At 43.1% G+C, this 144,179-nt stretch overlaps 1 protein-coding gene across 2 annotated transcripts; it reads right to left on the reverse strand.

Moving 5' to 3' along the window:
• Positions 1-11,659: 11,659 nt before the first annotated feature.
• JAG2 (jagged canonical Notch ligand 2) lies at positions 11,660-82,808 on the reverse strand. 2 transcript variants are annotated; one of them, XM_066608169.1, is made up of 26 exons: positions 82,569-82,808; positions 81,331-81,657; positions 55,510-55,564; positions 46,713-46,967; positions 45,774-45,834; positions 37,311-37,441; positions 36,116-36,235; positions 35,248-35,361; positions 34,679-34,792; positions 33,413-33,526; positions 32,854-32,900; positions 30,907-31,080; positions 26,164-26,314; positions 25,732-25,896; positions 25,491-25,604; positions 25,286-25,399; positions 25,086-25,199; positions 23,602-23,718; positions 22,089-22,116; positions 21,260-21,345; positions 20,612-20,725; positions 20,382-20,497; positions 19,275-19,517; positions 17,498-17,629; positions 16,047-16,203; positions 11,660-15,018 (listed from the first exon to the last, which is right to left on the reverse strand). In XM_066608169.1, exons 1-26 carry the CDS (start codon positions 82,719-82,721, stop codon positions 14,582-14,584), a joined length of 3,753 nt encoding a protein of 1,250 aa, XP_066464266.1. In that variant the 5' UTR covers positions 82,722-82,808; the 3' UTR covers positions 11,660-14,581. The 2 variants fall into 2 exon arrangements, with proteins under 2 accessions (XP_066464266.1, XP_066464268.1); XM_066608171.1 differs by lacking the exon at positions 33,413-33,526.
• Between the last annotated feature and the right edge of the window lie 61,371 nt (positions 82,809-144,179).

The raw sequence follows: 144,179 nt of genomic DNA on the forward strand, positions 1-144,179 counted from the left end.
TACCAAGTCTATTACAATTAATTATTCATGACTCATTACTTCACATAAAAACTTATGTCTTCTATGACTTTTACTAGTGTAGATGCCGTATAGCTAGGTGATATGTTATCACAATTGTTAGGCTTACATAGAGAATAGAGATGAGTGAGCACTAGAGATGAGCGAGCATACTCGCTAAGGACAATTACTCGATCGAGCATTGTCCTTAGCGAGTACCTGCCCGCTCGGAAGAAAAGGTTCGGCTGCCGGCGCGGGTGAGAGGTGAGTTGCGGCAGTGAGCAAGGGGGAGCAGGGGGGGGGGGGGAGAGGGAGAGAGAGATCTCCCCTCTGTTCCGCCGCCGGCAGCCGAATCTTTTCTTCCGAGCGGGCAGGTACTCGCTAAGGGCAATGCTCGATTGAGTAATTGGCCTTAGAGAGTATGCTTTCTCATCTCTAGTGAGCACCAAAATGCTTGGGTCCTGGTTATTCGAGTCGAGCTTTTCGTAAAATTCGAGAGCTCTATTCGAGTAACGAACCCCATTGACTTCAATGGGAGACTCGAGCATTATCGTATGGTCTCTCTCTCTCTCTCTCTCTCTCTCGTAGACAGTCAATCAGGGTACATAATTTAAGCCTTTTTGAGTTAAGGCTAGAACACCTTTAGGAGGCAATTTTTTTTTCACTTAAAGGGGTTGTCCCGCGGCAGCAAGTGGGTCTATACACTTCTGTATGGCCATATTAATGCACTTTGTAATGTACATTGTGCATTAATTATGAGCCATACAGAAGTTATAAAAAGTTTTATACTTACCTGCTCCGTTGCTGGTGTCCTCGTTCCCATGGAGCCGACTAATTTTCGCCCTCCGATGGCCAAATTAGCCGCGCTTGCGCAGTCCGGGTCTTCTGCAGTCTTCTATGGGGCCGCTCGTGTAGAATGCCGGCTCCGTGTAGCTCCGCCCCGTCACGTGCCGATTCCAGCCAATCAGGAGGCTGGAATCGGCAATGGACCGCACAGAAGCCCTGCGGTCCACGGAGACAGAGGATCCCGGCGGCCATCTTCAGCAGGTAAGTATGAAGATGCCGGGCCGCCGGGATTCAGGTAAGCGCTGTGTGGGTTGTTTTTTTAACCCCTGCATCGGGGTTGTCTCGCGCCGAACTGGGGGGGGGGGTTAAAAAAAAAAAAAAAAAACCCGTTTCGGTGCGGGACAACCCCTTTAAGTAATTTAGACAGAAATTTGGGCAATGGGCTTTTTTTTTAAATTACACCATTTGAGCAGTGGAAAGGCACCAGGAGAGCTCCCACCTGCTTGTTAGCTTGTTTTTCTACCTTAGGTGGTGTTTTTAACTCTGTGCAGGCTGCCTTACTGGTCCCCGGGGCCTTTGGTTGTGATGCACCATGGTTCCTGTTGCGGGGGCGCAGAAGAGCAGAGAACCAGAGGGGCAGTGATAGCGGAGGCTGGTTTCTTGTGAAGTGTCTGTCATTAGACAAGTTGTGATCACGAGGAGGAAAGAAACAGGTGGTGCACGCATGCTTCATTATAGCACTCAGGCGCAGGTAGATATCTGCAAACACTATTGCAAATACTTTGCAGCATGAGGCTGTTTGTACAACATTGGAGGCAATGGAGAATATTGAGCGGGGTGATCATGCGGAATGCGCGGAACACTTTGACCATTCTGATTGCTTTACTGAGAAATGCCACAAAGTGGCAAACAAGTTGGCGGAATTTGCTTGTTCAACATCTCCTGCAATCCCAGTAAGAAATTCTCATGAAACATCTGCAGTTGTATCTGCCTCCTCTGATGGGACTTTTAAAGCATTATGTCACTTTTTAATTGATGAGAGTAAGCATGGCCCTCTTTTATATACTTCATCTGCCTCTGTGAATGCTCTTATGCAGGCTATTTTAGCACAAACTAGTGGTGTGAATATGCAAAATGGCGATTTTTATAATAAATCTGTCCAAACTGGCAACTTTGCACGCTAATTAATGGAATTGGGTTTACGTGATTTGTGGAGGTTGATAAATCCAGAATTTCAGTAATCTTGTTATTCCAGTTCACATAATACACTTTCTAGAATAGATCCCCCAATGGGTGCTCCATCTATGCTTCCTTCTGCTTGCAAAGTGGAATATCTACCACGAACTGTATCTGATCACTCTCCACTTTATTTGACATTGATTTTGAGTGGTGGAGGATTTGGTTGGGATAGAGTTTGGAGATTAAATCCCTTTTGGTTGAAGCTGCTTGATGGTAATGCAAGAACGGAGTAGGATTTATTAGAATGCTTTCAGATTACTATTGTCGATTCCTCAGTTCTGTGGAAGTTATCCCTCACTCTTCCATAGTGTTGGATGTTATGAAGGCATTTATACAGGATCATTATATACAGAAGATTAGCTTACATGAGTCTAAATCTCGGGATGTCATTAGGTCCCTTCAGTGAAAAGCTTTGGATGCAGAGCAAAAGTATATATATTTTCTCTTACTATCAGGGGGAAATCAATTGAAAAAAAGGCACAGTCTCAACTTGCAAATCATCTGAAAGGTGTTGCAAAAAATAATCGTCTTTTTATGAAGAAGACCTTTAAGGAGGCAGAAGCAGGGGTCATTTTTTTGGCTTCTATAATTAAGGCACAGGAATCATCTTCTTATGTTGCAGCATTGAGAAGACCTGATAATTCTTTGGTTATAAAGGAGGGTGAAAGTTTGTAGACGTTTTTTCTCTATTTTAAAAACTTGCATGCTTCTAAGTTAAGTGTGGATTGTGGAGATCTTTATGAATATTTGGCTCGGGTGCAATTGCCAATTTTGTCTGATGATCAGAGAGGGATGTTAGAGGCTCTTTTGATGCTGAATGAGTCAAGTGATACAGTAGCCACACTTTCTAATGAGAAGTCGTCTGGGTTGGATGGTCTTACAAATGAATTTTGTAAGCGCTACCAGTATATGCTTCTGTCACATTTGTTGAAGGTGTTTAATGATTTCATCAAGGCATACTTCCACCTTCTATGACAGATCCTAAAGCGGGAAAGGATTTCTGATTGCTACCATCCAATATCTCTATTCACAAGTACCTTCACTAAGATTTTAACATCAATGGTCAACAGAGTACTTTTAGTATTGACTTATTTAATACATGAGGATTAGTCTGGCTTTATGCAAAATACATTAACTGCTATCAATTTAAGGAGGTTATATCTGAATCTTCAGACGGATCATCGAGTTTGCGAGAGCAGGGCTGTTTTTTCACTTGGCACTGTCCAAAGCTTTTGACAGTGTCGAGTGAAACTATTTGTATCTTCATAGGATGGGTTTCAGAGAGAAATTTGTAGCATGAGTTAAACTTCTCAATTCAGTGCCAGGGGGCAAGAGTGAGGGTAAATGGTCATATTTTGAGATGGATGGTGTTAAAGAGGGGAATAAGGCAGGGGTGCCTCCTATCCCCTCTTTTCTGTGCCTTATCAAACCATTCAGGGGCTCCATTGCCAAAGCAATTGCCTGATATACTTGGATTGCAGTATGGAAAAATTGAGGAACTTATCTCACTATATGCAGATGGTCTTTTGTTGTATATGTGGGATGTAAGTACATCAATTAGTCTTATGTCCATGTTTGATTATATTTGGTACAGTGTCAGGAAATCTGTCATTCTTCCTTTAGATCCCTTACTGGTGGACTATTCATTGAAGTATACACAATTTTAAATAGTATATTTCTGCCAATCTGCTTTCATTGGTATGAAAGTTTGAGGATAAGGTCAAGGTCTGGAATCGTTTCCCATTGTTGATAATTGGCAGGAGAAATCTTATTAAAATGGTTCTGATGCCACAACTCCTTTATATACTTTAAAAAAAATGTGATGGAATCCAAACCGGAGAGTTTTGGACTTCAAATGATATTTAAGAGTTTATCCCCTTTGAAGGGTCTCCAATTTAATTCTAGCAGATTTCTAATACCATAATAAACGCAAGTGAGATGCCAAAACCTATATCCAAACATTTGGAATTGCTAAACCTTTAGATCAACAGTTGAAGGGATGGGGAGAAAGAAACAGTGTGGGGTTGAATGGTAGATTAGTTTCCAAAAAGACAGGTTATAGCCCCCTATAGTAGCATGTGAGATAGGGATGCAAAGAGGAAAAAGGGGACTATATCACACAATGATGTTACTAATTACATTTATGGAATAAATTTAAGCATATATTGCCATTAGATGGATTTACTATGCACCCCTCCCCTCTTCCTTCTGGAGCATCCCTAAGTTGCCAGAGGTTTTTTTTCTCAGTTTGGAGAGATTTTGGCTATGGGAGATAAGAGGTGTAATCTTTTTGGAACAGGTACATTCTGGGGGTCTTTTCATATAGTTTGGACCAGCTTAGATGGCTTTATGATGTTCCCCATAGTTATTTGGAGATGAGGGAGATTATGCTTTGTTTAAATATAGTTATGATTAATTGTATTTGTTTCAGTGGGGTAAATGAAATGTTGAATGTATATTATGCTTATGCCCATGGTTTCCAATAGGTTTTTTCACATGAGAGATGTTTTGTAGCCTGAAAGAACCCATTGGAAACCATGAGCTTCACATACTTGCGTTTTGTAGCGATGTTGCATCGCTACAAAATCTCGCGATTTTGTAGCCTGTATGAAAGAGGCCTAAATCTGAATGGTGGTGGGTGGCTGAAAGAGGTCTCCGGCACACTTCACCTCAATTCACTTAATGACTATCAGGTGTTTAAGCACTCAACAGTCGTCCTGTGCAAAAGTACCCTTAGGCTTCATTTCCACGAGCGTATATCACGGCTGGACGATACACGCTACCATCTGGGGTGTAAAAGCTTGTGAACGGGCACACAAATCTAATGTTTGTACGCCCGGGCATATATACGCCGAGGCTGCAATGCCGTTGAGCCATCCCCTTCCCTCCCTGGCTCACCTCTTCTCTCCCCTCCATCAGCTGATTACAATGGGAGGGGGCGGAGCTAAGTGCTGCCCCTTCCTGCTTCCTCCCATTGCTGGCTGTGGACAAGGGGAGGGAGCTTAGCTCCGCCCCTTGTCCACAGCCAGCAATAGGAGGAGGCAGAACGGGGTGGTGCCTAGCTCTGCCCCCTCCAGTTGAAATCAGCCGAAGGGGAGAAGAGAAGAGGGAGGGAGTTTAGCAGTCACGCTGCTAAACTCCCTCCCACCTCCCTTCTCCAACTGCTGTCATTGGCTCCCGTGGGAGCCCATGCAGTGGCCGAAGTATTTCAGCCCAAAAGATAGCTTCAGGACTATCTTTTGGGCTCGACTTAAAAACACCCGGCGTTATATTGGCCGGCCGGGCACTTTTATGTTACAGGAATACAATGCATCAGATCACAGCGTATATAAGCCGGCCATTAAAATGGCGGTCCGATATACGCTCGTGGGAAAGAGGCCTTACACTGCAATGTTCATATATAGTGATACGTAGAAGCTGCAGAAAACCAATGCAACATTTTTAACTCACCCCATCACAAAAATGATTGTCACCCCAAACTACATGTGTTTAAATAACTTTTGTGGATATAATCATTTTTATTTATAGCCAATAAGCAAAATCGAAAGAGTGAGACATTAGTCCTAGGGCTTTCCTACTGGCCATCTCTGATTTATGTGGCAACAGTAGGGATCATGGGATTTTATTCAAATGTAATTTCATAGTATACTTTTATTCAAGAACTTCCTTTTACAGCATATTTTAGAGGAGGTGAAGGGAAGGCCGATACGTCAAATGTAACCCATTGGGCCCGAAGAACTTGGCATATGCCAAAAATGTCCATGCTGCCCCAGAGTGAATCAGCATAATCTTTTCTTTACTGTATAGAAGAGATACTTTCTTTTTCTGTGTTTTTTACTTTTAACAATGGATTTCAATGAGCAACATATGCTTATATCCCTATCCGGAATACTATGATAGAAGGGAAAATAAGATGTAAACAGAACCTAAGACCACGTTGTATTATGCCATATATTGGCCCAAAACGCTATAAGAAACCGTTGAGTCCTTCTGAGCTTTGAAAACTTCCTTGTATATTACTGAGGATTTTTAAAGGTGTCGTAAAATCTTGTTACCTGCATGCAATTGGCCAGAGCGCAGCAAAGGTTTCAAGAACAGGAGAAACTCTGGTGATGGTGAGACCTTACACTGTAAATTACATATATACAGTGAATTAAGGCTTTAAATCCAAAGATACTCACAGCACAATAGGTCCTGCTTGACTACATGTGTGCACTGATACTTTACAAAGTAAGGTTATTATAAGTTCATATTCCTTCATTTATACTTCAGTGTATCAAAACGGAGTCAGACGCCGCTATCACACATAACGAATATATCTTAAGTAGAATCATAGTTATACGGGGCTCTCCAAGGTCATCAAGTCCAACCCCCTTCTGAATGCAGGATTCATTAAAGCATCCCAGACAGATGTCTGTCCAGACTTTGTTTGAAGACTTGCATTGTATAACTCACCAACTCCTGTGGTAACCTGTTCCACACATTGATCACCCTCACTGTCAAAGGTTTTTTTTTTTCTAACCTCTAATCTGTGTCTCCTTTGGTTCTGTTTCATTGTTTAGATCTTTTTGAATACTCTATTCTCTAGTGTTAGCTATCCCTCCTAGCTTTGTGTCCTTGGCAAATTTGATCAGTTTCCCATCAATTTCCTCATCTAAATGATTTAGAAAAATGTTGAATAATGCTAGGCCTAGGACAGAGCCTTGTGGTACTCCACTTGATACATTCTTCCACTTGGATGTGCAGCCATTTATGACCACTCTTTGAGTATGATCACTCAACTGGTTGTGAATCCACCTAACAGTTGCTTTGTCAATCCCATATTTAGTGTTTTTTCAAGAAGCATGGTATGAGATACTTTGTCAAATGCTTTACTTAAGTCAAGATATATTATATCTGCCACATTTCCCTGATCAATCCAGTCGGTGATTCTGTCATAGAAGGAAATTAGATTCATCAGGCATCTCCTCTCTTTAGAAATAGAGCTTCATCACTCCAAACGAATGTATGTGAATCCCATGGTTTCTTTCAGGCTACAAAACATCTCATGTGAAAGAACCCATTGGAAACCATGGGCTTGAGGCTGCATTTGCAAGTGCTACACAATCTCGCTACAACGTGAAGCCCATGGTTTCCAATGGGTTCTTTCACATGATGTTTTGTAGCCTGTGCGGATGCCGCTTCGTATACATGCATTTTGTAGTGATGTTGCATTGCTACAAAATCTTGCGATTTTGTGGCCTGTGTGAAAGAGGGCTAACTGCTGAGCAGGTATGGAGTTTCAGTGCTGGGGCCAGATAATGCATACAGATCATCCGTCACTGGATGGAGCTGGAAGCCCACAGCTCTGTATACATTGCAGGGGCCTGGCCGAGGAGGCTCAGACCCCCCTCTAATCAGCTATTGAGGAGCTTTTCCAAGGATAGGTGATAAATTTTCAGAACTGGACAATCCTTTGGAGGAGATGGCCTTAGCCATTACCCTAAATCTAAGGTCCATATATTATAGTCTACTATTATTATATATTTAATAAATCCACTTTGAAGACACCGCTGGGACTGTAGCCCTGTTCTTCCCCCATCTACCTACTTTTCTCTTTCACAGCTGACTTGGCTTAGGGATGCACTCAGAGGCACCCCTGTCAAGCAAGCTTTTAAGTAATTACATTGGGAAACCTGTGGTCACTGGGGCTTTTTTTTTTTTAGCTTAGGCTTACATCCATATACCTTTTGTTTCCGGTATATATACATATAGTCAGAGTCCCCCATGAAGCTCTCTGTATATAGATGTCTTACGGACCAGTGATGCCTGGATTGTCCTCCCTGTCAGATTTCCCCATTGATGCATCTGAACCCACCGCTTTCAAGGAACACCTCCATATCTTGGAGACTGGATCCATCTACTGCCCACCCGGATTTTTGATGCATCGGTATTCCTTAGGGTAATCCGGTGTGTCAGGGTGAGTTAATTGTTTTCCACCTATTGCCATTACAACCCTGAATGATCCTCCATACCCTGGAGGACTGCCTCTGTTTATTTCTTATCTCATATTTGGAGAGATAGAGGGCGGGGCCAGAGATCTTCTCCGAGAGCAGGGGCGAGGCTAGAAGGGGGTTCTCATACTGATTCTGCTCTAGCCAAGAGGGGGTGGGGCTAGATGGATCCACCCTCTAGCTCCCCCCACTCCCAGCTAGAGAGTAATCACTATGAGAACCCCCTCTAGCCTTGCCCCCCCCTCTCTCCAAATATGGGAAGATCTCTAGGGGATCCCCTGTAGCTCAGCCTTCCTCCTTTCCTCTCTTTGCTATGGGGAATTCATTCAGCCTCACAGTGATGCAATGTGAAAACACCTCGCATCCAGGGGTTTTCAGAAGAACTGCGAGGGCGATATCAGGCCGTCAATCACGGCCCGATATCACCCTCACCAGTGTGCAGAAGCCCTTAGGGCCCCTGTCTATGGGCGATCTTCCATTGCGTTACTCATGGCGATGATCCGGCCACGAGTAATGTAATGCACGCATTCCATAGCGTTTCTATGGGGAGCGCAGCCCCCTGTCCATGAGCGGAGAATCATAGTGATTCTCCGCTCAAGTGACTCAATCGCAGCATGCTGCGATTTGCCGCGATTCTCCGCAGTGAGGCAATCTGTCAGATAGGCTCACCGCAGAGAACTAGCGATATTCCGCCTCGCCCGTGGACAGGAGCTTTTACACTTCTAGGCTACCCCAGCAATCACAGCCTGCTGCAGCCAATGACGAAGCTCAGCATTCAATTGCTGGACTCAGTCATTGACAATGGGAATAGAAACCGTCCATTAATTCTCAGGGTGGACAGAGGAACAGCACAACACCATTCAAAAAAAAAAAAAGGCTTGATAAAAATTGTTATTTCATGGGAAATACAAGCATTTGCTAAAACAAAATGCCACACCCAATTTAATGCTATTTGTCATTACGAATGAAAATGTGGTAACCCTGGTATATTTTGTATGCATTGGTAGATCTCAAACATCAGTTGAACATATAAAATGCTGCATGGGTAAACTAAACAGTGATGCTCCTCTTGCTTAAATAACTTTAGCTAAACAATACTTCTGCAAAATATTACAGTTCTAGGGACATGAAAAATAGCTTCACATACATGATTGAATATACAGAGCTGAAAAACTCCTGGCAATGGAAAATTCCCCTGATGGTTGTAGTGATAGAAGATCAACATGAATGTGGAAAATCCAAATCCATGTGATTATCCGGCTGGATTTGGAAAACGTAAATCCTTCTGACCTCTATACTCTGGAGAGAGGTTGACCTTGTTAGTTTCAATCAAATGAGTGACAATGTAGTTGGAATGTATCTGAATAAATATTTCCCGTCAATATGGTCCTTTTGAAACTATGCATTAAGTAATCGGCTAGTGTGCAAACGTGTATTTTATCCATACAGGAGAATTGTATAAGAGACCACAAGGCTTCATACACACAATTGTATTATAGATCTGTAATATGGCACCAATATTGTGCGCAAATTTTGGTCATGTTCTAACAGATGCCACGGGTATTCCCACAAATGCTTCTAGGCGAGTATATGGTGGCAAATACCATTCCAAGTACTAACTTATCAATTCAGGGAAAAAAAAGTGATGCAAAACCCATACAATTGTGATAGTTAAAAAGGAAAATGCAAGAACCGTGAGGGTTCTGATGGCTCCAAAAAGTAGAGGCACCACCACATGAGTGGGCATGAGTGAACGGGAGGATAAGACTAAAAACTGGTGGTAATGGTGCAACACTAAATGTGAAAGAAATATTAAAGGTGTAGTGCAAAACTCCTCATTTCTTAAATATGCGTAGCCAGCATTGGAAAACACGTTTCAGGGCAAAACCCCTTCATCAGTTCAGCTGGTTGAAATACACCGACAATTGGAGACTTAGGGTTCCCCTCAACTTTTGGGACTCCCAATATCCCTAACAACCTGTGTGAAGTGGAACAACCAGGACCAGTCCAAATTGTCTGTATATCTTAACCAGCTGAACTGATGAAGGGGTTGTGCCCCCAAACTTGTTTTGCCATACTTGCTATGCACGTTATTTAATAAGACGTTTGGTACTAAATCTTTAAAAGAACTAGTAGGAATGGCGTAACACTCCAATATTTCTTTCACATTTTAGTGTTCTCCTCCCAAGTACTAACTTACAGCACTGGGTACTTTAGACCTAGACCATGTGATTAGAGCAAGTCATCAATTCATAAATGTGCTGCATTAAAAAGGAGTATTTTGGGCCTTTTTTGACGTATCCGTAGGATAGGTCATCATAAGTTGATTGGCAAGGATACATAACTCTGGCTCCCCGCCAATCATCCAGCCCGCCATCAGTGCAGTGTGCCAGTCATCAGTAAATCGGGCTAGAAGTATAACAGAACGCTTTGCTCACTGAAATCAATGCCTTCCTTTATACTTTTGGCTCTGACCACAATGCGGAGCTAGCAATGTAATAGGAGGCATTATTCCAATTGATTTCACTGACCACTGGTGACTAAAGTTTAGCCGTACTGTGCTGAAAAATCAGCTGATCAGTGGAGATCCTGAGCAGTTGATCCTGGAATACCGCTATATTTAATGTATTGCATTACAGTATAAGCGTGACTATACACTAGGTGCCGTTTTCTGTCCACTATCCTAAAATTATATATTTTATGAGAATGGACATGCTAATAAAGAAAAATCCTAAGATTTGCTCGTATACAGGTAACCTAGGTACATAGGCATATGGTCATTTAGTTTTGACAGTTTTTAGCAAATATTTATTCCCCATGAAATTAGCATTTTTCTCCCCATAACTCTGCATTGTTCAAATCCTATTATTAATTTAGAAATAAATTGACTACTAGATGTTGCCATTTGGCTTGTCAAAATCATGTATTCATACATTGATACTGTCCAATGAGTGCTGAGAAACAGACTGTGCAGGGACACCCCCCAACCGCCCCCCCTTCCCCAACTGGTAACACCCAATTGTCATATTCATAAATCTCATATGAGTAGCACAAGCATTATGGGAAAAGATAGTAGAAACAATCTGGGCACTCAAACACATTAATAAAATTCTTATTGCTTCATTATTTTATTAAAACAGCTTTACAGGTTTAAAAGCTTCAGCTTGCCTACTAGTTTCGAACAAGAACAACTACCTTGTTCAAAACTAGTAGGCAAGCTGAAGCTTTTAAGCCTGTAAAGCCCCTTTTAATGTGAGGTAATAAATGGGGATGAATGAAATCTTTTAAGTGCCTGGATTGTTGTTGCCATTTTTCAAATGCTAATGATCTACATTTCCTCATGGAACACCAGTGATTGGATTATTTGGTTTTACACGCCTTGTCATGTAGAGGAGCACCATTTGAATCAGTTTTGCACATTGATATGGGAAGAGGTTCCAAAATGGTTATTCATGGGGAAATACAAGTATTTACTACAACAGCCATGTCCGGAGAGCCAACACATACTTTTCAATCTTGACCTAGAACTGACCACCTAATAAGAGTGTAGATATTTTAATTGAAACAAAAAAAAAAACCTAAAAACTATATTGTGTATGGTTTTTACCTCTCCATAAAAAAATAAGCCACAAGTAAGAGACAGATTAACATTGTTATAAAATGCTTTAATAAATAGTTTTTCTGAAACATTTTAAGAACATGTCAACCAAAATGCACTAAACAGAACAAGATCCTGCTAAGCAATTCTTGCATTCTTGTATAAAATAATTTTCAAGCATTGACGGTCATTGGCCAGAGTTTACACTTTCAGATAACCCATCTCCCCTCCCCCAACCCACCTCTCGCTGGTAATCTGTCAGTAAGGATGTTGCTTTTATACTGATACTACCATTAGAGGAGAGAAATTAAGCAGCTTGACATACTATGTAATAAAGCCTTTAAAAAAAATAAATAAAAAAATAACTGCTGAAGCCTTATTTATGAACAGCCATGTTTTTGTGAGGTAATTCCACCCATTGTGTTTGCTGCCTTTGCCTATTTTTGAGAAAACAAAACCGAACAGAAGAAAAAAAAAAATTTGTTCCCTTCATTAGGCTTGTCACTTAAACGAAAGAACATAACGTATCACCACAACTAACGAACTGGTTCACAAAAAAGGAAATGCTTGCTCAGAACATGTATGATAACGTCAGAGAGAGATCAAGTCCACCCATGTCCTTTAAGAACCAGATTCCTCGGGCTCACAAAATGTTTCTATGTTATACACCAATCTAACTGTGTCACAGCATAGGCACAACAGACCCAACTTCGACTAAAGCTTTAAGAGTACCCGTACTTTTGCTTTGGAGTGTGCCTGCTCCGTTGGCTGAAGATGGCCCCATATAGTGATTACATAGTAATATATGGGGCTGCCTTCACCTGCCTGAAGAAGGCAAAAACGGCTGACTGCTCAGGAGCTCTGCAAAGTGAAAGTGCAGGTATTCTAAATTCACATACACCTAAAAATTCTGGAGCAACTCCAATGGACCCCAGGAATCCCCTCCCATGCCACACTAGCAGGGATGGAAGCCAATATATGGTTTGTTGTAGGAGACAAGGAAAAAAGAAGGATTTGACTTTTTCCATCTCCAGAAACAGCACCACTAATGTACATAGGACACTTCTAGTATTGCAGCTTTTGCATCATCCAAGTAACTAGAGCAGGGCTGAGCTGCAATCCCAGACATGTTCCAAAGACAAGAGTGGCATAGGTTCTGAAACAAAAACAACCCTGAGCCCTTTCTCATACAACCCATTTATATAGGTCATACACCCAAGAAATATGACCATGCATACTTTATTAGGTGAGAAGAAAAAAAAAATAAAATCAAAAAAGGTGACCATTTTGACAGTGTGGGGACCCTAACAAAACATATCCCAGACCTCATTTAAAGCTGCAGGTTTGGCTAAGGGAGTGGGATTCTGGGGTTCAAGGGTTTGTCCCCACTTCTAGCCATTTTGCAGCAGGAAGCAGAAAGTGCCGTACATTGTACAGTGGTCCAGGGTGATACTGCAAGATGAATCTTATTGAAGTAAATGGGACTCAGCCTGCAATACCAACACAGGCCACTGTGTAATGTACAGAGCTGTCTGCTTCCTGCAGCAAAACAGCTAGAAGTTGGGCAACCCCTCTAAAAGGATATTGTACAGGTTTAGAAAACATGGCTACTTTCTTACAGTGTCACACATGCCCACAGGTTGCGTATTGTAGTGGCAGCTCAGCCCCATTCACTTCAATAGAGCTGAACTGCAATAAGCATACAACCCATGGTCAGATTGCTGCATTCTTCCAGAATCAGCAGCACGTGTTTATTCTAATCCTGAACAACCCCTTTAAAAATGCAGTAAAAACTTGAATTTTTAGGCTTGAAGTCAAGTTAGGTTTTAATCCTCCTTACTGAATCTGGACATTTAAAAATAAAAAAAAATAAAAAAATAATCCTCATAAAACCTCCCTTCCGAAACATAAATTAAAAAGGAATGGCATGACAAGAACAGAAGAAATTCTGAAATATTGTTAATAAATCAAATATACAGAGCGATTCCTTCAATATATACATATTTACAAAACATGTTTACAATGAGAAAATAAATGTCTCTATAAAGGAGGACCCTAGCACTCTGCCCGTAATATACGATATATATACATTAAAGCAGAAGGTAGTCTTTGACAGTTGCTAAAGAAAAAGTTTAATCTCAAGGCACTTGTCACATACATCAATACTGCAATCCAAAAATAAAAATACAAAATAAAATTAACCAGAATTTAAAAAAAAAAACAAAAAGAACAAAAAAACAAGACACTTAAGTCATAGATCGCTGTGTCGCATTAATGCTGTGCCTGTTAAGAGAGTCGTAAGGCAAAAAGTTTGTCGGGATCAGTGCTGGAAGCAAAGATAATGAACACCTATGCAAGAACTGGGCACGGAATTTTGTGTCTAAGAGACATTGCAAAAACTCTGGACAAAGACAGGAAAGAGTTGGAAGGAGGGGGCTTGGGTTAAGAAAAAAAAGTTTAAGTCACTTGTTTTCCTCAACCTGGAGGGCTGGACATTGTCATTAAATTATAAACATTAATAAAACAAAAATACATCTTGTAAACAACTGTACAGTCTTTGCATAAGAAACTTTACATGACAATGAAAATACAGAGAACCTTTTGTCTCCTCCTGACTTAAGAGGATTTAAAGCAAACTTTATAAAAATAGCAACTATCAAAGAACTGTTTTTTTTTGCCTTTTTTATATAGTCAAATAATTTATAGAAATACTACAGCAACAAATAGAAAAAAAACCTTGTAACATTTTTACATTACATAAAGAAATTGGGAGTCCAGACTTTAGTTCTGAACCACTCGTCCAGAGAGGAAAAAACAAAACAAAAAAGACCTGGCAATTATTGCCAAGAAAGATGCCCAAGTGGTAAAAGGGCCATTCTACTGGAGATGAATTCTGTGTGTCTCCTCGTCCCATTCTCAGCATAGGTACACAGTCCTTTCCACGTATATAGATACGTCTTTGCTTCCTTCAGTGGGGTGCGTTCACATTTTTAACACATCTGTTATCCACTTTGTCAAGACTTGTCCGATGTGGTTTACTCTTTGAGCAGTCACTATCCCCTATGCTTGTGTAAGCCTTTGTATAGGACTGGGGGAGGCAATCGTCCTCCTCCAAGTCCTCCTCCTTGTCCACCATGTCCTCTTTCACTCCCTCTTCTGCAGCAGAAGTTCTTTTTTGAGTATGAAGGAGATTTTTGCATTCATACTGAATGTCTCTATAAGGCACCCTTATTGGGTTCCATATTGGATTTAAAGGTTGGCGCTGGTTATTTGCTTCTTCTTCTTGGCGAGCCTCTCGCCTTCTCTCTCGCTCTTTTCTTCGCTTTCGCATCCACCAGACACATATGATTATACATGTAATCCAGACAATGCCAAAAACAACACAGAGCACCGGGACGAGGTAATCTAAAAAGAAAGTATTTAAAACTATGTTAAAACTGTTGTAATCAATAGGAGTCAAACGGGTGAGGTCATGAGGGAGTGTAATCTTATTAGATGGGAATGACAGATGCACTTGTGATATCAGTAAAGAAGAATGCAATATTAAGGGTATGTTTACATGGGGTGAAAATTCTGTGGAATGTCTGGCGGGTATTCCGCAGCATTTCTGCATCCAAAAACGCTATCAAAATCTGCCCCATTGGCGCAGCTATTAACTCGAAATAAGCTGTGTGCCGACAGCAAATTTCAGAAGATCCAGCGCACACCTCCGTAGGCTTCGGCTGTCAGCACTTTTTTCATCCAATGCTCAGTGGCCTCTAGTGAGCGCAGTGCCGCTGGCAGGTGAAGTGGAAGTGACCAGCAGCGCTGTGTTCCTTATAGCCCATTGGGTATTGAGTGAAGGAGTACGCCGACAGCCGAAGACTTCGGAGGTGAGCTCTGTATCAAACACAAAACAGATTGAAAAGCACGTTACACTGCAAATCATGTCCTGGCGAATAACGTAAAACACCAGTGTGAAAAACGCCACAAGACCCATGACTCAGATTCTGCAAAAAGCATGCCATTGACCCAAAAAGCTACGATTAAGGACAATACGTCTGAAACGCGCCAGGGTTATTTTGCAGGTTTGCTGAAGCTGTTATTTTAATAGGATGGAAAAAATTCCAAAACTTTATTCAATCACTTGCACACTGGACTGGAACACTGGTTGGCTAAGTTTACCATTGTTGGAGTGGTGTCCCTGTGGGCTTGTCTACTGGATGTTTCCTATGCAGCATTGAAGCTGGCTTTCTCCCCTTTACACTGACCAAAAATGCCATAATATAAAATACATTGTGCTTCGCTATAAAAACTTTAGGATAACATGCCACTTTTTTTGTGGTCAGATATTTGTTTTAATGCCATAATTAGTTGTATGTGAAACAAGCCTAGAGGACAAGTTCTTGGTGGCCATTATAGAAAGTACTATACAAAGAAGGGAGATTACATACCTGAACTGGAGCCATCTACCACTACTGTTTCAACTTTGACTCCCGTGACTGCCAACATGATCGTACTGTTTTGTCGCTTGGTGATGGCATTGACAATTATATTGGCGCCGTTCTGAATGAGGCTGGCATCTTGATTATCCACTTGTGAGATGAGTGCCTGAAAGACAAAAAAGACCACAATTGTCAGACAGCAAGCGCAGGTCGGCTTAACCACTGCTGTGACTGCCATAGACTTGAATGGAGAAGTGGTGGCCACTTGCAGTCACTTTTCTTCATCTCCATCTATATGTCGTTGCCTCCTCAACAGGCATGACTCCTATTCTCCCAACACATAGGGATCTGGGATCTCCAGCTATATATGGAATGTAGTCTTTGGCAAGAAATTTTTTGGCAAGCTGCAGTTTTTTTGTTTCAGCCACAGAAAGAAGTGGATAAGGCCAAGAGAAGTCCTTACTTTAGATTTCCCATCCATTCCTTTCAACTCTACTACTTGCTTTGCCCCCCCAAAAAAATTATATAGAACCATCCTAAAGACAAGTCATGAACCTCTCCTCATTTTAGCTTAGCTTGTGTCAGTAATGGGTTATTACTGCTAAGCTGGTAAAGTGAACGAGGCAAAAAACCCACAAAGACCAGAGCTAAATTTTTAGAGTTATGCCATTAGTCTGCCAAGGAACCATGTTAATGGCCCAGTGATTAGCTTTGCAGGTTACTGTTCAGTTGGAAAGTGTAATTTTTGCTTTTGGACAGCATAATCTAATGACCAACGTAATGACTGTGATGCACTAACAATGGGGCTGCAATATTTCTCACTTAAGAGGGGTTAATCATCATTGCACAACAGTACACAATGACTATGTACAACTTAGTAATTCATCTTTATTCCAACTTGTTCACCATTCTCTTTACTACTGAAGCCACCCATACACCCCATCAGCTGGCCAGTGTCCCGTCCACACAGAGCTCACAGGCGCAGTTTCCAATCCAGAGGATTTGGTGCCCACTTTCAGTGCCACAACACATGGGTATGATAGGTTGGGGTTCTGAGTGGCAGATCCCAGCTGATCAACTATTGATATCCAGAGCATAGTCATTAAAGAGTTTTTCCAAGAAAGTTTTGAGTGGAAAACCAGCAAGAGATTGGAGCATCTGCCTAATCCCGTCCATCAAGATTTGTGGTGCCAGAAGCATCAGAATCCTGTTTATCTCAAGAGATTCCCCAAGATCAGCTAATCGCTTGAGTTCCAGCTTCTCTAGACCCCCACAAATCAGTCATCCAAGTGAATGAGCTAAAGCAGAGGTCTCAATGGGTATCTTGCATTAGTTAGAGTGGTGACAACCCCGATGTTATTAATATGTTCTAATAGAGCGTATGCACGCACAGGGGCTGTCACCATGAGACAACACTTTTAAAATACAAAGTTACTCTGTATCCTACAAGCTCTACTTACCACTGTAACCTCCACTGCTTTTTCGGCAGAGTACATTTCGTCACATAAGATAATGAGTGGTTGGTCTTTAGAGACAGTCCTGATGGAAGGTAAATATCGAATTTCTGAGCAGATATTTTCAACTGTAGTTCCCTTAGACAAGCACAAAACATCAGTTAGTATAAAAAGTGGACATCTTAAGTGATCGTCAAATGTTTCATCTCTACTAAGAACTGGATTCAAGTTATATAAAACATAAGCCTAAAGAAAAGTGAACGTCCAGGGTGTGAGGGGGTGGAGCATGACATTCTCTCTGGTGTTCCTGCTCCACCCATTCTAGCTCTACACAAGGCATAACAGTATCAGAATTACCCAGAGTGTTCCTTTAAGGAATGACTTACAGCAATCATATACGAGGGGCGTTCATTTAAGATTTCCGCTGATCACCTTCTATCTATCGCAGGATGCTGAACCTGCACATGTGTAATGATATAAGTCTCTATAGGTTATGTGCTAATTTACAACACTAAACTGATAACTGTCTTTATATTACAGATGCTGAAGTGGTGCGAGGTCTGATAATGGATCAAGTGGAAGACAGAGCAGTCATCAAGTTCCAATACTTGAAGGGCCGCACACCAAGGGAGACGTTAGATGAGATGAAAGAGGTTTATGGGGAGGATTCCCCATTATATGATGTAGTCAAGAACTGGCATAATCAATTCAAATATGGTCGGACTTCGGTGGAAATTACTCCAATTCGAGGGAGACCCCACCTCTGCATTCAACATCCAGGAAGTAGAGGCTGCCATTTTAGAACATCACCGTATAACCATTCACAACCTAGCCCAAAATGTGAAGATTAATGTGGGGTCCTAGAAAAAAAAAAATTACCCAAGACCATCTTCATATGCATAAGGTATCCGCTCGCTGGGTTCCCTGGTTGCTCACACCTTTCCAGAAGCAGGAACAAATCAAATGCTCTTTGGCTCTTTTGATGATGTGCCATGGAACCCGGGAGGACTTTTTCAACAGGCTGATCGCATAGGATGAAAGCTGGGACCATTACTATGATCCGGAGACTAAAGTTCAGTCAATGTAATGGAAGTTTCCAGACTCGCTGCCTCCAAAGGCGGCACGTGCCCAACCCCTGGCAGGGAAGGTCATGCTCACAGTCTTTTGTGATCAGCATGGAGTAGATTTTAGTAGACCATAATTACTAAGGCATACCATGCTTCACTGCTGCGGAAATTGTGAGAGGCCATCAAAACCAAGAGACGTGGCATGCTCACCAAAGGTATCCGCCTTCTGCAAGATATGTTGCCCAGATGGAAGTACACTGCTGTGGGTATGAAATTCTACTGCATCCCCCCTTATTCATCTGACCTCACACCATCGGACTTCCACCTCTTTCCAATAATGAAGTCATTTTTGAAGGGCAAGCATTTTCCAGATGAGACTGATCCAAAAGCCATGAAGTGACTTCGGAAATCAATCTGTTGACTTCTACAAGCGAGGTGTTTACAGTTGCATATAAGAGATAGGAGAAGTGTATCCCCCTAGGTGGCACCTATGTAGAGAAGGACTAATAACTGTGCCAAGTTTCGTTGCTCTCAGTCCACAGGAAGTGGATCCGGGGAAACCTTTAATGAACGCCCCTTGTAGAACCAAGCTCCTAAAAATTAGGCTGCAGTATCATGTAGATCTGAATTTTGAACACCTAGTAATAGCGCATCTAGACTTCTACTAAAACAAAAATTACATTTCTAAGAAGCCAGTCCAAAATGAGAATTAATACCTTTGGAATTTTTTCTGGATTGAATGTCAGTGTAATCCGGGCACAGTTATTATCGAGGTATCCCGAATTGGGTAGACATTTGATCATATGAGATCTCTCAGGCGCACTGCACTCTCCCCATTCACGGCATGGTGGTTGGAAGCACTTTACAGAAGAGAGTGTTGGCTCACATTCCTGATCCTGGGGACACTGGCTCTTATCTTGGTGTCTTTCCACTAGACATGGCTTTTTGCCACACCAGACCTGAAGAGACAACAGGGGTTAAACTACATGAAATTAAACTTACAATTGCATTACAGTAGTGAGACTGTTCTAAATAATTTGTTCAAATATGAAAGCATCTTTACTCTGCTCCCCAACTCCCCTTCTTTGGGTACAATGTTATTTATTCAAAGTGCACCACGTAACGTGATGCCATATTACAGGAACCTTACAAGACTGGAAGCAGAAGAGTGAGAAGCTTATCTAATTGGATAGGTTACTATACCTATTAGATAACCATCACCAACTGCTTTTATTTGAGACTGTGCATCATTTTTGCAGGACCTTCACTCTTTGAAAAAAAATGTCCTTACTTTTCCACGTCCCTCCAATTATGTGACATTTCTAAGGTTTAGGTTATTTCCTGTTGCTTATATAGCACCAACATAATCCACAGATCTGTACAGAGACTCACTAACTCAGATCTCTAGCCAATGAAATTCACAAGTTAAAATTCTCTCATCAACTTTTCCACAAGTGCTCTGAAAACTAATAGGTCCTAGTGGGAGAGTCCCACAAACATACTTCATGCAGATAAATGCCCAGCGGTTAGCAGGACCGGGGTCCTGACTTTGAATGAAACCAAGGGAAAATTAGTCCCTTGGCTATAGCGCTCCAGATAACAGCAAATTAGGTTTATCGACATGGGGAAAAGAAGCAAACGCAAAATGCCCAAGAGCAAAGCAAGAATTTTAGCAGCACCATTTTGCAGCGAATGCAAAAATTCAACAAACCGTTTGATGAAAATATCAGGAAAAACAAGAGTCTCCATTTGTTTCCACAAGCGCTACAAAACCTTAACCCTAATGCAATGGATTACAAAAGGATGAGCATTATAATCCATACTTTGGTACAGTCGACCACTCCATCCAGACAGTGACAGCTATTGCATTCTTCATCCCATTTGCTTCCATGAGGGTACTGCATTCCTTTCAGCCAGCAAGATCTCCCCGAGCCAATCACTAGTAGAAGGCAAAAAAGAAAAAAAACAAAACACTTAATTCATTTGCCAAACAGTCCATAAAAATTGCTTACAAGTGTCTTGAGCCATTATGTGAATACAACACACTAATTACCTTCCTGGCAACGTGGACCGGCTCGTCCTGAAGGGCAGATGCACCTGTAGCCATTTATTTCATCTATACAAGTGGCACCATATGCACACGGGGAAGACTGGCACTCATCAATGTCTACAAAAAAACAAAACAAAGCTGATGCTTGGTGGGACTTTCAGGTCTACATAATAAAACCGTAATCAACGATGGCAGAGGCAGCTTAGTTAACAACAAAGTGCACAATGCACAAAGTTTTTTTTTTATTTTAAAGTGCTAAAAAACTGCTTGCCGTTGTCATTTAATCCATTCTCTACTATTAATTCATGAATTGTATAGAATTCAAATAATGGCAAGTGACCATTCTTCTGATCTGGACGTAGAAGGAAAAAAAAAAAAAAAAAAAAAAACACACTAGAAGGGGGTTATCCCACTTCTTGCCGTTTTGCTGCAAGCCGAGTCGCATTCACTTCAATAGACTCATCCTGCAGTACCAACCCGGGCCACCGCACAATGTACAGGGCTGTGCTTCTATTTTCTAAATGTTTTGCTGCAGGGACAACTCGTTTAATGTTCCGTATGTAGCCAATGGATAAAATAACTTTCCAGTAGAATAGTAATAATGCATCACTTTAAAATAAATGTTATTTTATTAATAAGTTAACATCTTACTGATTCTGCAGTCCGGTCCAGCAAATCCAGGCGCACATTCACAACGAAACCAGTTGACCCCATCAACACAAATTCCTCCATTGTAGCTGTATAGGAAAGACAGATGAAGCAATTACATAAGGATCTTTACAATACACCAATATGGCTAGCTACACCCCCACTCCAGCCATTGATTGCCCGTCTATTACTATGTATATAGTCGCCAGACAGCAATCATTGGCTGGAGGGTGGAGTGGGTGTGGCTATCCTGCAGCTCATGAATATGCAGGACTAGTACCACATCTGGCTGCTACTCATAAAATGTATGGATCTGTACAGTAGTTTAGGAGAAACATCTATATGTGAGGGCTGCAAAGAGATGGCGAGATAGATTCCCTTTGAGTGCGAAACTGTCGCATGGAACATGTGATCTGACCTGTATGCAGTATGTTATAAGGCAAAAGAAGCCGAGCAGCTAGAGAAAACTATATAACCAGGCTGAGAAAACGATATAATCATCCTGTTCTACAACATACTGCTTGCATACACCTTTATAATATTATTAAGTGTATCCAAGAAACAAACTATGGATTGTATTAGAAGGCTGAACATATGGATTTTGCATAATCTGTCTAAAATCTCGATCTATATTTTATTGTTACTAAACTGGATTATTGAAGATCTATTTCTGCTTAAAAACTGATCCTAGTGCCAGCTTCCACGTTCCCCTAAAAGCCTGTTAAGGAAAACCAACCATATGCAGGACCACCAAGTTACTAATGGTCTTCTAATGAAAAATGTATGCTTAAAATAAAAAATAAAAAAAATAAAAAAGCACATGAACACTTACCAAGGATATGGATTGCAGTCATTTGTATCTATAAAAAAAAAAAACAACAAACAAAAAATTTAATTGTACACCTAGTTTTAATTAAATGGATTGCTTAATTAAGCATAAGTGTTACAGAAGGCCAGACTGCTCCATGGCTGGTGACCTAATCCCTCAATCCACCGGCAGCTCTGCAGGAGAGCACTACTTAAGACGATAATGGGTATATGTATTCAAGATAGAATTGTCATCTACACAGTAGATACTGCTGTCGTATTTCCTAGCATATTCATTACCTCCCTCCACTGCAACACGCTGCCCAGACACATAAGCCCTAGCAGGTTTCTTAAAACAGGGGTTTCTCATGACAAACATTTAGAGGAGTTGTAGTGTTATTGGACAATATTACTCCCATAGTGCCAAACATTTTAACAAAGATCTGTACTTACTCTGCTGCGGGGATCCTACAATCTTGCCCCACCTTCCTCCTGGTGACCGCTGAGGAAGAGGACACCAGCAGAAATCAACGGACTACTGCAGAGTCTCTGTTCTGAACTCCTGGCATCATGGCACCCAGGATGTGAGCACAGGTGCCAGAATGAGCAGTGACCCTACCGTGGTCAGGTGACTTCTGAAGACATCTTCTGCAGCAATCACCAGGAGGACAGTGGGGCAACAGCACTGGATCCCCACGGGTAAGGACAGATAGGCGCCATACCCCCTGAGATTTTATGACCTGTAAGGATGCTGAGATTGTTGGCTATAACCATCAGTAATTTTGAATGTTGGGGACTGGACAAACCAATTTTCTGGACTTTAACCTCACAGACAAAAATAATGGCGCATCTCAAGTTATGCCATAGAAACCCATAGGAAGAACTGGACAGTATTTAGTATCGTTATATGTGTTAAGAAAGGAAGCTGAAGTAGTACAGTGAAGGGGGAGGGGGGGGGGGCATACAGCACACATTGGTGGAATATCCCAATATCCCTTTAGATTTGGTGGTTGGAAACACCCTTCACACATTGTTAGCCCCAACGCATAGTTATGGATGAAGCCAACCTAGGCATGGTGAAATTGCATGGGTACCGCAAAACTATTACAGTTGTGACTAGAAAAGAAAAAGTTGAAAAGAAAGAAGCCGTGTGTATTTAGCTGATCTATACATTGGGACTGCAGGGGTAAGTAAGCTTTTGCCAATAACATTAGAAGTTACTTATGAATGCACCACATAATGCATTTTAGACATAAATTGGAAAACAAGTCAAGTTTATTGGAGCTGTTGCAAAACTTTAGACCAGAGGCAATCGTTTGCATACACTTAAAAGTTTTCTATAAATACAGTTCATCTACATCTCTAGTCTTCGTGTATTCTTAAGACACACACAAGCTTCTTTTTTTTCATGGCCTCCGGTTATTTCCCATCCCAAATGAGTCAAGTATGTTGGCAAATAAATGAAAGGATAAAACATGTTACGAGGCACACCCTATATCCTAAAGGAACGAAAAAAAAAAAAATTTGCAAAGGCTTACTCTGTGTGCAGGTACGTCCCTCCCATCCTTCTTTACACATGCACGAGAAGGAATCTCCATTGCCCACGCACGTCCCGCCATTAGCACAGGGGTTGGGGAGACAGCTGCTGTTCTTAGCTGTAGACAAAAAGAAGAAAACAAGACATTTTATGTATCCACTGTTTCAGAAAGTTAAAATTATGAACGGATCGAAATATGATAGGAGCTTCTGATTATGTGATGTTGTGAACTATTCTATAAGTTTCAGCAGAACCACCCCCAGAAACAGCACCACCCTTGTGTATGAGCTACGTTTCGTACTGCAGTATTCACTTGACTGGTTGAGTTGGAATGCAAGAAATAGCCCATGGACATGAGTGGTGCCAGTTTTTAGTGGAGGTGGGGATGTCACACCATTACAGATTCCAATCCAGGACAACCTTTTTAAAAACTATCAACATGGAACTGATTTGGAACTGGTTCACCCTCTATTATCCTAGGGTTATAGAGGCACTTTTGGACAAAGGACAGACAGGGCGATATGTGGGCAACGTCAACCGTAGTTCACTTCCAGAGTTAAGGTGCACATGGAAATCGCTATAGGACATCCATATCACAAAGCATAGGTTGGAGCGTTCTGAGCTAGGTCTATGAACCATGGTGGCTGGCTCTACGGTATGCACCCTTGGGCATGTGGGATATTTAGAATCCCAACCAAAAATTCAATTTTCTGGATTGACAAGTCATTCTTAACATTACTAGTTCATTATCATTTATTTATTCAGAAACATGGCTATTGCCGTTTTTACAGCAGTGACTCCCCAGTTATGGTGAAAAACTCCCAGCATGCCCTGACAACCAAAATATATACAAAATATTCATGAAATGATGAAAAAAAAAATATTACAGTGAAATACGCAACAACAGCAAGACATCACATCAGTAACTGCACGTCACAAGTCATACCAACTTCAAAAGAACTACTATACAGAGGGCTGCACGGTACATACATCAATTAAAGAAATATTAAATACCAGCAATTGCCAAGCGGTTCTTCCTGTGCACTTTGGCCATTGATGGAATTAGGCAAGAATTAGGAAAAATAAGTATATATATTTAATAATGTATACAATGTAGAGAAAATACCAAGATCCTAGCCTAGTCTATTCTAGGCCATAGACATAGATTACTGCACAAGTGAGAAAATACTTGACTGACTTGAGTGCAAATTTCAGAAACCTGATAAAATCTTATGGTTCAAAGCCCATTTACTAGACAAGTCGACCAGTGTTCCTCCAACATGTAGGCTCTGAAGCTGCTGCATAGCTACATTTTCCAGAATGCATGGAGCTGTAGTTTTGCAGTAGTTGGATAGCCATAGGCTGGAGACCACTGATGAAGACTATACTGCATGAAAGCAATACTGACTGAGAACACTGTAGTTTCATAGTCAAACTGGGCTGCACCAAAACGTAGAGTTCTAGGATATATTTGATTATACTCACCAATGTTACAAGTGGCTCCTTCCCATCCAGATAAGCAGAGGCAGCGGAAAGTGTCACCTGTATCGTAGCACGTCCCCCCATTACTGCAAGTGTTGGCGTCGCACTGATATTCACCTGTTGAGAGTGATCATATACAGCTATAATTCCTGACTATAGGATAGGCTTACGCTGTACACACGGAAGGACAGCTTACTACTTACGCGAGTGACAGGTTTTGCCTTTCCATCCGTTTTCACACTGGCAAACAAAATCATTCACCAGATCTATGCAACGGCCCCCATTCTGGCAAGGATTTGGATTACAATCGTTGTAGTCTGCGGAAAGTAGAGTTGGAAAATGGCCTTTAATACATTACACATAACAGGCCAACAGTTAGGATATGGTCAAAGAAAGGGGTCAACTTACTGATGTCACATAATTCTCCTCCCCAGCCACTTGGGCAAAAGCATTTAAAAGAGTCGATCTCATCGGTGCATGTGCCGCCATTTCTACACGGATTACCAAGGCAGTCGTTAATATCTAGAATACAGAATTAAAAATCTTTAGAAAGAACTAAGATACATTATATCCTAATAAGAATCTAGAAATCACACTAGAAGAAATAAGGTATTCTTGCACAATACGCAATTTCGTTAAACCGGCTTACTTTCATGGCAATAGGCACCAGTGAAGCCTCGACTGCAGGAACAGGTGAAATTCCCACCAGGCAGACTAATGCAACGTCCGTGAGGCCCGCAGACATTAGAGGAGATGTAACGGATATCTTCCTGGGTGGCATTAGTAGAAATCGCTATTGTACAGCTGTCTATGACTAAAAATAAAGAGGGACACATTAGTGACACTGAGACGCTATCAGCTGCATAAAGAGAGTGTGCTGACAAAAAAAAAACCCTCAGGAAAGGGGCTCAACTTTACACATGAAGTAGCAGCCAACGACAAACATTTATACAATGCATTGTGCACAGTGGTTTATGGCCGTTTTCTCTCCATGCACCTACAAATATAGACATGAGCAGTATGCAGGAACACACGACAGATCATTCCTGACCAGTTAAACAGTATGGCAGACTCGGCTTACCTTTACATAAGCCATTTTTGCAGTGGTCTTTAAGATGAGAACAGTTCTTGCCGTCATAATCGTCCGAGCATGCACAGTAATAATCGCCTCCTACATTGTAGCAGGGAGCTTTATTCTGACACGGATTGGGATCACAGAAATCAATGTCTACCTAAAAAAGGATAAAAAATAAATAGGACTTTCATATAGTCTTCATCATTGCCATATCAGCAGTAAAAACGATAATACATATTCTGCTATGCAGTTGCACGGAAATATCTGGCTTCTTGAGAGAATTGCACAGGTAAGAGTTTGAGTGACCGTCATTTAAAAGGGGTATGTTAGGCATAGAGTGTCTTTTAGTACTGATGACCTAGCCGACTCCAATGTGAAGGTTTGTCACTCACTGCAATGGGCCGGATGTTGACGGCTCAGTCCAGATTGGAGTTGGCTCAGACCCCAATGTGAATGCCCAGCCCTGTTGCAGCAAGTACAGGGGCTGAGATCATGTGATCGCAGGGGTCCCAAGCTTCAAACCCCTGATCAATTATTGATTACCTATACTGCGCATAGGTCATTCATACTGCAAGGGTTGAATGCAGTGAATACCCCTTTAATGGCAGGCATTATTGTGCATTTAGTGGCCAACACCCAATTTTCCAAAATTTAAAAGGATGTGCTCCAGGTATTTGAGTAAGGGAGATCAAAATGCACAAAGACGCACATACAGGCTAACTAAAAAGCATTGTGCAACATCAGATGTGTGTTGGGTATATTGCTCTGTATTCGTGTAATTGCTTGCTAAAGCCTGCTCCGCCCTCGCATACACAGGCCAATACAAGTACCGATATATCATGATAAGCAGGGTTTCTAAACTGGATCTATAGCGCAACAAACAAGCTGAAAGTCCCTACAAGTCAATCAGCGCACTCCCACACTTAGAGGGGCATTTCCAAGAGCAATATATTATGTAGATACTAATTATGTAATCCCCCAGAAAATCTATGATTCATAGGAGGTGGAACTTATTAAAAAGGCTAGCAAAAAAGACAACTAAAAGGGTAGAGCTGGATCCCGATAAGGATCTAGTAGCGGACATGGGAAACTGGATTACCCTAAAAGCCAGACCTAAAACAAGTCAGAACTATGCATTCCCTTAACCCTGTACGTTCCACGCTGGATCACATTTCATTATATGCCAATGTGCAAAGCGACGCAGACAATAAAACAGTTGCTGACGCATCATCAGGTGACTTGCTGCAATTCATACACAACATATTGTACACACAGTCACTTTCGTGCATCTTACAAATTTTTCGAAGAGAGAAGAGACAACTGCAGAGAAGCAGAAACACTCACTAGACTGTACTTTCTACAGGTTGAAAGCTTCTCGGCAGTCACTACTAGAAAAAAAGCCCAATTTAAACAAATGTTAAAGCCATGTAAACCTTTAGGCAGTTATGGCCTTTTAAGGTACTCCGTCCCACTATAACGGCTTTGACTTGTCTTGACTGTCGTTATTAAAACCAGACAAATTTTTATCGTAAACCTAAAATACAACACTTTCCAGTCTGAAACAAATTGTACCTAGAATCTGTTCGTTTCAATGGACTTTTAGTGTTTTACATTTAATAGCTCAAGTTAAATGTACCTGAGGAGAACTAAACATTTGTATGCATTAAAAACGTGCAAACCCACAAAAACCTGGCAACGCTGTAGGCTTCAGCTTACAAAATGAGATTCAAGACTTTGCAGGCAACTGGGACATCTAGAAGGATAAATGCATACAATTCCAGCGCTTCCTTAAAAAACGTAACCTGTTTGCATTTTTAAGGAAATGCTGGAATATTATGCATTTATTCTGGAGTAACACAATTACCAGCAGTCCACTTGGGTTTTCCTGGCACTCCTGTGAATTGAACCGGCTGAATTAAGAATGTGCGAGCTCATTTCTATATGTGAAAGTCAATAGATCAAGTAGGAGGATACATTTTTACATTGCAGAAGCTTCCAACTGTACAAATGACAGACATCTCCGTCACAGACAAACCTAAACTGCTCGCCTGGCCAAGAGACTTTAAAAGAGGAGGCAATGTTGGCCAAATCCCTGGAAGTTCAAAGAATCTTAAACTAGGCGAGGGAAGCCTGTCTGCCACCTCCCTGATATAAAGCAGGCCACTAAATCCACTGGGAATAATAATACACCCAAGGTTTGTGACGAGATTTGGCCGAGGACTGGCAGACAGTTGCCTCTCGCAAACAACTCTGCTAGGTTACAATACAGGGAGATCTAAAGAGAAGAGATATAAAAGTTGTTTGACTGCATTATTGGACAGTGTTCATTCCCATACAAGAGGGGTTGGTTCTATTGGGATACATACATTATCTTACACCATTCCCATAACTAATAAATGAGTGAAAGAACATTTAAGTAGGATGGAAAACACGGACCACCAGGATCGTTACAGCTATTGCTTTAAAGGGATTTCCCAGGAAAATACTATCGATGACCTATCCTGAGTTTAGGTCATCAGTAAGTTGATCCGATGGGTTTTGCACTTGGGACCACTGTGTACTGGACAGCACTGGTAACTGCAGGCACAGCTGTCAGATTTTTAATAAGTTACACCTGCAATTACCAGTGCCAGCCACTACACAGGGGTCGGAGCCGTATGCTTCCACTCCGTACCATGTAAGTTGTGGTGCTGACAGTGGGTTGCCAAACTATTGAGGACTTATCCTGGGGATACTGTAGGTATTTACCCCTTTAAAATTAAATCCACCTAGAGAAGAGTAAGTAAACTCTTAAATGTAGAGGACTTCTCGATAATTAGCTATAGGCTTTAAATATCTGACTGCAGATGCAGATTCTCCGCCGTGAAAAATCCTCACCAAAAAGACATCAGAAATACATGGATTAGTGCAGATTTTGACAGTTTGTGATGCGGATCCGTAGCAGATTTCACCCTCTTTAAATTGAAAGGGTGAATTCTGCTGTGAACTTGTGTCAAAATCCAAAACATCTGCCCATTTCTGCTATATGTGAACATATCCTTAAGAGCATCAGAGAAAATATTGTGCAAAACACTGAATCCAGCCCTAAAAAAGGGTCTGCCCTTGGGACACCTATAAAAATAAGCTCGTGTCCACAGCCTTGAAATACAAAACACACATGGCAACAAGAATCAGAAAACAACGAATAGAAAAAAATAAATATTTTAAGTTGGGAGTGGTGAAAAAATTATACAAATCAAAATTTGCAAAGACACGATTACTGATCCAAGAGACATCATGCCAAGAGAGGAATGTTATATGTGTATGAGCACGTCCGATGGAGGTTAGGAGCGGAGAGGAAGAAGAAACACGCCACAGCACACTTGTGCAGAGCTCAAGGACAAGGATACATGTCTGACTACAAGAAGAACCTTCAAAATCTCAGCCCTAACAGAGCCTGGGAGACTATAGCCTTCTTTAGATGTCCCCTATCAGTGGCATACACATGTTTCCTCCTGCTAGTATAAATTTCCCTTTCCAGTTCAAGTTTAATAGTATGTAGTGAGGATATAGTTAAGTGGGGACAACACTTCCTGCAATTCATATAGTTTCTATCCTGGCTCCTTGATCTTCTACTTCTACAACTTTTTTAATACAAAAATGCAATAAACTCTGGGCAAAAAATTTTGACAGTCCCCCTACAGAATTCCAGGCGGGTAGCGCAAATGTCATTCGCTATATAGATTGTTAATCTTATAAACACTTTGCTTCATCTTGTAAAAAGTTGTTCTCAACAGCAGAAGACCAGCAATGTTCTGAATTGAGCTTTGGTGGTGAACAGAGGTCACATGACTTAGCAATGCTGACGAATTACAGTCTTTTCAAGGAGCATTTCCCTTTTCCGTTGGATGCAAATGCAGAAAGAAAACGCAATACAGAGCAAAAGTAGTGTAAAAAAACACAAGGAGTGTTTGCAAATGTAGTCAACTACTGGGAAATGCTATATTAAATTACAGCGTCACAAGAGACGCCTCAAGAATGATTGCACACAGTGGTCCTATATGGCCAAAGCATGTGCACCAGGGTGGCAGCCCATATAGCTGCAGAAGGAGCCCAGGTCAGGTTAGCCTCAGATGCTATGGCACATAGATCTTTCAGCCCTAGGTGGTTAGACGTGTGGTGGTATTAACTTGACCTAAACAGGGACCTTCCGACCTTCACTAAAAAGGGGCTCTAGGCACACCCCTGCATATAGCTTTGCCATACAAGACACTGCTGATGCTAAATCATTAACCAATTACTTACCCCTTAAAACCGCCAAAACAAAAAACGATTGCTGCCTGACATTAGACAGGATGTCTGTAAAACATACAACCCAACCCTAATATGCTATAAAACTCTAGGAGTGCAGGAACATAATTAAACTATGAGCTGCTAACTTGTTTGAGACATTTCTCCAGGGTATGAAGAAGCTACACATCTCTCTGGAATTTTAATGATCCAGAAATTCAATTTGCTAATAAAACAGACGTAGAAACCAGAGTTTAAAAAAAAAAAAAAGTACCAAAAACAACTTCAACTGAGAACACCATGCCTTTGTATGTCCTTCACGTTTAAAACACCGTACAAGTCTTCTTATGCATGTGAAGTATCGTGTAGGTCTACATCAGTACGTAATGTTCTAGTCCCCGGAGATCTAATGCTTAATACAGAGATGGATTTCCCAGCCCTGTCCCATAAAGGATGGCACAACCACTCGGAAACACTTACCTCGCATGTGGTGCCAGCAAAGCCAGGGAGACATCGGCAGTGGAAACCATTGACCAGGTCGTCACACACCCCTCCATTCTGGCATGGATTGCTTGCACACTCGTTCACTTCTATCTCACAGTTCTTGCCAATAAATCCACGAGGACACAAGCAGCGATATCCGTTTACTTTACCCTGGAGCAATAATTAAAACAAGAGCAAGGTTTAGACTTCTATTCTGTAATTACTTGGTTGCCTGTTCTTTGGAAAGCTGGCCGAGACACTACATGGCTGATGTGCAGATCCCCAAGGGATTGCCACACAGATACCTGCACTTTTCGCAAAATACACTATCCTACCAAAAGGACTTGGACACCCTTATCAGTAGAATGGGGGTCTTATTAGCAGGTCATGTGTCCTAAACCATGCGTCATAAGATGCAGGCCCTTGGAGGTGTCAGCCGTAGTTTGTGGTGGGAAGCACACACTATTGGATATACGTGTTATGTCACTGAACAGGAGCCAACTATTACAAAGTGCAATGCATTGGTCAGTCTACAATGGTGTGTCACTGGACAGTTGAGCCATGGAAGAATCATACTATGCCATCTTCAAATCAGATGGAGATACCTGGGTATGGAGGATTGCCCAGAGAACGCCCTTTAGCCAAGTGGGTTGTACCAACAGTTAAAGGGGCACTGTTACCAAGGAATAGCACCATAAACTAAGTTATGATGCAGTTTTGGGTGGTGACTGGGACCTGGGGGTGCGAGTTTTTGTTTTTTATATACCCACCCACTGCTGAGTTCCAGTGGTGTTCCTCTGAAGTCCACACGCGACCTGAAGATTTGACTCAAACACAGCTGTGTGCATACAATCCTATCAAAGTTTATGGGGGTAAACTTGCAGTGGTCTGAGAAGAGTGAAATCTTCAGGTCAGACCTGGTCTTCACGGATGGACACAGCAGTAGAGTATATAAAAGAAAAGCGCACACACAATTCTTCCTCAGCCCTACAACAGCACCATAACTTTGTTTATAGTGCTATTCTGTGGCTTAAATACAGCAGAGGTTCTGCTAGAGTCTGGGGAGGTTTTACATGGCATGGACTAGATCCATTGGTTGTAGTGGCAAGAACTATAAACACAGAAGTGTACCACCTTGACATTCTAGACAATAATGTGCTGCTAACAATGTGACAATACTCTGGTAATAGTCAGCAATACTTCCAGCAAGACAATGTGCCTTGTCACAAATCCAATGCAGTTTTCAGTTTTGAGGCTATGGATGTTCCATGATTGGACCGGATGCACAGAGACCCGACCTGAACCTACTGGACATCTCTGGGACAAACTGGAATGTCCGGTCAGGAAATACGAACAGCGTCCATTTTCTCGGAGAGAATTTGCCATAAATCCTACTTTTATTCTTGCGCAGGTGTCCAAATGACTTCATCTCACTACAAGACTACCCCATGTAAAAAGTAGCAAAGAAATATGGTAACCACCACCACCACCATACAACTCTTCAGCCATTTAATTGGTATGGTGGAGTTTAAAGAGACAGCAAGGCAATTTTATGCCTGCTTTAGCTCTACTTGCTGTGCAGCTGAATGCAATCTAGTCATTTTAGGCTAGGCTGATGTAGTCTGCTCCAGTTACTGAAAGAAATACATAGCTGAGAATATTGACAAGTCATGACTGATACAAGGTTCCAATTAACGAGTAGGGTCCGCAGGCTGACAGTTTTTGATGGCAAGAAAAATACAGCAGACTGCTCCATTACTGGCATCAAAAATACCAGAGCAGCTGACAAAGAAAAAAAAAAATCCCAAAATATGGTAAATCTGACAAGTCTTACTAAAGGATCAGAGACTGAATACTTTAGTATGTCTATGTGCATAACCAATTGAGTTGTAAGCAATCACGGAGAGCGGCATCATTAATATATAGTGTAGAAACACAACTCGCCTTGCAAATGCCTCCATTCTGACACTGACCACGACAGTCATTGATATCTAGAAGGGAAAAAAAATACATAAAAAAAGTAAATAAAAAGTTTGTCTTAACTTTTGTGCAATGTATTTTGTACAGAATTTAAGCATGAGGATGACTCAATGTTTAAAGAGCTTACTCATTACATTAGAGAGGTTTTTACAACAATAGTAACTCAACGTGTGAATTGGACCTTTATTGAAACTAACATTTTCATTTTTCAGCAAGAGTTAAAATGTACATGTTCTTTAGAAAGCTAGAAATCTATTGGTTTATTGCGTGTTTTGTGGTGTTTGAAGGCACCTTTGCAAGAGTTACTGCAGAAAGTTCAGTGACTGAAATTCCATCCTATATATACACATTGGAACACGGCTGTTTCTCTGTTCATGGATGAATGGGGCAGTCGCCAAACTTCCTGCAACAAGTCTGCCAGGCATGAATATATGTACCCTTGAAAAACCAAGTTGGCGGTGAGATAATGCTGTTTAAGAGTGGATAGGAAGAGTCAGCTTAGAATTAACCATTCAATACTAACTGATGTGACAGTTTTTTCCTGTCCATCCTGGTTTGCAGTCACAGTAATATCCACCAATGAGATCTCTGCAAGAATAAGCATTAACACAGGGCTTTCCCTCACACTCATTAGCATCTGCGAAACAAGACAAAAGAAAAAAAAAAAAAGTACACACCATTACACAGATTCCCAGGCACCAAGCAGAATACACCAACATATTAATAGACTAGTAGCAAATATATGTCATGCAGATCATACAAATAGAACATGCCTATCTACTGGATTAGTCATATGCAATAACTAGTAACTTCATGCAATGTTAATATCCAACCCAAAAAGTAAGAGGTTATCAATTACTACTTTGCACTCAAACGTAGGAAAGTTATGAGCGGGAGCAGCCATTGTGGGCAAAAATAAAGTTGGCATTTAAAAAAACTAAATGCAAATAGATCTATACACGATTAAGGTTTGCAAATGGGCAATGTTCCTAAAAGGGCATTCTAGAACCAAAAGAATAAAAAAGTAGCCAATGACTTAGGGCACGCGGACCGTCGGTTTGTCAATATCTGGAGAACTGGAGGAGGGAGAACACTGTACTCCATGATCAAAGCCATCATATGGTTCTGAGTGCTACAATTCCCTCTCAAATTTTGAAGTAAGGGGGTGCTGAAAATTGGTGCTCCGAGCACAAAGCTTCACTTCTCTCTATACCAGTGGCCCAGGAGACCATCCAGTCAAAGTTTTGACCAAAACAAGTATTTAAAAAAAATAAATTTTAATATAATCTCTTATCAGTAATTTTAGAAAATTACTAATAAATTAACAAAACTAGTAAAATTACAGGATCTAGTTATCCCTGTGGTATACTAAAAATACGTCTTCCCTACACAGTAGTTACAGCTGTTTTAATTTGGTATGTGTAGGGAATAGATTAAATTCAAAAATTTTCCACATAAACAAAAATAAAAAACTCCATTTTATTACCAGCCACACGGAAAGCTCCATCACCAGTTAAAGTTTGATAAAAACCCATCACCATTAATAAAAAACACTTCCGTTAGATAAACATAAATACATGATTAATTAAGAAAAAAAATCTCAAACTGCATTACGGATTGGACTTTGGAAAAAAAATGTAAACCTTAGCAAAAAGTTCAGTAAAGTAAAATAACCTTACAAAATGTCAATGATTAAAGGCTACCCCTAAGTGTGTTGTCAGATGTATTGTTTCAAGTACATACTTGTCCTTCTAGAGAAATATTACCGCCAAGTTTGCAAGTGACTTACCCAGCTGACAGGTGGTCCCAACCCACTGCGGAGGACAAATGCACTCAAAGCCATTTATAAGGTTTTTACAAATTCCTCCACTAGCACAGGGGTTAGAGGCACATTCATCAATGTCTGTAAAAGGATAGGAGGAAGGAAGGGAGGAATTAAAAAAAATAGAACTTAGTAAATTCATGCAAACAATATAAAGGTCGATATATTTCGTAAATATTGGCTACAACCTTGTAGCTATATAATTCTATACAAACAAGAAACTCTAAAGTGTGGTTTAAAAAGAATACACTGCAGAAAAGTGCACGCTTGACAGTAGATCAACTGGAAACCAGTTAGTCACCATGGGCAACAATATCTGGTATTGTAGTAGGCCACTGGATCTCAATAGTACAGGACTAGCCTCCTAAACCACCTTACACTCCTGCCAACATTCAAGAAGCCGATTGGTTAAACCTGAAGATTTCTCCACCCTTCTCAAGAAAAAAAAAAAAAAACACAAACTAGAAGACTGACTAATAACAGTTCTGACCTTAAACAATGTGACATGTCCTCTAAAGTTCCTTTGACTAACTTACCGACTGCGCAGGTTGGACCTGTCCATCCTGGTGGACAATGGCATTCGAACCCAGAGGAGACTTCATGACAGACCCCATCATTTGCACATGGGTTGGAAGCACAGGCATGTTCAGCTAGGAAACATACATTAAATTAGAAGGTTTGGCGGACAGCAAACCAAGAGATTATTTTTCTTAGGCTGGGTTCACAGGTGGTATAACAATGCAGCACAAAATCTACAAATCCTACAGCAAAAAAAAAAAAAAAAATGCGAACAGAGTTTGCTATCAATTTTGTGGTGTATTCGTTGCAGAGGTCTGGCAGATTATAGCAAATAGCTAGAAGTGGGACAACTCATTTTAAGTACTGTTTTTAGACTGCTACATACATTGTGCAGTGGCTCAGGTTGGTACTGCAGGCCAAGTCCCATTCACTTCAATGGGATTCAACCTGCAGTACCAGCCTGAGCCACTGCGCACTATCTAGAGCGGTTTGAAAACAGCTAGAAATGGGACAACCCCTTTAAGTCTAATGAAATTTTGCCACATGGTATCTAGCGAAAACATGTGTGTAATAATTTACACCAAGTACATGTGGTGAATTTTTCGACCCATTAGAAATTCATGGTACAAGTTTCTGAAAACATGCCACATGCGATTTCAGCCTTAGGGTCACAGGATATTTTCTTGATGAACAGAATATTTCTGGTCAACGTAGTAGATATCAGAGGTCTTTCAAGCTTGAGTCCCAAACTAAAAACTATAGTAACTTTTAGAAACACTACATGAACCCATTGGGTGAAATGAATATATAGATCATTCCCACTAAACAAAAGGGTGTATTCGCTTTTAAGTGGAACAGAATGGTGAAGATCCAAATTTAGGCTACCTATTTCACAGTTCTTTCCAGAGTAGCCATCAGCACAGGCACAGTGATACTTGTCAGGTTCGGTGTTCATGCAGGTTCCACCGTTTAGACATGGATGATGGGTTCCACAATAGTTCAGATCTTTAAAAAGAGACAAAAGGAATACAGACAATATGAATAACTACAGACTGCTGAGAGGAAGTTTTATCAGTAGCATTTACTTCTTGCAGGCTCCAGCCACACCATCACCATCAGCTCATTGACACGAGTTGCCATCTCCCTCTATACTATATGTGCACACAAAAAGAAGCTGCAAAAAGAGAATGGCGAAGGAGGAAAGGTTGACAAATGCTTAGCATTATAGTCTGAAGGATTCTAGAGTTAGAAGATAACTTGGCAATGTTCTTCAAGCTACTTCCCTAGGAATCAAGGCAACACTGTGGAAAAAAAAATCAGCAAATCCCACTGAAGAAAATCTGTCAAATTCTGCACCACTTTAGTGGATTTTGTTGTGGATTCACAGCAGATTTTACCCCTTCATTTAAAAGGGCGAGATCTGCTACAGATCCAAGTCAAAGTCTGCACCAAATGGTCCAGATTTTGATGTGGATCAGATTTAATTGATGTTCAACTTAAATAAAAAGTTAGACTGGTTATATAAAACTTCACAAAAGATTCTACACATCTGAGGGATATTTGATACCTGGGACCCATTTGGAGTGGGCAAAACACACACAAGGACTGATTAAAAAGTACCTTCGCGCGGAGTAACTAATATTTATAGTCTCTCAAAAAAAGTTTACTTGTACGAATGATAGTCGTTAGTTTGCTTTCACGCAGAGCAATTATTGTTCATTAGTTCTTTGCCAAGATATTGTCCATAGAGGAGAGGGGGGGGGGGGCGGGATCTCCATGCAAATCTGATCACAAGTCGTCATCCAAACACAAACGACTGACACTAGAGCAAACTACTAGCTACTTCTCACTGGTCACCTTGCCCAAATATTTAGACCATGGGTAGGAATCTAAGGATTCTGAGATCAAACTTCACAACCACAGGGAAAACCTGCCTGAAAACATGTCGACTAGAAAGGAATAAAAGCTGAGGTCTAAAAACCCAAAGTTATAGGAGTCGTGGGTCAGGATAGCAATAATGTTGTATTCAGGGACACCAGAGTACAAGACAGCCAGCAAAGATGATCCCCTTCAAATTTACCTTTATCACAGAGAAGTCCACCCCAGTTGGTCTCGCATTTACACTCCCACGGCAAGCGACAACTGCCATGGAGGCAGCCAGGATATGACAGACACTTGTTGCAATATTCACCCTGCCATCCATAGTGGCACCTAGGAAGAAAAGGCAGTTTAGAAAACAAAACAAAACCAAAAAAGAAAGAAAACCACGATGACTGTGTTTAGATGCAACGATTATCGCACACTTCCGTTGAAAAGAATTTTGAGCACTCGTTACATATAAAAATCGGCCATACGGATGCAGGCAAGTTCCCTTTAGAATAAGGGATCAACTATTTCACGAAATTTGTGGAGACTAATAGAATTTGCCTGAACACAAAAAGCATTCCCTACCCCAAAGGGCGGCTGTTGCGCACCGGCGCAGAATACAGGGAGAGCTCAGTGTTCAAAAAACAGAATTTAAAGACGTAATAGCATGCTAGAATATACATTTCTGCGGATGCTTTTGGGCAGGATTGGCAAGAGGTTAGCCAATTTGTTTTTCTAAAGAGTGGAAGTGTTATTTCAAGGCCTGGGGGTGGGTGAAGGCACAGCTGTCTTGTCAGTTTTAACTGCAGTTATTTTAGGAACCCTTTCCATACAATGAGTGTTATGTATTCACGCAGCACTTGTATACTGTACATTCTCAGCACTAAAACCCCGTTATTGCTTCAGCGCTAGACTTTCTTTTAAACAGAACACATCAAAATGATTAAAAGAGAGCATTCCCTACTCACAAGATGTACCACAGATGTAGCAGAGCTGAATTGGTTCCAGCATAGTTTTCTTCTGTTCATCCTGAGCTACAATGAGAGTGTGTTCACATGTGGCGGTTTTTGGTGCGTATCTGCACTCATTTAAGGCAGATCCATAGGAAAATAAGGTTACCATTTTACTTGGAGGTGTCAGAAATGCAATCATTTTCTTCTTAGGGAGAGCACCTAAACAGTGAGTGAGGAGACTTAAGGCCATTTACACTCCTCTGGGTAATATGCAAATGAGGGAGATGGAACAATGGAAAAAAAAAAAAAGGTATTCTTTATTCGGACACACTGTCCTAAGTGCAACGCGTTTCGTCTTATACAGACTTTATCAAGCACAAAAATGACATAAGAAATGCAAAGCTACATCACCTCTCATATCTATCTATCTATCTATCTATCTATCTATCTATCTACACACATACATACATACACACGTTTATAAAGTACATGTACAAATGCCTGCCCATTAAGTTGTATGGCCGCCGCCAAGATTGAAAGGTCACATGGGGTCCGCGTGATGGCAACGTAGTGATGAGTGTGTGAAAGTGTGAAATATGCATCAAAATCCAGACCTTTTGGTGTGGATTATCCAATGTAGAAAACCTGCAACAAGTCCAGTATGTCTGAAAGTACCCTAAAGAAATCTTTGGGACTCTCCTTAAATGCATTTACAGATGTTGCAGAGCTCCATATCTGATATCACCATGTACTGTGCCAAAGGGCAAACGTAAGCTTGCTGTATTTTCAGACCGATTGAGTGTTGCCATATTTCTGAAGCCTAATCCCCTTTACTTCTATAGCGCATGCATATTATGCAGCACTTTACATCACTAGTTATTTATTTTGGCCCCATTGGAGCCCACAATCTATATTCACCTCTGTAGATTTTTGGAGTGCGGAAAGAGACTGGAAGGCCCGGAGAAACCCAAACACAAGGAGAACATACAAACTCCATGTGGATGTTGTCCTTGATGTAATTTGAGCCTAGGACCCCAGTGCTATCCACTTAGACCGTGTGTTACAACTCTAAGAGCAGCAATTCTGGGGGGGACTACCTCTCCTCTGTACATACGTTTCACATTTGTATGGAATTTGAAAGAAGAAATCCAAAGTATGCAAGTATCCACATAGGAGTGGTGGCTCCATGCATTTGAATGGGAGGGTATAATCACACCTAGATTAGTTGCAGAAATCTCAGCAGACGCTAAGTGCATGAATGGGACAGTTGCAGCAGTTACATGACAAAATCTGCCACATGTGAATATACATTCTTGGCTCCACACAAGTCTGAGCACTAATCAGGTGACAATATACTAGATTTCCTGATCCAAATTTTGTTTTTGGACTCCAAACAAACACATAATATATGATCACTTCTCAAAACCTTTTCAACTTCTGCACTGCAAAACAAGTCTAAAAATACCAAAAAGAATATACCATATATGCTCGGGTATAAGCCTAGTTTTTCAGCACATTTTTTTATGCTGAAAAAGTTCCCCATCCCCCTCAGCTTATACTCGAGTGAGGTTAAAAAAAAATGTAAAAAAAAAACAAAAAAAAACCTGCAATACTCACCTCCCAGCCTGCGTCTGTCCCCGGCGCAATGGTCTCCCCGGCGGTGCAGCAAGCTACTTGAGAATTCTCCCCGCCGTCATCTCCATGCTCAGCTTTGAATTCCCCCACAGTCAGCGCTGTGTAGGTAAGTGCTGTGATTGGATCCAGCGCCAGCCAATCACTGCTGGCGCTCGATCATTCACAGCCATTCAGTGGAGGACATCAATAAATGGCTGTGATTGGCTGGCGCTCAATCCAATCACAGCACTTACGCAGCACTGATGGCGGGGGAAGTTAAAGCCGATCGGGGAGATGAGAGCGGTGAGTATTCTAAAGCAGCTTGCCACACCGCCGGGGAGACCATCGCGCTGGGGACACAGACGCCGGCTGGGAGGTGAGTATTGCATTTTTCTTTACCTAGTATATACTAGAGAGTATGGTTTGGCTTATATTGGAGTCAATAAGTTTTACCAGTTTTTTGTGGTAAAACTTATTGACTCGGCTTGGCTAATACTCGAGTATATACGGTAACTAAATAAAAATATAGGCATGAAAACACAAACAGTTATCTGAAGTGCAAACACAAAGTCTCTGGTTTGGGTAGCGCACTCGCAGCGGTGCAGATTCCAGCATTCCTCAGTGTCACAACATTTTTTATTTTTAGAGGAACCCGATGTTTATGAATCAAAAGGGTCACTACGTGTTAAGTCCGGTTGTTTTACCATTATCTAGGAAGAGTAAATGTGGATTTCCTTTTGCACAGGAAGTCTGCTGTGTCCTAATTTTACAGGTGATGGGCCAGCTTTAATTTGACTTCCTTATCGGAAACCAAGTGATTTACAGAAATCCTATGTCACAGTATAGAGACCATCAGTAGGAGATAGAACCGGGTTTTTCTTTTTCACTGTCCTCCAACATCCTATTGTTGTGGTGACGTCTTGAAACATACTGTCTCTAAAGACACAGGCACAAAATTAAACAGAAGACGCCATCACTTTTTAACGTGACCTCAACTCACACTTCCACACCGGATCCGTCACAAAAAAAAAAAAAAAGCAGTCAGTGACATGCCAGGAGCTTAGCCATCTTCCAAGTTAAAGGAACAAGCTGATGAAAACACATTTTTCCCCATCCTTGCCCCCCCCTCTCCCCGACTCACCCAATTGTCACTCTTGACGTCTATGTATCCTATCAGGCACTATGTTGATATTGGTCTCTGCTTTCCCTTTCACTATTCTGTGCTGTGCCATTAATGCCATGATGCAACAGCACAACATCACGTGAGGAGCTAGAACCTGTACCATCTCAGTCTGCAGGGAGGACAAGGTCATGAACACTGCTGTGCATACTTATAGCCAGAAGCTGGTCCCCTCCTGACTCTGTACTTCTGCACTTTTCTTCTAGCTTCCAAGTCACATTACCACCACTCTGACATAAAAGCTGATCCATTAACTGCAAAACACCGTGTGGGCAATGAAAAACGCCCATAGTAACCACTCTCGTCTTGAAGAGCAAAAAACAAAAAGTGAAAGCCTCACTGTAATTGGCTACCATGGACACCCCCCCCCCCCCCCCCAAAAAAAAAAAAAATTCTTTATGACTGTTATAAATCTGCCCTATTAACTGCAGGGCTTGAAGCACTGTCAGAGTAGCAGTCATGTGACCTGGAGGCAGAAGAAAAAAGGTCTAGGCTACACAGCCCATTTTGCTTTTATAAGTTCTGATTTTCAGGTGGTCTTGCATTTTTCTGTGGCCCTGCTGTTTGCAATTCACTTTAATGGAATAAGTCTAACATTCTGCCAGTAGTTTACTGTCCTGACTTCATTGACTTAACATCCCCTGTTGCATTTCATAGTCTGTGGTTTAATAAACAGCGGCAATATCAATGCCCACCCCTCTGCTGTCCCAGGACGATTCAAGTATTCTAGCTAAAACTGAGTAGACCCACTATAATAGCCAAAGATTGTGGAGATCCTCAGTGTCTGCAGATCTTTCAGCCTGAAGTACACAGGAGCACCCCTATGAAATAGTTACAAGGAAATGGGGAGGTCCTTGGCAATGGTTGGAGGAGTTAAGAAACTCTGTACCCAAGGAGCTGTACGGGAGACAGCTTGTGGCAGCCACCTCAAACATGATTTACATTGTTAAAACATTTTTAATTTAGGTAAAATTACAGAAATAAGACTTAACACAGGCTAGTAGGGGAACATAAGCTGTCTGAAAAGTTAGTATCCCTTTTATACAACCCATGAATTAGCCATAGTGCTTTTTGGGGGAAGAAAGCAGACCAGTCTTTTTAATCCTGAACAACCCCTTTAGGCAGACCTTTGCCAAAAATGAACTGAAGGTTTCCCTATGGGGACAAAAAGGCTGCAACTGCCACTACCAACATTATACTTTTCTGACATAAGGATAAGGGAGATGCAATCACTAGAGATTTTAGGTCTACGCTACATCTCAACTTCATTCATATACCTGCAGAATTGGCGCTGAGTCCGCTGGATGGGTTTTGTCCTATTGCCAATGTATATTATAGCTCCCTGAGCTGCATACATTGCCAAATACTGGTTCCTAAAGTCTACATGCTAATGCATTGAGAACCCCTGTAGACAAGCAAGGACACTTTTTGGAGGCACTGGCTATTTGAGACTGGAAATTTCTCTGGCCCTGTAGTAACAATGATCAGCAGAAACCAAAGTGAGCACAGTTAAAATAGACTATCAAAAACATGGAAGGACATGAAAAACTATTCAACCTGGGACTCAGATGATACAAGTAGTGCACTGGAGTGGGAGCATGGCGGTGGGTGGAGTGCAACTCTATGCATGATAACGTAGAGTTATAGGCCACTACAAGCGTGGGTGACAACCGTATAAGAAGTGCAATGGCTGCCATTGCATCGAGACAAACCAGCACTGAACAAAAAGTTACTTTTGCCAAAGTACATTAATTAAAAGAGTACATAGTGGTATGGGAACAAACAGAAGTTTGGAGCCCGACAAGGTCACACAGACTACACAAATGCCATGTCTGCACCAAAAGCAATTGTTAGATGTAGGATATGGAGACCTTGTAGCAGAGAGGAAGAGGCTTTGAGACGGAATTTCATGGGGGTACAAAGTCATTCTTTACATTGCATCCTTAGAACCAGCTGGCACCTTGAATACAAGGAAGGTACTGAAACAAGGGAAGGAAATGGAGCAGAATAGGGTTCTGAGGATTAAACACAATGTGTACTTTATTTTCCTTTCTTATATTCTAGATAAGCAAAATCCAGAGTGGACATATTATGGATAGCCTTTTCAAAGTCTAGTCAGCCATTTTTCCCCATAGGGGGACATCACACAGCTTTCTGTGATTTCTTAATTACATGACTGCATAGAGTTCATATCAAACAAATTTATTGCAGTTTTCCAAAGCACTGAGGTACAATCTGTATGAGAACTATAAAATATGCAAAGCTTCAAGACATTAACTTCACAAATGTTCCCCCCCTCCCTTTCCCTTCCTCAAATTGTAGGGAACAAGAATGCACAATACTACATACTATAAAGTATGCCGATTGTCTAAGGCGCAATAAACGCTAACTGTAAGTTGCAACCAAGAGACTGGCACCACTTGCATCGGGCAGTATACAGACAGACAACCACTCATGTGCCACCCAAGGATATAATGGGCGGTGCACTCAGTGGTATTAGACAGCACAAGGTCCCAAAATACAATGTGTATTAAAGGGGTTGTCTTGCGAAAGCAAGTGGGGGTATACACTTCTGTATGGCCATATTAATGCACTTTGTAATATACATCGTGCATTAAATATGAGCCATACAGAAGTTATTCACTTACCTTCCCTGCGCTGGCATCCCCGTCTCCATGGCTCCGTCTAACTTCAGCGTCTAATCGCCCGATTAGACGCGCTTGCCCAAAAGGGTCTTCTGCCTTCGGCTCGGTCTGGCACGAGCGGTGTTCTGGCTCCGCCCCTTCTACGCGTCATCGTGTAGCGCCGCCCCGTCACGTGTGCCGATTCCAGCCAATCAGGAGGCTGGAATCGGCACACGTGACAGGGCGTAGCTACGCGATGATGCATAGAAGGGGGCGGAGCCAGAACGCCACTGCTGCCGGACAGACCCGCAGGCAGAAGACCCTTCTGCGCAAGCGCGTCTAATCGGGCGATTAGACGCTGAAGTTAGATGGAGCCATGGAGACGGGGGACACCAGCGCAGGGAAGGTAAGTGAATAACTTCTGTATGGCTCATATTTAATGCACGATGTACATTACAAAGTGCATTAATATGGCCATACAGAAGTGTATAACCCCACTTGCTTTCGCGAGACAACCCCTTTAAGCTAGGTACAAACCAGTGTAAGGGATGTACAAGATCTGAAGGACACAAATAGGAAATGCTCCTACCGTGTTTCCCCGAAAATAAGACAGTGTCTTATATTAATTTTTGTTCAAAAAGGTTTAACTTTTTTACATGTATAGCTGCCTGGACACTATTTAAATTGACTTTTTAAATTAACTGTTAGCAGGGCTTAATTTTGGAGTAGGGCTTATATTTCAAGCATCCTCAAAAAGCTGGAAAAATCATTTTGCATCCTCAAAAATTCAGGAAAATCATGCTATGTCTTATTTTCAGGGGATGTCTTATTTTCAGGGAAACAGGGTACATACAATTCTTACATCAGCAACACAAAGTAAACAGCAACAAACCGTGGCCAGACAGTGGATAGTAATGAGTAGACATTCACCGCCAGCATGCCAGTCATAAGTAGTTCACACACTAGTCAACCATATTTGGAGCAATTAAAATCTGTAATAGAATAACTTTCTGCATACATTTTTCTCTAGCTCCCCCTCTGGATACACATATGTGTGAAATTATATATATATTATACACCCCCCACCGTGAGGGACTACACAAACCTAGCAGTCTTGGAGCAGAAGATTAATGAGATACAGCATTCACCTCCCTTCTAGTTAATTAACAGGCTCCGGCTATGAAGTGGCAAGATAAGCCTGGCCAATACTACACTTGTGGCTGCAATGAGCCAGATGTTAATCTACTGGGGGAAGAGTCAATAGCCAGATCAAAGCAATGCTGACTAATATGGTCTTGAGTAGTTGGATTCAGGATCCTCTCGATAAGCAGTCTTTAAAGACAATGTTGGCCAACCCTAGGCTCATAGGTGTAACAGATCTGAAGGGTGATCACTGAGTGAAATATTGATTCATTTTCCTTACTTTCAACGATTCGAGTTAAAATGACTACATTTATTTACATTCCACTGTAACGTGCGCCCTCACATGAGGTGTTAAAATGGTAAACCACAAACAATGGCTAGTAATGGTTGCAAAAGTGTGCATTTAGAGTAGCCAACATCTGTAAGTCACCACTTCTAGTTATGTACAAAGGAACAGATGTGTAGGCATTTCATACTGTATATCACAAATATGACAGTCCGTCTAATTGTAACACTATATAGATGTTTATTTTAATTAAAATATGTTAAAGTCCCTTTATGAACACTCCATCAAAAAATATACAGAATGGCACTCTTTGGGGCAACACCACCGAATCCTCTTCAGAACAGGGTTGAATAGCAATATTTATTGGACCTTACATGATCAAAAAAGAAAAACCCCCAAAAACTGTTCTTTTGAACAATATATAAAAAAAAAAAAAAAAAAAAAAAAAAAAAAAAATCGGGTTAATGGAAACAGACGAATACATAAGAGCAACTCACAAGCCCAATCAAAATGGTGAATGGCCAATATACAACTAGAGCATAAAAGGACTACAAATCTTAAAAGAAAGCTAGCACAAGAAGGTCAATATGAACTATGGTCGTCCTTCACAACCTCATTAGACAATTTTGAGGTTTCATCTGATAAACAAGAAGTGGCAATGATCCAGGAATCCATATCAGGGGAATAGGATGCAATTATGGGACTGCGGCAAAACAAAGCATGAATCACAGTCTAGCACATCCCAGACCATAAAACAACATTGTCCAATTCTAACCAAGAAAGTCAGATCACAGGCACAAAAATATAGATGCTGCAACGTACAGATATTTCATTATGCTTAAAAGATGCAATGTGAACCACCAAAACAAAAACTTACTTGCATTCTCCAGGAACAGAGCATCCACCATGGAGTAAGTCGCATCCTTGCTTGCATATTGCTGGAAAAAAAATTAAAATAAAAATTAGTTAAATCGTATTTTAGGCTGAAAAAACACAAACACCCCAATGAGGCAAAAGCCAAATTTTCCTTATTTTAAGGAAAGATTTCTTACTGACTCAGATTTGACCATCAGAATGATTCCCAAATCACCAAGCCTTCTGAAGTAATCAGTGACTATAACCTGTTAATAGTATTGCACTCAAGAAAGGAGTCCAGGACCCTTGAACTCTTTTTAGAGAGGGCCTTTTTTTTAACCCTTCTGTACGCACCCGGACTTCTCAACGTTGTTATGCACCTGGGTACCCATACGTGTTACAGCTGCTCTGGAAAGTGTAAACAGATTGCATGCATGACCCCCGAATTCTCTCTCGCTCAGAGAGGTCTGTGAGTAACGGACATTCATTGTATTTCACATTTTCACAAGTTAATCAGAAATTATGAAGCCAAATTGGCAGTTGAGAGCGGTCTTGGGTGATTGATTTCCACAGTTTCACTACCTTCGACATCTTAGTCACAGTTAGAGCGAACTGGTCGAAAAGTTTGGTTGGTTCTTGCCATGTTTGCAGAAACTCAGCTCCCGCCCCCTCTGCACTATTTGCAATGAGAGGAGGTGAAACGGGGGCGGGGCTAAGTTTCAGTAATTAGCCCCACCCCTGTTCCGCCTCTCCCCATTGCAAATAGTGCAGAGGGGTGGAGAGAAGGCAGAGAGGGGGCGGGAGCTGAGTTTCTGCTCCTGGGCTCTTCCAGCCTCCCCCCCCCCCCCCTGCACATGAGGACAACGTATATCGGCTCGGCGTGAAAACCGAGCCGATATACGTTCGTGTGAACGCACCCTAAAAATGTACATGGCCACTAAATCAGACTAAATGAACTAACCTTGCTTACACTCTTCCCCCATCCAGCCATCCATACAGGCTTTGTTTCCATTGTGGTCACAGGTATAATGACCGACAAAGTCATCCCTGGGGCGGCACAGCTTGTTACACATAACTCCATAGTAATTTTCGTCACATTTCACTCTAATTTTAACATCAAAGTGGGCAACATGGCCATTTAAAACCAATGGTGTCCACTGGTCGTCCGGGTTGATGACTCCAGCGTAGGGAACACGATCAATCAGAAGAGATTCGTCTGAAAATAAATAAATAAAAAATTATCTAAGAGTTCTACAGGAAATTCTTCTATGCTTGTAAACAGGATTAGATCCTTGAGCAAATTGGATAAACTCAACTGAACTGCAAGAAATGCCATGTGATGAGATGAGATTACAGCTGTGATCTGGCACACCTCTATCGTCTTACCCCTCAACCACTGCATTTGATAGTTATCAGTATCACAATTATCGGTCATGTTGACTAGGAGTGTATTAATGCACCTTAGCACAGTCAAGTGAATAGAGCTGACCTTAGGGCTTACTATAGAGGCAGCCCGTGTGGCAAGCTACAGGGCCCCTGATGGAACTTGCACAGGGTAGATTTACTAATAGACAAAAAAGTTTAGAAAAAAAAAAAAAGTGTCTAAAAACACATCATAAATGTAGCGTAAAGCATGCAAGACAGATTTGGTGCAGTCCATGTCAGAAAACCAAGACATGTTAAAATCTTAAATCTTCCCCAGTATGTTGTCTATTCAGATGCTGCAAATGTTAGAGAACAAAACCAAATGTACTCTAGTCACAAAAACGGCATGGGGTCACCAGGACCTCTTGTTACAGGTGGTTGGGAGTGGGCTGGTGTGTTGCTATGGGTTGCCATCCTCCATGTACCCCACTGAACCAAGAAGCCACACCAGATACAGCCAATGGTCAAGAGCTGCACTATTTTTGGGGGTGGGGGGGGGGGGAATAAGAAAACCCCTTTACGGTACATTGTTATGGTTGTTCTAAAGGTCTAGTCCACAAATTTTCTTTCACTTGTTGATAAGGTTAACATGTACTTAAAAAAATGTAGAATTCCTTTTTTTGGCCTTTTAAAAGGCATTTCCTAGTCAACATGAACAGGATACAGACTGTATACCTCATCCCTGCATTCTCAGACTGTTCCGTTTCCCATCTCAACATCCCCTTGTACAGATGAAACCTCCACGATGAAGACCAATTGGGGGGGGGGGGGGGGGGGGGGGATCTAACTCAATTGGCTTTATTTAGATCTTTTTTTTTTTTGGCCAAGCAAGTAAAGACGCATTAAGATAAAAAAAAAATGGGGATAAGGAATAAAAAGAGAAGTGCAGTCAATTCACATCAGCAACTGTGGCCAAACAGGTGTTGGAGCTGCCAAAAAGACAACCAACCAGGATGTGAGCCTAAGAGATGCTTGTAAGTAAACTTGTAGGAAATAAAAGAAATAAATGTTTACTGCCCGCTATCTCATAATTCATGCAATCATTGCCCCCATGCAGGAACAGCAGGTCCGTCTCATTTATGAAGTAGATACGAACGAGCTCCAAGTTCCATTAGGAGCCTTAGATTCTTAACCCCCCCCCCCCCCCATATGAGGTCTGTTAAGCAGCCTTTGTGTTACATATATGGCACTTCCAAAAACCTCAGTTTCTTTCTGCTTTATTAGAAGGTCAGACTAAGGAAATTAATGTTGGAATAGCGTCAAAAATCACCGATGAAAACGTAGCCTTACAGAGCAGACCTAAAAGGGGTGCAGTGCATAAGGCAAGACCTACGAGCTTCCAATAACTCCTACACAAAACGGATGAGGCAACCCAAACTAGAGGCATGAGTTTCATGTAGGCCCTTCAAAGTGACAACTATAACCTACTCGGCTGCGGTGTTCACTGCCTCATCAAGTTTCCTGCAAAATCCAGCCCAGCACAGCTGACACAATGAGGATCTCAGAAGAGACGTCCCCAAATGAGAGGGTTGAGAGGAACATGGAGGAAATGGTCATATCCTGTGTTGTGTCAGACCTCTACGTCCTACCCCTCTGACGACAGCAATAGGCGATCACTTTTAGCTGGAAAACCTTAAAAAAAAAACCTTTTAGCTGGAAACTATCTGAAGACTGCATATATAGCGAGTAGCTAGGGTTACTCACATACAAGGAGATCAACTGGAATCAAAACAGACCCGGCTATTATGGTAACAAAATCTGAAGGGAATTTACAGGCGCGACAAATTGCAGTTTGCAGCATTACCACAATCACTGATTTTTAGCTCCTTGATTATATCCGTAAATAAAACACATCCCATACGTGGTGTGAACAGAATAGGAACAGGTTAGGATTGGCTGGTTGACGTCTTACCAAGACACCAGGGCTCCAGTCACGTAGGGAGCAGACAGACAATCTAATTGAGAAAATAACATTCTGAGCAGACTGGTAATTAACTTAGTGTAAAATGTGACACTCAGAAGAGGCTAAATCCGTACTGCTGCTGGATATATCCAGACCAACGTTTGAGGAAACCTTTACGGGAGCCAGGGAAGATATGAGAAGTTGGTGGTGGGTACCCTACCTCCCTCTTCTGTAGGACAAGACATGATATAAAAACTTGGGGTCTCCTTCATTAGTGCATTTCAGTCATTAAAGTTGGAAGTGTCACTGACTTTGCATGGGGGGGGGGGGGGGGATGTATTAAAAATGAAGGTGTCTTGGAACCTACAACTACAAATATGGAAATACTCACAAGTTACAAGACAGCCATGAGTGAGAAGTCTTACGGCCCTTTTAACCAGGACAATTTGCCCCCCTGTCGTTTAATTTGGCTAATCGGTGGCTTTGTCACGCAGAACCCACAGCAATAAGGAACAAGCTGTAGATTTTAAAATCTGCATAAAACATTATTCCACACAGTTTTCTTTTCCACTGAATGTGAATAGGGTATAATATCTTATAATAGTGGATAGCAATATCCTCTACTAGTGTACAACCAACCCATGGAATTAGCCATTTATGTATCCGTAGTGGATAGCATTGGTTGTTCTCTACAGCATGACACTATAACAAATAGGTATTCCAATTAAGACCTTTACTAATGGATCAGACATATCACACGGTATTGTAGCTCTGCAATACAAAGTACAGCATCATGTAGTATGGGGCAATGTAACTAATGAAGTCGCATTATTCTTGATCAGTGATGTGGCCCCTTTAATACAACGTATTGCCACAATTTTAAAACCTAAAATAGCCTCTTTAAGCAGTCATTTCAAAATTTATTTGATACCAATTGCTCCCATATGGTGGTCTTGTCATCCAAATTCCCAACGTAACCAGTAGGACATGTCCAATTGTTCCATTAAAAGTCATATTAGGAATACCTCTGTGGTGTCATCATACTATAGATAATCTGTATTGGATAGCTTTGGTTGTTAAGAGGTCAGTTTCACGGGTTGGTCATATACTAGTATGTTAAACTATATAGTAAACAGAGCATTTACCAAATTTGAGAATGGCAACTTTGCAAAGGTGTTAACCATTTCATAATGTACAAACACACCAACACATTACAACATGTCGATTTGTACTTGTATATTGGATAGTTACAGCAATAACCCCATTCCTGTTTATGCCCTTTCAAGAAGCTAAAGAAATATGTATTGTCACATTGGGAAGGGGGGGGGGGTAAAGTATCCTGACACAGCGCATCCTTTAGGAGCTCTAGTGCCAAGAATATACCACTTTGCTCTGTCAAAAATAAAAAAGTTATATACAAGTTTAATAACAAGTGTGATAACAATCAAAAATGCAAAAATCACTTAAAATTTTCCTAAAATGCTGAATTTAGTGCTGAATTTAAAAGTGCTGCCCACCGAGCAGGGAGTTGGGTCCTTTACTCTTAAACTGGTGTCCACTGTCTACTTCCTGTTCTCAGTCTGCTACTAGAGTGAGCATGTTACAAATGACAAAAGGAGGGTGATGCCTCATGCTGCTCATAGAAGTGTACAGAAAGAAGAGCAAAAGGAGAGGATGAAGAGTGAGGGCACTAACAGATGTGCAGTTAGAACTAATGGCCAGCTTTTTATTCACATCTACACTGTTCTGTACGTTTATAGGTGTACTCCATGATGTGCCTGTACCTTACAGACACTTGGGGCTTATGCAAATTTCAGCCCATAAAAGAAAAAAACCACGCAACATGGATGCTAATGCATATTTCACTTTTTTTTTCTTTTTTTTTTTAATATATAAAACATAGCCATAGATTTTAATGAGAGAGTCTGGTCCATGAATTTGGAGCAAAACAGGACATTCTGCCTTTTTTTTTCCTTTATTTTTCTTATCACATATGCACCATCGATCTGTGTAAAAAACGCACATCACAATATACCAAATTTAGGTCTCTGTCTACAGTCAGTAAAAAAAATAGACTGAATATTGATTGAAAATACACCAGTGTGAATGGGAACTAAGAGCAGAATCTGCAATTTTCTTTCTGCATGTTGTGTAGAAGACATCACATCCCAGCAGTCTCCTCCCACCAGCCCAGAGAGAACCGAGTATAAGATATACAGCATACAAAGGAGAAAACTGGTGATAAGTGCAGGATACAAGTCATATACTGGCCAGATATAGGTTATTCTTCACACACTCATGGCAGCTTATTCTGAAATCTCAGCTAGGTTTTAAAATGGACACAAGTCTAAAGCAATTGTTCTCAGATGCCCCAATATACAGTAGATCTGAAAACAGACAGAACAGCAATAAAGCACCCTGTAGCTCTTATTCTAAAGAAATACATTGTTAACTTGGCAGAGGCGCATCATGTTGGATCTACAGAGGCTTTGGGAAATTTAAAAAGTTTTGAAAAAGAAAGTCCAAGTCCGTAAAATGGCTACTATTTTCCCACCACACAGATTACACTCTAGGTGACTAGTTAGCGCCTCAAATACGGAGCGACAAGAAAAGAAAAATATTTCATGAAGATCGTTCACAGCAAACACTGGCAGCTGCAATATTCCCATGGAAAGAAACAAGCTGACCCGATTACAAATAGCAGTTAGGAAGAGAAAGAAGTTACATTACAGCAGGTGATCAGCAGTAGGTCGGACACAGTCAATTCACCCAAACACATACTTCTACTGGGATCCAATCCCATTTTTTGGGAAGGTAAAGTCTCATTTCCACCATGTAAATAAGCAGCTACACTATATATATATATATATATATATATATATATATATATATATATATATATATATATATATATATATATATATATATATATATATATATTAGTATTCCTCATACTGTATATGAAGTATGTAGAGCAAGAATGGACATTTAAAGAGACAGTCCATGATTAGAAGTAAAGGGCTGCTTTTATTCCCCAGGAAGGCCTCATGTCCACGGGGAAAATCAGGCCCGCTACGGATTCTCCATGGAGAATCCGTAGCGGGTCCCTCCTGCCCCACGGATATGAGCGCTTAAAATAATAAACTTACCGTTCGCACGCTCCGGATCTTCCCATCGCCGCGGCTTCATCTTCTCTCCGTCGCGGCCGGATCTTCTTTTTTCGGCTCGGCGGATGCACAGGGCACATCAGTTGCGTGCCCCGCGCATGCGCCGGCCCGAAGAAAAAAGATCCGGCCGCGACGGAGAGAAGATGAAGCCGCGGCGAAGGGAAGATCCGGAGCAGGTGAGTAAATTCCGATTTTGGTCTCCCGCGGATCCGGACGGCTTCCATAGGCTTCAATAGAAGCCCGCGGGAGCCGTCCCCGCGGGAGACCCGCACGAAAATGGAGCATGGTCCAGATTTTTTCATGCTCCATTTTTTTTTAAATCACTTTTATTGACCATCCGCGGGTATTTATCTACCCGCGGGTGGTCAATGCATCCCTATGGGATGCAGCTCCGTGGGCAGGAGAAGAGTTAAAATCCGCTGCGGATTTTAATTCTTCTTTTGCCCGTGGACATGAGGCCGAAGTGTTACCGTTGTCCAAGGGCTGTATGGGGAATTGCTGCTCAGCCCTATTAAGAGAATGAGGATACACTGCAATACCCAACACCATGCCAATGGAGCCCTCTAAGCTGGAGCAAAGTGAGAAGGGCAACAACATAGGAGTGGGCTTCCTAAACATAGTGGCAATGGTGTCAGGAAGTACCAATTTCTTCTCCCCAAATCCTATTTTGACATTAAGCATTTGGATAATTTATCATGGAGATCCAAGCAACACGTTGCGAGTCTTTGAATCCTAAAAGGAGGAAGGAGCCCTTTTCATTGTTTGGATTGTAATGATTGCACAAGTATCAAGAAGGAGTTGAGTGCTGGGGTGGGGCAAACTTAACCAAGAATTGACCTGAAAATCAGAGGTCAACATATTGCTACTAGTACAGTAGCATCCTACGGTCTGCCTACCAGAAGTCCGGTCCAAATAAAGCTAGTTTAGCAAAAAGTCACTGCAGTTTTGGATACCAGAGCCAGAAGTGGATCCAGCAGAAGTCTTTCCTTTATATTTCCCAATTCATTTCTGGCCGTGGAGGAAAGTAAAAAAAAAAAAAAAAAGCTTTTTTGCAAAAAAACAACTTACGAAATTGCCGTAAGGCCACATACACACACACAGCAGAATTTTGGTCAATAGTTTGCTTCAGTATTTGCAAGCCTAAACCAGAACCCAAGTCCAAAATACGGAGGTACAAATGTTTCCATTACAATTTGTGGAGGTTCCACTCCTGGGTTTTAGTTTACAACTACTATTGCAAGATACAAACCAACACACTGGTGTTTGAAAGTGGCCTACACAGATATCACCTGTCAATGACAAGTATTGTAGAAGAGTCCATGAAGCAGATCATATTGCACTCCATTGATGCTTAGAAAATGGGCAAACAACCACACATTCATCTTTAGGATAGGGAGCGTGGTAGAATTCGTGAAAGCCTAATGAAAAATGTAGATTAAACTACATAGTCTCCTTAGATACGTCCAGTTGTGCTAGCAGTGGGGATTCATTTGGGGGTTCATTTGCACTTTGCTATATTCCATAGGCAGGTTCCAACAAAATGAAAAAAAATAAAAAAATAAAACCGGGCTAGTGCTCAAAATTAATTAACACACACGAAATGATACAATCAGATCTTGATAAATGGAAAACTCAAGCTGAATATCTGATATAAAATAGTGTTCTGCATTGAGAACAAAATTACATCAACAGTGAATGGAAACTAAAAATCAGTTAATTGAGGGCTGGATTTCAAGTCACAAAAAAAATAAAAATAAGATCAATTTGCGCAAATTTTACCACAGCAACTTATGTGATTCCCAAGTATGCATGGCCTCCACATGCCATTATGTATTCCAGACAAGATCTGTGCAAGTTCCTGATGAAACATAGTGTCCTAGATTAAGGCATCAGCGAGCTACAGGTCAGTTCGTGGCGCTACCTGGTCACATAGGATGTGCTGATACAGAATGTCCCAGGGGCTCTCAGTTAGACTCAAGCCTGGGGAATGTAAGGGCTTTTGACATCCAAGAACTATACACACTGGCCACTGCCTTACAATGGGACAAACCAGGGCCCACCACGCCAACTCAAGGTCTGGCAAGGACTAAGGATTTCATCTCAGTTCCTAACAGCAGTCAGGGTACCATTGGCTATCAAGTGGATTTTTTTTGCGGCTCTCCAAGGATGTGCCTTCCTAGACTATCACTAACCAGCCACCAAAATGGTCATGGTAGATGTTGCTGCAGTGGGCATAAAATTCACCATGTGTCTCCAGACTTTCACATGTGCCTAGTGTGAACCTGATCTCATCTGAGGAGAACACCATACCCATGGCAGACCTGCCAACTCTGGTGTTCGAATGCCAACTGAGCTGCACAGTGCTTGGTTGTGAACACAAGTCCCACAAAAGGACGTCTGGCCTTAACAGAGCATGTTCCTGACAGCTTGGGAGGAAACATGAAAACCAGTAAGCTGCTGGAGGTTATTTTGTAGGGGTCTGCCAGTGCTACTCCTGTTCTTCCTTGCACAATGGAGTAGATACTAGTCCAGAACCTGGGTTGATGCCCTTCTGTGGCCACATGCAACAAGCCTGAGTCCTGCCATCTGCTTCATGCTCTTGAGACTGTGCTGGGAGACACAGTAAACCACCTTGCAATGGCATGTATGAATCCTCGAGGAGCACAATTATCTATGCAATCTGACTGGTACAACTTTATGCTGCCAATAGGGACAAAGACACCAGCAAAAACAGGAGAGGAATCATTAAGGAAAGTAGAAATTTACCTACTCCTGAAAAATATTGCCCACATTGACCAATAGTTTCTGCACTTTTTACTGATCTTAGCAAAAAGGAAACATCAGTAAGGCATTTTATCTTTGTCAGCCCCATTTAGGGGATGGTTACTACACACAGACAAGAAAAAAAAAGTTCTAAAAATGTAGTTGGTTTTTCAAACAAAAAAAAAAAAAAAACAAAAAAAAAAAAACACTTCCCAGTTGGACTGAAAATACCTGCATTTAAAGGCTAGCAAGCCAGCTTTATACACAGTTACATGTAAATCATTAGTACCATCCCCGGAGATCTTATTAGTTGTGCATGTGCTATAAGCTTGGGAGAAGTGCTTTGGCATCAGATACAGTCATTATGGCAAAGATTTTAAAAAGTTACTTTTTAATGATTTGGAGGGGGAGGCGGAGGGGGCGGGGGAGATGATTGAGAGACTAATTTCTACTTTTCTACCCTCTGCATAAGTACACATCATAATGCAAGTACTACTTACCAACTTTGGTGTCATTATCCCAGTCCCAAGCCTCCAAAATTAAAGTGAAAGATCTCTGAAAAGAAAGAATAGAAATGGAATAAGTCACCCGTATTAAAAATGTATATATTCCATAAAGTTACATGCTACAAGCAAGTCTGCTTCACCTGCAGAAAACAGAAGTATGCAGCTGCAAGAAAAAGAAATGGCACAAAGTAAACAAATGTACAACGGAGTATTTAGTAGACTAATGTATATTTTATTTCCTACAGCACTTATGCTCATTGTTCAGTGGGTGCACATGGGTGACCGTGTTGCAGCAATGTTGCTCTCCAGTGAGGGAAGACTCAAACTATAAAGGGTCTTCCTACGAAACAGGAAAGTTTGGATGCAGCCAGGTTCTAGGACAATGCACCATGTTAGAAGGGTTATTATGCCCAAGGAAGTCTCTATGTTGCAGCAAAATGGCTCATGAGGTTCTAATCACAAAAGTAATAATTGCCGACCTGGTTTCCTGGACAGACACAAACCTTGCAATAAGAACCTAGCAAGAAGAGCAGCCTTGGGGCCCATTCATTCTACCATTTTAGGTTTGTCTAGCCAAACAAAAGGGTACAAAAAGGAAAAGCAGTCCACACTTCCGCTCTGTTGTAGAAATAGAAATTTGACAGTAAGATTGAAACTGAAAGACTTCATTTTCAAACATGTTTAGAAGCAGAAAAACGGAGCATTCTTTTTTATTTAGGTGCTCCAGTGAAAAAAAAACAAAAACAAAAAAAAAAACGGCTAGATGGTAACAAATAAAGCTGTAAATTGAGCCTTAGCGTTATCGAACAAGACACAGACACAAGGTCCGTTTAGACGAGCAGATTTCTCGCTTGAATGAGCAACTGATGCCAGAGACCACTTGGGCAGCCCGTTTACAAAGAAATCATTCAGCCGCTCATATTTCGCTGTCTAAGGTCCAATGCCCATGGGCAAATTTGACTTGCGGAATCTGCACAGGGCACCTGTGTGGTGAGATTGGTCCATCTGATTGGATGTGCCGCCAAATCAGATGGAAGCCATCTGATTGGCGGCACATCCACAGTTGACACTGTCTATGCCGCGAGAAAGCAGGAGATTTAAAAGAAACAAAAACTGTGCTGCGTATGTCCAACGGCAAACCGTGAGGAGCATGCGCAATACAGTGAACTCAGAAGTGGAGGGATCCGTGTAGACGCCGCTGCCGGGGAAATGCAAGTAAGCAGGGATACCTGGCTGCAGCAGTGCCGATTTCCCAGTACGGAATCTGCACGTGCCGTGGACATGAGGCCCAAGTGAATGAGAACGACTGAACGATTGGTATTTAATCCGAACAATTAGTGAACGAGCCATAGATTTTAATGCCTGCATAAAATAAACGATGAATGAAAAGCGAATGATTTATCGTTCAATGAGAAGCTGCGTTTACACTGAATCATCATCATTTATTTTCACTTGTTTGAACGATATCGTTCCGTGTAAAAGGGCATTAGGTGGGCAAGTGGAAACATCCCTGCTCTAGCCTACGAGACCGCAACATTACAAATGGGAAACCATGCCAGGTTTAGAATCAATCGCTGCAAAAGGCATCAAAAATTACATTCTAGCATTGTATCACTAATGAAACCAAGTTGTGGTACGAGAACTGATAGTTCTGCACTTAAAAAAACAAAAAAACATCACACATACATGTACGTAGGAGGTAGTAAGTGAATCCCAGGACTACCCCGATGAGCAGTACTAGGCTGCGCTCGGGGATCCGTTTTCTTGCTGTTATGGGAGCAGGAAAGGGGAATCCCCTGGCTGAACGGATCTGTCTTATAATGGACCTGAACAGCACTGAATAGACCCAGTTTACTATAATGGGGCCCATTTGCTTTCTGCACAGTTGTCCAGCACTTAAACAAAAAAAGCGCTGTATGCAGTGCTTTTTTTCTTCTGGTATTTTATGCCAAATGGCGGTTCCAGCACAGATGTGAAGATTCCAGCCAGCAAACCCATCTGAAAAGATTTATATAGGATGCCTGTATGAATTACAAAAGGAGCCAGTTTGGCCATCTACCCAGTTGCCCTGAAGAAAAAAAGGGGAAGAAAAAAAAAAGCGCCAGGGTACTTTTCAGCCCTGCAATACAAGAACAGACAAGCTTTGCCAGGATGTTCTACATAGAGCAGTGGTCTGCAACCAGTCATAGAACTGAGACAGACATCAGGCAATGCTAAGGGTAGTTTTAGACAAAACGATTATTGTAAAAAAAAAAAAAAAAAAAAAAAAAAAAAGTTATAAGGGGCGAAAAAGTGAATGCTAACTGTTTGGTCTAAACGAGAGCCAACAACTACACAACTAATGAGAATAGTTTGCTTTTTGTTCAGTCCTTCAGTTTATCCAGGCATTGGAAAAAAAACAAAAACCAAAAAGAAACACCACTCGTCGGCTCGTTCACTTCTCGTTCGGTCTAACCAGCGCTCGTTCAATCCGAGCCAACGATGTATCTGCTGTATGAGCAGGCTGCCGAGAGCCGACGAGTTTGTGATGACGTTCAAACAAGAATTGGCTCATCTAAAAAAGGACCCTTCGTAGAAGCTGGAAGGTCATGATTTAGACAGGCCAGAACGCACGTTTCTTGGTAGCTGTCATGTTTCTTTTTGAATGACAAATGAGAGCCATTAAGCAGAACTAAAAAGCTAATTCTTAACATTAAGAAACTCCTTGGTGGCCATCATTATACGATTATGGAGCCCATCTGAGCAGATATCCCGTATTATTGGTTTATTGATGCAAAAAAAAACACTACCGGCTACAACTATGAAGGCTTAACCGCTACCTGGGACCATGAAGACAAACAAAGTAGTAATATACCATAATAAACTAGATCAATTGCTGCACGTCTGTTCAATTGCTGCACGTCTGTTCTATAGCATACTACATAGGACAGAAGATAGTCGCATACAGATTCTGAACCATGTTGTAAATGGTCACAGAAGAGGATTGGGCTATAAATTTATACACAAAACTACAGCAAAAGTTTTCTTGCAAAGTAAAGAGAAATGTTCCAAGAATGGTCAGATTTTGCACACTGCAAGACACTATATAGAATCTACTATACACAATAGTTCACTGTGCCTTCTAGTTAAACATGTGCCCTGATATCTGTCTACATCCCAATAACTCAGATATTCATCAGCACAACTGGATAATTCTCGAGTCAGAGGAAGACGAGACAGCAGAACGCGACAACTGTGCCTGCGGCAGCTGCGCTTCCACCCCGACACCATATCCCAACTTCCCTCTCGCTGTAGGCCAGTCAGCCTTTCAAATCCTATACTCAAAATGCAAGCAATTGCATCTCTACTTACAGGTAACTTAAGTGTTGACACAATGAAACGGTTTCTTAATTTATTAATTTTTTTTTTTACTTTGTACAATAGGGACTAAATAGTTGGCAAGAAGAAGAGTGTGGGCAAACCTGACAGTAATCCCTTCAAGTAGAAACTTGACTGAAAAGTTTCTGTTGAGTAAATGAAGTGTGACCAGGTCTAACTCTGAATACTTGTGGTTTCCTCAATGTGTGTCTTGTACCTTTACTTGTGGCTTATTCTTAAGAAGAAAAATTGAATGATACTACTTGGGCAACCAAGGGTAAATAGCTCTGGTCTAAACACAGACACGTTGGCTGGAAGTAGACACCAAGGTGGTAGTTTGGCTCACATTTAATATGCATGCGCCACATTTCACACTTCCCTTGAGAAGGCAGGAACCTTAAATCAGATCATAATGGTAAAGCTGTAATCAAAAGAAATTATGGCATATACCGCAGAGACAGGAAATCTGTGGTCTCTAGCTACAACATCCAGCACGCCATTCAAAAAGGTGTAGAGACCTTTTGCACTTCTAAGTTACAGGCTGACCCAATAGGCTACACCCTCAAGGGTCATAAAGGTTTTAGAAGAGAGATGTATTAAACCTGTAGTTTAGGTCCATATTTCACCCATTATTCAAATGACAGATCTTAGCATAACGTTGCAACTACAGACTAGCTAGAAGAATATGCGTGTAAAGGTCGGAAGACGTCTACTTAGTGTGATCTTCGTGAAGGCCAATACACAGACATTGGTCATAGAACCACCATCTTTTGGGGTCTGGTTCTTTAGAAGTCAGATGAACCACATGAGCTGTCCTGACTTTAGAAGTCTACAGTGTTTGCCCATATCCGAAGTAAAGCCAGATTTAGGCTATTGAGGTTCCATGGGAGCCGTAGCCTTTAAACTCAATATATAGAAGCATATGTTTGGCCTCAGAGGAAAGTAAAGACGTTGCCTAAATCACTGTCACAGCAGTTTATTCAGGCTAAGTTTACACTACAATTTTTCATTTCCATTGTCCCACTCAGTTCTCTGAGCCGAGCAACAAAGAGAGGAGACCAATTGGCTGGACCTGGACGTTTAGGAACATTTGATCAATTCAGCTTGTCCGGTACTTCATGCTGGATCTAAGCTTGAGGCTCCAACGTAAACGTTAACTTAGCCTTATGTGTCCCAAGTTAAGAGCAACCATCAAAAATATTTGATAGAGATAAGCAAATCGTTGAGTCCAGTCTTCTCAATCTCCAATGCACGACAATTTGCCTATTATGCCCTTTCTCAAACCTGACAAATTAAAATCAACCAATGCCCCTAATGGCTTACAAGTCGGAAACGTTTCAACCAAGTGAGACCAAAACCCCCAAGTCACCAAACCTAATGTCAATATATGAACCAAATCTAACAGATACCATGGATATAGGTATGCCAAACTGCACCATATTACAGACTACACAGTTATATAAAGCTGAAGTCAAATAGTATGATGGATAATTCACCATTTATATAAAACTGAAAGTGGACTCCAATGGAAAAGTGCACCTACTCTAACTCATTTGGAGCCCACATGTAGGGCACCATAGGCTAACAAAGTCCGGGGTATTCATGGGTCTGTCAGTGGAACACTCCTTCACGATTGGTCAGACTGAGATCCTAAAATGACTATGAGAGTTGAACCACAATTCTGTTTGGCCCAGTGACATTAGGTAGATTAGTTTTATATTTCACCACTCCAAAATAACTAAAGTGCAAAATAGATTCCACAGCAAAAAAGGCATTTTCTTAGGGCCAATTCACATAACCAAGATTTTGGCACATATTGCAGCTGCGGTGACACATGGTGAATGGGGTCAATGAAAGCAAATGGACCTTCATTGATCCACTTACATTAGTGTGTGGGCAAAAAAAAAAAATTGCAGCATGCTCCATTTCTCCATGTACCATGCAGTGTGATCCCTATTTTGTATGGGCAGTATACGCAACACTGTCCATACGCAATACATTGTATGGGCAACAATACATAAGCAACCCCGCTATGAGACAGCAGGGGATTTAAAAGAGTCACACTGTGCGTGAGATACGTGGTCATGCGCAGTGCACTCACTGCCATACGCCGTCTCCACCGGCATCACACAGTGAGGTAAACCGCTGCAGGCAATGTTTTATGGGTACGGTCATGTTAATAAGTCCTTAAACTGGCCACATTCTGATTTAATTTTTTAATGAACCTTTCAAGACCCCAAAATAAAGGAAGGGAAACAAAAACCTACACAATTGACAGAATCTCTCCATAGAATCCAATTTTCTAGGTGGCATCTAGAATTAGTCAAAGTTTGACTAAATCCCCAAACACTTTGATGTAGACGGAGAAACCTACTATAGGTCAAGGGTACATAACCTGCAGCCTGGAACCCACATGTGCCTGCGATGCCGTTGTGTGGCCCCTGACCATCTAGCCACAGAAATAGAAACTACATGAGAGCAGAGGAACAGCACATAGCTCGGGAGCAGGGACAGGAAAATACTAACGGTGGACTGCATCTAGCCATATTCGGGTCCCCCAGATATCAGGAGAATGGGGTCACTTGATCTATGTGGCACGCCAGAAAGTGTATAATTTAGACCTGTTGATTTAAGCATGCAACTTTCTATAGTTTAATGTCATCGCAAAATGCTAGACTGTTACCACAACATCCATAATCTACAGTGGAGAAATTCTGTAATTGGTGGTCTCCTTTCTGGAGTGTTGAGACAGAAGGCCTCCTCCCCAATCTCCTGATAGATGGCAGACCCGGAAGTGGAACCTGCACCTACCACATATTTAGGACATAGTTTTGATACGCCATAAAGGTCTCAAGACTGTAAATAACCCCCTTTTTTTTATTATGGCCCTTGGAAGCAGGTCAACAATGACAATGTGGCCCTTGGATGAGAAACGTTTGTGCAGCCATGCTCTAGACCATTCCATGAAGCAGTCCGAATAAGACCATAGGCATCGACAGAAACCAAGCAGCAAGAAGTTTTTGAGTCCATAGCTCACTAGCTCGAGCCAAAAAAAAATAAACTGAGTAGAGGAAAACCAGTATAGTCACTTTTTTTCTTTGACTAGGTCTCAAACTGAGGTATGGACAACTATTTAGGCTAGGGTCACACCTGCATTTCCATCTTTTTCTATCATTTTCAGATCAGTCACATGCGGACAATAGCGCATGACCAGACCCCACTGATTACGGTAGGGTTGGTTGTGCTTCCCGCTAAAGACAGCGCAGCAAGCAAAGTTGCTTTATTCAACAGAACACGGATGCAGGCATCACTTTTGTAATTCATTCATATTCCTTCCACGTGTTCAATCTTTCCGACCATCCAAAGGATCAGTGAATCATCTTTTTATGGCCAGTCAAGTTGCAGTGCCAAGTACGTAGTGCAATGATGCAACATAACTATCCCTGGATAGAACCACCAGGTCCCATTATCTTGCGCCTCCTTTGTATTAAGTTCATGGAGCAGACTCTGAAAACACACATCTCCCTTTGCTGATGCGGATATTTCACCATATCATATATTTTCCACCTGCAAAAGCAGCGGCATGACAGAGCTGAGAACAACAGGCACGGCAGAACAGCGCTTAGTCTCAAGGTTAAATTGTCATTCCTACTGGTATGCGTTTCCTCGCTCTAGTTTCTAACAGCTTGCAGTCTCCAGTGTAGTTGGATCCCACCAGTATCAAATAACATTGCTTATTCCTGGCAACCTTTAGAAGAAAATGACGCTTTCATGTCATACATTCACAGAGTCCCTTTGATTGCTTCACTTCAAATCTTTCAGCTCATTTACACATCCCAAAATTAAAAGGGGTGGGGGTTAGAAATCGGGTCAATGAGTTAACTAACCCTATTAGGAACAAGTTAATGTATAATGAGCTATTAATTATATTGTCACACAGGTTTGTAAACAGTCGCTGGGGAGTAGATACAAGTGGGGGCTGCAACTTGCCAATGTGTTCTATTCAGTGGTCCGCCAATCCTCGCTGTTTTAAGAAGGGGGAGATAGAGGCAAATACAGTTCAACAGCAAAAGCTTCCGGGTCTCACAGCAAAATCTTGGCCCCCCACCTGCCATGTCCTGAGGTCCGTTTCAGGCATCAGGGCCTGAAATGCGTTGCTTTTTTTTTTTTTGCACACCCCCAGACAAACATTGGCATTTTCACCTTTAATGATCTTATACTGCATGTTCTTAATTATCTAAAATCTGTAGCAAAGCATGATGGGAGTCTAGAATAGTAACAGACATCTATAATAATTGCACCGCAGGACAGAAAAAGTGCATATCGCCTACACAACGGTAGCTACGATTTTGTAGGTTGAATCAATATTTATGAGAACACGGAGTATCAATTTAAAGGCGGTATTATCTGGAGAAGTGTTTTATTGTCACCGCTTGCTAGGCATGCATAAATATTTCACACGTCTCCTTGGGTTGATTAAGGTTACATCTTACAGTTTATTTCCAACATGTTACAATAGCTTCAAGACAACTATGTCAAGTACATTAGCTTGTTTACTGATACATTAAACGAACATTACTACCTAAAAATTGCAAAAAAATATAAACGTCAACAGCAACTATAGGTCCGAGTTGTCATCTTCTGTAAACCCCTTACAAAAAAATGGTGCAGCGTGTGCTTACATTTGAATATACATGCTCCTAAGACCTTCCAGCTTTGACCCAATCGGGAGCTGGGGGTGTAAGGGGGCGTTCCTCCTGTCAAACCCCTAGCTTCCGGTGGCGTCAAGATACACTAATACCTATAAAAATATTCTATTTTATAAGTTGCTCAAAAAAAATAAATACGGATGGATATTAATATAGTTACAAGTAAAGTTTTTACAGGGGCTGTAAATTACAGCTATGGATGACTAGGGATGCATAAATATAAAAGAGTAGGTGAACGTACCATAACATGATAACTAGGCAGATTTGCATTTTAGGAGACATCCACCTATTGTCCAGGTCAGTGGTAATCAACACAGCATATTGAGAATGCAAAATACATACACTTTGATGGGCATAGGCATTAAATCGCTTATGCTAAAATACATACAAGTTTTGGGAGTTTGGAAAAGATACCACAGCGGCCCCATAAGAAGAGCTTTTTTGCTGTACAGAAGTGCTCATGTCCGATCATGAGGGGGCGGGGGGAGAACAATATCCCCATATAAATTGGCCTTTGCACAGATTTAACCATCATTGATTTAGTAGTAAGGTATTCAAGAGATTAGAAAACTTGGTTGTCACCCAGTTTTTTTTTTCTGCAAGTCTATATCATGGCTACAGCAGCCAAGACATCTCCCACAAGAAACATCCCATTCCTCCAAGATACAAGTTTGCCAATGCCCATCCACATTAGATACTTCATCTCAGAGAGAAAGCAAAAAGAGGAAGAAAAATGCCCCAGGAGGCACCTTGCAACCCCACATCTGCACACCAGTACATATGATTACTGACTAGAGATGAGCGAGTATACTCGCTAAGGGCAATTGCTCGAGCGAGCATTGCCCTTAGCGAGTACCTGCCCGCTCAGGAGCAAAGACCCCCCCCCCCCCCCCGCTGACTGCCACAACTCACCTGTCACCCGCGCCGGCAGCCGAACCTTCTCTGCCAAGCAGGGAGATACTCGCTAAGGACAATGCTTAATCGAGCAATTGTCCTTAGCGAGTATACTCGCTCATCTCTATTACTGACCATCCATAACCTCTAGCTTTGTTTTCAATTCCCAGTCATCGTTATAAGGCTTGTATAAAGAGTCTAACATCAGCTTGCAGAAATGCTGCCTTTCAATAGGTGGCAGAGGTATTTTTCCATCTTCCTTATTTGCATATTTCCCAGTGGAGCACAGCTGGCCTTATAAGTCTTCTCACTGACCTAGGTGCTCTCATTAAGGATCCTTCCCAATCCACAAAAAACAAAATATACAAAAGAGACCGAGCTCTACCAAGCAGCACATATTTTCTTATGACATTTCCAGTCAGTTTGTAGTAAAAAAAAAAAAAAAAAAAAGTATATATATATATATATATATATATATATATATATATATATATATATATATATATATATATATATATATCTCCCAACGAAAATCCCTACGTGAACCCTGAATACAGTGGTGAACTTATTAGGACTAGCTCACCTACCTGACCTCATTAACTTGCCTGTACAAAGCAAGGACAGATCCTCAACATGCTACAACTTCTTTGAAGACCTTTTTTTACAGTTTGAGCAAGAAACAACCAATTACAATATTCCCTTATGTTCTTTTGTGAAGACATTTGGGAAGGGGGGGGGGGGGGTTTATGGGATTAGAACAGACAGATTAGCTGTAACAAAAATCTACATATCCCATCATAAAATTGATCATAGGAAAATAAAAAATTAATAAATAAAAAGAACTACACATGTGTTCTATGACATTGAGATAAAGAATACACAGAGTACAAGTGAAAGGGTCTTGAATCTGGTTCTCACTGCAATGTCCTATAAATAACTGCGTCTTACAGTATGCAAGCCAGAGCGGCACCAATCCAGAAGCCAGGCCTATAAACACTATCAAGCGGCAAAACACTTCTGTGCACTTCGTTCTATGTATTACATTCCTACGTCATGCCGTGTCAGGAAAGTTGTAATGAGAGAACACTGAAGTCGGCACACACACAAAAACAGCAAAATTAACATTCAAGGCTACAAAAACAGCCGTTTCAGAGACATCAATAAGTCAAGGAGTCACTTAACTTATTGCATCTTAGGGGCATTACAGTTCCATCAGTCTAGAAGCTAAATGGACAACAAACCACCCAACGAGTTAGTGGGACAAGCAGAAGGGCATCAGATGGAATGTGATCCTCAAAAACTGAAGAAAGGCTCCCAAGGACTGCAGCAACTGTAGGAAGCAGCCAAGATGTCTAGGTGACCTGGACTGGGAAGATCATGTCATCGTTGGAGGAAGACTGCTAGGAAAACCCTTATTCCAAGACGTATTTGGAGTAGGGGCTTCCTTACCAGACCCCAAGGCTTGGTCAGTTTTCCATTGGACCGGAAGGAGGAAGACAATATCTTTTATTTCCCAGTTTCTTGGATCAAACCCAGTTCTTTTAAACAATGATGCATATGTTGGGCTCCTAAAAAAGGCAGAAATTCTACATGACTGCAGAGCTTCCCAGAACATCCATCATTTGCATCATGGTTAATAACCTACATGAAAAAGGTCTATAACACCAGTCTGCCATTATGCATATGGCCAATGGAGAAAAGCTCAGTCTGTGCTCAATACCAGAGAAGAGTCACACAGTACAATACCAGCAGCATGGACCAAAGAACTGCAGGGGTAATGTGGGCAAGATCAGCTGCTGCAGCGGTCAGAGGGACTGGGGAGGCGCAAGCGAACAACCGCCTAATTTATAGCAGACACTGAAGTTGTTGAAATCGAACCTCTCAGTGTGATTGTAACATTAATACAAGTAAGTGATTACAATATCAGAGCAAAAGGAGAATTTATTACAGAAAACTGAACACTTGAAGGGAGACTATAGTACCCTGTTGTACCGCCTGTAGCTTGGATGCAAGATGTGATACGGATGGTCATGGAGGCTCTAGTACCCTGTTGTACCGCCTCTAGCTTGCGTACAAGATGTGATACAGGTGGACATGGAGGCTCTAGTACCCTGTTGTACCACCTCTAGCTTGTGTACAAGATGTGATACAGGCAGGCATGGAGGCTCTAGTACCCTGTTGTACAGCCTCTAGCTTTGATAAAAGATGTGATATGGACAGGCATGGAGGCATACAGGTTCCATACCGTATCCTGTGGTGTAGTACTCACATTTGCGGTAACTGAGCCTTGAAATCATGCACGCTCATAAGCTGTTGGGAGTTGGTGTTCTAAATGGTCCCATACATGTTCTATTGGCAATAAATCTGGTGACCGGGCAGCCATGAAATGTGACAATGTTGCGGGGACATTCCTGTGACCCCCTTGCTGTGTGCGGCTGAGCATTATCCTGCTGGAAAATACCTCCTGGAAGTCGCCATGAGAGGAACACATGTGGCTGCAGGATGTCCTGAACATATCACTAAGCTGTCATTGTCCCTCATACCAGCCCATCACACCAGCAGTGGGGACAGTGTAGGATATTGAGGCGCTCACCCCTAGGTCTTCAGACACAAAACACACTTGCCGTTAGAACTCAAAGTAAACCTGGTTAAGGATGGTCCCACCCGTCTCTGGATAGCGGACAACATAACAGTTGAAGCTGCTCGTGCTTGTTGGACGATCAGATGATTCTCTCTACTAGTGGTCTAGTCACCTTGTGTGTGTCCTGACCAAACTGGTAGGAGGTATTGGGACCAGTGGATGTGTGAGAACGGCCCAAGTGGCAACAATTCATCGATATGACCATCCAGCGTCTCACATCCCAATAATGCACCTCTCTCAGACTCTGGTAACGGGGTGAAATTTCTTCTCTACGTCAGAGGAGTCTAGTGGTCAACCAGCTCTACACAAGGAGCCTTCGACAGCCTTTTTATAGGTCAAGGGTAGAACCACTTAGGGCCTCAGATGGCAAAACAATTAATCTAATCATGCGACAACTCTAATCATTTGCATATCTGCCCGAGATGTAACTGCATGCAGAGTTTTGTAGCAAAACGACAAATTCTTTTAGGGGCTTGATTTTTTCTTACAAAGAGTACATTAAGAGAATCAAGGCTTTACTTGCAGCTGATCTGCTTTTCATCAATGTGTTTCATTTGTGATATCACAGCTCATCCTACATACCACAGCGCACTCTCAACATGACTTGCAAAAGAAGAACGAAATCCATAGAGAATATTGAACATTTTCAAAAAGGGTCTGATGTTCAGTTTATGGTTACAGGTAGACAGAGGTTCGGATGGGCAACCAATCAGAAGACTGCTAATATATTTTCATGAGGTGGACAACACACTACAGGCCTTAGGAGGCAACTTGAAGAAGAGGTCAACAATAAGACACTTGAGACTTAAAGGAGTTGACCTGTTCAGAAAATCTATTAACTCAAAGTCCTAAAAAGGTATATGTAAATGGAAGTGGGTCTTCTCTCTCAGGACCCTCATTACTTGGCTTGAGTGGAGAGAGCTTACAATGAATCTCTTTAGTTCTAGAGCAGCGGTTCTGTATTAAACATGCAGACAACCCATTGATTTGAATGAATAATGCAATGCTCCGTTTTCCCTGTGGAGGCACTGCAGGGAGATCAAACCCTTACTGCCAGGTTCCTCCCAGATTACAGCGGACCAGTAGAGTACCAACAGGAGGAGGTTTTGCAATAGGGCTCTTAATAATAAGCATTTATAAGAAGTAGGAAAAGGCCAAACTGGTATGAAGCCCTTTAAGGGTGTGCTCACTGCTGAGACCCCTACCATCTTGGGAATGGTATCCCATTTCCCTGTTACTGTGAAAGTCGCTTCTTCCCCCGCAGTGACGTTGCTTTGAATGGACTGCTCGCTGGGCATGAGTGGTCCGCGCTCCATTCACTTTCAATGGGACTGCCAAGATACCTGACTGACGACCGCTCAGGTATTTTTGTCACTCGCACTGAAAACTTAATTTTTAGGCACGTTGGTTACCTGGCTCAAGAAATTTGTGCAACTCAGATCAAATGAATACTGCCAAGATCAGAGCTTGATTGTACAACGGACCAATGTTCCTGTAGAGCTTCTCGATCATAGTAAAAATATTAGTAATTTCAGGCTTACAAAACGAAAAGGTTTGGTTGATGACGGATTCTTCAGATACATCCACTAAACTTTGAGATGAAGTATTCTCTATTGATCTCCCTATTCTATCCAATCTCTACTGCAGAATATAACCAGTCTCAACCAATAGCTTTGGAGTCACGTATGGCTCTGAGATTCTGCAATTGGCTCTCCAGATGTCGGCAGCTCTAGAACCTACTGTGCGGTAGTTGCATGAGTAGAACATACTAGAGTCAAACCCACATCAGTGTCAGCTGCTACTAGATTATATTTTGGCTGTCGTTTTGGATCCACAATACAGAAGTGCATCCTGGCCTGATTGCGAGTCTCCTGACCTGAACTCTGAGCAATGCAAGATAACTGGTCTCCTACCCGAATTAGAGTATCAGGCGGGATCACACTTCCATATTACGGATGCAAAACAGCAGCAGAAATACAAAGAGTGCTCTCGGACTAGAGTCTGACCACCCTGTGAGGTACAGTACATATAATATCGCAGGAATTCTATTAGTTGAAGTAGTGACTTCATGATAGAATAATAAATATAATCTGGTGGTCACATGACCCACCTTCAAAAAAGGAAACAAAAGAATTTAGACAAAAAAAAAAAAGCGCTACAACAAGGTTACACTAGCAAACATATACAGAAACAAAAAGGGACTAGTTATATAGTGAAAGGATATAGATAAAAATTAAATAAAAATTTTTTTTTTTAAGTAGCCCTTTAAGAGAACAGTTTTCCCAGGACACTCCAATGTTTATAGACCCACTTTGAAAGGATGACACTATACATGCGTGTTTAAATATATGTTCTAGTCTACTGGTGAAACACATTTAGCAAATATTATAGAGAAGACAACATCTATGTAACCACCAAATTCAAGGAGGCTGCCTACTTTGGACAATCACTGATAACAGCCCATTCTACTGGTAGCCCCAGTGATCAGTGTGGGTAAACCATAAGCATATGTCCAATTCCCCCACAGCGCCACCACAGGGGAAATTAAGCATTACACAATACGGACATATCAGGTCCTCCACAGTGAGACATGCTATATGTTGCAGTTCCCCTAGTAGTGTGGGGGGGGGGGGGCTCTTGTTCTAGAACAGGCCATCGCCTTAGAATCAAGCCCCCCCTTCAGGGGAAGGTCAAGGCATAAAGCGGCCACTAAGAGTGTCTTTGGGTGGGTTTCTATCTGGCCCGAAAACATTAACCCATAGTCACATGGCGCCAATATTAACTCATTTCTGTATCCAAAATAAAGTCTATATGAGGCCAATACAACCATAGTACATTGGCAGAATATGACTGACTAGAAAGTCTACACAAGATTCGTCTATATGGCCCATTTGTAGTAATTAGGCCATTAAACAGTATAATTGTGTTCTACTATACAGGGGAACGCAGTTAGCAGTGTCTAAAATGGGACAAGTAGTGTCCTTGAGAGCATGAGAAATGCCAATACTCGGGGGTATATGGAGATGAGCGGTGAACAGCACATACAGCACTACACACATACAAGCCTCCATTCTGTCCATTGTGATTGCCCTTTGTATAGATGCTGATGATATTTCACACCCTTAGAAGTCCTTCTGTTAAGTTGTCTAAAATCCTACTCCAGCTCTCCCCGGAATAGACAAGGGTGTCGTTCTAGCCGACACGGACGTTACTGTAGCAGGTCAGCCTGCCATGTGCCAAAGCACAGACAGAGGATACATCACGGCATAATTATATGTACATACCCGGCAATAGCCTGCAAGCAGGAAAGAGTAAGATTCTATATAACATAGATTAGAGGTAGAGAACCCTTTAAAAGTCAGTTTAGGGGAACCACTGTTTAGATTGCAGGTGTCACTATTTTCATCCCGTGAATGGACACTAGTGGAGGTACAGAGGTCAGTCATGATCATATAAAAGGGTGGGGTGGGGAGATTTTACAACAGTAGTACAGTGTAGATCTTTGTAGGGGTTGGCTAGTTGGAAACTATGGATAATCTATCATCACAAGTCATCAATAGTAGATTGGCAGTTGCCCTGGGCAACAAACACCTGCTAATCAGTTGTTCTCCAGGCTGATGCACTTATGTACTGAACTTTTAAGGAATTGGACAGCTCCGTTCTTACTGTAGTGGCCAGGCTTGGTATTGCAGACCGAGTTCCATTGAAATGAATGGGAACTTTGTTTGCAATTCCAAGCTTGGCCATTGCAGTGGGAATGGAGCTGTCTGCTTTCTGCAGAATTCAGTTTAGTGTACAAGCATACCACCCTGGCAGGCAGCTAATTGGTGGGGGTCCCAGTCAAGAGACCCCTGTCAATCAACTATTGAGGACTTTTCCTGAGAACAGGCCATCCATAGTTTGCAGCTGGACAACTCCTTCGAGTAGGAAAGCCTTGGGAAGGGACCCACAACTTTCAGAACCTTTACAGCCAATTACATAAATAGCCTCTCATGCAAACACAGAGCAAAATACAGAGAACCTGAGAGGAACAGGTTTACATAAGCATGCAAGGTCTATTGAATTTTAATGAACCTCTTAACACATAATGTGGTCGGAGACACTTGACCAATGCTGTAAGAAAACATTACCACTGGAGCCAGGCAGCCACTGCATCTAAAAAGGAGTTACAGGTGTCTACCTTTTTAGGTAGTATGAAAAGGGGAGACCGTCAGCTTGACTAGTGGGTCCAGACGGCAGGCAGCATGATATATAGTTTTATGGGGATGTATTATTTTCCATTTATATCTCTGCACATTCTGAGCTGAACAGTCCAATGGGCGGTCCTGAGTATGACAGTACATACAGGAGTAGCTGTCAATCACTAATAGGACCGCCCATTGGACTGTTCAGCTCAGAATGAGCAGGGATGTAAATGAATAAAGCACAAGTTCTACTAAATCTTTCTCCATAAAACTATATATCATCCTGCTCTATAACATGTTGCCTGCAATTCGGACAGACTGCCTTTAAAAGGGTTCATATACAGTCAGTAAAAAATACGCCTGTGAAAGGACCCTTATTCGTAGGCCACTGAAGGGTCACTGCTATAGAGGCAACATATAAGCCACTAGAGGTGGGGCAGGTGACTACGGTACTACATTAGTGTGTCCTACCGCTGCTGAGCGATGCGCACACATGAATGGATCCCGACACTTAGGACTGACTGTCTTGTTCGTTCATATTGCACTGCTATACGTGCTTTAAAAGCTCCTGTAGTCTCAGCATAGCAGTGCTGTCAAAACGTCCATGGGGGACAAGTTTCATCCTAGCACAAAATACGGCATGTACTCATGGAGAAGAGTACTAACAAGAGTCAAGAACACAACCTGCTAGTCAGCTGTACACTTCTACAGGTCACAATCAGCCATTCACTGCCAACGAAAGACATGCAGTGAAATCAGACAGTAATGCCCCGGCTGTGTGAACGAGCCCTTAGGAGCCGAGTGCACCATCACTGGAGGCGTATTCGCTGCCGCCATTACAGTTGCATGTAGAGGTGCCATTTGTACTCAACAGCCCAATCTCATCTATACACCCTATTGCCAGTCTTATCTAGAGATTAGAAATTAAAAAAAATATAAGTCTTTATGTAATGGATGTCGTCTGCAGCATAGGCCAGATAGACTAAACCTGGGAAGTAGTCATTTTGTATCCTCAACAGTATAGGGAAGATCTCCTCACCTACTGCATTCAAGTTCTAGAATACTTTGCCGGCTTTTGTATCTTTAACCAACCAAGATGGCTGCCCCCATTGTCCAACCCCAAGTAACCTGGAGGGGGAAGGGAGGTATACATGCCAAATAGAAAATGTAACGTGCAAGTGTAAAACATAATGCATACACCGTCTATATCATAAGCTGGACCTCGCTTCAATCTTTTCAGCATTTGGCTTTAAATACCAGCACCTACTCCGTTGCCTAGCAACCTTTCAACCTAATCATTGACGAAGTAATGAAGGATTTGGCGCACCCTTCTCTTCAATGTCAACATGTGACAAGCCTGCAAGCATGAACGCCTACGGTAGTAATAGAGGACCAAAAATAAATATAAAATATTATATAAATATTTATATTCTAGCTAGGTTTATAGTCTTTTATACATATTAAAGGCCTGGCTCTTGCGGCCATAATTTGTTGCATGTGATGCGTGAGAGACGTGCAGAAGTACACAATGATATGAGTATTTAGTGCAGGAGATTGAAGACACGCAAATATGTATGTGTAATATGTTCCAAGACAGAACCTGCTGCGATTATTTTTTTTGCATTTCACGTAATTTCTGTGAGCGACATGGGAGCGTATGGAAAAATTGGTATACCGCATTACATGCGCAAAACCTGCAAGTAGGGTGGGACGGCTGCTGTGACTGAAATTAAAGAAAAAAAAAAAAGTTGATAAATCACAGGAGGAGAAAAAAATATATATATATATATTATATAAATAAAAACCCACTTAATCACATACTATAAATCTATACGCATCTATATGCAAATCTATATGCAAATAACGATCAGTAATATAAAGAGCCACTAAAACTCCATGCTATGTGTGCTGCACATATACAAATAATGAATGAATAATTATAGATGACTTGGAATTCTCAATGGTTCACAGATGGTGACATAGTTGGGGGAAAAAAAAAAAAAAAAAAAAAACAGATCCGCTTTCCCAGAAGGAAAGAAAAAAAAACAAAAATAAAATAAAATTCTGAAACCGAAAAGTGCAAAAGCAAAATATTGATTTAGTATTTATCATTAAAAAGCGGGGGAGGGACGGCGATCAGGGAGCGGTATGTTTTATAAAACTCTTTACAAGTCTTATCCCAGGTGAAACTTGAACAGGTGTTTAGTTTCTGAAGCGTCTGTCCGCAGGGCATAAAAATTGGTGACTTCTAGCCTGTTGCTAAGGAACAGCGCGCTCGTCGTGTAAGCTGCGAGGATGACGGAGAGGGACACTTAGCCTGGAAATCCTGTTCCTCCGCTGCAGAAGGGAAGAGGTTTTCTTTTTTTTTTTTTTTTTGAAAGTCATTAAGGAAAAGCCAGAATGACAACAGAAGATGCAAGAACCTGATCTGTGTAGAGGTTCCCACAGTGGTAGATCACATAGTAGACAGAGGTATAGCTATGGGGGGCACACAGGCAACCGGCGGCACCGCTACAGGGGGCGCACACAGGCAACTAAGGCCACAGCTACAGGGGGGCGCACACAGGCAACCGGCGGCACCGCATATCTGAGGGAATCATAAAGGTCTTTGTGCAGCAAGATGGGATATAGGTTTGCCATAAGGCATACTACCGCAACATTGTGAACCCATCCCGACAGCTGGTAAGGGCATGAGCCACAAGATGTGGCGGCAGATGTAGTACTCCTGTCTAGGGCCAATTCTATCATGCAAGTTTTGCGCATCTTGCATGGAAACAGAAGCCATTATTTGCAATAGGTCTACTAAAAGGTGACTTTACACGGGACAACCTGTCGGATGCAGCGAACACTTCTCGTTCAGTCGGAGCATACATATTACTGAACAGTAATCGTTCACATTCTTGCTGGGAATCCAAGTTAGCCTGTGTAAAAGCACCTATACAGTGCTGCGAGATAGGACATGCTTAACATTTCTATTTTTCAGCAATTCTGCAGAAAACTCACCTATTATTTCTTATGGACGAGTTAAAAAAAAAAAAAAAATTATTCTATTCCCGTGCTATTTTCATGCTAATGATGATTTTTAATATATTAAATGAAGCGTGTGATTTCACGCACATGAGCAATATGTATTCTGAGGTTATTCTCACAAAAGCACATTGCACAAGAAGAAAAAATAAAAAAGTATCACAGGTTTACAAGTGCCATATTGCACTCGTGTCAATGCACCCTTTTATTTAGAAGGGTCAACCTAGATTAGACCATCTGAAAATGACCAAGTTTATCAGTGACTTGTACAGTATGTAAAATTTGGTGAATCATTGGACAGTTTTGTTTACACCACCCATTGGTTGACGACAAAGTTTTGGCACATGTACTTTAAGACATGGCCTTCCCCACAATGCCCAGCCCCATTATTGGAGGAAGCACTGAAAGGGTCCAAAAATCAAATAAGTATGGAATATTGCTTTTTTTTGTGCCGTCAGATCAACAAAATACTGGCACCAAAGAGACCCCATTATAGTCAATGAGGTCCATGCAGCACCCTTCAGTCCTGTGCACACCAAGGTTAAAAAAAAAAAAAAAAAAAAATGGAAACCTTAGTTTCTGTTTGTCATCCATTTATGAGTTTGTAGACGGAAGCATTAAAAACAAAAACCCAATCACAGATGTGTGCAGAGCCTTACAGAGTGGAGATAAGCTGCCGCCTATTTCCACAGGCAGAATTTTGAAAGTGCCGCAAATGGAAAAGACAACTCAATGACCGTAAAGCAATTTCCAAAGTTTTCAATTAAGACTACGACCACTTAGCGACCAAAGATCAAGTACTGCTGTGAAAGATCACAACTTAATGGGGTTTTCTGAGAATATACCGTTGATGTCCTCCACATAGGTAATCGACAGTTAATTAGTGGGGATCCTGAGCGGCAGGCCCCCACCAATCAGCTGATCTTCAAGCAACAGCAGCTGATTAGCAGGAATCCCGAGCGTCAGAACCTGGCCAATCAGCTTTTGATGGCCTATCCCAGGAATAGGTCATCAATAGTTAAATTCCCAGCAAACCCCTTTAAGGCACCGCATAAAGCATTCAGTTACAACGGGTTGTGATTTTGTGCTAATCCTCCAATCATTGGCCATGTGAAGTGTTATACCCAAAGTCACATTGAAATAGTCACAAGTTGCCCTATAAAGGGATTGTTTGGTTACCCACATTTTCACCTAAGCGCTATTGCTCAATCGGCAGTTTTTGGCTCCCTCTGGCAGTAGAAGATGGCCCCATATAGTGCTATACGGGACCATCTTCAGCTACCGGAAGGAGCAGAAGTGCTCCGAAGGTGAAAGTGCGGTTTTACCCAAAGATTACAACTCAGCAAGGAAGACAATAGCAATCCTGCCATTCCCTGCAAGAACTACCTTCCAGGCTATATACATAATTATATGTTGAACTGTATATAATCCCAGTATATAATTATGGGTGCTATGCTACAACATAACAAGCCAATACAATTTTAAACACATTAAGCTGACAAGTTCATAAACGAGGCATCTACCGAGCCGCCGTCTGACCATTACTAAACCCATAATCACATCACCAATTGTTTTCTTTAGCTCAAGTAGATGTTCATCATGATATGAGGAAGGCAAGCACAAAGAAAGAACTCCTGTGGATACCGTCAAGTCAGCGGTGATGTAAAATACAAGAGATCTCAAAGGAGGCAGCCCAGGAAAACGTCAACCATGACTCCAAAGAAATACCACTAAAAGGGTCTGTGCGCACATGGCAGATTAGGCAGGATGGTAAAGATGGAGCCGCTCTGGGTAATCATTCCTTTATATCAGAGCCCCACTGCAGGCGACTGAGACCCCCCCCCCCCCCCCAATCCCCAGGGAACAAGCCGAAGCTTTAGAGCCCAACCGGAGGACACACGGACAACTATATGCCCCAATAGGTAGAAGTGTTTGAGAGGAGCTAACCCCTCTCCTTCCCAGTAAGAGGACCTGTCACATTCCTGCCTTAGTAAATACCTACCCATGAAATAAGATAGTATGAAACTGTAGGATGCCATCTTACTGGACAAGTACAGATAGTGTAGGGATGGCTTTTTTGGGACTAAACTACCCATCCTCCACTTGGGATTCACCATCGATCAGCTGTTTGAAGAGGTCCTTCGAGTATTGCTGCTTCTTCCCAGGCATGAGAGAGCAAATCGGTTCCATTCACTTGAATGGGACCGAGCTGCAATACAAGGCACAGCCACTATACAATAAACGGCGCTATGCCTGCTATGGACTGAAGTGGCCACAGCACTTACCTGAGCACCACTGTCACTTGATGGGTAGGGATCCTGACCAGCAGGAGTCTGCCTGAACCAGTAATGATCTATTCTGGGATTAGTCCTTGAAAACTCCCTTTAAACAGGAAAGTATTTAATCCTGCTGTAAATGTATATTTGGGAGGTATACAGAGTGAGCTCAGGAGCCAAGCCAGCTCTATACCCAAAGTGTGCCAGCTGCTTCAGACAGCCAACACATGCCTGCAACAACCGATTGGCTGCAGTTGGAGCTATTGCCATTTAACTCCTTGGATGTGGTGGTCAACACTGACTGCTGCAACCAAGCAGCTAGCTGGAGGACCCCTACTCTACTCCTATTGTCTCTCAGTGACAATTGTAGGGTGCCGATCAGGTCACATGACAGCTTGGAGCCTGGTGAAGGCTCTCAGGGCAGCCATATATTGCAGTTTATTAAGTCCTGCCTATGGCAGAGCTTAATAGACTAACATTAAAATGCAGTACATAGCACAAGCGATCAAGTCATCACAAAATCAAGTCCTTCTATGGGGGACTTGGAGGGAAAGACTAATATTTCTATATTTGAAAAAAATGCATTTTTTTTTTATTACCAAGCACAACCTTATCCTAGTTTTCACATTACTGCCATCATGTCCATCAAGGTTCAAACTATTAGAATTTGGCAGTAAGAAAAAAAAAAAAGCAATAACTTGTCTTTCAAAGACCACACAACAAGCCCTCATGCAGCCATGTTGACAGAAAATTGGAACTTCTAGAACTTGAATAAAGTCCATTCAGTGTGGCTTCCAGCAGCATCATGGCTGCTATGAGGACAGTCAGTGTGCCCTTACTGTAATGCACTTGGAACATTTCAGCTGATCTTGGAAAGCAGCTAAGCGGGCCAATAGCTTACAAGGTGATGCTTTCTAGCACCCCCTGCTTGCTCAGTGTCTGCAGAGAGATGGCTCCAGGAGATGCTGTCCTAACAGCAGACACCGTGCAGTAGGGAAGATTAAAAAGCACCATATTATAGAAGCTTTGATATTAGCTTTGTCACCATATCAGTGGCAACCTATCAAATTGTGACTCCAGTACTGGACTATAATACACAATGTGATAAATAATGCAGGCTGTTTAAAAATTTACTCAGATACTTATGACAGACATTACAGTAAAACAACGCAGCGTCAGATCCAGTGTATGATATACCACCGATACCCGACGTCTGTCACGGCGTGCGCCGTCTTTGCTGGGAAGACTAGAACTGCACGCATCATACCTGACAGAACAGCCCCTCCAATGCAGATGTGAACAGCGCCTGAGAGAGTCAATAATCCGATTATGATACCTTGTACCCGCCAACTGACATCATATCCAGTATCCCCCACACACCCATTGTTGGCCAGTCTTCACACGTTTACCATGAAGTCATAATAAGGAAATAAATGAATCATCCTTCCTGGAATCCTGAACATTTCCTAAAATATATATAATTCCTTAGCTCATAAATTGAGAACATGCTGGAACTTGTGGTTCCGCAACAGCTTCAGGGCCCTAAGGGAGTCTAACGTGGCAAGTCTCCAGGTGGTAATATCATACAATGCCAACAATCACAAGGCTTTGAAGAAAGCTGGGAGAGCCAAGTGACAACCAATATGGATACTTATACAGGTTGGGTCATGAAAAAAAGTACCCACATAGCAATGCTTATGAAAAGTAATAGCAACCAATCACAGAGCAGCTTTCATTTCACCCTAGTGGTATAAGGATTGAAAGCTGAGCTGTGATTGGTTGCTATGGGCAACACAGACTGATTTTCTTTTTAGGCCACTTTCATCAGAGTGTGGCGCCGGGATACTTTTCCGTGCCCACCCCTTCCCCCCTGTACGTTCCATGAGGACTGTCACTACTCTTTCCTTGTCATACAGTGACCTACAACACATAGGTAGTGAAGTTTTCCATTTAGGGCTCTGAAAAAGTGGAGCGCCTGTTTCACATTGAGACGACTGTAAATGTGCATCCAGTTCTTAAATTCCTAAAAACGTATGTTCCTGCAAACCTGCTTCAACAAGAAGCTCTTAATATAGTTAATTGTCTCATTTTATGCATATATTAAAAAAGAAATCTAAAAGCAAAGCGCCTGACAGCCAAGATGCTAAACCAATACACAACGCATGGGATTAGAAAAAAAACACGTCCGAATTTCCCACAGAATCAGCACCACTCTTCTGCACAGGCAATGTCTGGTATTGCAGCATTCAAGCAAATGGTTGTGGGCTACAATACTGGAGACATTGGCTTTGAACAAGACCATCACCGTTTCTGGGAGAAAGCAGACCCAATTTTTAAGAGGGTTTTCCAGTTATAAACCATTGATAGTCTAACCCTAGTAAATCGGCGGAGGTCTGTGACTTGGGCCCCACACTGATCAGCTGTTCATTACACATTAAGCGGAGTTTTGCAGGAAGCAGACAGCACTGTACTCACTGCAGTGGCCAGATTTGGTATTACAAGCAAAGGTTCCCATTGAAGTGAATGAGAGAGGTCTGCAATAACAAGCATGGCCACTGCAGTGAGAACAGAGCTGTCTACTTTCTGCAGAAACACAGCTTTGCTGGTAAACTAACTGGTGCACCGAAGAGCTGATCAGTGGGGGTCCCATGTGGCAGACCTCCACCGATCTACTATTGATGGTCTAGCCTTAATATAGGACAGCAATAGTTTAAAACTGGACACCACCATTTATCCCCTCCGAACTAGCAAAGGACACAGACAGAACTCCACATCTATTCTTTAAACTGGCTCCACAGCAGTCATTGCGGCAAATGCAGACGTTTTAGCAACACTTAAGGGATAAATTTAGAGCAGCGGATTTTTGTAAAGGGGTCCAAAGGCTGCATGTGATTGGCAGCAGAGTACACCTGTCTCCGTCAAAGAAGAAGGGGTGTGCGAGAAGGGGGGAGCACGAGAGACTGGGAAAGGGTGGGGGTCAGTTATATGAGCCACTGGTGAAACCCGTGTGTTTAATGCACTTTAATCTCACACAGAGCCAGCACTACTGATATGCCTCAGACTCACACTTGGATTGGGTTTCTAACAGCTAGATGGGAACAGGAGACTGGTCATCTCCATGTGCAATAATGGACCGATGACCGCGTGCAATGGCATTCCGCAGCCCTACGTACAGGTCTGACCTCCCCCAATTAATAACGTCAAATATAAAAATCATATCCATCATACACGTAAAATAGAAGAAAAAAAAAACATAAACCAACCAAGCAAATCTCTATATCCACCATTAGAATACAGAAATAATATCAATCACATCCACAAAATTCTCCGTTTCGCAGGACTGGAATGTGAACTAGTCGCAGGCCTGTTTAACATGAAGCTACAGCTTGTGTCTAACCGTGTCATGTGCCCGTGTCCCAATCCTCCCCTCTTTTGCAGAGCCTCACGCTGGCTCAGTGCCAACTGCGCAACACACCCCCAAGGTGACAATGCATTCCCCGGAGGAGTCTCCAGCCCCGAGCCAGCCTCTCTCCAGGCAGCGTGCGCCCCGTCTGTCTGTAATATCAGCTTAACATTTGCCAGGTAAACACATTTGTCCCATTGTACAGTCACTTGGCCTCACCCCATTACACTCCCTGTGTACCAGCAACAACATAAAAGCACCCAGCCGGCTGCCTCATAAAAAGCAGCATACACAGTATCAAACTAAAAAGGTCCAATGCATGCACAAAAACACTAAGCAAGCAATGCAAAGAAAGTGTCCCTGTATAGAAATATACAGGAGGTATTCAGATATAGCAGAGCTGAGTGTGCCATTTGGAAGCAACTCAGATTACCTTTTTGCATCAAGCCTATATAATAACTTTGCTTTGTTCCAAACTGTGCAACATAAAACACATATCAGCTCTATTTGTAAACAAACAGATTACATAAACAGAAGCGGTGGTCACTAGCAGCCGTCCTATACATCAGGTACAGTTAATAGACAACCTCCAGTTTGCAAGACTCCAGCGTCCTATAGTAGTAAGCTTGGCCAACAATGTACGCTCAACTGCTGCACCCTGTGCAAATCCATATAATCTGCAAACCAGTGTTACAAGACACCCAGGTGGCTCTGGTAGCCATGCAAACGCAGGTGAAATGATTGCTACAATTTCCTTCCAAGTGCAGATCAACCAGGGTCTGTCTACCTGCAAGCAAACAAAGGGAGGGGAAAGATATAGATTTTTTCTTGGCCAGGAAGGAGAAAAATATGACAAAAGGCACATCAGTATAAACTGTATAGCGAGGGGCTGCTGGAGCCTCTAGTGCTATACAGAAGAGGGGCGAGAAACTGGAGCTGAACTAGAAGGGACGCCCAACCACCGTCCCATCCACTATGCTCTTTATTAGCAGTCAGATATGAACGAACTAGAGGGAGGAGCAGCATCACTGAATATGCAGGCAATACCTGGCGTGGTCTATTGGAAAATAGCAGCGCCAATCCTATGGTCATTCCCCAAAATATTGCATCTATGAAGAGCGAACATCACGATAGACCTGACAAATGGCGCCACCATCACCCTTCAATATTTAGCCAGCAATCAAAGAGATAAAAAGGAACAGCGACACCACTAGAGCAATGATTATACTGCCCTCTATGGAAGCGATCACAGCATGGCACCCAGGCATACAGTACCAACACAAGCCGTTAAAAGAAAAAGCAAAAATAATAGTAAGTTACGTACCGGCCATGCAAACTGAAAAGGGATAACAATCCTGCCGTTCTCGCCGGCGGCGTTTTTACCCTGTAGACTCAATTTGTTGCCCATATATATAGTATTTCCACCAAGCACCGAAGTATGTCCGGAGCCATAGTTACAGGGTCCAGTCATGGTGATCTTGGCCTGAAACTCCTTGAGGCACACTCTGAGATAGGTGTCACACTCATCCTTGCTGCAGTCCTGGTTCTGGGAGCTCTTCATATCATCGCAGCATTCCCCGTTCAACAATTCTCCGTTGACATTCTTCAGCGAGTTCAGCTGCAGCTCGAAATAACCCGTGGACTGGGAAGCCTAAATATAACACATCAAACGGAGGGAGACATCATTATGGTGCCCTGGTTGGAGCTGCCCGGGGGGTAAGGGAGGGGAAGGAGAAGAAGGGGGGACCAGATTACATGTTGCCCCCATAAGAGCAGAACAAATGCAGATTAATTGCTGCTGGTCATAAAATGTATTGATTGCATGGGGGAAATGCAAGCAGGGATGATCGGAGCGCACCCACATCGATCTGCAGGAGGGATCACTTACAGCAGGAGAGGGTGCATTATGGGGATATGGTGTAGCAGCATATATACAATAATAGGCATCCTGTAGTATACAGCTATATACTAATAGTCCCAGCTGACACACTTGCAAAAAAAGACCCCTGAAAAAAAAACTTTATGCAATGTTCCAGAACAGATTATACTGCGAGGATTTAATCCTAATCTTTTATTATAGTGCAGATATAGGTTTACGACATGCAATTAAATCCCCGTCCTCATGGATGCATCGTGTAATAATCCACTTCGGTGAATTATATTGTCATTATTAGGCACAGCAGGGCTCTCCGGCCATTCTAATTAATTATAATCCAATGCTCGCTTATATTATACCCATAAGAAATAAATTAAAAAAAATATAAAAAAATTACTATAAAGAAAAAAAAAAAAAAACATTGGGAGAGGTGACTGCCCTGCACTGTACTCCGATCACACCCAGAGCTGCAAATAGATCATCAAATTATGCAAAAATAGTAAATGCATAAATTCTTCTAAAAGCAAATAAAGAATCTAAAAGTTATTGGGGTGTCAATAGTGGATTGTAGGGGTCCCTGGAGGGGTGCAGGGGGCACAGAAGTGGCATGCAGGATTAGGGGTGTTGCAGCAGAGGTTGGGCATGTGGCAGCATTTGGGGGGCATTGCTAGAGGTGACCACCTTACCTGAACCCATAAAGTTAGCAGGATGAATCCCACCGCTGTCAGGTGGCGGCTCCCCGCTCTCTCCCGCATGGCCAGCGAGCTCAGAGCTGCCGCAAGGGATGACAGGAGGGCACAGGAGGCAGCGGCAGGCGGGCAGCCATGGAGTGAAGGCATCAGGCGGCTAGCAGCGCAGATACATGGGTTGGATGTCAGGGCAGCAGCTCCCGGCCAACTCCTCACATCACCCTGCTGCTCTCCCAGCCCCGGCTAACCACAATGCGCGGCTGACTGACAGCCCGGCCAACCACTAGCGAACGCGCTGCGTCATTCATATTCATGAGGAGGCGGAGCGCGGGGCGGGGCCGGGCTGCAGGTGGTGTCAGCGCCGCTCCACGGGCTGCTGCCGCCGCCGCGATTGTTATGGAGACGCGCAGTGTGTAGTGTGAGAGCGGATGCGCCGGGAAGCTCGTGCCAAGTGCGCCAAGAAATGGCGCCGCACGCCCTATGTGCTGCCCGGGGTGTTCCCGACCAGATGCCGGCCCTGGTCTGAATAGTACCGGGCAGGGCTTCCCTAGACCAACGTCTGCGTACACATGCTCGGCGTATTCGCGCATGAACTTGGTTTTGAGATGGCAATACTCCAGGTGATGCGCGTGCAATTTTGCGCGTGAGATACCAGTTCGCACGGGCGCCTTACGCTTGTTCCGTGTAATACTACGGCTGTTTACGCCTAATTATTAGGGGTAGCTCCACCCCGTTTCCCGCAGCTCAAGGCCTCATGTCCGCGGGTGGATCGGATTCCGCATGCGGGAGCCCGCAGCGGCTGAGGACACTGCTTACCCATCTGAGTCTTCTGCGTGCCCGTCCGGGTCTTCTATTCACTGCGGAAGCGCCAGCCGGCTCACCGCCGCACATGCGCAGTGGAGTTTTAGTTTTTTTATGTAAACTGCTTTCCCGTAGAATCTGTGGCCCATCCGCAATTCGATTGCGGACAGGCCGCGGATCGGACGGCTTCCATTGACTTCAATGGAAGCCGTCCGTGAGGGATTCGCACTGAAATGCTGCGATTTGTTTTCCAGAACCAAAGATTTTCGCAAATCCTATCCACATGCTTTAATCCAGCTGTGGGCGCCCATGTTTCTCTACAGGCGGCTTGATTTGCGGATTTTGCGAATCCGATCTGCCCTTCTACATTGAGCCTTTCTCTCTCCACCTCCTTTTCTTAAACTGCCGTAGACTTCTATAGGCGTAGGAATTGCGTGCTGTGAACACACTTGTGAGAACAGATCCATTGAAATCAATGGCTTCACTTTGTCAGGTTTCACGCGCGCAAAAACCTGCGCAAACACGTTCATCTATTTAAGACCTAAATCGGTGTATTTAGACGTGCCTTCGTCAGGACGTAAACTGATGGGCGTGATTTCAATGGTTGTGATCCTCGGGCGTTAATACTAAGTGCGAGAAGAATAGGGCAGGGCCGATCTATCGCCTGTTTTTTTCATACTTGTGCGCAATAGTGCAGAGTTTGAAATTAAAGAAAAAAAGTTTACCTCGCTCATGCGCAAATCTGCCCCGCAGCGTATACGTAATGAAGAAGCTGTTACGCTGCGCATAAAAAAAAATTTGTACAATGGCTCGGTGCACACGTGACTCGTCCGTGTTCCATCTGCATGCAGACTGCGTGTCAGGTTTTTTACTTCCGTGCGCCATCTGTTCTTTACATCCGCAAAAAAATACCGCACACGGATGTTACCAGAGCGCTGTCCGTTTATCTTCTATTCCCATTGACATGCATGGCCGAGTCTCGTCCGTAAAATAGATCTGAATAGTGCATGCAATGAGTTTTTTCATGCAGTCCGGCTGTGGATGTGGTGTGTATTACGCCGCAGAATAACACGCGTCCGTGTGCTGGGGGCCTCTATGGCCATGATATATACGGGGTGTGGAAATTCTATACATGGACCCCCAGACACAATGAATTTTGGTTCAGCATAAAATCCATTCGGCCTGCAGCCATTGTTTTCAGCTGCTGTCCTGGGGAAGGGGAGGGGGGGAAGAACAATGGAGCTGTATGCAGATAACCGACCACCTGCTGTTATCTGCACACAGCAAAGGGAGCCTCATTTACATGCAAATGAAGCTACTAATAGGTATTAGTGCCCATTAGTAGTTTATACCAAATAATCGCTCAAACTGTCAATCAAACCATCTTTTGAATTAATTTTGAGCAATCATCTTTCCTGTAAATGGGGCTTTAGTCACTTTATTTCAAACACAATGGTAACAATCCACTCCATTTGGAGATCCCCGTCTCTTGATTGTCCTGCTAGGCACTCGGCGCCTTATCGCACTGAATAAGAGCAGGCACGATCTGTCGGAGAGGCACTCAGGTATGGGAATATCTGGCAGCTCTTTGAATACCTGCATCAAATAAAAAATAAAACTTGGTATTTGTATAGCGCCAACTTATTTCACACCTCTTTAAGGTAATTTATTTACCCACCAAGCTGGGTACTCATTTTACTGACCTTGGAAGGATGAGTCAACCTGGAGCCGGCTACCTGAACCATGCAGGGATTGAACTTGCAACCTTCAGGTCGTGAGCGAGAGCTTAGGACTGCATTTCTGCGCAACATTGGGAAGTAGCTCCCTTACGCACCATATTGTGTCCCTTTCTTTACCTAACACATCATGGTGCCACTGCCATTCTGCTTCTGGTACCTCAGTGGCCCCACCAGCATTTTAAAGTAGCACACCGATACATAATATATAGACGGGTGCACCCTGTTACATACCCTTTGAACTTTGACTATAATGGACGTTTAGAGAAAACTGTGTGGAGCCTGTAGGAGACAAAGTAGTATGCTGATCCGATATTGCTAGGTTATGTCTCTCTAGGGTCATGATACAGAGCTGGTGCCTTCTATTGCCAATGCCTCGTAAACTAAATATGTAGCATGCACTAAATTACACTCTATACCACCGGTATAGATTAACCAGCTTATTTATAAGAAATCTAAGCCAATCTTCTGTACCATATCTGAAAAACGTAGCGGACAATGATTAGAATTCTTTGCCGGCACTTACATAGGAGATACATATTATGTTCAACTACAAAGTGGATTTCTAATCCATTGAGCTCCCCCTTCTGCTTAAATAATGCAGAACATTGTGATGAGACGCACATACCACCCGGGTGCTTAGTCATCTGCATCGTGGATCAGACTGAGCGAGACGTACACAGGACCACGCTCAGAGACTTCTACTTACCTAAAAAGTCATAAGAAATCCGAACAAACTCAGTGAAACTTTTTCAAAAGTGATACGGAGTATGTGACTGCTTGTATGTGACTGCTTGTATGAGACTGCTTGTATGAGACTGCTTGTATGAGACTGCTTGTATGAGACTGCTTGTATGAGACTGTTTGTATGTGACTGTTTGTATGTGACTGCTTGTATGTGACTGTGTGTATGTGACTGCTTGTATGTGACTGTATGTATGTGACTGTGTGTATGTGACTGTGTGTATGTGACTGTGTGTATGTGACTGCTTGTATGTGACTGCTTGTATGTGACTGCTTGTATGTGACTGTGTGTATGTGACGTGACTGTGTGTATGTGACTGCTTGTATGTGACTGCTTGTATGTGACTGTGTGTATGTGACTGTGTGTATGTGACTGTGTATGTGACTGCTTGTATGTGACTGCTTGTATGTGACTGTATGTATGTGACTGTTTGTATGTGACTGTGTGTATGTGACTGTGTGTATGTGACTGTGTGTATGTGACTGCTTGTATGTGACTGTTTGTATGTGACTGCTTGTATGTGACTGTGTGTATGTGACTGTGTGTATGTGACTGTGTGTATGTGACTGCTTGTATGTGACTGTGTGTATGTGACTGTTTGTATGAGACTGCTTGTATATGACTGCTTGTATATGACTGCTTGTATGTGACTGCTTGTATGTGACTGCTTGTATGTGACTGCTTTCTGGGATTGCTAATAAAAATAAAAGTAAGAATGCCGCATATCTTTACTAGCATGCTAAGGCTGTGTTCACACTCTGGGTGCAGTGGACATTTATAAGAAATCTGTCCAGAAGGGCTTATTCACAGTGCCGTAGGCGCAACTATGCTTGGCAGCATGGAGCATAATCGTGCCTGAACGAGGGAGATTTCTTCTCCCTCGCCGGCAGTTCAAACTCCGCGGCAGGTCCTATCGTCTCCCGGCTATACAAGTCATGGCCGGGAAAAGAGGTGGTCATGGCCGTATAAGGGGACATGGGTACGTTCTTCTGAATCCGCCGCATCCTTTCTGTATCTGCCGGGAAGGTGTGCACCAAATAAGGGCTTAAGGCCTCATGTCCACGGGGAAAATCAGGCCCGCTACGGATTCTCCATGGAGAATCTGCAGCGGGTCCCTCCTGCCCAGCGGACATGAGTGCTGAAAATAAGAATAAACTTACCCACAGCGGACTGTGCAGATCTTCTCTTCTTCGCGGCCGGATCTTCTTTCTTCGGCTGGTGGATGTGCTCAGCACGTTGGCAGCGTGCTGCGCACATGCGCCAGGCACATCCGCCAGGCCGAAGAAAGAAGATCCGGCCGCGAAGAAGGGAAGATCTGCCCGGTCTGCTGCGGGTAAGTTATTCTTATTTTAGGATCCGGACAGCTTCCATAGGCTTCAATAGAAGCCCGCGGGAGCCGTCCCCGCGGGAGACCCACACAAAAATGGAGCATGTCCATTTTTTTTCATGCTCCATATTTTTTTTAATTCACTTTTATTGACCATCCGCGGGTATTTATCTACCCGCGGGTGGTCAATGCATCCCTATGGGGTGCGGATCCGCGTGCGGGTGATCCGCTGCGGATTTTAATTCTTCTTTTCCCCGTGGACATGAGGCCTAAGCAGATGGCCGTGTTTTCTTAACATTTTGTGGGCATGAAAATCACTCCCGCAAGACATGACGAAATTTACCCATTGCCCTATTCTTTTTGCATTTAGGTATTATATTACGAGAAAAGATGGGGCAGAATACATCTTTCTGCTTTTATTTTTTTAACCTGCACAATAGCGAGAAGTTTAAACAATAGAAGAAAGACTTTGGACTGGTTAACGCGAAAATATGCTCCATAGCAGCAAACGTATTTGCGCCTGTCTGAAGAAGCTCTAACTTATCCTAAACTTTGTAGGATAGTGTTTTCTGCCTCCTTTTCACTGACGACCTATCCTCTGCACAGACCAACAATAGTCGATGGACGTAGGTCCGCCGCTCAGGACCCTCTTCCATTAGTTGGTCATCCGGCCTGCTGTCCAGTGCAGTGGGCTGGAAGTTGTCATAAGCAAACAGGGGAGGAAGCGCATCCAATGGCTTTACTCCCATTGAAGTCAATGGGAGAGCCATGATGCTACAGCACTACCTGCTTCTCTCCTTATCAGGATTGCCATAGTAACACGGTTCTCCCATTGATTTCAATGGGAGTGAAGTTGGCGCACACACTGCTTGTGCTGACGACTAATGACAACGTCCGACCTGCTGCACTAACAGCGGGCTGGAGGATCAGATGATGGACAGGGGTCTCAAGTGGCAGACCCCTGTCCATCAACTACTGATGGCCTATCCAGAGGATACTTTTACATATTACATGTTCCAATTATGATTTATAGGGCATAATATACAATAAATGCTGAAAATTTTAGCCATTTGAGTACTTTAAAACCAGTTTTCTGTGTGAGATTGTCCATGTTGTTACTCGTATAACCAATACGGTGAAGGATAGGAAGCGGGAAACACTTTATAGTAGGAGACTCAGCAGGGATTCCAGCACTACAGGTTGGGCTCAGTACGAACAATCATGGATGGCTTTTCTTCTAGTTAGCTCTGAGGATCAGATTGATAACCAATAGCAGGGCAGCGCTTAGTGGGGACACAGAGGAAGTTAGTACAGAGCAGGAAATTGTAATAAATGTAGTTTTAAGCTGCATATCAGTAGGGATGTGGTGGCCATCTTGGAAAAATAGTAATGTGGGGAAACATAAAAAATGAAAGCCAGGATAAGAAGGTAATGGTTGCGCAATTTATACCCATAACCAGCTGTGCATAAACATGGCTCAAACACCTTTCATATCTGATGGTTGCAAGTTCAATCTCCGAATGGTTCAGGTAGCCGGCCAAGGTCAACTCAGCCTTCCATCCTTCTGAGGTCGGTAAAATGAGCACCCAGCTAGGTGGGGGGTAATAAATAATAATTACCTGAAAGCGCTGCGTAATAAGTTGGTGCTATAGAAATAACAAGATTTAAGATTTTTTTTTTTTTTAAATAGGGCATACTAATAGACCTAAATGCGTCATTAGACGATTGAAGTAGGATGCAATGGGTTCTAAGCGAAATAAGACACACATGCATACACTCAGACAAACAATTCTAAGCTAATAGTCCTAGATAGGAGCTATTTCCATTTATCACATGGTACAGGTAAATGTAGAGATTTGCCACACATGGGAACTGTGAGATAAAGATGCTAGGTCACATGTATGGTAAGTGTTAGATAGCTTAGTATAAAGATCTGCATATCATTAGAATGGTGGACCAGTAGTATATTTTCAGTGGAGTTACCAACTCCTGATATGTGGGTAGATTCACTACTAGAAACTAGAAAGGAGGTTCTAAATAGAGAGAATACCAAGAATGGGAAACACCTTGTCACCACGAGAAAAAAAAAGGTTTGGTACTGTGTTAGCCAGTAGAGCAAAGCATGATTGTTCTCAGTAAGAGAAACCAAGTACAGATGGTCCCCGACTTGCGAACAGGTTCTGTTCCAGGAGCCTGTTCGCAAGTCCATTTGTTCACAAGTCTGAACAAATGGTTGTATGGAGCGAGATCGCGGGTGGATCCCGCTCCATACAACGTCGGGTGCCGGCTGTTCTTACAGCGGACACCCAACGGCAGCAGTTCCGACAAGCAGCGCCGCTTGTTGGAACTGTTAACACTTTAAATACCGCTCTGACAGCGGTATTTAAAGTGTTAACGGTTCTGACGAGCGGCGCGGCTCGTCGGAACTGCTGCCGCCGTGTGCCCGCTGTAAGAAACAGCCTGCACCCGACGTTTAGGGGGGCCCATACAGCGTCCCACGATGAGATCGCGGGACGCTGTGCGGTTGCTAGGCAGCCGGGGACCTCCTGAAAGTCCCCAGGGCTGCCTATGCAGAGTGCCTATCAAGGGCAAGGCTTGATAGGCGCTCTGCATAGACAGCCCTAGGGCCTTTCAGAAGGCCCCTGGCTGCCTAGCAACCGCACAGTGTCCCGCGATCTGACCGGACAGGCTTCTATCAGGCTTGATAGAAGCCTACCTGGTCCATGCACAGTATGATGTAATGCCATAGCATTACATCATACTGTGCAGAACAGATTGTTTGCATCTTGCGAAATTCGTAAATCGAATGTTCGCAAGTTGGGGACTATCTGTAATCTTGTAGATATGATACCTTTTAATGGCTAACAAAGATACATGATGTTAATGCGAGCTTTCGGACCTCACAGGGTCCTTTATTTTGCCTTGATGAAGGACCCTGTGAAGTCTAAAAGCTGGCTACAACATAATGTATTTTTGTTAGTCATTAAAAGGTATCATATCTACAAGATTACTTGGTTTCTCTTAAGGCCCATTTACACGTAGCGATAATCGCAAAAAAATCGCCAAAAGGGGATTGTTTTAGCAATAATCATTGCGTCTAAATGCGCGCCCTTCGTGCACTTTTTGTGCACTACTAGTTGATCGTTAAATTCAGTCCAACTTAAAAATCGTCATTCAGCCTTATCAGCAGTTCTCCACGGGGAGTGCTGATAGCATTGTTTCCCGCTGGAGAACAAAGGATCTAAATGCAGATAATAGCCCTAGTGCTGAAAGACAACAATGAGCCTTATCAGGGATTCACAGCAGGATACAGCTGATACTACTGTTTCAGCTGTATCCCGCTCCCTGATCACAGGCTGGGTATGAAGAACAGAGCTCTGTTCTTCATACCCCACACGGAACGCTTGACTGTATAACAGCCGGACGCTCCGTGCAGAAAACAGCTGGATGCAGAAGACAAGTGGGGACACACCATTTGTCTTCTGTATCCTCCGCTCGCAGCACAAGGTGATAGCTCATCTTGAGCGATCTTCTTGCGCTGTAAATGACACAACGATTATCACTCAAAGGACATCTTTTGAGCGATAATAGTTGTGTCTAAATGGTCCTTAAAGCTTCATTTGCACACCTAATTGGTACTAAAGTAGCTGAGTAGCTACTTAATAGTTTATGCAAAATGATCGCTCAAAGCTGTCACCCAAACTGTCATTTGAGCGATTTTTGAACAATCATCGCACCGTGTGAATGGGCCTTTACTGAGAACAATCACACCTTGTCACTGCATAACATAAACAAAGCACATAAGATTGATGGCAGAAAAGACCACCTAAAATATCTAGTCTGCCTTTCAATCATTTCCTTTCTATTTTATGATAGACATGCATAAATTCGCTAAATTCGCCTGCTAGGAATTTGTTCCAAGCATCAACTACTCTTTCAGTAATTCATTTTTTCTGACTTTGCTTCTCATCTTCTTCCCAACTGATTTCAGTTCTTGTGTTTAATTTCTTATGGATATCCCTCCTGAACCTTATTTTAACTTTTGAAGGGGTTGTCCAGTTGTAAAGTACTGAAAGCATATCCTCAGGATAGACCATCGATAGTAAATTGACATGGTCTGTGGCCTGGGACTCCCATTCACTGGGCTATTGTGTTCATGCATGCAGCTGATTTCTACAGAGAGCAAACAGCTCTGTTCCCACCACAGTGGTGAGGCTTGGTATTACAGACAAAGTTTCCATTTACTTTAATTGCATTGCTAGGGATCCTGGGCAACAGACCATGCTGATCTACTGCTGATGGTCAATCCTGCAGGTAAGCCATCAATAGTTTGCCACTAGACAACCCTTTTAACATATTTAAAGGTTTTGATCATGCACCCCTCTCCTTTCCTCAAACCTATACGAATTCAATAGATTAGCCATCTTAGATTCTGCATTGATTCAATTTATGAAAATAACAGAAATTCCATCACCACGTGGTGTTAAGAATTACTGTGAAACTTCCAACTGGCACCGTGTCCCTTTAGCCATTTCCTTCAAATAATACATGGTTATGTACCTGCTTTGGAAGACCAGACTGAAGAATATCATGTAATCATATGTTTGAAAAAGGCTTGTTTGAGAGCCGAAACGCGTTGCTGTTCATGTTAATAAAACTGCTATACGGAACAACTGGAATTGATCTGATACATCTGGTGAACGGGAACCCTCAGGGGGATTTAATTTCCTTACTGGATTAGGGGTGCACTCTGTGGAGGCACCCCTGTGAAGTAAATACGTCACTTACAATTTATGGTTTTTCTACCTGGAGCACTGGGATTTTTTATATGGTTAGTCCATACCTTTTACTTGTTCCTTCCGATTCTATGTTCAGACCCCCATTGATGCTCTCCATTGTTGGATGTCCGGAGGACCAGGGTTGTTAACCAACGTTATCGCACACCAGGACTATGGATGTACCCGAGCTCCCAGTAAGGGTGAGTCATTGTTGAATTATTTCTCACCAACATCCTGAGTAGTTCACTATAGAGCTTTCTCTAAAATTCTTCCTTTCTCTGGAACGCTGCCTCAGTTAAAGTTTATAGATGGTGGTTCCACACTCAGATCTCTCGCTCTGGAAGACCCAGCATATCTGTTCACTATGGGGACTGTCCATTGATTTTAATGAGAACTGTGTAATGCTTCATTTCTCCTGCGGAGGTGCTGCAGGGAAATGTAACACTTAATGTTCGTACGGCTGGTCAAGGAAAACCCTTTTAAGCCAGACACTTAAATGTAATTCTATAGTTGTTACTTTAAAAGCATGCACGGAACCATTGAGTCATAATGGAGAAAGCTGTGCACTACACCCTACTCATTGTCTGTGTAGCCTCAGAATAATACTCTAGTTATCTACATTATGATCTGTAAATTGTATTAAAGTATCTGATATGCAAATTTTTGAAGAAGGGCTTAATAAAGAATACTTAATTGAGATTTAGGCTCTAGGCATATTACAGTGCCAGCTGTGAACTGCTATGTATATTTGCACACTTTGTATGCAATATCCTAATTGCATTCATTATCAGAATTGCAGCTTGTATTTTCATACAATTATATGTAATTTGCAGCTAGTACTACACAGTTATATGACATGTAATACAAAATTACATAGATGTGGTTGAAAATAAACTACGCTTTAAGACAGCCATTATAAGAACTAAGCCTATATATATGCACATATATTTCGCAGCAATGTGCCATCCTATATGGTTTATGCTTCATGGATCCATCATTTGTTTTTCAACAAGGTAAATGACCCCCAAACACACCTCCAGGCTACTTCATGTAAGGGGTATTGACCAAGAAGGAGTTCCGCATCAGATGACATGGCCTCCACAGTCACAATATATAGCTTTGATTATTATGCCCTTGATATTATAAAATGGAGCTGTAATATCATTGGCTGTGTAGGTTAGAAACCTAGTTTTTAAATACCTTATTATGGCCTATAGGTAATAAAGGGGATCTCTTGTTCACATCCTCCATCAATTAGCCTAAGTAAAGAATACTCTGGACGAGTTGGTATAGTCATATTTTGCAAAGACAGCTCACTGATCTTAAAAAGTATCATGCAATGCTTAATTTTCGCTGTGCTGCTACTGCAGGAGGAAGTTAAAGGGGTTTTCCAGTTGTAAATTATTGGTGGTCTGGCCTTATCAATAGTAGATCAGCAGGGGTCTATCACTTGGGACCAATCAGTTGTTTGCCAGGCTTGTGCACTCATGCACTAAGCTAATTTCTGCAGGAAGCAGACTGCTGTGTTCTTACTGTAGTGGCTAGACTTGGTATTGCAGGCCAAGTTTCTATTGAAATTAATGGGAACTTCGTTTGCAATACCAATCCTGGCCACTGCAGTAGTAATAAAGCTGTCTGCCATCTAAAGAAATCAGTTTAGTGCATCGGGCCAGCAAACAGCTGATTAGATGGGCTCCCATGCATCTGCTATTGATGGCCTATCCTAAGAATAGGCCATCAGTAGTTTACAAATAGACAACCCCTTTAACACCTGCTAGGGTGATAACTGGGTTTCCCAACTTATCACTAAGGGTCTTTTCTAGCAACAGTGATTGGCCAGTGTGGACAAACATTTTGAAGAGAACCTATCACATCCTCTGACTGCAAACCTTTACAGCCGCATCTCCACTATTTCTTCTGGTGTCTTTATTTTTGTTGTAGCCATGCCCCCCCCCCCCTCCCAGTTGCCCCCAATGACTCCTGTTACACTCAAAGCATGATACTAGTTTATTGTAAAAGAACTCCTGGGTCTCCACCACCCAGTGTCAATCAAAGGTCACTTCAGCCATTGACACAGTGTTGTGGACTGTCCACTTGACAATGGAATAGAGTCAGGCTCTGGAAGTAATGGAGCCAATGCAGGGAATCACTGTTGATGCTGCTATAAAGATATGCAGCCTGTCTAATTTTTCAAAGGCGGTGACACGTCCTCTTTAAGATTGTGTACTGCTATGTTCTGTATGGAACCAACGCAGTGCGTTCAACTGCAATGGCAGTTCTTGTGAGGCATTTTGTCGAAACATGGAAATCCAAAATTAAAATTAGAAACACGAATGGCTCACATGAAAGAGCTAATTTAATAATTTATTACATTTTTGTGTTTCTTGTTGGCTTCTATTTATGTGTAGCCTAGAGGGAATTAATCACTGGTTTAATTAACAATATAACAAAAATACTGCCAAAAATATTCAGTGAATTCAACACAAACTTGCTTATTGTCTGCAGATTCCAAGTACTAGGAATATCTATCTATCTATCTATCTATCTATCTATCTATCTATCTATCTATCTATCTATCTATCTATCTATCTATCTATCTATCTATCTAATGTGCAGCTTTCACATGGGCTATGCAAGGTAAGGAGCCTACTGTTAAAGGTAAAAATATGATAATAGATCCTTCTCTCTATCCATATCCCACAATTACTGGTGAATTTGTACATTGGTAAGGCAAAAATAAGAGAATGGTTGGCATCACAATGAATAGTAAGTTGGGGCGCTGCACATGTATCACACCCAAAGTTGCATGTACAAAAGAAAGAGTTGATACATCATGAATTCACTCACACCCAAAAAAATATATAATAAATATTACATTTTATTATATTGTAGACAAAGCAAATAACACAATTATGTAAAACCATTTTAAATCAAAGGAAACAACAAAACTGCACAGAGCTGAGGGATTTTCTGTTGGGTAATCGGCTGTGACATCACAAGTGGATTTCAGTCCATGAATTAGCATTGGCTCCAAAGGGGACACATGGAAGCAAAGGATGGAAATAAAGGTATTTTTTATGCTAGGAACACTGCAGATTGTCACATCCAACCTGGATGCCCTGGCTCTGGAACCTGAAATTGTGACGCAAATGCACACATGGAACACCAAAAGATAGTGAACTGTGAACTAGGCTCATGGGCATACATACACAATGGCTGACAAACACTCAAATCACTCACCTAGCATACCTGAATGCATCAACAGTTGGAATAGATAAGGTACAAGGAATTGGTTTATATTTTGGCCAAGACACTTAAGCTCACGAGCTCCCAACAAGGATCCTTGTTGTCTCTTGGATCCCTACTCTCACAAGACAACATACCCCAGGAGTCCTGCCTGCAAACAAGACAATCATGCCAATAAGGATGGCCCCATGCTGGAACCTAAGGATCTGCCTCGCCCTAGGTGGTAAACAATCTAAGCAGACAGGACACAGTTCACACCAACACACCAGCAAATGCACACTACGCAGAACAGAACTGTTCATACACCATGTCCGACCACCTCCACAGACACACAGGACATGTCACTGTTCACACCATACAGAATACCATGCATGGAAGCAAACACCAGGGTGTTGGGAAACCAGCATCCTCTAGCCAGAGGGCCTGGTACATATGTGCAATAGACAGTGGGGCTTGGCTGGCTGGAGAAACTCTACACCCAGCCAGCTCAATTACCCAACACCCATGAAAGTGTGCTCCTGGAAACCCATAGTTCCCAAAATGCTGAATTTTACACAGTATTGCATAAACCCCGCCCTTTTTGAGGTCCGATTACCTGGACTGCTGACTGATATTCTTCTGCTCTCCTCCAATTGTTCTCATACTAAAACCATACTACTACCACATTACAAAAATAGATGTGGTTTTAGCACAATCAGCTGCTGTGTACTTTAGTATCTTAGTTTTTATTTATGTTTTTCATGTCCGGTGGTTTTCCGTATTTAGACACTTTTTGTGCCTACCTTGTGGTGCACCACATATACATGTACAATGATGTTTGAAAGTTTGGGTACCCTTAAGATTTTTCTTTAGATTTGAAGTAAAACTACATCAGATTTTCAAACAAGTCCTAAAAGTAGATAAAGATAACCAAATTAAGCAAATGAGTCCAAAATATTAGACTTGGTAATTTATTTATTCAGAAAAATAATCCATTATCACATGTTTGTGAGTGGCAAAAGTATGTGAACCTTTGCTTCAGTATCTGGTGTGTCATCTTGTGCAGCAATGACTGCATCTAAACTTTTCCGGTCATTGTTGATTAGTCCTACGCATCGGCTTAGAGCAGTGATGGGCAACCTTTTGAGCTTGGTGTGTCAAAATTCGCCAAAAAACTGAGCATAACTCGAGTGGTGTGTCACTTCGAAAACCCCCCCCCATAAATGTGCGATATTTATAGCTTAAATAACAAAAATGCATAATTGTAACATATAACTGTATTTAATAAACCCAAAACACCGATAGCACAGGCCCTCGCCTCTCCCAGCCTCCCCCTCACTTATCTCAGTAATGATGAGCCCTCAGCAGTGACAGTGCCCCCCACAACGGCCCCAGCAGTGACAGTGCCCCCCACAGCGGCCCCCCAATAGTGACAGTGCCTCCCACAGCGGCCCCCCAGCAATGACAGTGCCCCCACTGTGGCCCCCCGGCAGTGACAGTGCCCCCCGAGACCCATATACTTACCCCTCCACATCCTGCAAGCTCCGGGCCTCCTCTGCCCTCTGCGCTGCTAGGAGCGATGATCTCCGGTGCACACTGTGACGTCAGTGTGCTGCCGTACGCCTCCTCCCCCGGACGCTCTCGCAGAACCAAAATAGTGGGAGACGTTAGGGGAGGGGGGAGGAGGATCGGCGGGACCAGCGCTGCTTAGTGAATACCAGCGACCATGGCTACGCGTGTCAGTGCTGACACACGTGTCATAGGTTCGCCATCATGGGCTTAGAGGAATGTTAGCCCATTACTCCTTATAAACAGCTTCAACTCTGATATGTTGGTGGGTTTCCTCCCATGAACTGCTTGCTTCAGGTCCTTCCACAACATTTCCATAGGATTAAGGTCATGACTTTGACTTGGCTATTCCAAAACTTTAACTTTACTCTTTTTTAACCACTCGTTTGTCCGACAACCTGTGTGCTTTGGGTTGTTGTCTTGCTGTATGATCCATATTCTCTTGAGATTCAACTCACAGATGGACCTCCTGACATTTTATTTGAGAATTTACTAGTATAAATCAGAATTCATTGTTCCATCAATGACGGCAAGCTGTACTGGCTCAGATGCAGCAAAACAGACCCAAACCCACATACTACCACAACCATATTTCAGAGACAGTATGAGGTTTTTATGATATAATGCAGTGGTTTTCTGCTTTTAGGTTAAATATAACAGAAATATGGAAAATTCTGAAGGGTTCACAAACAAAGAGGTAAAAACATGGATGTGTCTAATATGCTTAGCAAGGTATGCCTTTGGAAATCCTGTACAGGATCTGACCACCTGTTTCTAAAAGGGATGTGACCAAATTAGCCTCTCTCCAAGTGCCCCAAGCAGCCATATAGTCTGTCTATCTCTATCTATGAGGGTCGTCCCAAAGGTTCTTAACCTAACTATAAAACAAATAGATTTAATTTTTACTTTTCATTTATTTTTCAACATAGTCTCCTGTCATCTCGACAAACTTGGCCCACCGATGTTACAAAACTAAGATACCGGTGCCATAGAAGCTTTTGTCAAAGCATTGAAAAACCTCCTTCACTGTACAAGTGACATCATCATCTTTCTTGAAATGCATCCCTTCCAACCCTTATTAGATTTGCGAAGAGATGAAAGTCTACCTGGGGGAAGAGGATACCTTCTGACAACTTTTTGCATTACTTCTGATTGATGACTCACACAATTGTCCAAGAAGATTGGCCAAGTATGCCCCATCACAGTTTGCCCCTTTGGAAGGTAGCCCACCACCACCATGCTCTTAGAGTCTCAAAAACACGCTGCCATGACCTTACCAGCTGAGGGCACTGAGTTGACCTTCTTTGGTGGAGGGGATGAGGGGCATTTGCATTGTATGGAGCTCTGTTTGGACTCCAGCTGGAAGTGGTGTGCCCAGATCTCGTTGATGGTTATGAACCATATCAAGAACGCATCTGGATCAGCTGTGAACAGCTTGAGTTTCTCCCTTGATGTGTTGCACCTCACCATCTTATGCTCAACCGTCAAAAACTTTGTAACACGACTCGCTGAAACCTTCTTCATCCCAAGGGTGTTAGTGAGAACACAATCAATGGTTGTCTTAGGCAAGCCTGCAGTCTCAGAAATGTGTCTAACAACAAATCTGTTGTTTGTGAAAATTTTGTGGATTTTTAAAAAAACTTTCTGGGGTAGCTCCATCAACAGGTCATCCAGGGTGGATCTTTTCCTCTTGAGTTCCGCCACCAACTTTTTCACTGTCACATATGAAGAGGCATGGTCCTCAAGTGTTGCCACCATGTTAGTATAGATGTCTTTCTGTGCTAAACCTTTCTTATTCAGGTACTCAATTACGGCTCACTGTTTGAATTTTTTTAATTTTTCAAATTTGTCAAACTTTCCGATATTTAAATGTCTGTAAAATTTCATGATTGTATGTCAATTACAACATATGAAAGCTAAGAACCTTTTGGATGATCCACATACCTACTGTATACTGAACAATCGTGATATAAAACTATCTACATCTCTAGAACAATGTAGACCCTTCCTGTTTTCTTGTGTAGACTTGGCCCACATGGACAAACAGCACTGACACTGACTGATATCATTTATAGTTTCTGCTTTCGTTGTCTGGTTTTCTTGTGAATGGAGATACCAGCAGATATTTTCCCTAAATACTTGTACTGGACTCGAGTTCTGTTCATCAAATGACACAAATAGCCCTTAAAAGTATGAGGATATCACATTATGACTTTCATTAGAGAACATATAGCAGAAAGTGAGGTATCTGCTGCCCTATTGATTATTCATGCTGCAATACAGCATATAAAATACATAAGCTTTCCTCATTTTGCAGATATTGTTTTGGATCTGAACATATTGCCATGGATTATGAGGGTAATGTAACTAGAGCTTACATTCCAGTTAAGAGAGTTCCGTCTAGACAGAAAAGCAGAGGAACAGTCACCTGAGTTAAAGCTGATTTAGCAGCCTAGTTTCTGGCTCTGATTAAGAAAAAAAATGAATGGGGTCAACAACTTGTGTGAGGCCACTGGTTGTGGAGAATTGACAATACAGATGTAGCAGACAGGAGCGTAGCTAAAGACCCATGGGCCCTTGTGCAAAGGTTCAGCTTAGACCTCCACTTTCTGTGTGCAACCTCTTTTCATGTCCACCAGCCCTGTACCTTACAGTTGCATCACTGGGCCTCTTAAATGACCTTTCAATGCAACACAAACAGCCAGGGGCATTGATAGGGTTTTACAGATGCAGGTTTTCAGTGAACAATGTGTAGTGGCCCAGAGTTAACAGGCCCCTCCATAGTGTATACATGTATTTGTCTTGTGCCTATGTGTTGTCAGTGTCTTCTATGTTGCATGAATATGATGTGTATTGCATAGCTGCAGCACTGAATGGGTTAACTGATATGTGAGATGTCTGGAAAATGTATCTTGTTGTTTGTCATGTGACTGTGCTTTGTATATATGTTTCTCCAAGGTGTCTGCAAGTTCGTTAGAGTCTGTTCTGGTCTTGCAAGAGGAGCGCTTGGAGTTCTGCAAGTGAACCACACAGACACTAACTGTTCTGTGTGGGCCAGAATGGAAGAGGCTGAGTGATATCCATTAGCCTTCCCTGGGCCTGCTTCACCCAACTTTGCTCCTTAAATGTTTCCCTGTGTGTAGAACACTTATTTCACCATCTGGATTCACCGCGGAAGAAGGAACAGTGACGTCATGAGCGACAGAACGTTTAAGCTAATCTACCTATTGGGTTACCCCTGTAAAAGTTTCCCCAGGGGTAACTTGGACGGGTTCCATGCTAACCCTTGGGGAGGAGATGGTAGAACCCCGTTACAAGGCCTCAATCTACCAGCTCCTCAGACGCTGCAAATGATCTCTTCAACTGGACAGAGATAATCTTGCTGCACTTTGCTAAGAAATTATTGTATCCATGCATAGTAAATAAGAATTATGAACACAAATGACAAAGAACCTAGATCAGGTGGACAGTACTGGAAGCCAAAGAGTTATAGTCTTAACAAACCCAATGGGTTCACAAAAGAGTACTCCATTACCATCATTTTCTGTCCTAGCTTCCAGGGAGAGGAAGATGGCAACCACTGTCCACATGATTCTCCCCTCCTCATGTTTCATATGTAGGGGAAGTATCAGCAGAGGTGGATTTAGTCTCCCATGAGTCCTGGGCTATAAAAGGATGTGGGATTACCATCAGAATTAAGCTTTAAAAAGATTTCACACTTATTACGGTACATATATATCTGAACTAAGCTTACTGAATAGATGCAGTACTAGAACAAAGCTTACGGCATAGATACAGTAACGAAACCAGGTTTACTGCATAGATACAGCAACAGAATCAAGCTTTTTATACAGATACAAGAACAAGACCCATCTTAGTATATAGATACAGTACCAGAAGCAATCTTACTACGAAGATACAGTATCAAAACCAAGCTCTGTGCATTGACACTGTTGAAGTGTTAGAAAAAAATGTGCTGCTTGGAAATTGCATGTTATCTTCATAAAGGTGTTGTATTCATCCAAAAGCATGCATTGTGCCTTAAAGACCGTGAATGCTGCATGTGGGTATGGCCACTTGAGGCAGATCTGCTGCATATTTTCCACTGTGGAAAATCTACAGAAAATCGGCAATTTAAATTGACTGCAGGATAATTTTATGCTGGGGATTACTCCTTAGATGACACAAATTTACCAAAATAAAATAAATAAAAGATTAATAAGTTGTTTTGCCTTTTAATGCAGCTGACCAATATTCGAATTCTACAATTTTGTTGTTGCTGTTTGATTAGACTTGTTCCATCCTTGGCCTATGTGTGTAGTAATGACCTCTTCTTCCGCTTGTGTAGAGCTTATTGACCACTAGATGCCTCTACGGTGCAATCAAAGAGATTTCACCCAGTTTGAGAGGGGCGCGTCATTGGAATGCAAGAAGCTGGATGGTTGTATCGACGAACTGCTCACCACCTGGAGTGTTCTGCCCAGACTGTTAGATGTTGTTGGGACCTGTGGATGAGGGAAGGCCCACAAACAAGGCAACTGGGCTCAGGACGCTATTGACAGACCACCAGTAAAAAGGGGCTTCTGCTTGTCCAACAAGCACGAGCAGCTCCAACTGTTTCATTATCCACCATCCAGGCCCACGTGGCCCCTGTTTCTGTGTGAACTATTTGCAGCTGCTTGGCCCATTATGTGTACTGCCTTTACACTGACTCACTATGGGTGGGTGACACTATGCATGCAGAGTCGTTTAAAAAGAGTCATGTTTTCAGACCATGCTTAAACCTCAAGGGAGAACACCACAGGAGCCGTGCAGCAAGTGAGTATAAGGGCAGCTTCAGACGAGCATATGCACAAATATGCTCACCTCAACACAACATATTTGCTCAGTGAACGAGGTTGATTTGCCTGCGTATCAATGCATTGTACTGTAAATAATAATCTTTATTTGTATAGCACCAACTTATTCTGCAGCGCTTACTGCTCTTTTTTGCACACATAGGACCTGTTCATACCTGAATTAAAAGGCTATTTAGCCTAAAGAGGTCCAGATGTGTTCTATTTTTCACAGAACTGCACATTTGCGCTCCTCCCATAGACTTCTATAGGACCCTTGATATGCAGAAAGATAGAGCAGGTAGTATTTTTTTGCGCACGACCAAAGTGCAAGCAAAAAAAACGTTAATGAGAACCAACCCATTGACAGTACATTGCCAAAGGTATCTGTAACACATTGAGCACACTGATGTCTCGGGAGCTAAGAGCTAGAATACAGGTCACAATAATTATATAAAGCATCTCCCTGGGCCACCCCATCCCCTCACCCTTGAGCACCATAACGTAGTTTATGGGGCTCAAGGGTGATAACAAAGGCCCTTTAACAGTATAATAACAAAACGTCTGTATCACCCTTCTACATATCTGTGACATTTTTACCTCCCAACATTTGAACAACAAAGAGGACAGCAATTTAGTTTTTTTCATGTTGGCCCATACCCCTTTTACATTAAGCCACACCCTTTGCGCCCTCTCAGAATAACAGTGCCTGTTCGTAAACCCCTCAAAGTTCTCTAGTATACTTCTAAATAATACAGTCATCAAATAATAGTCATATGTAATAGGACCCTCAGATGGAGGAGGGGCCACCAGCTGGTTCGCAGATGGGGGGCCTGCACTGCCACCTCGTCAGGTCGCTACTATAAGACTCACTGTGAGTTCTGTCCCATAACAGCCACAGTGAGCTCGGTCAGGGGGCCGGCATAGGGTGGACAAACGCTTCCTTCGGGACGCAGACAGACAGAGGTTTGAAACAGTTTGTAGCAAAATAAACAATGGTCTATTGAGCTGGTTATATTCTGCAACAATGTAAACAATAGTCCCTCAACCTGGCTGAAATCTTTAGCACCACATACAGTAGTCTCTCAACCAGGTTTACATACTGGATGTAGCTGCCTGACTTTGGGATGGCTGCTGAGGTTCAACAGCATGCCGAAGTTGAAGTCTAAAAAGGTGAAGACTAGCCTTGCGTTGTTTTGCTTTGTGGTTGCCCCTGTGTAGTTACATATAGGTATGGGATCGTGACGCAGTTTAGTGGACAACGAGTCTGGTACAGGGTCTTTACTGCTATGCTCGGCTCCCCACTCACGCTCTTTCAATGCAGACATCACACCGTCACTTATAAGGTGTGTCGCCATCCTCAATGCCTGTGTACCCCTCCACGTGACAATTTTTCAACATTCACATAGTAACAGAACAAATAAACAAGCAAGGATAAAACAATTCTCTTCTTGACTACTAGCCACTAGGCTCGACCCTTAAATCAGCATGATAATAAAAGGATTAACCTGAACTGGGGCAATATTTATAGCCCAACTAACGCTAGGAGGGGTATCTCTGTTTGGCTTGTGGACACATTAACTAATACTGTTCTATCTGTGGCCTTACTAATAGTGGCCCATCTGTGATGTCACTTAATAATATGACCTCTGTATGATCTTAAAGGGGTTGTCCCGCGGCAGCAAGTGGGTCTATACACTTCTGTATGGCCATAATAATGCACTTTGTAATGTACATTGTGCATTAATTATGAGCCATACAGAAGTTATAAAAAGTTTTATACTTACCTGCTCCGTTGCTGGCGTCCTCGTTCCCATGGAGCCGACTAATTTTCGCCCTCCGATGGCCAAATTAGCCGCGCTTGCGCAGTCCGGGTCTTCTGCAGTCTTCTATGGGGCCGCTCGTGTAGAATGCCGGCTCCGTGTAGCTCCGCCCTGTCACATGCCGATTCCAGCCAATCAGGAGGCTGGAATCGGCAATGGACCGCACAGAAGCCCTGCGGTCCACGGAGACAGAGGATCCCGGCGGCCATCTTCAGCAGGTAAGTATGAAGACGCCGGACCGCCGGGATTCAGGTAAGCGCTGTGCGGGTTGTTTTTTTAACCCCTGCATCGGGGTTGTCTCGCGCCGAACGGGGGGGGGGGGGTTAAAAAAAAAAAAAAAACCCGTTTTGGCGCGGGACAACCCCTTTAATAGTGCACCTTTGTATAGCCACAGCTCCTGAACCAGCATACAGGTACCTGATGCTTGACCCTACACTCAATATAGTGTGTGCTGTAGAGCAGAAGGGAGAAGCCACGTTATGCTGTTGAGGCCCGGTGATAGGTCAGAGAGGTGTGGGACATGTAGCAGGTCTCCTAGGACAGCCCCCCAAATTTAGGACTGTTCTGCCAAATCTGGGATGGTTGAGAGTCCTGATCATCTTAAGACCATTTAGGCCCAATGCCCATGGCCGTATTTGCACTGCGGGATCCAGAGCGAGCGTTAGCCCCATAGGGCATGCTATGTAAAACGCTTTTCCATGCCCATGAGCAGAAATCAACTGCGATTTTTCGCTCACAGGGGAAAATTGCAGCATGTCCTAATCTAGTGTGAGCCTTGCACGGACAGCTTCCATCGCAGTGGATCTGCCAGCATGGCTCTCTGCAGTGCGCATGTATGGCGGCATGAGAGCCGGCACATCCACAGAGCAGAGAGAAGTCTTCAAGACAGCTACGCGGGGCTCAATGCTGGGGCACAGGGTCTGATTCCGCTGTGAGATTTCACGTGGGCATTTGGCCTAAAACCGGATTCTCACTTAAGCAATTAGCAATTTATTCTATAAACAAAATAAATATATGTTGCATATAATCAGTTTTGCACATGTTTAATCATTGACTAAATACGCTGAAACTGCTACAATAAAATTTGTCATGTAGCCAATTCTTCCTGGTCTATGCAGCATTATACAGACCTCTAAGGTGGACTGGACTATAGTCATTCAACAAGCAACATAAGCAAGCAGCGCTCAGCCTAATATGGCAACTGGGAGACAGTGTTTACATGCAATAATTTACAGGGTTTGTCGGGGGCAAAGAAGTAAAGTTGATTTATGTTGCAACAATTCGGGTAAATCTCTGTGCTGAAAGCTAGAGCTCTCCAGGAAATGGTAAGATAAATCTATGAAGGGTGGTCAGTAAGACGGACTTGGCCCACACAGTGGTTTTATTATTTATGTCTATTTAAATGACCAGCAGGTATATGACTCACCATCACAGACACTTGTTTCCTGGACTGGTTCCTTAACCCTCTAATTACAAAAGTCAGCTAGTACAGTAATGCATAGGGGCATAGCTATGAGGGATACAAAGGTAGCAGTTTCACCCAGAGCCTGAGGGGAGCTGAAGGTTCCTCCATCATATTAGAAGACACAACTTTCTGATAACAGGGAGGCCCTGTTAGAGATTTTGCACTGGAGCCCAGAAGCTTCAAGTTACACTGCTGGTGATGCAGCTACCACTATACAACATATGTTTTGGGAATTATGGCCAAAAAGTTCAACCTTGGTCTCATCAGACCATAACACGTTCTCCCACATACTTTTGGAAGACTTGATGTAGGTTTTGGCAAAACATAGCCAGGCTTGAATGTTTTTCTTTGTTAGAAAAGACTTCTGTCTTGTACCCATACTCCTCAGGCCAGACATATGAAGAATACGGGAGATGGTTGTCACATGCACTACCCAACCAGTGCTTGCCAGAAACTCCTGCAGCTCCTTTAAGGTTGCTGTAGGCCTCTTGGCAGCCTCCTGGACCAATTTTCTTCTGGTCTTTTCATCAGATTTTGAGGGACGTCCAGTGGTAATGTCACTGCTGTGCCAAATGTAATCCATATCTTGATGCCTGTATTCACTGTGTTCCATGGTATATGTAATGCCTTGGAGATGTTTTGGCCCCCTTCTCCAGACTGATACCTTCCAACAATCAGATCCCTTTGATGTGCTGTAAGCTCTTTACGGACCAAGTAAGAAAATGTCAGGAAAATCCTCCTAGAAGAGCTGAACGTTTTATGGGGTAAATCAGAATCCCTGTAAATAATGGCAGCCATGAACTGGCTACTACTTATCATGAGTTATGCAGCCACATTATTTTACTTTTGTTATTTTTATTTTTCTACCCTAAATTATTTCAGTTTGTACTTTAATGGAAGTGTACAGATAACGGGTCACATTGAAGGTGGAAATAAATCTGAGATGATTAATTTTTGTGGGATTTTTTTCCATGACAAAAACATGGCAATTTAACAGGGGAGTGTAGACCTCTTATATCCACTGTAGCTTCTCCACCTTCTCACTTCCAGGTGTTTCCCACTCAGCACACCGTTCCTTCGTTCCCGCCCCCTCTTAATGAGCTAGTACCATTAAAAGAAAGCACATCACGCTAACATTAAACAGCAATAAACTGCCCCCCATACAAGATTGCCCCTAGATGCGGCAGTATTTTTCACATATAACAAGACCACAGACAAGGAATGCATACACAGAATTCTGTTTGCATAGCTTATACCTATTCACTAGATGCCCTGGACTTAAACACACAAACTCAGTTACTGCAGTCATGGTCCCTAAGATTAGAACTTGGGGACCAAATAGATACATAAGCTCATAGGCGTGACATGAAGCTCCCATGCCCAATACAAAATAGGTAATGGACTCCTTACATACATATGCCATTTATAATAGAGTTGTCTTCTTATGTGGCAAACGGGCCTTTGGGACTTTTGAGGCACATAGTTAGGGCATATCTTTTAGATAGCCGGTGGCCAAAGGAGCATATTTATTGCCATATGAGGGGAAAGTCTTGGAATAACCACAGGTTGGAGACCAATGTCCTAGAGAAACAAAGGATAAAGCTGCTACCAAAGACATTAGATTTTATGGGATTCCCATCGAAATTGGAGTTAGCTTCTGGCAATGGTCTGACGCATGGGCCAGATATACAATATTTCACAATGTTCTACACTGTGTGAGTATTAGAATTCTCAGTTCAGCAAACTGTAGTGTGATCTGGAGAAACCCTCTAATCAGCATGTCTACAGTTATCTACAATATCTGTGATATGGAAAGCACAGGCAATGAAGAGTTAAATTACATTATTTAAAACTGCATGTTCCGGATGTTAAATGGATCTGCAAACAGCATTATGGAATTTAATAATTGACATGCTGTTTTGTTGCAAGTTTCTATTAAAATCCAGACCTTGGAAGAATCCTAAAATATATTCTGAAAAATATTAGAGATCCTGTAGAATATAGATCTGATATTTTTCCTTACTGAGATGTGCTGAGGTTATCCTTACCGTATGTCTTGTCCTTGATGAGATTACACAGAAAAGAAGAATATCTGGGTCAAGTACCAAGATCAGTCTTATTATGTTCCTAAATAGTTCAAAAACAAGAAGGGTCTGGGTAGTGGTATAAATAGACTCATTTCAGCATAATACATAGAATAGGGATTGTGGATTATTGCGCTATATCAGGGTGATAAGAGATAGGAGAATATTATAGCAGTAATCATGTTTTGGGGCAGTAATGAAGAGCAATTCTAGGTATAGACGTTCAGTCAATCAAGGTTCTGGAAATCCAAGAGAGCTCCAGGAATAAAGTGCAGCACAAGAGAAGTCCTGGTGGTATATAAAGAAATCCAGGAAGAACTGAAAGACATATCACTATATTATAATGCATGTGAAGCAGATCTATAATGTTCTAGAACAGTAACAGTCTGTTAAAAGGACGCACACTGGAGAAGTTAGAGTACAGGGACAATCAAGTTGAGTAACCATAAACACCAGTAATACATGTGAACAATGCTGTGTCAGTTGATGAAAGTTTCCAATGTGTACAGTAGAAATATTCCCAAACTACATCTATATATATTATCCACAATGGACTAGGGGGGCATTTCGAGTTCACACGGGTGTTTTTTCAGTGCTGTCCATGCTTTTGGCTGTATACAGACAGCACACAGACGCCTTAACTCCTAAAGGACGTAGTTTTTTTTTAAGTTTTTTCCTCCACACTTCCATAATATCATAACTCTATTTCTTTAACCATCAACGTAGCTGTCTAAGGGTTTGTTTCTTGCGAGGAGATATGTATTTTTCAATGGTACTATTTAATATACTGAAGGTACTGAAAAACGTTTAAAAAATGTGTGGAATAAGGTGGAATAAGTGGAAAAAAATTGAAATTTCGCCATCTTTGGGGGTTTTGTTTTTATGGCGTACATACTGCAGCAAAAATGACATGACAACTTTATTCTAGGGGACCGTACGATTACGATGATTCCAAATGTCTATTGTTTTTTTGCTGCACTACTTAAAAAAAAATATATATCTTTGTAAAAACATAAAATTACTTTCTTTCACCATCTTCTGACAGCCATAACTTTTTCATTTTAATGTCAAAATAATTGTGTAAGGAGTGAGGACTGGTTTTTTGTAGTACATTCTGCGGATTCTATTGATACTAAATTATAGTTCTTATGGCCTTTTGATTGCTTTTTAGTACATTTTTTCTTGGCAATGGGAGAAAACAACACCATTCTGGCATTCTGTATTTTATTTCCATACGACATTCACCGTGTGGGATCAATAATTTGTAACTTTGATAGATTGGACGTTTACGGACACAGCAATACCAAATATGTTTTTTTTTCTTCAGATTTTTTTATTATAAATATAGGAAAAGGTTTTTTGTGTACTTACGGTATATTACATTTTTTCTAATAATTAATGAAACTTTTTCAAACTCATTTTTACATTTCCTTTTAGACTCCATAGGGGACTTGAACTTTGATACCTTGATCTGAAAGACAGTCTATCAAGTACAGCACAGACATGGCTTATAATCAATCAGCCATGGCAGCCCTGGGGGCCTTTAAAGGACCCAGGCAACTATGGCAACCGACTGGCACCTCGCAATCTTATTTCAGAGGGGCCTTTCAGTAACCCACAAAACCGATCGGGGGATTTACATACATGATTGACAGGGTTTAAATACTGAGTTTACAGGGTTAACAGCCAGGATCAGCGTTTATCAGCTGTGAGAAAAGCCAACACCCACACTGTAAGGAGCAGAATCAGCTCCCGATCCCAATCCATACAAACCCCAAACACATAGGAAATAACTTGATGTCCTGTGTCATTAGGGGGTTTACGCAAATTGGTGTATTCAGAGTTGCGTTTTTTATACGGATCCATGTTGCGTGTAAAAACATTAGCACTTCCTATTTTGGTCTGTAGTCATGGACCAAAATTGCCCATGAAAGTCTTTTGCAGCATAAAAAAGCTGTGAATATGGATGTTACATGAATGTGCTCTGTATTTTTTTACTCATGTTCCCAGGAGTCCATACAAAGTATATGTGAGATAGGTCCATAAAGAGATAAAAAGTAGCTATATATGTATCATACAGCCACCTCCAAAAAGGCTTAGCTCCACCCCTGCTTAAAGGCTTCTGAGATCAGCCCTTATAATGAAAAATGTTCACTACTGATATTAAAAAGGAAATCCTGAAATATTCCAGTTTTCACACTGAGCACTTGGAGTAATAATAATAATAATAATAATAATCTTTATTTGTATAGCGCCAACATATTCCGCAGCGCTTACATAGACAGGGGAAATACAGAAAGACAAAAGTACAAAAAATTACAGAACCACGGTTACAATCGTAATCAGCTGATGGAAACAATAGGGGTGAGGGTCCTGCTCCAACGAGCTTACATACTACAAGTAATGGGGTGATACAGAAGGTAAAATGGCTGGAGGTGTGCACAGTATCGCGTGCTGGAGAGTGATGGATGCTATATACAGACAACAGTCAGACATTTAGCTATGCGACGGCAGGATCAATATGACTACAGGAGCGGTTTATGATGGCTAGCAGGGATTGCAGTCAGTAGGTCAGGAAACATGTTATCAGGCGGAGTACAGAAGGGTTTGTTTAGGGAATGCGGTATGCATCCCTGAAGAGGTGCGTCTTTAGAGCACGCCTGAAGTTTTTCGAGTCCTGGATTGCCCGGATGTTCTTTGGTAGTGCGTTCCAGAGGACCGGTGCTGCTCTGGAGAAGTCTTGGAGGCGGGAGTGAGAAGTTCGAATTAGAGGGGTGTGCAGTCTAGTTTCGTTTGCCGAGCGGAGAGCCCGGGCTGGGTGATGGATTGAGATGAGGGAGGCGATATAGGGGGGCGCTGCACTGTGGAGGGCTTTGTGGATGAAGGTAATAAGTTTAAATTGAATTCTGTATTTAACTGGCAGCCAGTGCAATGACTGGCACAGGGCAGAGGCATCTGAGTAGCGGCTGGACAGTAATATGAGCCTGGCTGCCGCATTCAGGATGGATTGTAGAGGGTAGAGTCTGGTGCAGGGGAGGCCGACCAGCAAGGAGTTGCAATAGTCGAGCCGTGAGTGGATGAGGGCAACAACAAGCGTTTTCAGCGTGTCTATGGTGAGAAAGGAGCGGATTCTTGAGATGTTCTTTAGGTGCAGCCGACATGTTCGGGCCACTGACTGGATGTAGGGAGTAAATGAGAGATCTGAGTCGAATATGACCCCAAGGCAGCGGGCATGTTGTCTAGGAGTTATGGTGACGCCACACACTGAGATGGAGATGTCAGGAGGAGGTCGGTTGGTGGAAGGAGGAAACACCAGTAAGTCAGTTTTAGAGAGGTTTAGTTTTAGGTAGAGAGAGGACATGGTGTTAGAGACAGCAGACAGACAGTTGGTGATGTTTTGGAGGAAAGGTGCAGAGATGTCACGGGAAGAGGTGTATAACTGGGTGTCATCAGCATAGAGGTGGTAATGGAGGCCAAAGCTCCTGATGGTTTGTCCAACAGGGGCTGTGTAGATAGAGAAAAGGAGGGGGCCAAGGACCGAGCCTTGGGGGACCCCAACAGCAAGGGGAAGAGAAGGAGAGGTAGAGCCAGCAAAGGAGACACTGAAAAAGCGGTCAGATAGGTAGGAGGAGAACCAGGAGAGAGCAGTGTCCTTTAGGCCGATGGAGCGAAGCATACGGAGGAGGAGTTTGTGGTCAACTGTGTCAAATGCTGCAGAGAGATCGAGGAGGATCAGTAGGGAGTAGTCACCCCTCGATTTGGCTGACAGTAGGTCGTTTGATACCCTTGTAAGGGCAGTTTCTGTGGAGTGTTGGGGTCGGAAGCCAGACTGTAGGGGGTCGAGGAGAGAGTTCTCTGATAGATAGCTTACAAGGCGGGAGTAAACCAGCCGTTCTAGTAATTTGGAGATGAAGGGGAGGTTTGAGATGGGTCGGTAATTGGCAACGTCAGTTGCGTCAAGAGTCGGCTTCTTTAGCAATGGGGATATGATGGCATGTTTGAAAGAAGAGGGAAAGATGCCAGAGGCCAGAGAGAGGTTGAATATAGTGGTGAGATGCGAGATGACCACTGGGGAGAGGGATCGGAGGAGGTGTGAGGGGAGAGGGTCGCTAGCGCAGGTGGTGGGGCGAGCAGAGAAGAGCAGTTTGGAGACTTCTTCCTCTGTTGCTGGTCTGAGTACAGACAGTGAGCAGGAGCTAGCTGCAGTGCTGACAAGACTAAGGTCAGGGCTAGTCTGGGATTGGGAGGTTATTTCTTGACGGATGTCATCAATTTTCTTTTTGAAATAGGCAGCCAGTTCAACAGCACTGAGATCCATCACCGGGGGCTGCGGTTTAGGGCTGAGAAGGGAGTGAAAAGTATCAAAGAGCTGTTTAGGGTTGTGCGATAGTGAGGAGACGAGAGAGGTAAAGTAGACTTGTTTGGCGTGGTGGAGGGCGAAGTTGTAGGTTTTGAGCATGAATTTGTAGTGGAGAAAGTCTGCAGACGTTTGCGACTTCCTCCACAGCCGTTCGGCACTTCTAGAGCACCGCCGGATGAAGCGCGTTTGAGGTGTGAGCCAGGGTTGCCATGGTCTACATCGGATGGCTCGGGTCCTGGGGGGCGCCGCTTCTTCCAGGGCATGTTTGAGAGCGGTGTTGTAGTGAGCGGCAGCCAGGTTGGGGCAGGAGAGGAGAGAGATGGGGGACAGAGAGGACTGTAGGGATTCAGCAAAGTCTTGTGTGTGGATGGCCTCTAAGTTCCTGTAGGTACGATAGGTAGGTGGGTGTGGAGAGATGTTAGGGAGTGTGACAGAGAAAGAGAGGATGTTATGATCTGAGAGTGGGAGAGGGGAGTTAGTGAAGTTGGAAGCAGAGCAAAGCCGGAGGAAGACCAGATCCAGAGTATTGCCATCCCTGTGAGTGGGAGAGGCTGTGAGTTGAGAGAGACCAAGGGAGGAGGTGAGCGAAAGAAGCTGAGAGGCAGATGGGGAGATAGGGTCATTAGTGGGGATGTTAAAATCGCCTAAGATGAGGGTTGGGATTTCGCAGGATAGGAAGTGGGGGAGCCAGGCAGCAAAGTGGTCCAAAAACAGGAGTAAGATGACACTCCCTGCTTTGTACAGATGACTTTTCCACTTGTGCTGTGTACACTTGGGCGGTGTCAGCTGTCATCTCATTATCATCAAAAGGTAGCCTATCAATGAAATGATGGAAAAGGGAGAAGGAGATAAGACATTATCAAACCACTTACCTTAACAGACTGAGACACCTGCTCCCTCCTCTCCCCTGTTGAAAAGTGACTACTACATCTGACACAGAGCATGCTCACAACACAAAAGTCATTAATTATTTTCTAACTTTAAAGGGGTTGTCTAGGGTTCCTAAAACCCGATTTCTGTCGACAGAGTGTGTGTCGTATTGCATCTCAGCCCCATTCACCTCAATAGAACTGAGCTGCAATACCAGACACAACCTATCGACAGGCGTGGACAGTTTTTATAAGAAGCAGCCATGTTTTCCTAACCCTGTACAACCTCTTTAAGACAAAGAAATGTAGTATGTATTTTCTGAAATGCATGACCAACAGTGTTTTGGATGGTTTAGGCTAATACAGTCTACTATAATAGTAAATATGTAGAAAAAACCTTAAATTTGAAAATCGGAGTATCCAGTTCAGCAGTTCCCATATGCGTGTCTAAAACCCATCATATCTTGATTTTATGTAATCCAAAGTATCCTACTTTCTTACAGATGCCTGGTCTGTTCAGACCACTATTTGGGTGGCTACCTTAGTATACATTAGTAAAATAAAGTGTTTATGTATGGTGATAGGTTACATAGAATCAGAAGGAGCAGCCAAGAAGTGGAAGGTTGTGTAGTGATTTATTGTCCGAGACTTTCTGGTCAGAAGAAAAAAAAAAAGAAGAAAAGATTAAAGATTATGCTGCCTCGGTAATCCCTCCGGCTGGCATCTGTCCTTGTTTTCTTTAGAACATATACAAATGTGCAGACACTAGTTAAGGAAATAGGATCTACGATTCTTCTGCGTTTTTACAAGAAAAGAGACACTTTACCTTTTATGGGGTGTTTCAAGGTTTCTTCCACTTATGTGTAACCATAAACCACAGCTTGATGTATTTTATGTCTGAACACTCAACTCCACGTGTAGTTCGGGCAATATTTATTTCAGAGCATACTTACACTTTGGATTTTTTTTGCAATAAAATAGAATACCTTAATTTTGAAATTTTCTACTAAAAGCGGAACTTTAGTCCCAAACACATTGTAAACGTATACGTTTTTTTTTAATTCTTAGATTAAAATACAGTAATCAGGATGGATTTTAAAGTGGTTATATTCTTTTTTAACTCATGAAATGGGTTCTCCTCCACAAAGGACATGTATTATCTATGTATGTATGATAGTTGCGATCCCACCAATCATGAGACTAGGGGTCATAAGTCATTCCCCTTCACTTCACAACTGCAGTGAACAGAAGTTTGGATGGGGAGTGGCAATTAAATGTCCATTTTGGGACAATAACCTTAAGAACCAGTGTCTCATGAAAACAGACCATATGGACATAAAAGATAAGGCTTCCTCACTATGTTACCCCCTTTTTTTTTATAAAGAAGAGAGCCACAAACAAACAGCTCTTCTTACATGTTTTTACAATTTAGCCTTTGGATACCATCATAATGGATATGAAGCGAGCTAAAGTCAGCAAGTGTAACCTGACGGGATTGTTCTGATTCAGGCTCTGTCACAGTGGTTGTTACTCTGCCTGCAACAAGGGCCCGTGCTCACACAAATATGGTCAATGACCACAATAACAGAAGTTCTTTGTGACGCCAGTGCCTCTGAGTATGATGTAACATCAGGACAAAATAAAGAGTCAGTAGTCAAAGTGTTGTTTGCATCATCATTTCCTGGTCCAGTATGGCCAGTTACCTGATTATTTCATGACAAATTAAGGAGGTAAAAAATTGAATTTGCATTTGATAGCTTTTATGAGAGATTTCGATATGTTGTACAACGAAGTGTCAATCTAAATCAAGGAGGCTATCATCAGACAGAAAAAAATCTATCAGAGAGATAGTGGAAAAATATAGAAAGCACTGGAGAGCTCAGCAACACCGAAAGACCTGGAAAAGCATGGAAGACAACCAAAATGGATGATTGCATAACTATTTCCTTGGTAAAGAAATATACCTTCATAATGTCTACTCAAGAACACTCATAAGGAGGTAGGCATATTATTGTCTAAAGGCACCTTTACAGGGGCGATTAGCACCTAAATAATTGCTGGAAATAGTGATTTTGAGACATTGCCATCTCTTGTACTCAGTGCCACTGACAGGGCACTGAACGAGAAATCACTCACTTGTCGGGGTCGCTTGGTTTTTAGCTCACTCAAAAACCAAGCGTCTAGCAGCCCAGGTAAACAAGCAGACGTTCATCTATGAATGACTGCCTGTTTGTAGCGAATGGAGGTGGCTTTCTGGAATAGATCTCTGGCACGCTCTGCCTCTATTCCCTTATACGTTAGACAGTTGTCACATGAATGCTTAACTAAAGTTTACAATCAAGAGATGCCTTTATAAATTCAAATACAGAGGCTTTATCTTAGGATGCAAACTACTGGTAGCACTCAAGAACAGAAAGGCATAAAACTTTACTAGAAGACATGTAAAATAAAGCCGCCGAGTTCTGGAACAAGATTCTTTGGAGAAATGACACCAAAATGAACTTGTACCAGAGTCATGGGTAGAGAACAGTATAAAGAAGGAAAGGAACATTATATTTATGAAGGCGTCTCATGGTTGTAGACTTTGACAACAATAATCCTACTGTAGCTTCTCAAGTGTTTATCTTTACTAAGGAAATAATCCTACAGTCATCCACTTTGGTTGTCTTCCGTGCTCTTCCATGCCTTTTGGTGTTGCTGACCTCACCTGTGTTCCTTTTTTTAAGGAACCATTTCACCACTTCTAAAGTATCTGCTATCTTTCTGATACATGTGTTTTGTAACTTTTACCATAAAAACCGCCTCTTTCAATTGTATTGACACTTTTTTGGACTACATATTTAGAATTCCTATAAACAGCCATTGTTATGTCCGTGCAGGCCGTGGGAACAATGACCTACAGGGACGCAACCCAAACAAGGGCTGGAGAGAGGAAAAGAGAAAATGACATACATGCAAACAACAACAACAGACAGCAGGTAACAGCCGCCCAAATACTTACCAATGTACCACAACACCCAGACAGATTGAAGTATCTAATAAGTTAGTACATACAAGGTTTTGGCTGTATTTTGACCAGAATACATAAGCCCACGTCAAAGGTCATTGTTGTCTTGTGAGTCCCTACTCTAACAAGACAACTAAAATCCAAGGGGAGTACTGACTACAAGCAGGGCAATCGTTCCAATAGGGACGGCCCCACACTGGAACCTAGGAGCCTGCCTTGCCCTAGATGCTAACTGGCAGAAACAAGACAAGGGAAAACAGCACAGAGACTGAACAGGACAGTTTACAACCAATGTCTGAACACCTACAAACAGGCACTGAAAACATCACTGTTCACACCAACAAATGGACAATAGAATCCCATCCAGAACCTCATGCATGCAACTTACACCAAAGCAGAACATGCATGACTCCAAGCACCGAAGTTCTGAAAGGGAATGAGATATAATGAATATATGACCAGTACCCTCTAGTAAGATGGGATAGTATTTATGTGCAGAAGACTTGTGGTGATTGGCTGGCTGGATCAATACAAACCCAGCCAGCTCAATCACTCCACACCTGTAATAGTGTGCTCCTGGAAACCGATAGAACTACAGGTCCCAGAAGCACAACGTGACAGCTACTCCAGGGGCTGGCTGCGGCAGCCAACTTTCCCCGCCCTCTCCCACCGATGGTTTCAGTCCCCTTCCTCTTACATCTCTTATCGTCAGCAGACCCCACATTTACCTCTGTCCCAGGCTGTCTATCTCTGTACCCTATACGGTGCATGCATGAGTCCCGCCCATCACCTTTAAAGAGACAGTCAATGCAACCAGCTTTCCTGCTACAGCTAGCCCTGATAGGTCTTTGACTTTTTAGGGCTACTTCTCCCACTAAAGGGTTCTTGAGCAATCAGTCGCCTTTATCTGCAAAGGTGTCTAGTTGTACTGTTAGTTCTCTTAGTTTTTGATCTCTGCCTGTTCCACTCAGCTTTTCCCAGATCTTTTCCATTTCTGATCTCAGCTTGTTAACAGACCATACTTCTGTCTGCTGCCTGCCCTCACCCTTAGCCTGTTTCATCAATACAAACATATTCTACTTGCCCTGACCTCAGCCATTTTTTTCTTTGACCACGTCTTTCTACATCCTCTGGTAACGTCTACCAGTTTGCATCAGCTGCCTTATAATCAAGATTATTTCTGGGGTAAAGGTCTATGGTATCCAACAGCGGAGACCAGATTCTGCTTAGTGCGAATAAAGGGTGAAAGCCAGGGAAACCCCAGATGCAGCCTCCAAATTTAACCGCAAGCCAAATCCATTTTGTGGCACAGCAGATCCACGTATGCTGCCGTGACGCTACCAAATATAGATTATGCCACTGACTCTTTTGGACCGGCAGACTAATAAGCTTAAAATTAAAATGTAACTTTCATTTATTCACTTAAAAAGTATGAAATAGACAAACAAACATACACATATATGTAGTGGATACTGTCTCACTTAGAGATCTCAATTCCTCAATTGAAGATTTCGGACAACTAGTGTGTCCAATTACTAGCAAGCTAATATAGTGCGTATATTTTACGCGTGCCCTCGGGTAGAGTGGCAATTTTGAATAATTCACAGGCTCTCCCGGCCAAAAACACACCAGTGGCGGTCGATTTGTATGATATATTTTTTGACCGCAACAAGTGTTTAATAAGTTCCCTACGCGTTTCACCCCCAACCACACAGGGGCTCCTCAGAGGCCAATAGTTGTACCAGGAATCAGTTTCTGGCAAGTGGTTATGGAGAACAAGAATGTCGTACGAAGCTCAAATCACCTCCCTCACGTACGTATTCGTTAGTGATCGGCTAGTATGTTTCAAAATTATTTGTTAGTGATTAGCTGGTATAATCTTCCCACAAAAACAATCGTGGACAAAAAAATTATCTTTTTGGGAGTTACCCTCAGGGGTATTGTTATTATAGGTAGGGAAACCCCAATAGATATTAATACGTCCCTCTATGGTTTCCACTGCCTTGTCCTCTAAGGAGCTAATCCCTCACTGGTGACTCACTACAGGGAAGGTAGTAGCATCCAACGAGCAGTTGTTCTCCTTGGATATCTAATGCATCTACCTAACCTTCTCTCAGGAGTCAATAATGACAACCCACAATCGGTTATTCACCCTCTGTTTCTAAGATAAGAGACAGCGTTTAAAAGCAGATATTAGAGAATAAATGAACAGAGATGCAGCATGTCAGTCCTGATGGTGGGCTAACAGCGATAGTGAGGAAAAATAAATGAACAGAGATGCAGCATGTCAGCCCTGATGGTGGGCTAACAGCAATAGTGAGGAAAAATGAATGAGCAGAGATGCAGCATGTCAGCCCTGATGGTGGGCTAACAGCAAAAGCAAATATAGATTATGCAAAATGGCTAGAAATCCTAAATTAATGCAATATTTTTGTTAAAACCCTTGACTTAAAGCTGAAAATCTACTCTTTGCTCACATATTGATGGCTTTGTTTCAAATCCATTGTGGTGGCTAAAATATGAAAATTGTGCAACTGTCATAATGCTTCTGAACCCAAGTGTATGTCTTAATATTTTCAGCCAAGGCTTGTTCTATAGGATGGGAGAATTGTTTGATTTATTATATTCATTTTTTATTATTTGTTTCCTGTGTAATCCTATAGTTTATGCTCTAGGTCTCAAGACATGTAACAGTGGGTGAGATCATGTTTCACACTGTAGCAACTGTTAATTTTAGGAGATCAAACGGAGGGGACATTGTTTTTCCACCTGCAAGTCAAATACAATTCTCGATTTCCAATGCATGTTGTTTTCCTAGACTATAAAGAGACTTATGGCTTCAATTACTGCATATGCACTATAGCAGAAATCAGTGTTTATTTCTTGGATATTTCTTGGAAATGTTATACGATGTCCAATTCTCAAGCAATGCATTAACAATGTCAACGGATTAGAAATAAGATCTAAGATACTGCAGGGGGCACAGATAAAAATGCCATTTATAAGGCAAAATGCAACTAAATGGATCAGTCCTGCAGAGTAGCAGCAGATATGTTGCACTTGACATCCATTATACAATGTATTTCTTGTAACAGAAAATCTAAATATGTCTCAGGTACCTTAGGAGGTTGTCCTCTTTGCTAGCAGGGTCTTTAGATGATAAGTGGATCACAGGTTGTGTCCCTAGTCATCTGTAATCTCTAGAGGAACCCAGCAGTAAGTGTTCAATTTCCCTGCAGTGCCACTAGAGGAGAAAGCAGACATTACATGGTGCTTATTAAAACGAATGGGCCTTCTGCATAATGCATGTACATGTTGCATCCTCCAGACAGTCTTTGTAGATACTCTCTGCTCCGGCTAATTGATAGAGACCTTGAATAATGGTCCTACTCTACTATCTGGAAGTTTCCCAATCAAGTTATAAAAAGTGGCATTTCTAAACCAAACAACCCCCTTAAGGTATTCATGTTACATAGATTCTTATGTGAGCCCTATGGGTGACGCGACAAACATCAATGGGGTAAATGAACTCCTGACAAACTGTGTCTAAAATATCTGGCATCACAGTGTCTGCGGCTTCCTGAATTCTTAATGTAACTTTACACAGTGCGAATATTGCCTGAATTCTCACTGGAAACAGGGAATTCAGGCAATAACCGTGCTGTGTACATGTAAGTGCCAACAGGGCACTGAACGAGAAATCGCTCACCTGTCAAAGTCACTTGTTTTTTAGCAGAACTAAAAAAACAAGTGACTATTGGGTCACGCATTGGTTCATCGAGCGCTGCATTAATTTGGCTGAGCAGCGCTCGAGATCCAATCAGAGCCATCGCTTCCTGGAGGCGGGATTTATGAATCCCCTAACCAGGAAGTGACCTTCTCTGGGCATCCAAGAACTGCAAGAAGCGCGTCGGAGCTCCGGAGACTAGCATGGGGCCTGGACCGAATCTGCTGGGTAAGTATTAGAGATGAGCGAACGCGTTCGTCCGAGCTTGATATTCGTGCGAATATTAGGGTGTTCGGGATGTTTGTTATTCGTAACGAACACCATGCGGTGTTCTGGTTACTTTCACTTCCTTCCCTGAGACGTTAGCGCGCTTTTCTGGCCAATTGAAAGACAGGGAAGGCATTACAACTTCCCCCTGCAACGTTTAAGCCCTATACCACCCCCCTGCTGTGAGTGGCTGGCGAGATCAGGTGTTCGCCTAATATAAAAGTCGGCCCCTCCCGCGGCTTGCCTCAGATGCCTGGTGAGTTAGATGAGGGACAGTGCTGTTTATACCGGAGCTGCTGTAGGGAAAGAATTGGTAGTTAGTGTAGGTTTCAAGACCCCCCAAAGGTCCTTATTAGGGCCACTGATAGCTGTGTGTTGGCTGCTGTTAGCAGTGGCATTTTTTTTTTCTCAAAATCGGCTCTGCAGAGCGTTGCACCTGGCATTAGGGACAGAAGTGCTGCATAGGCAGGGAGAGTGTTAGGAGTGAGTGTAGCCTTCAAGAACCTCAACGGTCCTTTCTAGGGCCATATTTATCCGTGTGCAGTACTGTCCAGGCTGCTGTTAGCTGTGCTGCATTTTTTTTGGGCTTCTCAAAATCGCCTCTGCAGAGCATTCCACCCTCCATTGATACTGCAGGGAAAGAATTGTATAGGCAGGGCCACAACACAGTTATTATTCATTGAATATACGCAGTGCTGCCTTTTGGTGGAAAAACAAGTGAAAACAAATCTATTTGTCCAGCCTCTGTCCGTCCTTACGGGCGGTGGACACGTGTGAGCTGCGTGAAAAACATTGCTAAATCATACGCACCCAGCTACGCTTTACTGCTGGCTTCGCCATTTGCTTTCCTTAATTGGGAAAAAAAATACCTGCTCTGCCAGAGTTATAATAACTCTGCTACCCTCACGTTCTGTGACACATTAGCAGGGACACAGCACAGTTATTAAACTTCTCATGTTCATTGAATATACGCAGTGCTGCCTTTTGGTGGAAAAACAAGTGGAAACAAATCTATTTGTCCAGCCTCTGTCCGTCCTTACGGGCGGTGGACACGTGTGAGCTGCGTGAAAAACATTGCTAAATCATACGCACCCAGCTACGCTTTACTGCTGGCTTCGCCATTTGCTTTCCTTAATTGGGAAAAAAAATACCTGCTCTGCCAGAGTTATAATAACGCTGCTACCCTCACGTTCTGTGACACATTAGCAGGGACACAGCACAGTTATTAAACTTCTCATGTTCATTGAATATACGCAGTGCTGCCTTTTGGTGGAAAAACAAGTGAAAACAAATCTATTTGTCCAGCCTCTGTCCGTCCTTACGGGCGGTGGACACGTGTGAGCTGCGTGAAAAACATTGCTAAATCATGCGCACCCAGCTACGCTTTACTGCTGGCTTCGCCATTTGCTTTCCTTAATTGGGAAGAAAAATACCTGCTCTGCCAGAGTTATAATAACTCTGCTACCCTCACGTTCTGTGACACATTAGCAGGGACACAGCACAGTTATTAAACTTAGATTATTCATTCACTAGAGGCAGTGGGGCCTTTCGTTTTCCAAAAAGGGAAAAAATTATATTTGGCCTGCAGTCTTGCGCCAATTTATTTCCTGCCTGTGAAATCAAATCACTGGTAATACAGCATGCTGAGGGGTAGGGGTAGGCCTAGAGGACGTGGACGCGGCCGAGGACGCGGAGGGCCAAGTCAGGGTGTGGGCACAGGCCGAGCTCCTGATCCCGGTGTGTCGCAGCCGACTGCTGCGTGATTAGGAGAGAGGCACGTTTCTGGCGTCCCCACATTCATCGCCCAATTAATGGGTCCACGCGGGAGACGGTTATTGGAAAATGAGCAGTGTGAGCAGGTCCTGTCCTGGATGGCAGAAAGTGCTTCGAGCAACCTATCGTCAACACGCAGTTCTGCGCCGTCCACTGCTGCAAATCCGAATCCTCTGTCTGCTGCTCCTCCTTCCTCCCAGCCTCCTCACTCCACTACAATGACACCTGCTCAGGAGCGGGAACACTCCCAGGAACTGTTCTCGGGCCCCTGCTTAGATTGGGCAGCAGCGGTTCCTCTCCCACCAGAGGAGTTTATCGTCACTGATGCCCAACCATTCGAAAGTTCCCGGGGTCCGAGGGAAGAGGCTGGGGACTTCCGCCAACTGTCTCAACAACTTTCTGTGGGTGAGGAGGACGATGACGATCAGACACAGTTGTCTTGCAGTGAGGTAGTAGTAAGGGCAGTAAGTCCGAGGGAGCAGCGCACAGAGGATTCGGAGGAAGAGCAGCAGGACGATGAGGTGACTGACCCCACCTGGTGTGCAACGCTTACTCAGGAGGACAGGTCTTCAGAGGGGGAGTCAAGGGCATCAGCAGGGCAGGTTGCAAGAGGCAGTGCGGTGGCCAGGGCCAGGGGTAGAGGCAGGGCCAGACCGAATAATCCACCAAGTGTTTCCCAAAGCGCCCTCTCGCGCCATGCCACCCTGCAGAGGCCGAGGTGCTCTAAGGTCTGGCAGTTTTTCACAGAGACGCCTGACGACCGACGAACAGTGGTGTGCAACCTTTGTTGCGCAAAGCTCAGCCGGGGAGCCAACACCAACAGCCTCACCACCACCACCATGCGCAGACATATGATGGCCAAGCACCCCACAAGGTGGGACGAAGGCCGTTCACCGCCTCCGGTTTGCACCCCTGCCTCTCCCCCTGTGCCCCAACCTGCCACTGAGATGCAACCCCCCTCTCAGGACACAGGCACTACCGCCTCATGGCCTGCACCCACACCCTCATCTCCGCTGTCCTCGGCCCCATCCAGCAGTGTAGTTCAGCGCACCGTTCAGCCGTCGCTTGCGCAAGTGTTCGAGCGCAAGCGCAAGTACGCCGCCACGCACCCGCACGCTCAAACGTTAACCGTCCGCATAGCAAAATTCATCAGCCTTGAGATGCTGCCGTATAGGGTTGTGGAAACTGAGTCCTTCAAAAGTATCATGGAGGCGGCGGCCCCGCGCTACTCAGTTCCCAGTCACCACTACTTTTCCCGATGTGCCGTCCCAGCCCTGCACGACCACGTCTCCCGCAACATTGTGCGCGCCCTCACCAACGCGGTTACTGCCACGGTCCACTTAACTACGGACACGTGGACAAGCACAGGCGGGCAGGGCCACTACATCTCCCTGACGGCACATTGGGTGAATTTAGTGGAGGCTGGGACAGAGTCAGAGCCCGGGACCGCTCACGTCCTACCCACCCCCAGAATTGCGGGCCCCAGCTCGGTGGTGGTATCTGCGGAGGTGTATGCTTCCTCCACTAAAGCACCCTCCTCCTCCTCCTCCTCCTCTGTCTCGCAATCAAGATGTGTTAGCAGCAGCATGTCGCCAGCAGTCGGTGTCGCGCGGTGTGGCAGCACAGCGGTGGGCAAGCGTCAGCAGGCCGTGCTGAAACTACTCAGCTTAGGCGATAAGAGGCACACGGCCCACGAACTGCTGCAGGGTCTGACACAGCAGACCGACCGCTGGCTTGCGCCGCTGAGCCTCCAACCGGGCATGGTCGTGTGTGACAACGGCCGTAACCTGGTGGCGGCTCTGCAGCTCGGCAGCCTCACGAACGTGCCATGCCTGGCCCACGTCTTTAATTTGGTGGTTCAGCGCTTTCTGAAAAGCTACCCACGCTTGTCAGACCTGCTCGTAAAGGCGCGCCGGCTCTGCGCACATTTCCGCAAGTCCCACACGGACGCTGCCACCCTGCGCACCCTGCAACATCACTTTAAGCTGCCAGTGCACCGACTGCTGTGCGACGTGCCCACACGGTGGAACTCTACGCTCCACATGTTGGCCAGGCTCTATGAACAACGTAGAGCTATAGTCGAATACCAACTCCAACATGGGCGGCGCAGTGGGAGTCAGCCTCCTCAATTCCTTTCAGAAGAGTGGGCCTGGTTGGCAGACATCTGCCATGTCCTTGGTAATTTTGAGGAGTCTACCCAGGTGGTGAGCGGCGATGCTACAATCATTAGCGTCACCATTCCTCTGCTATGCATCTTGAGAAATTCCCTGCAAACCATAAAGGCAGCTGCTTTGCGCTCGGAAACGGGGGCGGGGGAAGACAGTATGCCGCTGGATAGTCAGGGCACCCTCCTGTCTATTTCTCAGCGCGTACAGGAGGAGGAGGAGGAGCATGAGGAGGATGAGGAGGAGGGGGAAGAGACAGCTTGGGCCGCTGCTGACGGTACACCGGCTGATTGCCTGTCATCCTTTCAGCGTGTATGGCCTGAGGAGGAGGAGGAGGAGGAGGAGGAGGATCCTGAAAGTGATCTTCCTAGTGAAGACAGCCATGTGTTGCGTACAGGTACCCTGGCACACATGGCTGACTTCATGTTAGGATGCCTTTCTCGTGACCCTCGCGTTGCACGCATTCTGGCCACTACGGATTACTGGGTGTACACACTGCTCGATCCACGGTATAAGGAGAACCTGCCCACTCTGATTCCCGAAGAGGAAAGGGGTTCGAGAGTGTTGCTATACCACAGGACCCTTGCGGACAAGCTGATGGTAAAATTCCCAGCCGACAGCGCTAGTGGCAGAAGGCGCAGTACCGAGGGCAAGGTAGCAGGGGATGTGCGTAGATCGAGCAGCATGTACATCCCAGGCAGTGCAACAGTCTTTAAGGGCCTGGCCAGCTTTATGGCTCCCCACCAAGACTGTGTCACCGCTCCCCAGTCACGGCGGAGTCGGCGGGAGCACTGTAAAAGGATGGTGAGGGAGTACGTAGCGGATCGCACGACCATCCTTGGTGACGCCTCTGCCCCCTACAACTACTGGGTGTCGAAGCTGGACATGTGGCCTGAACTAGCGCTGTATGCCCTGGAGGTGCTTGCTTGTCCTGCGGCTAGCGTGTTGTCGGAGAGGGTGTTTAGTGCGGCTGGGGGAATCATCACAGATAAGCGTAGCCGCTTGTCAACCGACAGTGCCGACAGGCTAACACTCATCAAGATGAACAAAGGCTGGATTTCCCCAGACTTCTGTTCTCCACCAGCGGACAGCAGCGATACGTAAGCAATACGTAGGCTGCACCCGCGGATGGAAGCTACGTTCTCTCTCACCATCCAAAACGGGGACATTTCTGCTTCATCAATCTGTGTCTAATATTCCTCCTCCTCCTCCTCCTGCTCCTCCTCCTGAAACCTCACGTAATCACGCTGAACGGGCAATTTTTCTTAGGGCCACAAGGCTCACTCAAATAATTTTTCAGAACAATTTTTATAAGTTTCAATGCGCTTAAAAGCATTGGAACTTTAACTTGAACCAATTTTTCGTTACACTGGGCTGCCTCCAGGCCTAGTTACCACTTAAGCCACATTAACCAAAGCGATTAATGGGTTTCACCTGCCCTCTTGGCTGGCCATGGCCAATTTTTGGGATGTACATTAGTACTGTTGATACAGCAATTTTTGTGGGCCCTCGCCTACAGTGTAATCAAATTAATTTTTAGGCCACCTGCATTACAGCTGACGTTACCTCAGCTGTGTTGGGCAATGCAATGGGATATTTTTGTGTACCGCCGGTGGGTTCCAGGGAGCCACCCATGCTGTAGGTGCACACTGAGTTTTTAATACATCTGTACACTTCTAAAGAACCCGTCTGACTGGGGCATGCAGTGTGGGCTGAAGCCCACCTGTATTACGCACGACATTACTACCTCAGCTGTGTTGGGCAATGCAATGGGATATTTCTATGTACCGCCGGTGGCTTCCTGGCACCCACCCAGGCAGTGGGTCCACAGGGAGTTTAACCTACATGTGTCCACTTGTAAAGAACCCCAGTCTGACTGGGGCATGCAGTGTGGGCCGAAGCCCACCTGCATTAAGCACGACATTACTACCTCAGCTGTGTTGGGCAATGCAATGGGATATTTTTGTGTACCGCCGGTGGGTTCCAGGGAGCCACCCATGCTGTAGGTGCACACTGAGTTTTTAATACATCTGTACACTTCTAAAGAACCCGTCTGACTGGGGCATGCAGTGTGGGCCGAAGCCCACCTGTATTACGCACGACATTACTACCTCAGCTGTGTTGGGCAATGCAATGGGATATTTCTATGTACCACCGGTGGCTTCCTGGCACCCACCCAGGCAGTGGGTCCACAGGGAGTTTAACCTACATGTGTCCACTTGTAAAGAACCCCAGTCTGACTGGGGCATGCAGTGTGGGCCGAAGCCCACCTGCATTAAGCACGACATTACTACCTCAGCTGTGTTGGGCAATGCAATGGGATATTTTTGTGTACCGCCGGTGGGTTCCAGGGAGCCACCCATGCTGTAGGTGCACACTGAGTTTTTAATACATCTGTACACTTCTAAAGAACCCGTCTGACTGGGGCATGCAGTGTGGGCCGAAGCCCACCTGTATTACGCACGACATTACTACCTCAGCTGTGTTGGGCAATGCAATGGGATATTTCTATGTACCGCCGGTGGCTTCCTGGCACCCACCCAGGCAGTGGGTCCACAGGGAGTTTAACCTACATGTGTCCACTTGTAAAGAACCCCAGTCTGACTGGGGCATGCAGTGTGGGCCGAAACCCACCTGCATTAACCCTTTCCAGTCCACTGTGTGACCTGTGAAGACATTAGGGTTTAAGGCTGTACAGCTCCGTTGTTGGTAGACGTCCGTCGGGGTTCTCTTACTGTATATTGCCAGCCTCTCTGCTGTCGGAGCCTATCCTACGTGTCAGCTCATGCAGTACTGGCTTTAGCCAGCATATAGCGCCGTTGTATAACAGCAGAAAAAGAGTAAGCCCCCTAGGAAAACCATATACAAATTGGATTGGAAAGGGTTAAGCACAACATTACTACCTCAGCTGTGTTGGGCAATGCAATGGGATATTTCTATGTACCGCCGGTGGCTTCCTGGCACCCACCCATGCTGTAGGTGCACACGGAGTTTTTACTACATCTGTACACTTATAAAGAACCCCAGTCAGACTGGGGCATACAGTGTGGGCCGAAGCCCACCTGCATTAAGCACGACATTACTACCTCAGCTGTGTTGGGCAATGCAATGGGATATTTCTGTGTACCGCCGGTGGGTTCCAGGGAGCCACCCATGCTGTGGGTCGACAGGGACTTCACAATAGGGAGTTGTACCTGCCTGTGTCTATGAATTAAAAAGCCCGGTCTGACTGGGGCATGCAGACACCTTGACAGAATGAATAGTGTGTGGCACATAGGTTCCCCATTGCTATGCCCACGTGTGCAGCTCCTGATGGCGGTGGCACAGGATTCTATTCATTGCTTCTGTACAGCATTGTGGGCTATCGCTCCGCCACTTTTAAAGAGGGTCGCTGCCTAGCCGTGCCAACCTCTGCAGTGTGTGCCTGCGGTCCCTCGTCATGGCAGACACAATTCTAAATAGACATGAGCGTGGTGTGGCATGAGGGCAGCTGAAGGCTGCCCAGGGACACTTTGGTGTGCGCTGTGGGGGGGGAGGGGGGGCGGTTGGGCAGCATGTAACCCAGGAGAAGTGTCAGTGGAGTGTCATGCAGGCAGTGATTGTGCTTTGTTGGAGGTAGTGTGGTGCTTAGCAAAGGTATGCCATGCTAATGAGGGTTTTTCAGAAGTAAAAGTTGTTGGGAGGGGGGGGGGCCACTCTTGCCGGTATTGTGGCTTAATAGTGGGACCTGTGAACTTGAGATGCAGCCCAACACGTAGCCCCTCGCCTGCCCTATCCGTCACTGTGTCATTCCCATCACTTTCCTGAATTGCCCAGATTTTCACACATGAAAACCTTAGCGAGCATCGGCGAAATACAAAAATGTTCTGGTCGCCCATTGACTTCAATGGGGTTCGTTGTTCGAAACGAACCCTCGAGCATCACGGGAAGTTCGTTCCGAATAACGAACACCCGAACATTTTGGTGTTCGCTCATCTCTAGTAAGTATAGTAAAACATCCCCCCCAAAATAAGACCTAGCGTCTCCTTTGGGGCAAAAATTAATAAAAGACAGGGTCTTATTTTTGAAAAAAAAGCAGTATTTTTATGCAATTCATATGCAAGAATGGGTCTTGCAATGTGGGTGTCTTGCACATTGCACAGCACACGTCCATGTGCAAGTTGCGCTCTAGATTCTCAGACCAAATCGCTATTGGCCATGTATATATGGCATTTTTAAAGGAATTAGAAATTAAAAATTCTACTTAATTAATTGAGCAACACATTCATAAAGGCACATATTTGATGGGCTTTGTTAGTAAACGAAGGTCTATAGAATATACTGTCTTACGCAGTATAGGATTTTTTTTTATCGAGCAGCTGCCAACGCTGTTTTCCTAAGCTCAAGTAGCAAACCACTTGCTTTGAACTAACACGTTTGATAGTGATGAACCCCTGTTTATTTAGTGAGGTGTGTGCGCTCTGCGGGCCGCGTACGTTGCTATAAAAAGTTTACACAGACATCTAGAAAATTCAATCAGTACTACTCGTGTGTCACGTGGACATTGAATCCCCTCCTGGAAGTTTATTTTTTTTAGTAATACAGTATGTCTGCCACTCGACCTAAATATAGACGTAGAGGAGCACATTCTGGCATCTCCTGTTACAGATTCACACACACGATTATGGGGCCTTCCAAGATAGAACAACCAAAAGGTCCAATTCTTTCATTGCTGCTCAGCGAAATAGCTGAGTAATCCTTGGTGTAATATTATTCTTTAGGAAGATAATATTTCTATATGCTGACTATATTATTTTGTATAGGATAATGAGCTTTTACAAATACATTATATATACTGAAGATGTACATCATATTTGTTTGTTTTTTAATACAATTTTATCATGTGACTTTAGCCAACCGGCTGTAATGTCATTGCGCGTCGCACGTTCAATTATCCCATGATGCTAACAGCCCGTTGATTTGTATTGGGCCATTCACACCTGCAATTTTTTTTTTCGTGAACTTGTTATTTACACAAAACCCCCCCCCCCCCCCAAACCATCTATTATTTTGGCGCTTATTACGCATGCTTACACACCAATATAGTGTATGGGAATTGGCAGCACACAGCAAATACGCATATCATTACGTACTTTTTGCATGCTCACGCGTGGCACAGCAGCACACACGTTCATGTGAGCCCTTTTTTATTACATTGACCACATTACAGCCCTTCTCTAAAATTTCACATCATAAAATAATGAAAGCTACAGAACACAGCCTACAATGGAACACATGGCATATCTGTTGTCAAAACTGGCACGCACTGTACCAATGCTAAATGCACAAAGTTTGGTATAGGAATTTGGTGCCGGTAATATATGTTGGCGTTTACTGTAACCTAATACGTTGCAAAAGAAATAGAATGTTGCTTTTACGATGTATGTCTAGTCTGAGCTGTTTTTAGACCTAGAAAAGTTTGCTAAGCATCAACCAACAGGGACATGGTTAGAAAAGGTGACAGATTAGCAGTTGTGCCTGGGCAATGTTGCCACAGGAAAAGACACCAGAAGTCTAAATGGTATATGGTAATTGGAGGACACAATTTTCTATTTGGGACCAGGAGCTTCTACCAAATCTGTGTTGCTATGTTATGTGTATCCACAAAGGCATAATTGGAAGATTCTAATGCAAAATCAGTAATGGGGATCTCCTGAATCTGGTTCCTTTATCCATCACTATCCCCCTATTACACCATGAGCTCAAAGGTACTTCATATCTGTAGATATACAGATGCTGGTTGGTGAGCAACTCATGCAGCTGTATGTGAATTACAGTATTTAGTAAAGGCTAGCTGGATAATTGTACAGAACAAGCATTTTTACCTCTTGTGTCACCTCTATCTTCTCATAGATTGTAAGCTCTTGTTGATCAAGGCCGTTACTATCGCAGGGGGAACCCAACCAATCCCGCCTCTATCACCGATTTGCCACAGATCGACTGTTTCGAGCGCTACACCACTAAGACCATTTGTCACGGCAGAGCCTCGATTGATCACTCTAGTAGGATTGCAAGCATGGAGTTATTAAAATACAGGTGGATCTATACCTAGCTTTTCCTGGCTTCTGCACGCATGCAGCCTGAAAGTTCAGATCACTCCCTGCTCCGTTCTAATGACCAAGCGCCCTGCAATACCCCCCCCCCCCGCCCCCACACACACGCTGCCATCACCAGCTGTTAAGGGAAGCTGGGACTCAGACTATGAATTATGGACACAATTTTCAAAGTTATGATTCGTTTTAAAATGGACAAGGCTTGACTAATAAATTACACATTTATTCTAAAAAGACTAGCAGTGCAAATATATATATATATATATACACATATATATATATATATATATACACACACAAAAGGTTGTTACACCAGAGTATAAAGGTATACAGGTATACACAACAAGACAGAATTTTAAAATACAACAAGTAGAAACAAAAGATACCAGATTTGGGCTATCCGGCCAAAGGTTCTGATTGGCAGAGTTCCTGGAAACAAAACAATACAGTCCATATGCCGCAGCATATCTCAGTGTTCTGGCAACAGGGGCCTGTGGAGCCCCAAATTATAAAGGATCGCTAAGAACACAGCTTTCCCCGCCCCCTGTGAAGTCATTTGGAAAGAGGTGGGTTGGATTCGTACGAGCTCTGAAAAATCATAATTCCCCATTTTGGCCATATCTCCGCACGAGATACTCAGATTGGGAATATACGCCTGGCATATTCCTGGTCATGATTTTGTCTATTCAGTGACATTAAGCATGACATGTAAATTATAACCAGATACAGGGATATGCCGTTCAGGGGTGATACTGAGCTAGTTTTGCAACATAGGTAGCAACATAGGTAGCTGTTTTATTTAGCTGGTCTGCTTGATTCCAAAAATATAACTCATATCGGGATAGGACCTTTGCACGACTAATAACCCTTTTTAAAAAATTCTACATTAAACTGGCTTTCCATGACAGGGAGTCTGCGTGAACTAACCAAGGTACTAAGCCTCACTGGTAGGGGGTCAATTAACATCCACCTGTCACTGGCTAATTTTATTGCCATCATGATCAAAAGACTGCGTGAGGGGAAATTAAAACATTAAATTCATCTTTTCCAGTATCCTGAGCGGCAAGTTGCTATGGATATTTGGGCAACGCTTTATCAATATCTCTAATGCCCCCTGCACATGAGCGGAAATTCCGCGGCGGGATTTCCCGCAGAATTTCTGCCCATGCTCGTCTGCATTAGATAATGCAATCCTAGGCAGACGGACGTGATTTGTCCGCATGAAAACACGCGGAAAACAAGTCGTGGCATGTTCTATTTCTGTGCAGGTCTCGCAGAGGCCTGCACAGAAATGTCAGTGGGGACGGGCCGGCTCCGCTCTGTGCATGCGCCGGCTAAGCGGCAGCAGGCACACAGCACAGAGAGGAGACGCCGGGAGCAGATAAGCCGCAGGGCTGTGCAGGGGCACGGGTCTGCATCCTGCTGCGAGAATTCTGCAGGCGGCCTATATCACACTCACCCCTATTGTTCAAAATTTTTATTGGTTTAATAATGTACAGTGGATATAAAAAGTCTATGCACCCCTGCTAAAATGCCATGTTTTTTTCATATTGAAAAATGTAACAAAGATGAATCATTTCAGATTTATTTCTACCTTCAATGTGACCCGGTATCTGTACAATTCCATTGAAGAACAAACTGCAATCTTTAGAGTGGAAAAAAACTCAAATTGGTTACATAAATATGCACACCCTAAAACTAATAATTTGCTGATGTACCCTTTGACTTTATGACAGCATTCAGTCTTTTTGGGTGAGGTCTATCAGCTTGGAACATGTTGATTTACCAATCTTTGCCCACTCTTTTTTACAAAAGCGCTCTAAATCTGTCAGATTGCGAGGGCATCTCATATGTACCACCTTCTTCGGGTCAACCTACAGATCTTCAATGGGATTCAAGTCTGGGCTTTGCTTGGCCCATTACAAAGCTGTCATCTTCTTCTGGCGAAGCCATACTGTAGGTGATTTGGAGGTCTGCTTTTGGTTATTGTCGTGCTAACAGGTGAAATTCCTCTTCATCTTCAGCTTTGTAGCCGAGGCCTGAAGGTTTTGCGCAAAAAACGACTGATATTTGGAACTGTCCATAATTCCCTCCAGCTTGACTAAAGCCCCAGTTCTAGCAGCAGAAAAACAGCCCCAATAAATAATTCTGCCTCCACCATCTTCACTGTGGGTATAGTGTGTGTGCCAAATATACCTTTTGGAATTATTGCCAAAAGTTCAACATTGGTCTCATCAGAGCATAACACGTTCTCCCACATACTTTTGGCAGACTTGATGTAGGTTTGGGCTAAACATAGCCAAGCTTTGATGTTTTTTCTTTGTTAGCAAAGGCTTCTGTCTTGCCTCCCTCCCCCACAGTCCAGACATATGAAGAACACAGGAGATGGTTGTCACATTCAAAACACAACCAGTACTTGCCAGAAACTCCTGCAGCTCCTTTAATGTTGCTGTAGGCCTCTTGGCAGCCTCCTGGATCAATTTTCTTCTGGTGTTGTCATCAGTTTTTGAGGAACATCTAGTTCTTGCTATTGTCACTTTTTTGTCCAATTTAACCCACTTCTTGATGACAGTCTTCACTATATTCATGGTATATGTAATGCCTTGGAAATGTTTTGGCCCCCTTCTCCAGACTAATACCTTCCAACAATTAGACCCTTTGATGTATTGTAAGCTCTCTATGGACCATGGCTTTTTGCTGAAAAATGCAACTGAAATTTTGCTGAAAATGTCAGGAAAATCATATTAGAACAGCTGAACTTTATATGGGGTAAATCGGAATCACTGTTGATAATAGTAGTGGAGTGCTCACTACTACTTAACATGAGTGTAAATATGATTGGCTAATTCTGAACACAACCACATCCCCAAATATAAGCAGGTGTTCACACTTATGTAACCATATTATTTTAGTTTTGTTATTTTTACCACCCTAAATGATTTCAGTTGGTTTTTCAATGGAATTGCACAGATTTATCAAAGTCATGTATTTTTTGTGTGACAGAGGAGACTGGGTTCAAGCGCTACTTCTACTACTCATCCCATTATGTATTCATATTTGTTTTGCGCAGTAGCCCGGATTGGTGCTACAGTCCTATTTACTTTATAGGTCAGAGTCAGGTGCGTAACTGTAGAGGATGCAGGGGATGCGGTTGCACCCGGCCCAGAAGCCTTAGGGGCCCCCAAGGCCTCCTCTCTCCATGTAGGGTGCTCAGTACTATGAATAAAGCATTATAGTTGGGGGCCCCGTTACAGCTTTTGCACTGGGGCCCAGAAGCTTCAAGTTACACATCTGGTCAGAGTGTAATGTATGGAGCCGTCTGCAGTAGCTAGAAGTGGGAAGATTTTATGAAAAATTCTGCAGCGAATTCCGCCGTGTGAACATACTTTTTAAGGGATTTTCTAACCACAACCTGATCCAAAAGACTAAAATTAAACTTACCATTTATATTTTACTATGTTCCCTTGCTACCTATACTGTGGTCCCATCGGTATGAATGGCATATAACTGCTGCAGGCAGTTCATTTATGATACGTCATTGCGCTGAAGAAGTAGACAAGACATGGCAGGTTGTCATGGTGCCGGCTGTATGGGAACGGCGAGGCATTAAAGAGGTAACTATTTTTAGTCATTTGGAGCAGCTTGGGGTTTATTGTTAGACTTGACAGAAAACCTCTTTAAACAGTGTTCCTTTAGGCCTGGGTCAGATGAGCGTGTTATTTTGCACGCACACAAAAAATTGCGTCTATTAGAAGCATTGGTTTACTATGAAGTGTTTACATGTCCGTTTTTTTAGAGGCGCAAAATACTTGCACCAGCAAAAGATAGGACATGCGTGCCCAGAATGTGCGCCTGCAAGGTCAGTGCTGCGCGTTAAAGATAGAACCGCACTCTGTATAGCTGCGAGCTCCGCATAATTACACTATTTTGCGCATATGTAAAAAAAAAAGCACAGAGCTTTGTTCACGCACATTTTTTTCACGTGCGCAAAATAACACGCTCGTCTGACCGAGGCCTTAATAATAATTATTTCTCATTCTCAAAATGACCAATGATCTTAATAAAAATTCTATTGTTTTAATATTAGTTGATCACTCAATTCAAAAATAGTAAAAAAAAAACAATAATTCTATCTTTTTTCGACTTTGACTATGGCTCAGGGACGGGATATATTTATGTTCTATGTCTGAGGACAGACGGGCGAAGAACAATGTCTTTGATAGTAGGGGGCAATCATGGGCACAGTTCTTTTGTCAAAACGTTGTCTTATTATGCAAAATAGTTGTTTTGAAATAACTTAACTGTGTTGCCCTGCCAAGTGGAATTGAAAAACTGTTGTTTTAGAAAAGGGGCCTTTGTATGTTTCAGGAAGCGTGACACCAAGATCCTAAACTATTACCACTGAAACATTCCTTTGTCAAATGAAATTAAAAAAAATCCACAGGAAAATGTAACAATACTCTGCATAAATCAATGCATTTTTGAAATTATTCTTAACAATAAACATTAATGTAAAAGAACTGAACCCATAATTGAACTTAAGAAAAATGTTACAATGGAAAGAAACAACACAAGACAAGATCAGGCTACTTGTTGCACCAAGGGTTATATATGGTTCCGTCACAGGGCGGCTGTGTTGGTTTCACTTGTGGCCGCAGATCGCAAAGATCTTAAAGTTTAGCAGTAAGAGCATTCCTTATTGATAGGTTTTTTCCCCTTTATCCTCTGCATTATGTGTAAGCTAAAACCCATGGTCTTAGATTACCCTTATTGAGTTTCAACCTAAGGGACATGTTGTCGGGAAAGGTTGATGTTATATAGCTTGTGTTCTAAAGCTACATGAAAGCAAACAGTGAAGGTAGGTGGCCTATTCTTCTATGACTGCTGTCATAGTAGAAGATCCAAGATACAAGTTATGCTAGGAGAACACTGGAGAGATATAAAATATACAAGGTGTAGTCAAAAAGACTGATCCAGCGTTATACCTCATTACTTGTGTCCTATATTGAAATGACAAAAGCGAACTTGAATAGGAAAGCATTGATGCTCTACACGATGGTATGGAACATGGATTTCAATTTTGTGTTGCGGCCCCTTAAAGAGACAAAGAGTAAAACCCAATTTTAAAGCTGAAGAGTAGCATGTGAGAAGCAGAAATCTACTCTCCATGTCTCTCTAAGTCCTGTGAGACCGTGGCTATGACTGAAGTAAGGAAAACATACCTGAAGTGGCCTCCTTTTCCTACGATACATGCATAGAGCCGTTGGACAGGGCAGTCCAGGGCTGACACTATCATCGTGGGTCCATGTTGGCGAAGCACCGATTCAGTGCAGATGCAAAGCAAATTGCTAGCAAGAGCACAAGCAAATCAGAAGACAATGCAAATTTCAGTGTGAGCATGTGGGTTGGAATTTGGTAGGATTGCCTGGTTGGACCTGTGTTAATCCCAGGGACTCTTAAGCTGTGACAGTACCTAAATCTACTGCAAACAATGGTGGATGACTTCCTGGATGATTTTCCCCTATCGTAGCACAAGGAGGCCACTTTAAAGTAGGGAAAGTGTACTCGATCATAGCAGCGGTCCCCCAGGACTTGGAAAGGCACAACATTTTTTTTTTTGCTTCTCACATGCTACTCTTCAACTTAACAATTAGGTTTTACCCTCTATCTCTTACAGGGTCTAGAAGGTCAAGTTGAAATCCATGTTCTGCGGCCCCCAGAGGCCTGTGCACCATACCATCGTGTAGCGCATCTATGCCTTCCTTCAGGGAAGGAAAAAAGGGATTCAGCGCTCGCCGGATCCGGAATCCTGCGAACGCTGAATCCCTTTTTTCCTTCCCTAGTCCCTGGCTATGTGAAGACTCTCGGCTGGTGAAGTCTCTGTTGATTCGAGCTGGCTCTCTAGTTTCCCACTGGATCGTGGATCAGGGTCATTGTTATATGCGATCTTGGATGTTAGGTGTCGGTGGGTCCCCTTGAGTAAGGTATGTCCCACCTGGCACCAGGTAAGTCCATCTATCACCTCCTTTTTTACTTTATTTAAGTTTTAAACAACGGAGCACTGTTTCATTTTGTGTTTTAATCGATGCCTTCCTGTTCAAGTACGCTATTGTTATATCAGTATAGGACACATAGTATTGAGATATAGCGCTGGATCAGAGTTTTTGACTACACCCTGTACTTTGTATGATTCTCCACTTATGAAAAAACTGTAATCATTTACCTGGCACTATAGATTTTAGGCTCTTGAAGATCCAAGATCTTCATAAATGCACCACTCTTTTTCTTATCTGGTCATCAGGGTTAAAATTGAGATCCACAAAATGTCTCCATACATACAATGGTCCTTATGATCAGGAGTGTAATATAAGATGGTTCATAGAGTCCTGAAGCCTGAGTGAGCCTAAAACATCCCTTTGCTCCATATGAAAACTAACAATATAATTGAGGCGTGAGAGTCAAGGTGTTCAGAGCTTTACGTTATGCTTCTGCTTTTGACAGTACTGACCATTGGGACTTGAAAACCTGAAGTTTGTCATTAGGATTAGAAGGACTATAATGCTTTGATTTTCAAGCTGTAATTTCTTGGACCGCATGAAAGTAGTTCCAAACATTTTTTGCATGAAAACAATATAACATATAGTGCCCATTGGAAAGTCCTTATAAGTGCTTAAAGGGTTTTTTCCCACCACTTAAAATTTCTTCACTGCCACTCTGTACTTCCTGGTTGCTGCTCACGAGGACATGTGACTGCTGAAGTCAATCACTGGCTATAGAAGGCCACTGCTGTGGTCAGTAATTGGCTGCAGCAGTCACATGTCCTGATCAGCAGCAACCAGGAAGTACAGACTGGCTGTGAAGCAATTTTAAATCATGCGAAAATCCCTTTAAGCTGGTCTTTTCTAGGAAGTTGTTAAAAATCTGCCTAATGTGCCCATAAACTACATTTTGTGAAATGCATGCCAAAAGGTGTGTCCCTTTAACATATACTTGGCCAGAATTCTTGGAATTTGCTTTAACTGCATTGAAAAGCATACAGATGCAGCAGAGTTCAACTTGACCGATAATACGTAAAATAAAACCGTGATACAGATATTTTTCTTGCTGTTTCAATAGCTTTTATTGTGTTAGGATAACTGTAACAACTTTCTGCAACAAGTTAAACTTTGCTACATCTGTAGTTTTATACATTGTTTAGTGAGACCCAATGGCCTACACATATAGAGGCATACAATTTAAGACATTCGGGGCATACATTGAGAAGAATGTCTCAGCCAAACTCTCTGAACATCATGGCAAAGTATGATATGCACCTCGTCTTACATATGAGTAGTCACACAACTTCCCAATGGCAAATCAGCTTTGTAGTGTAGTAATACATTCCCCTATTTCATATGGTTCCATAACTAGACAGATTTAGCATTCAGTACTCTAGGAAAGAAGCCTTTGGACAGGTTTAAAGGACGGTTACCAACTCATATTTACTTATGATTTTCTTGAAGTTCGGGGGAATCACTCTTTTAAGAAGTGCAGGCTTGCTTCCATCTACAGGCACACCTTAAGCACCTTCTTGTAAGTATTTAACTTTGACTAACGCCACGATGGATATATACTGTAATTCCTGGATGACCTTGATCAAAAGCAAACAAGGGCCACATGCTGGAGCAGGTGCAATAGATATGATACTATGATAACATTCGTGCATAACAAAACCTTTAATTTTGATTCCAGAGCAGTTTTTTTGCCAACTGGCGTTGAATGCAGCTGGGTGTGGTCTAAGGAGATCTATGACTCTTTGTCCTTCTTTACAATGTTAAACAGAGTATTACAAATAGGTAATTTGTAACCAGGATGAATGGGATTGAAGCAACAAGTCCTCTGCCACATTTACGCATACAGTAAACAGAATGTTACGATTAAGCAACATAGTGTATCCATGATGTAGCTGTGACTTCTCAAGCACTCGTGGTAGATCAGTAATCAGCCTGAGGGACTATGGGTCTTCACATGTAGTCCCAACATCATCAAAGGCCTACACCAGGGGCGTAACTATAGAGGATGCAGGGGATGCGGTTGCACCCGGGCCCAGGAGCCTTGGGGGGCCCATAAGGCCCCTCTTCTCCATATAAGGAGCCCAGTACTATGAATAAAGCGTAATAGTTGGAGGCACTGTTACAGGTTTTGCATTGGGGCCCAGGAGCTTCAAGTTACGCCTCTGGTCTACACAATTTACTTTCAGAAACTGAACTAAAAAAGTACATTGAAGTAAATAATGAATAAGAATTTGTAGTTATTCTAAAGGGCTGCTGTGATCTAATGATCACTATGTTGTTCATAATGTTATGGAATGTTTAAGTCTTGTGCCCTCTGTGTGCTGAGAGATGCCTGCAATCAGCGCTATGCGCATGAGCCTCCATTGCTGGAGGAGTATATGAGGGCGCTTCCCGCTCTTTCACGGAGAGACGCCAGAATTGAAGCGAAAGGGAAAGTGTTCAGTGCAAGGTACAGGCTGATCATGGGATTTGTGATGACTTTATAGGATGGAGACAGAGGCATTTGTAGTATAAAAAAGAAGGCTCACCAGCAACACAAGCTTCACTCCAGCTTTGGTAGGACTTGTAAAGATGCAACAGCCACTAGGGAATATGAACCGCAAATCCCCAATAGAGTCCAGAACAGCAAACGAATAAGTGGCAGCATGTCAAGGTACAAAAATTCATGTGACTTTTATTCCACCATGCCAAAAAACAAACGCTACGTTTCGACCGTAGTGGTCTTTGTCAAGCTTGTGAGCCCACAGCCATAGTGAGCCCTCAGGCAAACCAGTGTGTAGCAAGGCAGATGCACCTGTCTAATAGAACCTTCTGCTGAGTAATGCATTGGGTTGGTTTGATTAGTATCAATGTTAGATACCATGATATGTTTTATCTAACATACTCTTTAAGGGTATCATTACTTTGCGCATATCAGTGCTGGTCTAATCAGACCTTAGGACAGTGTTTCACAACCATTTCTGCCTTGGGGCACCCCTGGGAAAAAAATTTTACAGCGCGGCACCCCTACCAAAAGGGTGTGTGGCTTATTACGACATATGATTTTTACCTCCATTTTTATAAAAAGGACAGGGCTGTTTAAAAAAACACACAGGGAGGAACGCTGGAGCGCTGAATGGGCTACTGATATACATTATATTTAAAATTAACATGTTGTGGAATTAAATCCCGCACCACATGGCAAAATCAACACGGGTTTTGTGCAGATTGTTTCCACACCGTGTGGATGATTTTCAAAATCTCATCCACTTTGCTGCTATAGCTACTATTAATTTCACTACTAATCTGCCCCGTGTGGTAATAGTGCCCCCCCCACCATGTTGGTGGCCCCAGAAGTAATAGCGACCCCCTACATTACTGGACCCAGTAGTAATGGCAACCCCCTGTATTGCTGGCCCCTGTAGTAATAGCGACCCCCTATATTGATGGCTCCAATAGTAATAGCGACCCCCTATATAAGTGGCCCCAGTAGTAATAGCGACCAGTATATTAGCCCCAGTAGTAATGGTGACCCTTGCAGGGGCTCCAGTAGTAATTGTGACCCCCACAGTGGCCTCGGTAGTAGTTATTGTGGCCCCGGTAGTAATAGGTGATCCCTGTTGTGGCCCCGGTAGTAATAGGTGACCCCTATTACGGCCCCAGTAGTAATAGGTGACCCCTATTACGGCCCCAGTAGTAATAGGTGATCCCTATTACGGCCCCGGTAGTAATAAGTGATCACTATTACGGCCCCGGTAGTAATAGGTGACCCCTATTACGGCCCCGTTAGTAATAGGTGACCTGTATTGGGGTCCCGGTAGTAATAGCGACCCCTATTGTGGCCCTGGCAGTAAGAGCAACCACTATTGTGGTCCCGGTAGTAATAGGTGACCCCTTTTGCAGCCCTGGTAGTAATAGCGGCCCCCTCTTGCGGCCCAGTAGTAATAGGTGATCCCAGTAGTAAAGCAAATCCTATTGCGACTCCAGTAGTAATAGCTAAACCTATTGTGGCCCCAGTAGAAATAGGAACCCCTATTGCGGCCCCAGTAGTAATAGCAACCCCTATTGCGGCCTCGGTAGTAATAGCAACCCCTATTGCGGCCCCAGTAGTAATAGGGACCCCAGTAATTATAGCAACCTCTATTGGGCCCCAGTAGTAATAGTGACCCCTTGTTACGGTATCCTACCCGATGATACGCCAGCCCGGGTTGCCCTAGAACTTACCCGCAACCCCTGTCCATGCCTACTTGCCTCCACTCCTGGCTAACCCCAGGCGGGCAACTGGGCGGCGGTCCCTGCACTCGCTAGGGACCGAGGAGGGACGCTGGCATACCAAGATGGAACAGGGTAGAATACCGACAGGAAGGGCAGATGAATAAACCAACAGAAAATATAAACAGACCAAGGCAGTTGGATAACCTGGCAGATATAGCAAAAGCTGAGAACAGGAGACTGTCAGAGGCAGGAAGCTAGCACACTGAAACAGAAACCAATAACTGGCAGTGAATGGACCTCACTGCCAGCCTTATAAACAGGAGCCTCCTCCCAGGGGTGGAGAGGGGGAGGTGACACCTCCCAGCAGAATCCAATAACAGAAACTCGTGCATAGAGCTGCACTCACAGGCGCCAGCGCACGCCGCCGCCTGGACCCACGAGTGCGCGCACCGCACCAAACAACCACCCGTGGCCCTGGCAGCCGCCGCATGGTAACATTACCCCCCCTCTGACGGGGGACCTCCGGGACACCGCCACCATATGCAGGCCTATCTGGAAACAGACGGTGGAAACGCCACACCAAAACTGGAGCATAAACATGTGCGGCCACCCAGGAATGATCCTCTGGTTCAAAGCCCTTCCAGGCCACCAAATATTGTAAGGTTCCCCGACACAGATGAGAATCCAGGATCTCCTGGACCTCATATTCAACTTCATCCCGGACCAGGGTGGGCGGAGGTGGGCATCACCGAAGGGACGAAAGGTTTCAATAAAGACTTATGGAACACCCTGTGAACCCTCCATGTAGCTGGCAAGCCCAGTTCGTAGGCGAGCGGGTTCACCACACGTGTGATGACAAAGGGACAGACGTAACGCAGCGCCAGCTTCAAGGATGGGACCCTAAATTTGAGATTTTTAGAGGACAGGTATACCTTCTGTCCCACCCTGTAAGGTTCAGATACAGACAGACTCTTCCCACTACGCAACTGCATACGAGCCCCTGCTGCTTCCAAGTTTTTCTGTACCTCTTTCCATACTCCCTGCAGCGTATCTGTGGCGACATCACCTGCAGGACAGACAGATGGAGTAGGGATCGCTGTAAGGAAGCGAGGATGCTGACCGTATGCACAAAAGAATGGAGATACCCCAGAGGAAGAACAAGTGAGGTTGTAAAGTGCAAACTCTGCCAATGGCAGGAACTCTGCCCACTGATGAGCCTTTTCGCCAGCAAACAACCATAAATATTGCATTAAATCTTGGTTCTTCCGCTCAGTCTGACCATTAGTTTGCGGCTGGAACGCTGACGAGAAGGAAAGCGACGTTCCCAGGTTTCTGCAGAAGGCACGCCAAAACTGCGACACAAACTGAACCCCGCGATCAGATACATTGTTTTGGGGAACCCCATGTAGGCAAATTATTTCTTTTACAAAAATCTTGGCAAATTCTTTTGCCGAAGGTAGCTTCTTTAACGCCACAAAATGTGCCATCTTTGAGAACCGGGCAACAACCACTAAGATAGTGGTGAACTTCTAGGATTCCGGTAGGTCAGTGATAAAATCTACCGATAACTGCGACCACGGACTAGAAGGTACCGGTAACGGTCTCAGAGGACCCTCCGGAGGACGCCGCTGACTCTTATTGCATGCACAGACAGAGCATCCCTTAACAAAGTCGCGGATCTCCTGAGACATGCCTGGCCACCAGAAGCGTCTAGAACAAAGATCCAGGGTTCCCTGAAACCCCGGATGACCTGCGAGAATCGACGAGTGAGATTCATCCATGACTCTAAGACGTAAGGTCTCTGGCACAAACCATCTGCCCTCCGGCACCCCGAAGGAGCGTCCTGCTGACCATTCTGTAGTTGAGGGACGAAGTTAGATTCTACAGCTGCCACCACCATGCCAGGTGCCAAGATATTCTCGGGAGTCATAGTCTCACTTTCCGGCACCCCGAAACTCCATGACAGAGCGTCCGCCTTCACGTTCTTCTCTCCTGGGATATATATCACGACGAAATTAAACCTGGCGAAAAACAACGCCCACCTGGCCTGACGAGCTGTGAGTCTTTTAGCATTGGCGAGATATACAAAATTCTTGTGATCAATATACACGGTAATAGGGTGTCTAGCACCCTCAAGATGGTGTCGCCACTCTTCTAAAGCCCATTTGATCGCCAGTAACTCACGGTTACCCACGTCAGTTACCCACTGAGCCATTTCAGAAAAAAACATACTTTAAAAAGCTGACTGGTATAGGCAGAAGAGTCATTGAAGTGCTCCCCTTTAGAAGCTGGCTGGCAAATCGTAGCCTTGGGGCAAGCACTTAGCACTGGCCCATAAGCAGCAGCCCATCCATAGCCCAATTACATCCACCCTCCATAATATAAAACAGCATCAAAACCAACCTCAATACATAAATACAGTACCAGAACTGAACTTATAAATCTGATAACAGAACCAAGATCAGTACATAAATACAGCCCCAGAAACAAATACAGTAAAGAGAGCAATTGCAAAGTCAGGTTTACAGCTAACATAAATTTGTAGCGTGAAACTACAACACTGAGTATAACTTTAACAATGGTAAGGGTATGCTGGGAGTTGTTTTTTCGGTAACAAAAGTATTACCGTTCATCATTCTGGCCATCAAACACAGAGGAAGAATAAACATTTATATTATAGTGACTCAAAGGTCTTCTCAAATTGGAGCCCTTCTCTTTTTCTTCTTCACCCGCCATGACGACTTCTCCTAGCCATCACTTCTCTTTGCGGAGTTTGACATCCAGATGTCTTCTGCTCCTTCCTTTTACAACACATCTTCACACTGCCCTTTAATAAAGTGTTCCATACAGTTCTCCAGGTATAAAAGTATGCCCCATACTGTGGCCCTCAATGAAATGAGCCACAGACTGTGCCTTCACAATAAGAAAACTTGCCCTGAAGATGCTGAATGAAGGTATGTCCCACAGTGTGCCCACTGAATAAATGTGCCCCATAATGTGTAACAAATCCTCCAGTACAGAATACTTATACGCCATTTGTGTGTGTTCACAAATGACAGATTTGGTGTGGATCTTCCGCAGTGGAAAAATCTGCGCCACAGCATTTGGTGAGGATTTTGATGCGGATGCACAGCAGAATGCATCCTAAATGGTGCAAATTTTTGCATGGATTTTTCTGCAGTAGAAAATCCAACCCAAATTTGTTGTGTGTGAATGCACCCTAAGGCCTCGTTCTCATGAACTTCATTTTAGCATTTCGTTTTTCGCGTGAACGAAAAATAGCCGTGACCAAGTTGCAGTTGTTCAGTTTGTGCAGGCATAAAAATCAAACAACAATCTGCCTGTGTAAACAGGCAGCTGTTCATCTATGAATGACTGCCTATTTACTATGATGGAGGTGAGTGACCCGCTTTCCTTCCATCCACTTAGTGATCGTCGCTCCTGTGTAAAAGCACAGGAGCCATTATCGCCAGGATGACTGTCAGGATCTTAGCACCCGACAGTAGTGTGTAAAAGGGTCATCAAGCCCCCTAGCTGCAACTAAAAACCATTGTGTTCCACAACCTTCTACTCCCTTGTTCAAGACTTTTCCTCAACTGCACTAGTTCTCTGGAGAGAGCTGCACCAGACAATTAGGCTAATCACCAATATCCACAAGTGAGACCTATTACAATCCCTAATCTAACTCTTTTTCGTCTACTTGTTTTCTACATTTTCCCTCAGAACCTGAACCCTTCAGCTAAGGGCTTCGACAGATGAATGTATGCACAAATAAGCTCGCAGCAACGGAACTTATTTGCGTCTGTTTAAGAGTCGTATGCCGGGTCACAACTTTCTCTTGCTTTTTTTAACCTATCATAGACTTTTACGGCAGCTTTTCACAAGGTTAGGGCAGGACCTATCTTTTCTCGCGTGCAATTCTTGCTCATGCTCATGAGAACGAACCCATTAAAATCAATAAATTTACTTTGTCACATTTTGTGGGTGTTAGTATCACGCGCACAAAAATGGGCGCAAACACATTCGTCTGTTTAGGCCTTAACAGTATCCCCCACAATCCGCTCAAAGGCAGTTCATACTGTATCTGTACAAACACAGATACTTGCTGGTGACCAGCTCATGTTAAAGGGGTATTCTGGGCATTTACCCCCTTGCAGTATTGATAACCTATCCTCAAGATAGGTCCCAAATAGTGAATTGGCACGGGCCGCTCAGGACCCCTAGCGATCAACTAATCTTAAGACCCTTTTACACTCAACAATTATCGTTTAAACGACCAAAGGACTAAACAAATTAACGACTTGTTTGCATAAAATGCTGAACATTTAAACACACAGATTATCATCTGAAATCCTCTCCATTTCCCTCATTAGCTAAGGTAACTACTGTATATGTTGCTTGCTCATGTGGGTGTGTGTTTATGCCAGGAATTTCTGGCATGGAGGATTTTAATTTGTGTGTAGATAAGACATTGTCTACTGCTAGCATGACTATACAAGTAGTCATTGTATTTGTTAAGTTCGTCTCCTGGGATCTGTGGTACTACAGATGATCTGTACTTCTTCTGCTCAGGTGTGGGGATTGTGCTTGCTGGGCGTGTGTGTGTCAGCCAGCCAGCCAATCACTCCAGGTCAGTACACATAAAGCTGTCTTCCCAGGTGTGGGTGTGACTCTCTGTTCTCATTATGTCTCTGTTTGTGGTGAGAGCAGGGT

The sequence above is a fragment of the Eleutherodactylus coqui genome, chromosome 6 (assembly GCF_035609145.1).
Source record: "Eleutherodactylus coqui strain aEleCoq1 chromosome 6, aEleCoq1.hap1, whole genome shotgun sequence".
Classification (NCBI taxonomy): domain Eukaryota; kingdom Metazoa; phylum Chordata; class Amphibia; order Anura; family Eleutherodactylidae; genus Eleutherodactylus; species Eleutherodactylus coqui.

What these genes read in the sequence shown, in the direction of transcription:
- JAG2 (XM_066608169.1), bottom strand. Translation starts at nt 82,721, where the DNA reads ATGCCTTCACTCCATGGCTGCCCGCCTGCCGCTGCCTCCTGTGCCCTC. An exon ending in TGGGACCACCTGTCAGCTGG is followed by an intron (nt 33,527 to 34,678) that starts GTAAGTCACTTG and finishes CTTGTTTCGCAG; the next exon opens with ATGCTAATGAGTGTGAGGGA. An exon ending in TTGCTGGCACCACATGCGAG is followed by an intron (nt 26,315 to 30,906) that starts GTAAGTGTTTCC and finishes ATCCTTTTTTAG; the next exon opens with GTAGACATTGATTTCTGTGA.